This window comes from Vigna unguiculata, chromosome 9 (genome assembly GCF_037176805.1).
Source record: "Vigna unguiculata cultivar grain cowpea cultivar isolate G323 ecotype 2 chromosome 9, ASM3717680v1, whole genome shotgun sequence".
In the NCBI taxonomy this organism is placed as follows: domain Eukaryota; kingdom Viridiplantae; phylum Streptophyta; class Magnoliopsida; order Fabales; family Fabaceae; genus Vigna; species Vigna unguiculata.
Genome location: NC_140800.1, coordinates 30,233,244 through 30,362,862, shown reverse-complemented (window position 1 = coordinate 30,362,862; position 129,619 = coordinate 30,233,244). Strand labels below are relative to the sequence as shown.

Sequence of the window (129,619 nt, the reverse complement as noted above, 5' to 3'; positions counted from 1 at the left end):
GGGTAGACGATGGTTGTAAGATCCAGTTTCGTAAATGGAAGGGTATTTCATGAATGGAAATTATGCCTCCAAAAATGAGAACAAAACAGTGTCTGATGATGAGCGATGTTGGTTTCCCTTTTTTACCACGATGTGTCCAATATGTGAAAATTTGAAGTCATGAGTAGAAGTTGAAGTAGAAGTTGAGATAGGAAAAAAAACCGTTCCCTCCAATCTTGCAAACCGTTTTTATTTTGAATTTTGAATTTTGAATTTCTGAATTTTATTAATTAAAAAACGAAAAATATTTAATAATATTTTTTTATTTTAAAACACAAAAATATGATTTTACTGAACTCTTAAAAACATAAATCAAAGAAACTTTTATTACTTAATTTTTTTAATTCTTTTAAACAATTTATTTTTATCTTTTTTTATTTAACACTTATTTTTGAAGACAATTTATATTCACCTAGACGAAATTAGGTGTTGACAATCCCTAAACCCCATGAGAACCCAAACCCCTAACTAGGTCACGATTCATCCCAATTGCATATAAAACGTAAGTCCAAGTCCATAATCATATCCAATTCAAACATTAAATCATCCCACACACTGAACAGAAACAATATCATGGCTGCAATTGATCAAAACACCAATCAGACCATATAAAACTCAATTACAGATTCGTGTCACTTGACGGCAACACACAACTGCCAAACGATTCATAGAGAAACCCAGAAATTGGGTTCTAGAGCATGCGTTGCCTGACGGGTTACAAGTGACCGCCAGGCGATTTCAGGAAATTCTAGTAAACACGAATAGATTGCGCAAAATTGATAAAATCCAAGTACCATAGGCATACTTACATCACCGAATCATTTATCAAAAATAGAAACAAGAGATGCAGCTCCCCTAACCTAGAGTCTAGAGCTCCTATTTGATCACCAATGACTTGCCTTGGCTCTCTCCCATTTCAGCTCCTCTGCTTCACTCAATACTCACTGATTGTCTCTTAAATTTCACTCCTCACAATGTTCAACAAAAGTACCACATGCATATTTGCATCACTGGCTTGCCTTGGCTCTCCCAATTCAGCTCCTATTATACTCACCGATTGTCTCTGAAATTTCACTCCTCAAAATGTTCAACAAGGACAAACACCAAACCCTCTCTCCTTCTCTTAATTGGACACAAAGAATTTGAAGAATTTTGGAAAAAAGAAAACTTAGTTTGTGTCTACACAGGTTCGAACACACAACCAAGCAATTATAAAGTCAATGCACAATCATTCAACCAATTCATGTTTCATGATAATTCTTATAATTCTAGGATTATATTATCACTCATCATGATCTAGCACGTTATTATTAAAATAACAAACAACTAAATAACACACAAATGGCATACATAGGACTCGAACCCAAGTCTTCTCAATGGAACTAAGTACTTTCAACCACTTGAATTAGTACTTTTCCACATCATACCAATTAACATTTAATGACATAAAGGCTTCTACTACCCGTATTTATTAATTAATTATTTATTTAATTAATTAAATTTTGTGGGTCTTACATTCTTCCCACCTTATAAAATTTTCGTCTTCAAAAATTGGATGTAACCCGGAAATAGATGCGGATAGGACTGCCTCATGAGGTCTTCCATCTCCTAAGTCCTCTCCTGGGTTGTCTCGTCCTAGAGGACTTTCACAGTTTGGATCTCCTTCCCTCTAAGTGGCTTGACTTGAGAATCCAAGATTCTCACTGGTCCAACTCCCACTGTCAGCTCCTCACACACCTAGGCGTCGTCCTTCTCCAACACATGCGTAGGACTTGCAATGTACTTCCTTAACTGTGATACATGGAAAACATTATGCACGTTTGCCAAGTATGATGCTAAAGCGATGTCATAGGCTTTAAGACCTATCCTTCATGTGATCTGATATGGTCCGATGAATTTCTAAGTCTACTTCCTAAGTTTGATCACTCTTTATTGTTGGTAGTTAGAGAAATCCTGAGAATCACATGCTCTCCAACCTAAAACTCCCACGACCTTCTCCTCATACCTGCATACAACCTATGTCTGTTCTATGTCACTAACCTCTAGTCTTGGATGAAACTAACCTTCTTCATTGTTTGCTATTAACTCCTCAACCCATTAGCAACTAACTCCCCTTCTTAATACTCGCACAACAACGTTATGCCCATTTGACGATCTAACACCCCATACGTCGTCGTTCCGATCTTAGTCCATACTTCACTTAAAGGGTTTAACTCACCAACTTCTTCTTAAAGATCCCTCAAAACTTGCGATCTTGAGTTGTGGCCTAGTGATATTTGAAAACTGGTGTGAGTATGTGAGTTGTGGCTCATGTGGGTTGGCTCCACTTGATTAAGCAATCACGGATAGTAGCCAATGATGTTGCTAATCTTGTGTGGAGAATATAAATTGTGGTTCGCATTAGGAACTCCACCTGATGTTACGAATGATGGTTAGTAACAAGATAGTTCCGCATGTGTATCTACGAGTTGTGGCTTGTAAAGGTGGAACCACGAGTTGTGGCTTGTGGCAGCAAGAATTATCTTAAGGTCATCATTTGAGAATGTAGAATGTAAATGAACATGGTGGTGGCCATGTTTTCTAGAATCGAAGAATAGTGGTTCTCCGACAATCGGGTGTTCACATTATGACTGTTTATAAATTGTTTATTTTGTTAGCTCTCCCTATCTGCTTGTGTTTGGCTATGATCGTATAACTCGTTACACAAGAGCATATGATGTTTCAGGTAGAGCTAATGACGCTTAGTGTCGGAGAGGGGCAGCATGGGAAAATCTTTTTGGATTATATTTACTATTTTTGTAAACAGTATTTTAAACTCAATTTTTGGATATGTAAACATTGATTTTAACTTTGTTTTTAAATTCTATCCTTTTTTATAAAGTTTGAAATTTTCCCGTGCTTTGGGAGAAGACATACTAATTGATGAGTATTTATTATTATTGCTTTTATTTTATTTAAATTAGTAATATTAGGCCAGGATGTTACAATATCAGTGTTGATAATAGGTTCTAATTAGTGGTTGCACGTTACGACCTTGTGTATGTATCTTGTTTCATGAGTGTCACTTAGAAACTTGCACATGTCTCACAATGGCAACCCCATCATCACACTCACTAGGTAAATCCTCAAAGGGTGATTTTTTACTAACACCCTTTTACAAAAATTATCATTGGGTTTATTAAGAGGCATTATACAAAAAAGGCATATTAATACAAAAACCTCAATCTTATTATCGTGACAATTTATAGTACACCTCACTATAGGAATGAGACATAACATTTAATCATATCAATTGGTGTACTTCAGTCAATAGTAACTTTCATTATTACCATTGAACTCCAATCACTACAAGAAAACTAGTTATACCGATAGATTTTTGTTAACAGATTTATATATGTCGGTAATGATGAGATTTTTTGACGGATATATTTGTTGGTAATTACGGACGAACCTTTTATCTGTTAGTAAAATTTACATATAGACTAAGTATCGATGGATTTCCGCCCATCAAAAATCTGTTACAAATTTGCTATTAACTATAGATATTCGCAGTTACCGATGGAAAATAACTATCGGTAATACACGATTTTTTTATGGTTATTCCATTGGAACACCATTCATGTGGAGATGAGTGTCCATTATTGCAAGTAATTTATGAACTTTAGTCTCATTCCCTTCAACGACTCAAGTACTTGTTGACACATCATGATACGATCCTTACCAGAAAGATGACGATATTTTCTGACTTTGGAATCTTCTGTAAAGAAACAATTAAAATAATAATAAAGAACACGAAATAAAATATAGATGAAATGCACCACAATCTAGCAGATTGATAAGCAAAGAAAAATTCTCCACAAAGAGATCCGTCTTTGATAAGAACCCAAACAAAAAGGATAAACACCACAATCAAAGATAGATAACTCTAGACGCCATAATCCAATTCAAGATTAATAAGTCAAGATGCCACGATTGAGATTGATAAGTCTACGGAAGGTTCACCACAAAGACCATTGTCTTTAATAAGAACCAAATAATATTGATACCACAAAGATCCTAAATGTAAATATTTGGATTTCTCCACAAATTTGGACTACGTTATTGCATGGGCTAAATTGGAAAACTAGCGCAAAAATTAGTTGGTGATAATTTATCAGATATCTTTAAGTAATTAATTTATTTAATTATATAAAAAATTATTAATCAACTATATTTGTTAAATAGTTTTAAAAAATAGAAGCAAAGGTTGTACCCCTCAACCCCACAAAATTCAGCACTCGTTTTTCCTGCGAATCCTTACAGCCACAAAATAACTCTATGGTAGTACCCACCAACATCACCTTGAAACTACCACACTTTAAGCCCGTAAGAAAAGAAAAGGAAAAATTGCAGAAAGATATATGAAGGCACCACAAACGAAAGTACCTTTATATGCATATTATGGGTTTCTACCAAGAAATGAAAATTGTGATATTAAATAGTATAAAATGAAGAAAAGGAATTGTACCCCACAACATTCCAAACACTACAACCTGTCTAAACGAAGCCCAATACGTGACCCCACAAAACGTTGGGTAACACCATCTAACAAAGTTTCACATCAACTGGGAACCTAAGCCCCAAGCACATCTCACAGCAACAAGATTTATGGAAAAAGAGAATTTGGAAATCACAGAGCTACTCACACCTACTCCTCTTGCAATCTCTACTTTCCCTCAAAACCCTACTCACAACCCTCTATTCACACATCAAACACATACTCCAACCACTAAGCCACATTCTATCTCATGATATAATGCGCATTATAAATTTATAAACACATGAATTCCAGAGTAAATACAATAATAATAATTAAAATAAATAAAACCACAACTTAAATCACTCAATTAAATATTTCACGTGTCTTAAAATATTGGACCACATGACCATTACACCAACAAGAGTCCTCATTAAAACATAAGTCACTTTATAACTTCACCCGAATACTCCAAGTTTTTCCCAAGTCTTACAGTCAAATTTGATGACAACTTCCCTTTAGGAAGGGGAGTATGATAGAGGACTACTCATGAATATATACAATAAGAGCTTGAGGATATGACATAGGACTATCTCATGAATATATACAATTAAGTATGTAAATGATCCAACTTTTTCTCTGTGGGCTAGTTAGTGAGGCATTCAGATTGGTCGTTGCTGTCGCGAATGGTTCAGACGGTGGAGCCTGTGGTAGCTTGCGAACTGATGCGTCGTTCGCGTTCTCGATGTGGCTAGATTTGAAGCATCAACGACATTGATGCGGTGACAAAAGGTGGTCACATTGTTGGCTCAAGAGTTTACGAAGATTTGTATTTGTTGGTGGAGATGTTGCTAGTGATGCAAAGGGAGGTGTTGCACATGGTTGAGAGGCTAGGTTGAAGATGATGCGTGGCACTTTTTCATTAGACAAATTTGTGAGTGGTGGATAGGTACCACGTGGCAACAGTTGGTTGGTCAGTTTAGTAAGGAGAGGATGGTTCACACGTGACAGTTTGTTATTGATGCTGATTTTGAGAGTGATAGGAGGGGTGGAAATGGTAGATAAGGGGGTCATGAGTAGATTTTGTATTGACCTTTCTCATAAAGGGAGTGTATAAGTAAAAGCTAAAGGTGTATTCAACTCCTTGTATATTTCTTTTTAGAATTTATTAATTTTGACCTTATTTTGTATTTGGAATAATTTAATTTCACATCTTGAATGAATCAAAATTTAACTTTAATTGCGTCAACAAACATTAAAATATATAAAAATAATTTATGTAACTAAAAAACTCTGTTTATGATATTTTTATCTCACAAACTCGTTAAGCATACTTATAAAAAAATCCTAATTAGATTAATCTTTGAAGCACAAAAATTCAATTAATAATTTATAATTAAAGACTAAGTAAGGACATAAATATACACTCATCACGGAACAAACGTTAAACTCATTTTCTTAAAATTAGGTTTGTATGTTTAAGCGTGATGATAATGTTAAATAATGTTAGGATGTCATTATAATGTCTTATGTTAATGGTAAGAGTAATTTTTTTTAGAATTAAAAATTAAATTTATAATATTTTTTAAATGAATAAAATATACTTTGCAACCAGATATATCCTTATTTCAAAGTTATATTTTGAACATTAATTACTTCTGTTTATAAGTATATTCTTTTTAAAGGTTATATATTTGATATTCCTTTGAAGTAAAGATTGAAATCTTTTAGAAAATTGGTTTTAGTCGAAACTAAATATTTATTAAATTTTATAAGGTTTCAATAGTTCAAGAGGTTAAGGAAATTAAGGAACTTCCATAATAATTAGTTATTGAATGTTATAATACTTTGTTGTATCAATAGCCATAAACATTAGACAAATGAATTAAAGTTTGTGCATTCCAAAAGCATCCAAAACAAGAAAAAATATTGCAACTATCGTAAATAAGACAATTTAGTTGACTATTTCATTATTTTATTAATTCTCATTTCATCATTTTCTTCATGTTTGCCCCAACCTCTACTCTACTTCATTTTTGTAGTAGAACGGAAATAACAATCTTGTCAAATATTCATATGGTGAAAAATTAGATAACAACAGTGAGCACCGCAAATCGTGCAGTTAGAAGACATGACATCTGAATTTGGGCATGGTTGCATTCAAATCCTATAAAGGTAAAGGTGGCCACATAATCGAAAGAGAGCAAAGTTCGCTGTTCAAAGCGTAGAACCTTAGGTTGACAATCAGGGTGATAACAACTTAAGTTAGCACGTTTAGGATGCTATGCTCTTGAATGCACGTGTCGGTGTTGATACTAGTGCGGTACGATATATTTCATTCTTGACACTAACATTTTTTGTCTAAATTGATTAAATACCTAAAAACACATGTAAAAAAGATATAAAACCCAAATGTATTTGATCCGAAATAAAGATAACAGATGATGAAATTATTTATTTTTATAATTATAATTTTATTATTTTTTTCAAGTTGAAGTAACCGTTTATTAATTTTATCATTATCTTTTTTTTAATTTAATTATTTTTAATTTAATTTTTCTTAAATTAAAAAAACTGCTTATAATAAAATATAAAATATTATTTATAAAATAATAAAAATTATTTATAATAAAATTATAAAATATATTTATATTTTTTATAATCATAATTTATTATTTTTTATTATAATAAAAGTATTTAACTGTTTTCATTGGCATAGATAAAGATAAAGGAGTTAATTCAGTTTTGCTGTAATTTTTATGTGTTTCTTAAGCTTTATTTTTTTATAAAATTCAATTTAGGTATATTTAAAATATCAAACGAATATCTTAAAAGCACATTTATCTATGTCCTTTTACTGAATATGTGATTTATATATTTTTCCTTATAATATTATAATGTTTTCTTATATTTTATATAAGAGATAAAAAACTAATAAAAGTGACCAAACTATGTGAAAATAACTTGTGAAAACTAAGATGTATAATTTTTAAATATAAATATTAAAACCAAAGGTTAAAGAATAAAAGTTTAAGTCTATACACCACAAATTTTTTTTATCATAATCTGTAGGCATTCCTTTGTATTATTTTATTAAAAAATTATAAAATAAAAATAATATTTAAGATACTTCAGTCGATGCACAATATTTAAATCTAAAACATGTTTTGGACAGAATTTCTATAGATTAAACACTTAAATTTTATTTATAATTTAATATATCTATTTATCAAAATAATTAAATATGCATAAACCTTAGTATGTAAATATTCTCTTTCCGGTATATGTATCATCATCTATTGGATCAGGTACCCATAACTAGCATTATAAATTTTAAATATTATATACACATTTTATTATCAATTTATTAGTATAAAGGCTTAAATACCTTTTTGGTCCTCATTTTCTCATAGTATTTGTTGTGGATGGTCATCATTTTGACAGAATGTTTAAAATGGTCCTCATTTTTACAAAATATTTAAAATGGTCCTCATTTTCGCAATTCGTGTTTTATTTGGTCCTTTTCTGTAACGCCGTTTAAATCATTAACGGAGCATTGTACAGGTGGCACAGTTTGTATTAGGGTGTGTTACGTGTACTGTACATGTGTGGTAATTAGATATTTGGGGATAAATAAGTGAGTTAGGGTTTTGGTAAGGAATGTTTGGGCAGTTGGTGAGTTTTGGCAATCTTGTTCCTCCATTCCCAATTGGTGTTGTTGCAATCTTCTTCTTCCTGCAATCTCATTATATAGGTATGTTACGGTCCCAATCTTCGTGCACTGTTGGTGGTTCAACGAGAAATGGATTAACCTCGAGTTGTAGCTGCGGAGAGATGGCAGCTTTGAGGATGGCAAGAACTCCAAAGAATATTGGTAGAAAATTTTGGGTACAATCTGTTTTTATTTTTGTGTTAATAATAAATTGGTTTTAATTTTTTGTTTATTGATTTATAGAGTGGTGGTTCCAATAATGTGGGCTGCAACTTTTTCAAATGGTGGTGTTGATGAAAAGGATGTCATCATCATTACACAAATGAGGCAGATTAATGATTTGGATAAGTCATTGAAGGTTGCTGAGAAGAGGCTGCAATTAGTAATAGGGTTCACTTGTGTTGTTATTGTATTATTCGTACTGTTATTGTGTGTAATATTTTAAAGTCCAATCTATTTTGTACTATTGTTAAATGAAGAAATGAATTAGTTTGATTATGTTAATATTAGTCCCAACATGTTCAAAATGACATCTTAATCTGAGCATTGAAGTAAGTGATATTGTTATAAGCTTGGAAAAATTAAATTGATCTAAGTCTGGAAGAAGTTAAATTCATAACGTTAATTCATCCTCATCACAATACACTACATCAATGTTTGGCAAAAGTGAAATTGAACGAAGTTTAAGGAAAAGTCAAAATGCAGTACATCAATAATGAATTCTACATCAGAAATTCCAAAAAATAACTAAGACGTTTGTAGCTGCTATCATGGCCTCCTCCTAATCTGTAATTTCATCCTAAACTGCTAAGATGGTTCTTCTGGTGTGGGTAGTGGTGCTGCTTGACTCTCCACTTCATTCATTTGTGGTTGAGTTGTTTGAGTTTCAGCAGTTGGTGCATTCTTAGCAGTTTCACCAGTTGGTGCATTCTCAGCAGTTTAGGCATCTGGTGCAGTCTCAGTAGGTAATTTAGAAACCATGCAGAACATCATAACAATCGAAAGACAAATAAACCCCAAGATAGAATTACGAAAACCCTAACCCACGAGCAAACACAACCCAGAAAACCCTAAACCCACTTACCTCGTTGATGATGATTAATTGGAAAATTGAAATGAAAAACGCAACTGCAATCCAATGATGAAATGGCAAGTATTAGTTGTTTCCTATGCAAATCCGAGCTCAAGAAAGACGAAGATAAAGAAATTTTCCTAATTGCAAAATTTTCCCTAAATTAAAAAATTAACGTTAATTAGCCACCTGTACAGTACACGTAACACACCCCAATACAAACTGTGTCACATGTACAATGCTTCGTTAATGATTTAAACGGCGTTACAGACAATGACCAAATAAAACATGAATTGCGAATAGGGATGGCAACGGGGCGGGGCGGGGACGGGTTTCACTATCCCATACCCATCCCCGTAAAAAAAGTTCATCCCCATCCCCATCCCCAAACCCAACGGGTATCAAACTTTTATCCCATCCCCATCCCCACCGGGTAACGGGTATAATCTTGTACCCATACTCGTACCCGTTTTCTTACTACTTTAATATTAATTTTAATTAATTTTTATAAAATAATAAAAAATTATTGTAAAAGAAACATAATATTATCAAATATTCAATATTAGGAGTATGTTTATTTTTTCGATATCAAATACTTTGAAATAAATTATAATTGTTTACATTTTATATTAGAATACCAAATAAAATTTAATGAGAACCAAAACATTTATTAAATTTGCAAACATTAATGAAACCTAGTTGATAAATTTTAAAAATATTTTTAAAAAAATATAAAAGGAAAAAAATTCTTAAAAAAATATAAAAGGAAAAAATATTTAAATTAAAATATATTATAAATGTTTGTTTACTTCAGTTTTTTAAATTATAATGAATCTATTTTTTATACACTAATAAAAGTTATAATACATCACTTGATTAATATAACGCAAAGAACAAATAATAAATATAATAATAAAATTTTAACATAAACCTTGTATCTTTTAAAACACATGTGGATGGTGGTAAAAAAATATTCATGGCAATTACATTAAATTTTTATATTGTAGTAAATAAAAATTATTTATACAATTATAGTGAAAAAATTAAAGTATGATTGTAATGAGTTAGAAAATAAAAAATAATTAGATAAAATTTATCGAAATATTATTCTATATGATGAAAATAAACAAAAAATAAAAATATAAAAAAAATTAACAAATGTGTGTCTTATAAATAATTTGGAGACTATTGGAAGGAATCACACAAATGAAAACAAATATATAATTAAAGGTATGATAAGATGAAAAATATCTTAGAGATCTAAGAAAACTTTTCAAATATCAACATATATACTCAATGTTTGATAAAAAAAATGATGCAAAGAACAAATAATAAACATAATAAAATTTTATCATAGATCGGGTATCTTTTAAACTCCAATATATGTTGGATGGTGATAAAAAAATATTCATGACAATTACATTAAACTTTTGTATTGTAGTAAATAAAAATTATTTATACAATTATATTGAAAATATTAATGTATGATTGTACTGAGTTAGAAAATAAAAAATAATTAGATAAAATTTATCGAAATAGTATTCTATATGATAAAAATAAACAAAAATAAAAATATTAAAAAAATTAACAAATGTGTGTCTTATAAATAATTTGGAGATTATTGGAAGGAATTGCACAAAGAAAAACAAATGTATAATTAAGGGTATGATAAGACGAAAAACATCTTAGAGATCTAAGAAAACTTTTCAAATATCAACATATATACTCAATGGTTGAGAAATAACAAAAATTGTTTTAGCGAAATAAAAGAGTTCTTCAAATGAAACAAAAATTAATAATAATAAGTAAATAATTTTTTTTTTATATTACCTAGTAAATGAAATGTTTATGCTATTAAACACTTAAATTGAGAGTATTAAATATTCTCATATGAAAGGAAAATATACAATAAAAAAAATATTAAAAAATAATAGAAATATTCAAATGTTAGACATAATTTTTTTTTAATTGACATACATCATTTTAACATAATTACATAAAGGTTGTAATAAAATAAAAAATATATTGGAGATGCGAAATGAGTTTATGACAAACCAAATATTTAGAAGAAATAAAAAATAAAAATCATCCTCATTTAAATTATTAAAATATTTACAATTAATTAAGTGACCCTATATATATATATATATATATATATATATATATATATATATATATATATATATATATATGGTTACTTAATTAATTGTAAATATTTTAATAATTTAAATGAGGATGATGATATGGCGGGGACGGGTATTATGGCGGGGATATATTCATCCCCATCCCCATCCCCAAACCCAATTGAAAAGATCGGGGATTCCCCATACCCATACCTATACCCAGTCAATGCGGGGATTCCCCGTCAAAACGGGGACGGGTTCGGATAATACCCACGGAGACGGGTTTGTTTGCCATCTCTAATTGCGAAAATGATGACCATTTTAAACATTCGGTAAAAATGACGACCATTTTAAACATTTTGTCAAAATGAGGACCATCCGCAACAAACACTACGAAAATGAGGACCAAAAGTATTTAAGCCTAATATAAACTATTTTGTTAAGTATTTAATTTTTCAAATTTTATAACTATTTTTTTTAACTAACCATCTCTAATAATAAACTTATTTATGATAAAATTGTTAAGATATTTATTTTATAATTATTTTTTAATTCAATTAATTATTAATTATCTCTAAGAAAAATTTAATTTTAATAAAATTGTTAAAAATATTTATTTTATAATTATTTTTAATATATATGAATTTAATACTATTCTTTTGTTTTAATAATAATTAAAATAATAATTTTTTATTATTGTAAGATAAAGATATTTTCACTAGCATATATAAACCAATAAGTTTTTTTGACAAATTGACAAAGATAAAATATTTATTTATCCTATTGGTTAACTAGAAATGAAAGAATAGAAAAGGGAATATCTAGAATTGATTCGCAATATTTAGAAAGGAAAAGAATAGAAAAGGAAATATTTACAACTGATTTTTTATATTTCTTTTTGTTAAGAAAGAAGAATCACAAGAGAAGTTGTAAAATTCATGGATTTTATTATATTCAGTTTCTTTCTACTTTTTCTATGATTTTGGATAGAAGGTGCACACTAATTGTTGCTTAAGAGAAATAAATGTTAATCTAAAAAATTATATAATAATAATTTCATAAAAAATTTAAATTTTAAATTAACAACGAACGAAAGTTTTTAGTTGGGTTTTCCTATTTTTTTCTAATAGTTTCCAATATCTAAATAAGAAAATATTTCTACTCCATTTTTTATTTTTATTTTTATCCATTAAAAACACGTCATTTTGAAAATTTTCTTTTATTTCATGGTATACGTTGAAAATGATTATTTTTAAGGTAATGAGAAAATAAACAACTTTAATATTTTAATAAAATCAAATTTATTATATACATGAATGAGGAAACTGAATAATTATTTTAAGAAAGGGTGAAATACAGTAAAAAAAAATGGAAGGATGTATAAATTCATAATTCTTAGAAAATTTGTACAAATATAAGTAAATTTCTGTCTCATTATTTCTCATCTTTATTGTTTTAGTTTATTTTAATATATTTGATTTATAAAATAAATTTTTTTAACTATTTTTCTAGAAGTTTCATTTGTCCTAAATTATCAAATAATTATCAGTTACATTCTATTCCGATAAAAACATTTTCATCAAATAAGAAAATATTTCTTACTGTAACTTTTTCAAATAAAAATATTTCACTATTGTAATTGGTATAATTAATATTTTTTAAGGTATGCACCATTTTAATACGCACATAACATTACAAATATTTAGTTTTTGTTTTTTGCTATATTTTTAAGAGATAAAAGAAAGAAAAAAGAAGAAGAAAAAACAAAAAAAAAAAAAAAGTAAAAGGCAATTTTGTGAATGAAGACTACTTATACATAAAGACTTTGTTTGTGAGATCCACTTCATATCTTCTCTTTTCTTTCCCTTTTAGTCTCACCTTATCATTGCTGCCACACTCACAAAACAACACAATTTCACTTCACCTTCTCCATTCTGTTTTCTCTGCCATCTCTCTAAACCAGTGAATTGAAGCTACCATTCTAATTCACTCTCCAATTCTACAGCAGCAAACGAACCTGGACCCAAGCAGAAAACTTCTCCCATTATTGAATTCCCTCTCCATCCATGTAAGTTAACTCCAGTTTCCCTTTTTTCTTCAATTTCGAATCCGGGAATTCCATCTGTGCTAAGTCAATTTAGGATTTACATTCTCACCCTATGAACCTGTATTTCAGCTCCCTAAGTTGTGCGTTTGGAGGTGCTCACTGTTATAAAAAGGGGTCTTGCTTGTGAGTAAATTCTAGAGGTAAGGGAAGCTAATCGGAATTCTTCTTATTTAAACCGTGAATCGTGTTTGATTGAAGCTTTGTGTGCTGAATTGATGTTTGAAACGCATGTGTGGATGTTTGATTGTTGCTTGCCATGAATTCAATGCTCCTGCATGTGGGAACAGTGGAGTAACCTGGTATTTTCGCCTAGGCGGGTGGTTCTCGCCCAAGCGAAAACACCAAAAAACCCACCCTTGTTCCTGCACGAAGTTTCGCCTAGGCGAGCTGGAGTCGCTTAAGCGAGAGATACTCTTGTCTAAGCGAACCAGTTTAGCCTGAGCGAGAGTTCGCCCAGTTTTTAAGTTTTGCCATTGTTAGGGCCTCGCTCAGGCGAGACTGACTCGCTTAAGCGAGATGGCTTCTCGCCTGGGCTAGAATGTCTAGCTTAAGTGAGAGTCACTGCAGTGGGGCACCTCAGCTTCTGTTTTAAAGAGTAAAATGATATGTTCTAATGTGGTTTTGTCCAAATAAACTCTTATATGCTTGAAATGTCATTATTAATGTATTGTGTGATGAATTGGATGAATACGAGTTATAAAGAGTGGTGGCTGGAATAGAATTTCAAGGGAAATTCAGGTGAACTTGTTAGTGTGTGTAAGGACGTGTGGAATCCATATTGGTTGGTATCCTGAAACTCCAATAATCATTCACGCTCAGATAGAGCAAAATGGATTATGTCGTGAGGAGTAGCAGGAGGTCCTAGTCTTTAGACTTGATCAAGTCCTAGAAGCGAAGGGGACTTACCCTGGGAACGGTCAGGTGATAACTCCTTGTGTCCAGACTCTGCAGAGTCTGGGAACCGTTACAGGTACAAGCCACCAAGAGCTCCATTGTCGCTTACACAATCTGGATATCGAGTCTAGAAATTATACTATTGAACTATGTGTTATGAATGATGTTTATGTTGAATTGTATTATTTTCTCTTATTTCAGTTAGCTTACCCTTTTGTTTATGTTTGCTTGTCCTTATGTGTTCTCCTTTGCAATGATCACCCATGGTTGGTGTGAGTAGAGCCGAATTCAGATGATGATGCCCCCTTTTGAGCAGGAATTGATCCTTACTCAATGTTGTTATAGTTTTGGGCCAGATTTTGTGGAGTTTTAACTTGACGCGTAACTTAGGCATTCTTCTTCTATCTACCCTTGACTTCCATGGATTGTATGGCTATTTTTGGATGACTGTACCAACGGTATATACTTATGTGTATATGACTGTTATTTCTATTATCTACTATGCTTGATCATAATATAATATTTTTTATTTGATAGCGTAAAAAACTATTAAATGGGATGTTACATTATTTGATCAAGAAATGAAATTAAGAAAGTGGATATGAGTAACAAATGAAATAAATATAAAATTGTTCGGATTAAGAAAAAATATATAATTCGAACGGAGTTGAGAAAAAAGTTTATATATGATAAGATATATATAATAAATTAAAAAAATATATTTTAATTAATAAAATTAAATAATTATTATTTGAGAATAAATATAATATAAATATTTTATTATTATTATTATTAATATTATTATTAATTTTTATTAAAATATCAATTTATTTATATTATTATTAATTAACATAATAATAATATTATTATTATTATTTAACATATTAAATGCCCCCTTTTCTTCTTCTTCTTCCTCTACGTATTAAACAATCGTCATTTCCCTTCTCCAGCCAGCATCATGGTCCACCACAACCAGTACCAAGGACGACCACCAACAGATTGAGCTCCACTACTGACCAGTATCTGCCTTCATCGATGGACACAGAAGCACACACAAAATCTCTATTTTAAAGTCAAATGTTTTAGGGTCAAATATGTAATTGCATAATAAATGTATAATATTTCCCTTCTTCTCTCTCCATCGAACCGAAGATGTTTCGTACCCTCTTCCCGCAAATCTGTCTCACCGTATTACTCCAAATCTACTGAAACAAACGCGCGCGCCTTCAACTCGCTTTCCTCGTCTACAGAAAACACCTAGAAACAAACACAGCGTAAAAGGGTACGCTACCAAATTGCGATCCATTCATTGCTTCCATAAAAGGCTGCGTTGGAGCGAAGTCGTTCGTCGTCCTCGATCATGGATCTGAATTGTGAATTGTGAACTCCGAATCCCTGCTCTCCCGTGCTCCTTCATTCGCCCTATCAATTTGTCTCCACGGAGAGATTCAAGTCCTACACGCACACACAACACAAGATGGTGGTAGCTTCCTCCGCGCGTGATTATATCAACCGCATCTTGCAAGACATCTCCGGCATGAAGGTTCTAATCCTTGATTCACAAACGGTACGCTGCACCTTCCCTCAATGATCTTCCATAATGTTGGGAAATCCGATCAGAATATCATCCTGTTGATTTTCTTTTCCTTTTTTCTTTTTAAATAAAAAGCACTTGTGTTGCGCACAGTTGGCTCGATTTTTCGTCTTTGTTTCAATATTTTTTCAATTTTCGCTGAGTTTTAGACAATTAATTGCCACTCGTGATAATTCGAATTATTTGTTTATTGGATTGGGATCATTGTGCAGTGCCGGTGAGACTCCGCATTACATGTATGTTTGGTGTGTTTACATATATCTATGTATTATGTATGTATATATGTATTTTTCATCAAGGGAAATAAAATGACGAGGCTCCCTACCTTCAACAATTATAATGGATTGATTTATTTTATGATATAGTTCTCTACTAACATTAGGTTTTTAAATTATAGCGTTGATACAATTGTGTAAAGTCACTCTCTGAGTTTTTATGGCCTAGAAACTAAAGAATTATGATCTGGCTTATTCTACTTTGTTTTACTTTATCAAAATCATATGTCAACTTGCCAAACAGACTTGGTTAGTAGAATCTATTTTGCTTGTCCTTGTTAAGGAGGAAAATGGTGTTCTGAAGTCGAATCTACTTTTTTGGCAAATTGATGCAGATTGGTGTTGTGAGTGTTGTGTATTCACAGTCAGAGCTTCTCCAGAAAGAAGTGTTTTTGGTTGAATTGGTAGATTCTATTTCCAATTCGAGTGAATCGATGTTGCATCTCAAGGCCGTTTACTTCCTTCGACCTACATCAGAGAATATCCAGTTTTTACGCCGCCAGCTGGCTAGTCCTAGATTTGGAGAGTATCACCTATGTAGGTTCTTTAAATTTTATGCTTGAATGTTAGATAAGCTGTGGTGCAGTACATCCTTTAGAATTTAATTTTTAATTTTCCCTTGTTAATTAGTAATGCTTTCCCAGTTTTCTCCAACATATTGAAGGACACTCAGATTCACATTCTTGCTGATTCCGATGAACAGGAAGTTGTCCAGCAGGTTCAGGTAGCTGTTTATGCATGCACTGTACTGCAATTTTTATTTTTTTCCCCATTTGGACTTGAGACTTTACTATTTTTGATAGTTTCTGAACTTTGTTGGAAGTCCCACATCAACTAGAGATAAGACCAATTCACAATATATAAATGGGTGCAAACCTCACTTTACAAAGTGGTTTTATAAGGTTAAATTAAGCTTAAAGTCCACTTCTTAATATGATATCAGAGTCATAGAGCCTATCCTAATAAAATTTGTTGTTTGTTGAGTCTATTAGTTTACCCGCTATTGGGCCGCTATCAATCCTCCCATTAATATTTGGTTATATTAAGGTTGAGTTAAACTTAAAGTCCACTTCTTAAGAAACTCATTTAATTTTTTTGTGACATGCTTGTCTGAGAATACATTTTAAAATAGATATGAAAATTACACATCATTTGATTGTATCACAAAAGTATTACGAGTTTGCATGAAAAAAATCCTGGATGTATCAAGAAATGATATATGCCACTTTATTGCCCCTCCTATCCTATGATTGCATACTATTGCAGTCTTTATCTGAAAAATGGCTCCATATTTGTTGATTATGAAGCCTTCAACCCCTCCCCCCCTACCAACACTCTGTGTTGAAAACTTTAATTCTGATACAATTGTTGTCCTGCAGGAGTTCTATGCAGATTTTGTTGCAATTGATCCTTATCATTTCACTTTCCATGTGCCTTCACATTACATATATATGCTCCCAGCTGTGGTAGATCCTTCAACAGTGCAACGATTTTGTGACCGAGTTGTTGAAGGGCTTGCAGCTGTTTTTTTGGCACTAAAACGCAGACCAGTAATTAGGTATCAAAGGACATCTGACATTGCAAAAAGGATAGCACAGGAAGCAACTGTGAGTTCAAGTCCCCTTTTCTAACTCACTGCATTTTCTTTTATGTGAAATAATTATATTTGTATTTTAGAAATGCAGTTGTCAGTTTCTACAATGTATTCAAACTTTTATACCTTCATCATTCATATGATTCTGAATCAGCTCTTTTCTGAGTGTGTGTGTGTGTGTACTGCTGTGCACACAGTAATCTATATGTTATTTAGGCTGGCATTTTAGCTATGCATGTATCACAACATGCCATATTTATCATTATTGATTGTGCTGGCATATTAGTGAAAGCTAATTTACATTGTTGGGCTTGAACAGAAACTGATGTACCAAGAGGAAAGTGGTCTTTTTGACTTTAGGCGAATGGAAGTTTCTCCTCTCTTGTTAGTTATTGACAGGAGGGAGGATCCTGTAACCCCATTGCTAAATCAATGGACTTATCAGGTATCTGGGATATTAACAAAAGTCTAGTGCATATAATGTAATAAGTTGTTCATTCATATAAGAAATGCTCACTGTGGTGTTATACCGTACAGGCTATGGTTCATGAATTAATAGGAATCCAAGACAATAAAGTGGACTTAAAATCCATTGGTAAATTTCCAAATGATCAGGAGGTTAGATACATTTCTTACACATGGTGCTTGTGTTAAGTGTATTGCAGTACATAATTTGTGCCCATTGAAAAACAATTTTTTGCTATTTCTTGTTACAGGAGGTTGTGCTGTCATCGGAACAAGATCCCTTTTTCAAGGCTAACATGTATGAGAATTTTGGAGATATAGGTATGAATATCAAGCGAATGGTTGACGAATTTCAACAAGTGTCAAAAAGTAACCAGAACATCCAAACAATAGGTTTGTATTTTTTCATCCTCTCACATCAGAGTAAACTTTTCTTCAACAATTACACAGACAAAAACTTATGGTTTAATTACTCTTTTGGTTCCTGTTTTTGTCCAAAAATGTCAAGTTAGTCCTCCATTTTTTTTAATCTCGATTGTTAAAAATTGATGCAATTTGATCTTTTTTCTTACATTTCTTGAAGCATATCAATGATTTTTTATCAAAATTGATATTAGGATTATGTTAATTACTCCAACAAAGCAAACCATCCTTAGTAACAATTTAAATTTTGATGAAAAATCCTTGATCCATTTCTAGAAATTTAATGAAAAGGATCAAATTGCTTCAATTTTTCAAGAAGCGGAACCAAATTGTGTCTAAAGAACTGAAGGTCTAACTTGACATTTCTTGACGAACCCAGGGACCAAAAAAGTAATTAAACCAAAACTATTTATACTAGGTGGCATTGTATAAAATTCACCGATTTTATGATTTTACTCTTGACAGAGGACATGGCTAAATTTGTTGATAATTATCCTGAGTACAGAAAAATGCATGAAAATGTGACAAAACATGTTACTTTAGTAACCGAAATGAGCAAGATAGTTGATGAGCGAAAGCTTATGTCAGTTTCACAAACAGAACAGGAGTTGGCTTGCAATGGAGGACAAGGAGCTGCTTTTGAGGTATATATTATATAGTCTTAATTTATTGAAACATTCTCCTTTGATTTTGCTCAATTTTCATAAATTCTTGTAGGGCCATGGAGTAAAGCTTAAATTGATTTGTTAGTCCTTGGACTACTTTGAAATATTTAAATAGGTCCATACTACACTTTAAATTTGGGTCCTTGAACTTATAAATAGTTTTCTGTTGGGTCGTTGGGCTAGGTTCTCATAGAAACCAAATTGAAAAATAAGAACTGGAAGTATTATTTTTATGGAAGTAGTGACTGAATCAGAGGAATGATGAATGATCCTCTGTTACAAAACGTAAAGTATATGAGGATTGAAATTTTGACTATAAGTTTGATAGAGACTAGGGTATTATGGGGTGCCTAAGCCTCATATTGAGTAATATCATATACTCAGTTGAGTACATAAGTGGCTTGGTCTCTTTAACTGCTAGCATTTAAGGGAGGGTTTCTCAAGCACTTGGAAGCTTATCAATATGTATTAGCGCTGATTTTCAATATAAGTGGAGTGGGCCATAAAAGTTGACTGAAGTTTCACATAATGCAGTGCTTAAGTCCCAAATAAACTTTTATAGGATGCTAGGTGTACATTTATAAGTCACTTGATTCTCACCGCCTTTAATAGTTAGTATTTAAGGGAGGGTTCCCTTAATACTGAGGTCCTTATTAGAGCCAAACTCTTTCTCACAACACAAGTGTAAGAAATAAGAAAAGTGAGAACCTTTGTATTAGAGATATGATTTGATTATATTAAAGGTATAAGAGATATAATATTGATGGAGATCAGCTCATATCAATCAGAATCTGTTTGAGATCAGCACATATCAATCAGAATCATTCAATTCTTATTCGTACACCCCATGACAGGATTTAATGTAAATAAAATCAATTATTATTTTCTTATTTAGGTAGAGAATTTATAGGGAGAATTATTTACCTGATTTTTCAGGGATACATTGGTGTATAGATTGACTCCCTTGTATTCTATTTATACCCTTTTTTGTATTTTTCCCAAATCAGAAAATATATATGATATTTGCAGATTTGATAGGGAAAGATGTTTCTAGATACTTTCCATTATTAAGTATTGATTTTATTTATTATTATTATTGTAACTCTTTTTCATTATAAATAAAAATACTCATGTGCCAACACAAATAATTCATTGTATTCCTTCTCGGTTAATCTCTCTCCACTCATCAGTGCTTTAGAAAAATTAGTATTTGGTCTAGTGGACTGGGAGAATCCCGTCAAAAACAAGTTGAAGAAATGAAGAATCCTTCTGAAAGTTTTCTATGTACATTATAACTTGCTTTTCTTGTGCTCTGCACATGGGACTTGGTGCAGTATTTCTTTCGGCAGTTCTGAGAAATCAGAAAACTAATCTATGATAGTTTTTCATTTCAGTTCAAAGATTTGTTAGAACGTGCATGTTATCCCTCTTGTGATTAGTATAGCTTCTATCTTCATTAACTTCATATGATACCCTGAGAATTCAGAATCTACATATGTTTTCCCTCATAAGTTAAAAGTATCAACAATCAACAGTTAAGTATAAGATTAAACAAATCCTTGAAAAATATGTCTTTATTAGTTTGGTTTCATTTGCCCAAATAATTCATATGTCACAACAAACACGTATGGTTTATGAAACAATCTTGTTAGTTCAACCTCACGACCACCACATAAAATGTTTTCTTTTTCTATTTTTCCTTGCTACTTTTTGGATCTACAAATATTAATTGTCTATACATTAGTTTTTGTTTGTGGGGAATTTGAACCCATGACCTATCCTACCCTTCTTCCATTTACCACCAAGTCAACCTTGTATCCCTCTATTTTTAGTTGTTAATTGGCTATACATCTATTGATGAATGCTTTAAAACACCAGAGGTGATAAGTTATGTTTCTAATGTAATCTTTTGCAGGCAGTGACAAATCTACTAAACAATGAAAGTGTATCAGATCTGGACCGACTACGGTTAGTCATGTTGTATGCTTTACGATATGAGAAAGATAGCCCTGTTCAATTAATGCAGCTCTTCAACAAACTGGCTTCCAGATCTGCCAAGTACAAACCTGGGGTAAACTAATTTAAGCTGTTCCTTTTCTTAAATCCATTATTCTCGTGCAAGCATATCTGAATATCGTCCTTAAACCTTACAAGAACATGCACTTTTTAATCTTTGGATAATTGAATAGTGACGGTGAAACTTTTCTTCCTGTGCTATCTTTCCATGCCACTGTCTTTGGATTCTGAAAGTATAATTTGCATTCAAATGGACTGAAATTTAAATTTTGAACAGCATACAAATGGGTGCCACTGTTGTTTCTGATATAGTTACACAAGAAAGTTACTGATATTGATATCTTTATTATGGTGCAACAGCTTGTCCAGTTTCTTCTGAAGCAAGCGGGTGTTGACAAGAGAATGGGTGATCTTTTTGGAAATCGAGATCTAATGAATATTGCCCGTAACATGGCTCGAGGTTTGAAGGTAAGCATAGAAATATGATCATTGTATCATATCCTTAGTAGTCCAATCCATGTCTTCATGCTTAAAAAAACTTTCATTCTGAGCTTTTGAGCAGGGTGTTGAGAATGTTTACACCCAGCATCAGCCTCTTCTGTTTCAAATCATGGAAAGCATTGTCAAGGGGAGGTTGAGAGATGTGGACTACCCATTTGTTGGAAATCACTATCAACAGGGAAGGTTTGTTGCTATTAAATATAAGTTTCTCACTATATCTTATTTATGAATTTCTAGATGTAATTGTGTCTATCCAAAAGTGATGCTACTACATTGTTGCCTGATTTCTAAATAATGTGGTATTAATTGACACGACTCTACAAACTTCTCAGTTTTTAGTACTGACTATTTATCAAATTGATGTATTCAGTTACTCTTTTTACTTGTACCTCTCTCTATTATAAATAGATTACTCTATGTGTGGTTTATACATAAGGGAGATTAATCTCAATCCCTATTTTCTTTATTCTCAACAGTCTACAATTTAATGTGGCACCGCTTATGTGATAACTTATATTGGAAATCTATCATTTAACAGGGTGTCACAGGCCCCACTTTGGGGTTCGCTATATTGAGCTTTGAGAGCAAATTATTACTTGAGTATTTTTTGTAGTGAGTCCACACACTTGATGAGTACAAGATTCTGCAATTCTTTCAGCATTATACTCTAAGTGTATTTTATCCATTGTACAGATGCTATCTCCGAGGGAAGACAAATATTAATTCCCGTTCTTCCTATTCATAAGAAGTTTGAACTGACTTAATCTGCGTGGTTACCTTGCAAGACTTCTGTGATGTGGTAGTATTGACATCACATGATTTCATATCGGCAGCTTTGGTCTATGATCTATACTTTTAATAATACCCTCTCACAGACCTGTAACTTATGCATTCTGTTAAATGTGTTGTGTTCAACTAACAGGTGCCAGAGTAAACTATATTTTTGGAATTAATCTGATTAGTTATCTGATAATTCTATTGTAGTTCCATCAGAATTTTATGTGCTGCATTTTAAAAAAGATTATTTTGAAGTTCAGAAATTTTCAATTCAAAGTTCTGTTTAATGTTTGTTCCATATCCCGAGTCCCTCACGAATAATCTGGGAAAGGCTTTTTGATCAGTTCTATTAGACAGCAGGAAGCATTGAATACAATTAGACCTTTGTAAGTGTATTATAGGAAAAATGGTCAAAATAGGAATTAAACCTATTTTGTTAGGAATCCAAATATGAATTGGAAGTCTCACAAGTAAAAATAGAAAGTTGAGTGATATACAAGAAAAAAAAAAAGACCCACAGACATTGAGTCTTGTATGGAAAACTCAGACCTCCTGGTGGTGAATCTCCCTGGTCTATCCTACTAAAAGTTTGCTACCTCTAGTAGTTAGGATCAAGGGAAGTGTATTAAAATAAATGGGTGCAGAAAAGTATGTTCTGTGGTGGTAGAAACCTGTAGTAAAATCCAAGTATGAGTTGAAAGTCCCACATTGAGTAAAAATGAAAAAATTGAGTGTTATATAAGAAAACAAAAATGACCCACAAACATTGAGAGTTAAGGTTGTGTTGAAAATAGTGTCAAGTCTTTTATATAGGTAACTCATATCTCATTGGTGGTGAATCTGCCTAGTCTATCCTACTAAAACTTTCCCAAATATTTTATCTTTTGGCCTATTAGTTAGGATTTCTGATATGAGTTAGTTTCTGTTTTAGGAGTTACAGTGATTTTAGTTTTTAACAAAATTGGTACCCCAACTTTCTTTAAATAGGATCTCTGTTGTTGAAGAGGAGATATTTTCTTTTTGTTAGCCACAAACTGGACAGATTCCAGTGTGAAAGGAGGAATCTCTTGTGTACGTGATTTCTTTCAAAAACACAAAAAAAAAAAAAAATCAGGGATGAAAAGCCTTATCCATCTGTCATCTCAGAAATTCTAACAAGTAGACATAGAGTGCATTTGTAATATAAGTTTTTAATTTTAATTATTAGCCTTTATTATCATAGAATTAGTAAATAATCCAATTGTGTTATTGACGACTATATGAAACGCAGGCCACAGGATGTAATCATCTTCATTGTTGGTGGGACAACTTATGAGGAGTCTCGGTCTGTTGCTTTACAAAATGCCAACAATACCGGCATTCGGTTTATACTTGGTGGCTCTTCTGTTCTTAATTCTAAAAGGTATGATTTAGTCATAAAGATAGTTTGGATTTGATTAGTGGAGATGTTCACTTTTGATTGTGCTCTTAATTTAACATGACAGAATTGGTATTAGTTTTTTAATAACAGTTCCAATGTTATCTTCTTTAAGTAGTCGTCATAGTTTGGGCCAATAAGTCGATTGAAATATTGCATGAATTGAGTTATTGGCCTAGGTTTAAGTGATAAAGTTTATTGCGCTGGTCTTAAATTTGCCTTACAAATGTATGCTTTGTTGTTATATTTGATTATTCATTGGTTGGTTCAGGGTGCTTTAGTTAACTGCAAAAACATTCAACTTGCTCTAGACTATGTGAAATTCTAAATTTCTTAGCAACATAGATGTTTTTCTTTTTGAAATTACAGGTTTTTAAAGGACTTGGAAGAAGCTCAAAGGGTAGCTCGCTCTAGCACCACTGTTTGAACATCACAAAGAGGGTCTGAGCTATAAGGAAATTCTCCATGGAAAAAAACTCACAAGTTAGCCACCATGTTTGGAGTTGCAACCAAGACCAAAAACTCTATAAAAACATAGCAAACCCCCTATTTTATTATTAATTCCCTATCTTAGATTCTTGGACTTCTCTCTAGAATTTCTCTTGCACTTTCACTTGTAATATTTTTATACTAGAGAGACACAGGGAAAGGGCAGCAACTCCTAGTATCACTTGTTAAAATCAACATGAGTTGTTGAACTTCCTTGCATTAGGATTAGATGTAGCTAGCTCTCTGAATCCCAACACGTTTTCATATCATCGAGTTATTTGTTGTAAACTTTAAGTTCTGGATTATTACTATTTTACAACCAATATGTTGTAGTGACAAATCCAAATTGAGTATAGTTTTCAATAAAGATCGATCAAATCCAAGTCGATACGATATTTGGTACTACAATCGATCCGGTGCATTTGCTTGTGTGTTTACTCTAATCCAGAGGTTCATCAATTGTCACATTTTCATTCATTGAGAATCAATTTACGAGCTCAAGGTCAATTCAAGATTGATAGATTCTCTATTTGTTTTGTTCTTGAATTTGTGGTTCATCTATTTACATTTTCCCTTCTTGTTTATGCAATTTAATTTGTGCTCTTTAACTTTCAATTGGTTAATGTTCTTGCTATTTAATTTTCTTGCTCTTTAATGTTCTTGCACCTTAATTTTCTCTATACAATTTTCTTCTTTACATTTTTTTTTTCAGCAACTATATATTTTATTTTCCATGACTTTAAATTTTCTTGGAACGACATTTTATTTCACTATACATTAATTCTCTGATTTTAATTGTCCACTTGTGTTTACTCTTTTTCAAAACCTAAATCCCCAAATTAATTTTAAATGAAATAATACTAAGGATTGAATACAATTTTGTCCTCTGAGATCGACTTAAGTTGTGCTCTATATTGTAAAATTTAGAGAAATTTAGTTTTATTTAAAATTGCTTATGACAGTGGTTATCACCTATGATGTTGTCCTAAAGAGTCTTAAAAATTGAAAATTTGATTAATCCTTGAATCTTGAAGACTTTGTTTTGTCCTTGCTTAGTCTAGAAGTTTAGTGATTTAATGTGTGTCTCTTGCAGTTATTTAAGCTGTTAAAGAAGTGTTTAATAGGTTGTGCATATAGATATGTGATTAATATATCAAATTGACTGAATAACAACCAATCAACTGCTTTTATTTACTTAAGTGAAATCAATCAATTGACAGTTGCTTTTAATCGATTTAATATATTAGTTAGTATAGCCTACATGATCTCTCTTTGTCTTTGAGATGAGTGGCTTTTGAAAATTGAGAAAAACATTTTTGAAAAAGCTGTCACACACAATCTTGAAGAGAATCAGATGTGCTACAATAAAGTTACTGTGTGGTTTCTTATAGTTGGAAGAGTCTCCAATGTGATCTTGATGAAAGATCTTCATTTAGCTAGGGAGAGTTAAGCATTCAGGTGTTGTATTATCCTATATTTTATTGTGTAGTTTGTATTTGTATTGTGATTTCAGGTCTGCCAGAAGGTGTTCTTGTTATTTGGTAAGTTTCTTCTTGTGTGAGTCAAGAAGGTTGTATTCAGTTATATTTTCTTTTCAAGAAGTTGTTTGTAAGGATCTTGTAATTCTTTGATAGCATAAAGCCAAACTCAGCTTGTTTTGGCTAACTAGATGTAACTCCTTGTGAGTGAACCAATAAAAATAAACTTAAATCTTTGTTAGAAAATCTATTATAATCAAGTGATCAAATATTAATTTTGGTTAGTTGACATTATCTTGATTAATCTGTGACATAAAGTTACTAAAATCTAAAACATGGTTGATGTGTGAAAAATAAATGAAAACATTTTTAATTTGTTGATCAATTGTTTTAATCAATTAAATGAGTGATACTAGTCTAAGTTTCTTGGTCAATCAGAATCAACACAATAGTTTTTGAAAACTATTTTAATTGAACACTAGTTTTCACAAGCCAATTCAACACAACCCCCTATGGATAATTTTACTATTTATGGTTCTTCATTTTATGTTTAGGGAGTTATAGACAATATTGACAATAACGTGCTAAATTTTGAAAAAATGTCATTTTATAGTGACTAAAGGTATGGTCTTAAGACACCTATTTTTTAGAGAGGCATTAAGGTTGATAAAGTTAAACTTGATATGATTACTTCTCTTTCTTAACTCGTGCTTTTGCGGGAAGTGTATTCTTTTCTAGGTCATGCAGGATTTTATAAGAAATTTATATGAGATTTTAGTAAGATCGCCCTACCATTGTCCAACCTTCTTCAAAAAGATGTTTTCGTTTTAACATATCATGTAGAGAGGCATGTGAGGAGTTAAACAAGAGACTTACAATTCTCCTATCATGCAACCTTATTGCGAACTTCCTTTACATTTCATGCGTGTCTCTAACTATGCACTTAGTGTTGTTTTATTACAAAGAGTTCGTAAAATCCCTCATGTTATAGCTTATGCCTCTTGCACATATTACACAACCTAGGCTATTTATACCACCATTGAGAATGAGCTTTAGCTATTGTGTTTACAATAGATCAATTTCATTTTTATTTTTTTTGGCTCAACACTACTCTATTTTTACCATGAAACATTGAAATTTTTGTTGAAAAAGCCTAAAGTTAAACCCTGCTTGATCATAAGAATGCTTCTCCTTCAAGAGTTTGAGATGGTTACCAAAGATAGGAGTGGTGCAAAAATTCAGGTGATAAGTCATTTGAGCAGGATAAAGGGGACCATAGATCCATTTCCTATAAGAGATTATTTACCTAATGGTCATTTATTATTTTTGTACTTTTTACACTTTGCACCTTGGTTTACAAATATTGTTCATTATTTGTTGCATCTGTTGTAACTCCTCATTCATCTATGACTCATATGTACGAGTGATGCAACATGTTATGTTTGGGATTATCCACATCTATGGCGATTTTATAGTGATTGTATTCTTGGCAATGAGTTTTAGGCTATTCTTTATTTTTGCCATTCCACACATGTATGAGGTCACTTTGGTCCATAGAAGACAACAAAGAGAGTATTGGAGGGTGGATTCTATTAGCCGACCATTCTCAGAGATACGTATCATATAACCACCATTCTCAGAGCGTGAAGGACTATTACCGATAGACATGAGATGTCCCAAGAACACATTATTTTTTGTGAGATTTTTTATGTGTGGGGTGTTGTTATGTGTTGTTTATATAAGTGATCAGGAGAGTCATTCTTGCAACAGGACTATAAAATCTATGCTCCAAAAGTATTAGGTTACAACCCAAACTAATGGACAAGTTGATGTTCTTAATAAAGAAATTAGGATGATGTATCAAAAATTGGTTCACCCTAATAGGAAAGATTGGAGCAAGATATTAGATGACCGGTCTCACAAAATAGCTTACCAGACACCATTAAGCATGTCCCCATTTCTTGTAGTTTTTTGTAAAACATGCCACCTTTTATTGGAGTTTGGGTGTCATGCTTATTGGATAATGAAGAGTTGTAACTTGACACTTGATCAAACTAGTACAAAGAGGAGGCTTCAATTACATAAGCTTAATGAGATTTTCGTGATGAACTATGAGAACTCTAAGATCTATAAAGAAAAAAGTGAGAAAATTCCATGATAATAAGATCTTGAGGAAAGAGTTCCTTGTGAGTTAGAACATGTTATTTTTTAACTCTAAGTTAAAGCTGGTTGTTGGTAAGCTTTCTTTTAGATGGGATCAAACTTTTTTTATTAATGTTTTTTTTTTCATGGTGTAGTTGAGATAAAAGACGAGGATATTGGTAAATTTTTCAAGATTAATCACCACCTGTTGAAGTTGTTCTAGAGAGCATACTTATAGGTGAGGCCTAGGTGTTGATGCAAAGATCTTTGATGGAGGTCGACCAAGTTGATAATGGCTAACTTTTTTTTAGTTTTATTCTACCTTCTTTTATTTTTTATTTTATTTTTGTTTTTATTTGATTAGTGTTGTTTTGTTGGCTTAGTTTTCTCTTTGTAGTACATTCTCATATTGATGATAATGTTTTATTCAAGTGCAAGGGAGTGCATTGTTATTACCAATTAGGATTTTCATTGTTTTAGCATATTTTTCACTAGATTCCTATATTTTTAAAACTTTTGTAAGCAATCTTAGTTTCATCATTCTTAGAAGTTTCAAGCATGATAGATCTATTTCTTACATTTTAGCATATTAAGTTTTCCATGATAATTAGTTCGTGTATCATTTTTGGTAAAAATATACATTAGTAAGATTTGAGTATCTTTTTTTCTTATGTGATTCACTCATGTTTGTAAGTATTCTCGAACTTGACTTTATTCTTTTTTATACTACTTGTTCACATGCATATGGATATTATTTAGAGTTTCTTTAATTTTCAACTACATAATCAACTTGATCTACGTTACATTGATTCTAATTTACCTTCAAGCCTTATCTACTAACCCTTTTCTTAATGCTTTTGTCGTCCTTTATGGCCGAATTAGGTGGAGTCAATCCTGGTTGAATTCGATCGAATCGACCTTGATCGAAATTTTGGCAAAATATGACCTAGTTAACACTAAGATAAATTTGGCCGAGACGACTTTGTTTGAATTCGGCCAAATTTGGCCAAGTTGACCCCAACCAAAATTCAGAAAAATTTGGTTAAGTCAACATCGACAGAAATTTTGTCCAATGTGACCAAGTTGGCCTTGACAAAAAATTGACCGAATTCACCCTAGTCGAAATTTTCCAAAATTTAGCTAAGTCAACCTTAGTCGAAATTTGGCCAAATCGATCCCGATTGAAATTCAGCTAAATAGATCTAGACGAAATTCGACTAAGTCGACCTGTCTGAATTCCACCGAGTCGTCCCTAGGTAAAATTGGCCGAATGTGGCAAAGTTGGCATGACTAAAATTCAACCAAATTTGGCCAAATCGACCTTGGCCGAATTCGGCCATGTCCACCCTTACCTAAATTTGTCAAATTGAACTGAGTTTACGCCAGCCAAAATTTGGCCGAAGTCGATCTAGTTAGTTCCATCGAAATTTGACTGAATTTAAATATTTTAAGTTGACTATTATATTTTTTAAATTTAATTTCAAAATTGTATATATTAAAATAAATATTGTTAAAATGAAATTTTATCTAATAAGAAAAATTCAATTATTTTATCCAAACAAGAAACTCAAGTATAAGGTATTCCAGTTACTCTATCCAAAACAAGTAATTTAGAAATTGATGAGAATTCAATTGTAAGAATTTCAAATGCAATACATTTCAATTTCTTAGAATTATTAAAATACTTCATCTAAATACATTGAGCTTTTTTTTTCATTTGATGAATTGAGGTTTTGATGCATTGTGAGTTTATTGGAAGTAGATTAAAAAAGACAAAAGGCACAAGAAAATGAGAAAAATTGAAACGTATGTGGTTTGAGATGAAAAAACAATGAAAAATGGATGAAAGAAAAAAAAATGAATGTTGGATTTTAGCTTCATGATAGATAGCTTTCTACTTATTTTAACTCATTTCCCTTTGGTCCTCTTCCTTCTTTGGTTTATAGTTTTGTGCTCCTTCTTTTAGTCTCCTTTACCTCGACAACATTACAAGCTTATGAAAAGTCCTTTGAATCTTTAGTTGTATGTATTTCAAGTAGAGTAAAAAAAAGACTTGTAAAGCCTAGAGTAATGCTTACTTTTCATTTTGTGCCTTTGAGTGTAAACATTTTAAACACTTCATAGAAGAGTGGTACATGTTTGAAATAGAGATGTCAAAATGAGTTTCAACCCGTGAGCCAACCCGGCTCACCACGGGTTCGAGCCGGGTTGGGTTGAGAAAAATTCAACTTTTTCAAAAGTGGGTTGAACTCAACCCGGCTCACTTAACCCACGGGTTAAATGGGTTCGAGCCGGGTTGAAGGTGGGTTGGCCCACTTAACCCACCAACATTTTTTTACAATTTTTTTTATTTTTTTTTATTTTTTTAATAATTATTTACTAAATCCTATTATATTTGTTCACAATTTCATATTTTTAAATGCCAGAATGTTGCTTAATTATATTTGAATAGTTTGAATGTTTAATTAATTTGATTGTCAAGTTATATATATGTTGATACTTTAATCTTTAACTATAATCTTTATAGAAAATTACTCAAGTAACCGTCTTATAAACAATTTTTTCTAAATTAGCATGAAAAAAATGTATAGTTTTTTTATTTATATTTTGTTGAATAGCATGACAGAAAATTTGTAATATTAGCCATGCTATTTTAGACTAATGGATACTTTCTTGGAAATAATTCTTCATATATTGGTGGTGAACATGATCAAAACATTGGTTCTTGATTTTACTATGATTGTCATCTTATGGGTTACTTAAAAATTTATTTAAATATTTGAATACTAAAAAAAAAATTTTTTTAGGTGGGTTGGTGAACCAACCCACTTAACCCACCAACCCGTGGTGGGTTGAGCCGGGTTACAAAATTTCTGGCTCACCAGAAAGTGAGTCGGGTTGGGTTCAGTCATTTTCAACCCGGCTCGTGGTGAGCCAACCCGTGTGAGCCGGGTTGGCTCACTTTGACATGTCTAGTTTGAAATTCATGATTTAATTCAATTGTAATTCTTGTTTACATTTATATTTTGAAATAGAGTTTTTATTGTCTTGATTCTTTAATACTTTGGATATATGACTTATTTTTCCTTTTTCTCACCACATTCTCCTTTTAGGATCCATTTGAGAAATTTGATTTCTAGTTTTCATTTCTTATTTGAATTTTTAAGTGTTCATATTTCATTTTCTTAATCTTTTGCTTTTGTTTGGAAGGGAAAAAATTAAAGTGTAAGTAAATTTGATAAGACGTATTTTGTTACTGGCCATAATTTTTTTTTTTAGATATTATTTTTGGTTAATTTGAGTTATGTTGAATTCTTTACTGTTTTTTTTTTATTTTTTTGAAGGTGATACAGATTTATTAAAACTTCGTAAAAGAAACCATGCTGATTAGATTTTGTTTGTATTAACTTGAATTTTTATAGTTAGACTTATGAACTTAATTTGCGTCCACATTAAACTCATATTTGCTTTAGCTTTTAGAGCATTTAAATGGCCTAGTGTGCTTTAAACTAATACACAAGTAAATTATTTATATTAAGTTTTAGAATTTAAAAATAGTCTCTTCATCTTTTTTTTTCTCTGAATTTTGTTTTTGAGTTTTCGTCCTCTTCTTTTCTATTTTTTTTTTTTTGTTCATCATCCATAGATAATTAAATGTTGAGGATCAATTAACGAGTCAAATATCAAGCAAGTCGCACTAAGTTTGCACCAGTCACTTTTTTTATTGGAGTTTGTTCCGCTAGCTCTTCACTAATGTGAGTTTTGGTCTTTGTGAGTGTATACAAATATTTTATGACGAAGTCGGAGAATTCTTCCACTAACAAAGATGCAGAGCCAGATTTAGGAATTTGATAGACACAGTCCATAAAAAAAAATAGCCTTGAAATTCATCCTAGTGTGCCTCCGACTGTAACAAAGAGCTAAAGGGTTTGATTCAGTTCTTCTTATCCTTCTTGCCGCCGGCCAGAATGCGCTGGATCTGAAGCCCTCGACTGAAAGCTTGGTTAAACAGCAGCCTAGTTTGGAATTCTGAAACAAATGGGAACCATGCCAATATGGCCACCGGAGCAAAAATAAGCACTCCCATCAAGTATTCGTACCCTCTTGCTAAAGCTTTCACTGACCCCCACATTCCAATTCCCTTCACCAATGGTCTGCATGCTTGTGCTATCTGCACAATCAGAAACAACCCATTTTACACTCTTTTTTTTTTTACACTTTTTATACATCACTTGTAATATAATATTTAATATTTAAGACCTCTAAGCACGAACCTGAATAAGTGCCCATCCTGTTGGCAAAAAGGCTAGGAGGCTCGCAAATATGTCTCCAACTGTGAGGCTTAGCAGAGTAAACATTAAACTTAGAACAACAACGGCTCCCATGAACAGAAACAATTTGACAAGACGAAACATCAACTGGAAGTCTGCGCTGAACTGCTTTCTACCCATGGACACAATCTGCAGTTCAATTGTCACAAATTAAAAACATCATTTTAAAGTTCTTGCAGAAAGAACTTTTTTTATCACATTATACCAACCTTAAGGATAATCATGACAGCTACCATCACTATCCAGGACAAAGCATAAACCTGAAGAGAAAAATTAAGTCAGAAAACTTCTCTCTCTCTCTTTACATTATATATATATATAGTCATTTCTATTATTATTTTTATTCTATAGTCTTGGCAGAGGGGAGAGGAGATAGTGATCTGTAATGTCATCATGGTATTTAGAAGAGGGCTAAATTCTCCTATATTAAAGGGATTGTGATAAGAATCTGAGTATTATGATTAGTTTGAAGTTCTACATAGAATAGAACGTTAAGTGGTGTATTTAAGTACTGAATTCTCACTTTTAAAAGCTAGTTTTAGAGGTGACTACCAAATACTTGAATATTAGTCAATTTGTAGCTGAGACGTTGGTTCTCAAGGATATTCGCTAGCTTTTGGTAGTTGGTTACCCAATATTACTTTGTCTCATCCGAGTTAACAACACTTCACTCACCCTCAATTACCGGAGTTAGTAATATAGACATTGGTGCTAAATAAGTTAAACCCTGTTGTGCGGTTCCAGACATGAAAACATAAAATGAAATCAAATTAGCAAGCATAATTACCAAGATGCTCTTGTCCCCTCTGGCTACATTGAGATGATACACAATTCCATATTGATAGACAAAGAAACGCAGGTCAAGAATAATCTCACATATCCGCCCCAGACACCCAGTGTTCTGCAGATGTTCCTGTTCTTCATTCCACCATGATTCCCAACTCTTGTTTGAAGGAACACCAATACCACCTCGAATACTTATCCACTTCTGCCAATCATCCCAGTCCTCAACTATCTTCTGCCATTCAAACCCTGATGGATTGAAAAGGAAAGGTGAAAACAAGAATGAGCAGACCAAAAACCACATTGACCACGACAGAAGGCCATATGCTGTTGAATCTGGTGCGGCTGATCCATAAATCCAATAACATATGAGCAAAATTGCGAGCTCAATCCCTTTAACAAAGTGACTTCTAGAGTACATCCTGTAATTTTCAGCAAATTTCTCATGGCGAACAACAAAACCACGGCCAGTTGCTCTATACTTTGCCCCTCCATGCAGAAGAGTGCGCCCAAAATAGTGCAGCTTTGTCCCTAGGGAGAAAGTGAAGAAAACAGGTGCTAGCTGCAACTGCATTATTATGAGATCCCCTATAGCAGTTCTGAACCCTCTCTCTAGTCCAATTTCCATGAACATGGGCAAAGTCATTACGACTCCTATTTGAACAAGGGACTGGGAAGCTAATGCTGCCTTTAGCGGTTCATTTCCCTTTCTCTTAGCCAACTTTACTATTGCAGCCTCAAATCCACTCAAAGACAGGTATAGTTTACCATATAGGAATGCATAACATGTGAGGACCACAATCTACGAATAAAAAAAAGAAAGATTTACTGCCATATGCAGAATTGCAAATCAAGAAAAGGAAAAACAAAGACATTTAAATAGATATATAGCTAAGACAAATTAAATAGCTTCCCTTAAATATCGACTTGTCAGTTCTCACTGTAACAATACTCAGTCAGGTTTTCATGATTTAGTGTTCGTGTGATAAGAGATTAATTTCCACATACATTGATCATATTAGGATTGATTTGTTTTTAAATACACAGTTAGTGTTAGTTTAATTTTAATGTCAAAACCAAGTACTGTTTTTGTAATATCCTAAATGCATAAGCCATTACCATTGAACTTATATAAAATCCAATGGTTGTGAAATAGCATGATAGCATTCGGAAAAAGTCAAAACGATGTCCCAGTCTGTAGATATCTCTGCTTAGTGTCTGTTCTCCGTTACCACAAGCCACTTTTGCTTCAAAAAGTGAGATTTGATTGAGCCCAACATCTCTACCCTTTCCGCATTGGATGTATTCATGATGAGTGACATTTCCGCGTCTTAGTATGGAGTTGAATCCTGCATAGGCAAAAGCATATGATGCAGCGTACCAAAAAAGCACATGATACAATGTACCAAAAACAATATATGATGCCGAAAAGGAAATATCAAATGTCAGTACAAAGAAAGATGTTTCAAGAATGGTACCAGCAAAAATATCCTCGCTCAAATTGATGCCACATGAAGCCTTGCTAAATCCTCCTCGAGTTATGTGGAAAATTCTATCAAAAACATCTGGGTGACCGTAGTGGAATCGCACCCTAGAATTGAAGAAATCTAGTATAAGCCACAAAATTATCCTCCGTATTCATTCTAATAATTGTCTTGCAACAATAGCAGAAAAGATGCCAAAGTGAAATTTGAGAGTTCACTAATTATTGTCTCCGAAAATTGAAACGTGGGGCTATGACACTCAAACAAGAGAAAAATAGAGGGGAGAAGGAAGAAATAAGCAAAACTCGTAAAAGTATCATTTGAATAATACTTAACTAAGCAAACATTTATATTACATGTATTTCCCTTCAAAATAAAATCACTGTTTTTTCTTTTTTTTAGGTCAGCAGAAAATAAAATCACTGCTTTAACTAGGTGAGATAATGTATTAGCCAATTGTTCTGCGGGAGGTTACTGATTTATTCTAGAAGTTAAACAGGTACTTACTACTCAACGATGTCATTAAATCACTAGAGAGAAACTTACTTCAGTGGTCTTGCAAGAACTCTTTGACCAATTGTGACAAAGCTGGTTTCTTGATTTGACATAAACCAGGCCAAGGAAGAGACACTGTAGCAAGTGATAAAATTAAGCAATATGGTAACTTAACATGACAGAATGCTCACTGTATGTGAATAAAATTCTTCTGACCTGCCAGTAAAGATGTGTTCACGTACACCTAATATTGTAGGCCGCCGCACCCCATGATCTTCATTAAACTCTTCCAAAAGGTTGCGCATTTTTAAAGCTTCTTCCAAGTAATTATCCTAAGAAAATTGCACCGAATCAACAGGTCAAAGTTTACACGTTTTTCACTTACAAAATGTTTATAATTTTTACCTGGTTCATGTCAATAGTCTGAAGAGCTTCGCCTCTTGTAAAAATGATGGCATGATTTTGATTTTCAGGCTTCCCTTCCCCTATCTTTGCTGGACCCGGTAGTTTAATTCGAAATATTTCCTTCAGAAAAAATAATAAAACCATCATTTCTATGTTAATCACAAATTAATTAAATTACATCCTGAATCGTTATGCATTTACTTGGTCAAGATTGTCCACAGCTTTGATTAGTACAGAGTAATAAACTTTCTGAACTCTCCCTCCCTCTCGTTCTTCAACTTCATCAATGTAAGCCACACGAAGTGAGGGATTGCTACAAATGAAGAACCCGATATTATATTCTTAAATCAGGCGGACTTCAGAAGCCAAAGGCAAACATAAATTTCATTTGAACTAAGTTCAATTCATGAATTGGAGAACATACTTAACCATCAAATTCAAAATGTCTGTCGCACGGCGATCTCCACTACGCTTCTGATTCCCATAGTTCTGACAGGTAGCGACGTATGTAAATTTCATGTCTGCAACGGCCTCTAAACTGGCATATAAGGACCTATGGCTCCTTTTATCTTCCTTGGACGGGACAGTAACAGCTTTATAACCATCAAATATCTCTGCCCACAAGATAACATAAAACCTTAGAATCATCTATTCTTTGTAGATAACTACTTTTTTGTCTATCACCATGAAATAAACTTCATAAGTGATAGTTATGTTAAACCCTGCCCCTGGATTTGAAAAAATTATAGAACACAAGCTTGCCATTGCCACAGTAGCAAGCAAATAGACTAAGCTAAATAGCTTAGAATAGAAGAAAATCACATTTACCCTTTTCATTTGCCATATCAAGAAAAGCCTGAAGCTTAATAGCCCGCCGGTAGTACATCATTCCCCTAACTGCATTAATGAACACGTACAAGAGGGAAAATTTTAATCACCAAATCCTGTTTGTGGGGATGATGGAGAGGGTAGAAGTCACTGTCACCTGTCCTGCTAAGAGTTTGTCCTCGTAACGAGGCCCAGTGACGTAGCTGTAGTATGTGTTCATCTTTCTCCCATATCTCACTATCTTTCTTACAACCAAGACGTTCCATGAAGTTGTTCCACTCATCTGGTAAGATAACTACAATTTAGCCAGTCCTTTTGCTACTAGCAAATTACAGTCAAGATATATAGTGATAGTTGTTACACACCAGGGTAGATCTTTTGCAGGTAATATATGATTGACACGCCATCTTCATTTTCCACCTCAAGATCATTCTTTGAGTAGACAGTCTCTTCACTGTAGTATGGAGTTAAGACACTGCAAACAAAAAGCAAAATGTTATTTATAAGCTCAAAACAACTTCAGAACACATCCGATTCAACACCAATGCATCCCAAAATGCTTTACAAGTAAAATATACAATAAAGCATGAAAAGATAATTTGTGTAATAAGAATTACGAGATTAACCCTGATGATCACAAATTCTCTAAACACTGGAAGGATTTAAATATTCAATATGAAAGTTAGCAGAAAGGATGATCTTCCTGCAATTTATTATACATCACATGACATTTGCATACATCATAATGGCCACAAGTTCTGTACAAAAACAAAGCATCAGACCTTATTGGAAATGGATTCTATTTCAAGGGAACTAATGTCTAGATAGATGAATAGACCGATAGTGACTTATTATTTTCCTAGGGAGTTACATTTATTTTTTTATTGCTCTTAAATGCAACTCATTTTAAAATTATTAAAATACTCACGCTGCTGAGTGGTTCTGCACTCAAGCATTTCACCAAATCCAGTCTTCAACTAACCTGAAGGATAGCATTTTTCGAACTCGTGGAGCACGTGGCATATCCATGAACAATGAATTGGTAAAGAATGCAATCCTTCTGCGTGCTTCAAGGTTTGTTGGAACCTCAATGGCAGATTCCTTCACCGTCAAAAGTAAATAAAGACGTCTAATCTGAAAATCCAAAATTATTCGGAAGTCACAGAAGTATCTGAGAAGTTAATAATAACGGAAACTGTAAACGATAATAGTAATATAATAATGATAATAATAATACATTATTACCTGTTCGTCCCATTGTGCTGTAACTACAGGAGGGAATAATACAGCTGGTTTTGAATCTGTACCAGCAAAAAGTTGCCTTCCAGTATCCTTACTACTATGGTAAAGTTCTGCTAATTCACTGATGAACAACACAATATGAAAAACACACATTATTGTTATTAATGGACGAAACATGCGAATTATTATATTCCAAATTCAGTGCAGTCAAGTTAACCAACCTGTTCTCATTTACCACCATATCACGTGTAAAAACTTCTAACATATCTTGCAATAAGACCACCACTGCACCTTGCTTGGATTCATCTGCATCTTTCTGTAATCAGAAAACGATAAGTAAGCATACAAGCAAGATAGTTATAAGAAACCCTTTAAGACAACAAAGGTTTTGTATGATTAGTTTTCTTTATACAACTCACCAAGATTTCCACAAGCTCCACAAACTTCTTACAAAGGGAAGGCAGAAACCCCATTCGGAAATTTGTCAGAAGTGTATTCTTAAAGATGCTGTTTTCAACTTCCTTAATGATGACAGAGATTGTCCTGTTCCATCACAAAGAATTAAGCGTATTGATAATGACATACATTTTAATGGACTGAACCATATGTTCCTTAATTTATCTCGAATCAATTACCCAGACAGACAGTTAAAATACAAATAGATAAATAAATGAAAAGTATATGCACGTCAAACAAGACTAATTGCTTTCGTGAATTAGAAACAGTAAGAGCCAAATTTATAGTCTTCATGCAAAAAAACTTGGAAAAAGAAAGCTGGATAGAATGCTACACAAAAAAAAAAAATGGTCGGATCATTTATAATCTTAAATTGATAATGCTTCTTGTATGAACTGTAAACGAAAATGGACAAACATCTATAGGGACAGATACTAAAAGCTACCTCGTTTCAGCTTCTCCTACAATCAAAGCATGCAGGATGTTTTTAAATGATTCATAGCATTCAATTACAGCACACTTCATATATTCATCTGCACATATGCGTTTCCAAAGATCGGAGTCCTTTCCTCGAAATTGAGCTGCCATGTCCAGTGCTATAGGAATCTGCAAATGTAGACAGTGAGCCAATTAAATTAACTGGTAACTAACACAAGCATATTAAAACTTGAATTACACAGACCTTGCTTGCAAGCAGAAAAGGTGGCCACTGAATTGTTTTCAAGCTTGGATCTGATGAGTATGGAACCATCAAAAGATCCATCTCCCTGGAGTGATACAATCATAGTTTAGTCCTTAGTAGGTGATGAGTCACAAATCAAAATAAGTAGAAAGAATAGAAGATAGGATTCAGGACAAATAAAGGTAATTAAAGAGTTTTGTTCCATGGCCTTTCCTATCACTTATGATATCTTCCTCACGGAAACTACAGATAACTTCATTCCATAACTGAGCAAATTTAGCTGCTTCACTCGTTCTGCTTGCAGAAATCTATACAAACACGGAAACATAAATGGAGATAAATAGTTATATTTAGTTTACTGTAGTTAGCAGAAAAGTAAAAATGTGATAGAAACCTCGTCAAATCGCTTCGATAAAGAAAATTTCTTCTTCTGCTTCTTGTCAGTAGGAACCAAGTATGCGTTGAATGCACCAGGTAATGACTGGAACCGCGATCTCAGCATGGTCAGAGTGCGTATCTGTGTAAGCAAATTGATAACAGCATTAACTGGTCGGTAAAACATTGTAATTTGAAGTATTATATGTATTTTATTCCGTGACTTTTCCATTGTCAAGTTCTTCCGGAAAATGAAAAGGGAGTTCAAGTGTATTTACTCTCTGGAAACTTCAAGATTTCATAAAGTTTTTTTTTATGCATACATGTTTTCAAAAGTAAAGAAAGTCAATAAAATAGCTAATTGGCAACTTCTCCACGGATATATAAATATGAAATATTGACAGTAACCTCTCCTAGACGATCGAAGGCTCCAATAACACCACCGCAAATAGTTGAAAAGATGGAATACCAAATTTGAGTGTCCATGAAATAAACCTGCATTTAAAATGTAACCTGAGATGTTTACACTGAAAAATTTATCCCGAACAAACGAAAAATGGATATACGTGAGTATAACCACGAAATATAGCATACGCACCATAAGTACAGGGGCCCATAGTGCAATAACTGCACCATAGTTATTTTGAGCTGCGTAGACCAGAAATACTAGATCAATAAAATTAACAGGAAGTTGCTATGGACTCATAAGAAATGTGAAGAAAACTACCTTCAGGGAAGAATTCATGCCAAGCATAATCAACATGCCGAATACTCATTATGTCCTTAGTTGGCTGAACCAGAGGTTTGATCTGAAGAAAGAACAGTTATAAAGAGGCTCAACAAATTCACAAGACATAAATAAAAAAATAACAACTACAACCGTTGTAATAATTACCTCTACAAAAAAGCTGAATGAAAATTTAGCAGCCAAAAGAATCACCCAAAAAATAGTGTATCTGAAATTTTAAAAGAAATAGATGATGAAACAATTTCGAACAAATTACAGGAGCACAAACCTTAAGTAACTTGGATAACATAGTATTCTTCAAAACTCACTTTAGAAGAGCAAATTGACTCTCATGCATTCCTCTTCCCACATATATTCTTGGCTGCATGATGATTATCAATTTAAGTTAGAAATTTAGTCAATGATTCAAAAAAATTGCTTCCAACTGATTTCTATAATAAGGTGGGTATATGCATTAATTTCAACATTGAAACAATAAAGTACATTGAAACAATTAAGTGCATTGAAACAAGTATTACACCACTAGAATAATTTCAATTTATAATGAAGAGAATTAGTTAAATCCGAAGTGAATATCAAATCCGAAGACAAAAGTACCTGTGACCACCATAAGAGAAATCTAACTATGTGCCAGTCTGAGTTTTCAATCCAACGCCTAAGCATTGGGAAAAGAAAGAGAACAGCTGCTAGTAAATTTGGAAGCAGATAAACTGCAACTGCAAACATATAAAATGGTGGAATCCCCTTTATACTATCAAGAAAGGAAAGCATATCCTTCATAAAGTTAGGGGCATCCTCGAAGGAATGCACATAGAAGAGTGGAAGAGCAATAACCCAAAAAAGGCTAACAACGACTTTGAGACAACTTCGTAGGACATCAGTGAATCTCCAACGATGATAGCCTGGAAAGTTCAAAGCCAGGTCCAAGATACCTAAATCAAAATAAAAATGAACAAATGCGATGTCACTTCTTCAACTACTAGCTTAAACAAAAACCAGCAAAAAAAAAAAAAAACTACTGAAACTAGTGGTTCTGGTTAATGTATCATACTTTGAAGCAAGCGCAGAATGGCTGCTGTGATGAATATGCTAGAGAGCTTATATAAGACCTCTTTCTGAAAGATATCCAACAATGAAATCCCTTCCCAGGCAATAATGAACATCATCTGTAATAAGAATGTTATGATATTTTCAGACCAACAATCAAGGACATGATGACATAATCCCTTCTTCTGTTCAAAACAAATACCTGCAAAACTAGCAGATAGAAGGTCCAAAGACGATCAAAGCTTCGGAAGATGTTCCAGAATGATCGGGTCTCAACAAAATTTGTTTTGCCAGTTCTTCCAGATGTTTTTTGAACACCCTTTCTTCCCTGATATAAAATTCATTTAAGTATTAGACTAAATAAATATCTTGCATTCAGGCAAGTGACTCCTAAGAGAATGAATACCTGTGTCATATTAAATGTTGATCTAAAAAATTCACCATCATCACGCATTGGCCATCCCAGAGAAAAGCAATCTGGTGACCTGAAACGAAATGCAGCCCAAGTTAAAACAACAAAGGCAATAACTGAAAGATGAAAGATGCGAAAGGAAGTCAGTTTCAATATTAAATAAAATCCAAAAGGCAAACGAACCAGAAATATTCATTTAGATCATCATAGTTGCACCAGGCTGAGTGAGGAGCTGCTCCATGTTTGCTCTTCTTGGCTTCCTGTATTGATTAGCATGATAGTAACTTATCACCGAGAAGAAAAAGTACCTCAAATAAGTTGACGATCCAATATCAGAAAAACCATACCTTTTCTATTACTCGGTATATAGGAGTTATAACCTTGCGCAAGAATGCCTCATCACCACCACCATAGGAAGGTTTGATGTTTTCACCAGTAACAATGCTTACATTTCCAGCCAATAAACCATGAAGTTCATACGCCATCTAAAGTTATAGTTGACTATTATTAGTACGTGCAGAAAAATAACTAACAAATAAAATAAAAACGTTACAGTTCACAGCAAACACATTCTGGCAAAAGATATTGTAACACTTGAAAAATATGTACCCACATTATGAAATATGTAGCAAAGACACTCTGGCATGAAGCGAACATTGGATGCTTCACCCCATATGAGAAGATACAAGCCCATATAAAGTAACTTTCTTTGTTGTATCTCTTGACGACCTTGAGGGTATCTGCATGAAAGAATACCATAGCCACTTTAGCATTAATATTTTCAGTCCTATCATATTAAGAATATGATAGGAAAAGGTAGGAAATTGTTTGGTAAAGGAGAAATTGTTATATCTTACCGTAAGCTATGTCTTCGTCCCAAAAATTTGCACCACATTCTGTAATTCTTAAACAGTTTATTCATCACTGCATCAATGGCGCGATCATCAAGCTGCAGTTGTTTAAGAAAATAAAAAAATACAGTGAAATTTAGCTAAGGCTCAAGAGCAAAGCTGGCTACCCTATAACTAAATGAAATTTTGATAGGAGTTCTCTTTATTTCTGGTTTATCTCTATTAAACCTATAAATGATTGGCTAAGTACAAGAAGATGCAATATATAGTTACATACCTTGCTAAGGGGATCAGGTTTGGGGTTTAGCCTTATGTGAGCATTAGCAAGAAGTAGAATTAAATGCTCTCTCTGGTTCCTGACATTGTCCCTCTGAACCAAAATAAACCAAAAAGATTAACAAATTCGGGGCTATAAAAAAGAAGAATCAAGTCATAACATACCTGGAACCCAAACATTGCTCTAAGCCAATCAAGCAGATCCAAATCACCATTTATCTGCCTTTGTTGCTCAAATGAAGTTGGCCAATTCAGGCCATGAGTATTCCAGAATGCCGAAACAGCTGCCTTAATCTAAAACGCATAAAGATAACCACAGAATTCAGTAAAGCTAAACATAATACAAACTCTAAACATCATCGCGGCAGAAGGGATACCTCTTCAAGCTGCATGATAGGCTGAGAAGCCCCTGCTGAGTCCAACGGAAGAATGTTGAAAGGTGCATATATCTCCGTCTTTTCCTGGACATCTCTAGCAGCAGCAATGATCTGAATGCATAAAAATTACTCCTGTCATTTACACCCTTCCAATAAAACTTATACGGCAAGCTACTTCTGTCACAAGATGAAAATGAAAATATACTATGCATTAATCAAGACAGACCTCAGGAGCTACTTCTTCGACCTTCTCGGTCTTGTTAACTGCACAAAGAACTTCAAAAAGCACCCCAGCGGTCTGGTAAGCTTTCCCGAGCTGTGCTCTAATGATGAAAATAAAAAACGGAGAGATACAGAGGAATGTTAAGTATGGAGGCGATGTCCTTATCTTAACGAGACATAAAGCTTAAAGAGCGTGTAGTATACCTGTCTGCTCGTTCTCCTTGGTCAAGAGCTCTGACATAATGCTCATAGTATTGCTGATAATAAGCCTGGATTTCCCTTGCATCTGTCTTCTTAACTCGAAGGGCAAGACTGTGTGCATTGTCCTAGAGTCAAGAAATCATGTGAGAGAAGCTCGAGTAGAAAATAATAATAATAATAATAATAATAATATTATTATTATTATTAGTTATGCGGTGCTTAGTTCACCTCCAGAGTTTCATATTTCTTTTTCTACTTCTTATTTATCTATACTTCTAATTTAATTTTAAAACATATTTATTTATTTATCATATAAAAGAATAATGATAATGATAAATAATAATGACTTTGATTTTATCCCAACTCATTTAAAAGTATGAAAAATAGTCACAAACTTCCACGTTAAATGAGAAACTAACTAAGAATAAGAATAAGAATAATAATAATAATAATAATAATAATAATAATAATAATAATAATAATAATAATAATAATAATAATAATAATAATAATAATAATAATAATAATAATAATAATAATAATAACAGATTTATGTTAAAAAGAAATAAGTAATAATTATTTATACACATGAATATATTCTTGTTTTAGTAACTGCAATAATGTGGACATCACTAAAATACAAGAATTAAACTTTGAAATAAGCAATTAAGAGAGACAAGTCAATTTTGGTAGCATGACATGCATGTATATTTGACATCAATTTTTTTTAGCTATTACTATTAATTTTAATCTAAGTATACTAGTAATATAAAAATTTACTGTAACAGGTTAAGTATGAGATAAACCAATTATATTTCATAATAAATACTTTAAAAATAATACTTAAATTGATTTTATAAGTTGACAGTTTAAATAACCTAGAACATCTACAATACATACATATGGTTACTCAAGTAAACTACTTATCTTAATTTTGTAAGTCTTACAATCACAGATATAGATGTAAGCATTCTATTAGAATTACTTCAATACGCAGGGCTTTAAATTAAGTGTATAACCTAATTTAGTATATCTTATAACTCAAGATTAATACTTAAAATATTAATTTTTCTCGCTCAAAGTATGTTATTATATATAAGCCATTTTTTTAGACAAATAATTATATCTATATAAGTAATTTCACAATATTTTTCTGACAATAAAAGTTGTTAAACAATAACTTTATTCTAACAAACTATATATGATTTGTAAAAGTAAAACTATTGTTTCTATAACTCTTTGGTTTGTTATAAGTTAATCTCTTAAATTGTGTGAGATAAGTGAAAAATATATATTTGGGATATCAATGATTTTTAAGATAGAAAAATAAGAACAATAATGAAATATGTTTATTTATAATTTAATTAAATTAGAGTATACATAAGTTAGTTTATAAAAGTTTTCTTGTTTACTTTTTTAAACTTTCATTCTTTAATTTGCATAAAATAATTTTAGTTTATAGAAAATTTATTTGTTTTCTTTTTCCTTCTAAAATTTTGTATGGAGATTTTTTTCTAAACAAATGCTTTGCTGAAAAACCTAAATAAGCGTTGGGATTTAGTTTGGTATATATATATATATATATATATATATATATATATATATATATATAGAGAGAGAGAGAGAGAGAGAGAGAGGTTGATAGATATTCAAGCGTGTTATATTTTATTGTAATACGATGAGAAATTCAGAATAATAAAGAAAGACTTTAATAAGTTTATTACAGATAAAGTACTTATTATGATAAATTTATTATTTGTAATAATTTATACTGTAATGGAGGCATGCGCTTTAAAATATAAGTTGTGGAAAATCCTTAGGATATAATTTCTTATTTTTTTTTAAGTATTACTATTATTGCTTCAGAAAAAAGTCATACTGTTTCTTCAATATTCTGTTTTAAAAATGACGCCATATATTTTCTGACATGATAGTTGGAGACATGCGAGGGAAAAGAGTTAGTTACGTACCCTTTCCAATCGCTGCAACAGCAGCGTCTTAAACTGCCTCACACCACGTCCGCTGGAGCTCTGATCCAACCGGTGCGCCTTCTCGAAAGCATAGAACCGACCTTACAACAAACAACAAACAACAAACCAATTTCAGCGATTCAGACAACTTTCTATAAGATTTCACTACAACAAATTTGCTACTAAATAAAACAATACACATTAGATGTAATAAATTATGAAGGAGATAAAAAAATTATCGATGTATGAATTGCTGCGCAAGTCTTTCAGGCAAAACCGTGTCAAATACTGCTGAACATTGACGACAACATACATAGATAAGCAACCCTAGGGCGTTCGCTTTCGATCTCATTGGCGACTCGGAGAATCGGAGAAATGGAAGCGAGAGCAGACGGAACAACCTCATTGTCGAAAACCTCTGTGGAGAACGTCGTGGCGCCACTCCTTGACGGGCGCCGCGTCAGCGTGTACGGTGCCCCATCCAGACCGGGCATCGTTGTCCACCACCGCGACGCTCCCTACTTTACTTAGCTCTTTCTCCTCTGCTACAATATCACGTGAACAAAATTAACCGATTCATCATAAAAAAATAAAATAAAATAAAACGTATAAAATGAGAAGAAATTGAAGTGCAGTGGTGACGAAAACCTGGTAAGAGAGGAGAAAGGAGGTTTCCGATGAAGCTGAAGCGGGATGGTGGTGATATAGGAAAAGGAGAAAGGAAAAAGAGAGAGAGGAAGAAGGAGATGACACGTGGCAGAGGGAGAAAGGGAAATGATTGGAAGAACAAGTTTTACGGAAGCAACACAAAATGAATATGAGAGAGGAGGAAATTTATATAGGAAGATATTTTTGAATTAAGAAAGTCCCCTTTCTCTCTTCTCTTTTATACAACCTAGGGTACACTGGAATCCTGCTATCAAGCGAATAATGTCATTACACTAACAAATATCACAGCTTGATGTGATGCGTTTCTATTAAGGAGAAGTAAAATTTTTAGAAAGATGAATGATACACAGCAAAGCGAGAAACGTAACTACCAAACATTTGAAACTACCTTCACTACTATTGGAATGGCGGTTATCATGCCCTACTGCAACTTTTTCACTCCATAAACCACTGTATCCAGTTCATGCAATTTACTTAAATTATCAATTACTATTACCAAATCTTAATACATACATAATATTAAATATACTTTCCTTATTTTTTTTTTAAGAGACTTACCTTGTGAGGACCTAGAAAATAGTAGTTTAGAATGAGTAAGTGTTTAAAATAATGGAACTTGATTATTTTATTATTAAAAATCTTAAATATAAATAGAAATCTAATAAACGAGTTTCATTAGTTATAAACATTTTATCTCTCTAAAAACTGTTTCTAAAATCCTCTCTGCCTTCTCTCTAAATTTCTGACTCCTGTAATCATCTGTTCAACGATCAGAGACCGCTAGGGGAATCCCTACGACACGCTCTACGTTTCTGTCCGATCAATTTCTCAAACATAGGAGAATTGGGGACTCTGTCGGGTTGTGAGGTGTATTTGGACTCTCTGTGAACTATCTGTATAGTATCTCAGGTAAGGGAAGCTAATATTTATCATGTCTCACAAATCTATTAGAAATGTTATTACATAATTATTCTATAATTGACTGATGTGTTGATATGTGGGCTGGGTTGTGATGTTTGAAAATGATAAATACTTAGGTTTTATCTGATGTTTGAGAATAACTGTATGCTATAGGTGCAATTGGATGCAATTTGTGTGATTATGTTGATAGAATTAATGTGTGATACTCAAATGGTCTCTGTAGAGGTTTTGGGGTTGTATGGATTGGTTGAATAGGTATAATTTTGCTTAAATCAACTTCTGTAGAATTGTGTAGATTTGCTTACTCGCTGGGCAAGCATCCTCGCTGGGCCAATAAGTTGATCTGCATAATTATGCAGAACACTGATCTACAGAATTATGCAGATTCGCAGACTCGCTGGGCGAATTTTCAAGTTAGGAAATTCCAGTCCTGGACCAGTGGTTGGGCGAGTGCTACTAGCTGGGCGAGCATAGGCCAGTGGCTGGGCGAGTGCTACTAGTTGGGCGAATTTCCAGGGGGAAATTCCATACCTGTACCAGTGGCTGGGCTAGTGCTACTAGCTAGGCGAGCATCAGCCAGTGGCTGGGCGAGTGATACTAGCTGGGCGGGTAAGTACGAAATTGAAATTTGCATTCTTGAGTGATTTGAATGATATTTTTGTAGTTATGGAAGCTTTTTAATTATTATGAATGATGAGTATATGATATGAGATTGTCTATATGATACTGAGTTGAGATTGGTTGATGCTAACCTAAGGAGGATTAGCAATGATTGTGGTAGTGTATGCATTGAGGTAGGGATTGTCTTGGCAGTTATCCTGACGCTCTAATAACCATTCAAATTCTCAAGTAGAGAGGAATGGGGTATGTGGTGAGAGGAGCAGGAGGTCCTAGCCTAGGGGTTTTTCCTTGACCATAGGTGTTAACGGACTAACCTTGTATGTGGTAGAGTTTTACTCTGTATCTGTCACTCTACAGAGCATGAGATGCCACTACAAGTGCACAACTGCCTGGATCCAACTTCAATGCAAGAATCCGGATTAAGTGGGTCTTAGATTATTAATTTGTGTGAAACTAATTGATTATTTGTGCTTTTTGTATGTTATTAACTATAAAATTGATTTAAGTTCTCTTTTTAAATCATTAGCTTACCCTTCTTTTGTCTCTTTTCTTTTTGGTGTCTATTATTTCTTGCCATGATCACCTGATTGGTGTGAGCAGTTGAAGAGCTTGCAGCTAGCCCCGTGCAGGGAAGAGGAAGAAATGTTGCACAATAGAGTTCTATGGAAATTCTAGTGTTTTTAGTTTAGACTTGTGTTTTCTCTTTTGAAAACTCTAGTGCAAGTTGTGTATATAAATTGTATAGCAGTTTATCTAGTTTTGTGGGATGACTGTAACATACTGTTTATATTTTGGGTTTTATGCTTTGAACTATCAGATATGCAATGTTTTGTTTGATGGTTTAGACTGTTAAATGGGATGTTACATTTTTGGTATCAGAGCTGTAATTCCTTTAGGATCTGTAGGTTGGGTATGCTTAGCTTCCTCTAGGTGTTGTTTTTTTTTAGATATAGTAGTGTTTGCAGGTTAAGCTGATGGTTGTTCTTTATGTAAACAGAAAAGTTATGGGAAATAGGCCACCTCCAGCCCCACCAACTTCGGATTTGCCCGATCTTGTGCGGGCAATAGAAGCTATGGCAGCAGCTATGCAACAACAACATGCCTCAATGGTGGAGCAACACAATCTGTCCTTGCAGCAAATGGAAACTGCTCGGGTAGCCGTAGAGGCAACTCAGCAAAGACATCTTGATGCTCTCTCCCAGCTTGAAGCAAACAGAACGTCAGCTGGCCCTACACAATTCCCACCTCCTTAGATCAGAGAATGGAGTTTGGAGGATTTTCTGCAACACCATCCCACCAAGTTTAATGGAAAAGTCAGTCCTGACGAAGCTGATCAATGGATGAAGGATATGGAAAGGGTGTTTGAGGCTAAGAGATGCCCTGCAGAAAACAGGTTGGCTTATACTGTTTATATGCTCACCGGTGAAGCCGAGCATTGGTGGGCGAGTATGAAGATGATGTTGGAAGAGAAAAGAGAGGAAGTGTCTTGGGATGTGTTCAAAAAGTGTTTCCTGACAGAATATTTCCCAGATAGTATCCGGTATGCTAAGGAAGTTGAATTTCTCCAATTGGTACAGGGAAACATGTCCGTGGCAGAATATACAAAAAAATTTAAACATCTGAGACGTTTCCATACCATAGCTGTTGACGAAGAATGGAGATGCCAGAAGTTTGAAAATGGCCTTAGAGGTGACATTAAGTTAATGGTGGTACCCCTATCTATTAAGGATTTTCCTACCTTAGTAGAGAAAGAGAGAGTTATGGAGAAGCTCAAAGCAGAAGTAGAAGTCCAACAAAGACTACAACCACATAGAGTAGGAGGACCATCTGGGTTCAGAGTTAGACTTGAAGAAAGGAGAAAACCTTACTCTAGACCTCAACCTTAGGGGTTTAGAGGGGGTTCCTCTCAGCAACAGTTTCAACAAGGTCGAGTGCAGTGTTTTGCATGTGGAGGACCTCATTTAAAGAGTAACTGTCCAAGGCTGGGAAAAGGTGGAAAATGCCATTCATGTGGAGTAAAGGGGCACTTTGCCAGAGATTGCCCTTCCACTAGAAGGGTAGTGAGTCAATCCCAACAGCCCGCACAATAGAGGAATAGAGGTGACAGACCCCAAGCTGTAGGGAGGGTTTATGCAATGTCTGGAACAGAAGCATCTGCTTCAGGTAATCTTATTATCGGTAGTTGTTTGATAGCTAGTAAAAGCTTGAGTGTTCTATTTGACTCGGGAGCAACACATTCTTTTGTGTCTGAGGGTTGTGTTAAAGAGTTATGTCTACCTGTGAAAGAGTTACAGTATGATCTTATAGTGTCAACTCCAGCTTCAGGTTTAGTAAAGACGTCAATGTTGTGCGCCAGATGCCCAGTGAATGTAGATGGGCGTCAGTTCAGAGTCAATCTCATTTGTTTGCCGCTACAGAGTTTGGATGTGATCTTAGGGATGGATTGGTTGGCTGCCAATCACATTCTTATTGATTGTAGTAAGAAAAAGCTATTGTTTCCTAACTCTGAAGAGTCAGAGTTGTTATCTTCTCAGCAGGTGTTAAAGGAAATTAGAGAGGGTTCTCGATGCTTTGTTATCTTGACTCATGTAAATGTTGAGAAAGATGATAAAAGCATTGACATCTCTGTGGTGAGAGAGTTTGAGGACGTATTTCCTGATGAAGTGCCAGGACTACCTCCTCAAAGGGAAGTGGAGTTCTCGATTGATCTAGTGCCTGGAGCAGGACCAGTATCAATAGCTCCATACAGAATGGCTCCAGCCGAGTTGGTAGAGTTGAAGAAACAAATAGAGGAATTATTAGAAAAGCAATTTATCCGACCTAGTGTGTCGCCTTGGGGAGCACCGGTGTTGCTTGTAAAGAAGAAGGACGGAAGCTCCAGATTATGTGTAGACTACAGACAACTAAACAAGTTGACAATCAAGAATAAATACCCTCTGCCCAGGATTGATGACCTTATGGATCAATTGAACGGAGCTGTGGTGTTTTCAAAAATTGATTTGCGGTCAAGATATCATCAGATTCTGGTCAAGGCTGAGGATGTACAGAAGACAGCCTTTAGGTCTAGATATGGACATTATGAGTACGTAGTTTGGTGTGACTAATGCTCCTGCCTTATTCATGGACTATATGAACAGAATTTTCAGACCTTTTCTCGATAAGTTTGTCGTTGTTTTTATAGACGACATCCTTATCTACTCCAAAACTCATGAAGATCATGTTCAACACTTAAGAAAAGTACTTGGGATTTTGAGGGAGGAAAAGTTGTATGCTAAACTATCAAAGTGTGAGTTTTGGATGTGAGAGGTTTAGTTTTTGGGCCATGTGATATCTTCTCTAGGAATATCAGTGGATCCAGCTAAAGTGGATGCCGTGCTATAGTGGGAACGACCAAAGTCGGTAACAGAAATTAGAAGTTTTGTGGGATTAGCTGGTTACTATCGAAGATTCATTGAGGGATTTTCTAAAATAGTAGCACCTCTAACACACCTTACTCGCAAGGATCAGCCTTTTGCTTGGACAGATAAATGTGAGGAGAGTTTTCAAGAACTTAAGAAAAGGTTGACCAAGGCCCTAGTGCTTGTAATCCCTGACACAAGTAAATCCTTTGAGGTTTATTGTGACACATCCTATCAAGGGTTAGGTAGTGTGTTGATGCAAGAAAAGAAAGTGGTGGCTTATGCTTCAAGACAACTCAAGGTGCACGAGAAGAATTACCCTACTCGTGATTTGGAGTTAGCAGCGGTAGTTTTTGCCTTGAAGATTTGGAGACACTACCTTTATGGGGCACAGTTTCAGGTATTCAATGATCATAAAAGTTTAAAATATTTGTTCGATCAGAAAGAGTTAAATATGAGGCAAAGGAGGTGGATGGAATTTCTGAAGGACTATGATTTTGAGTTACTATATCATCCAGGTAAAGCCAACGTTGTGGCATACGCTCTTAGTAGGAAGACAGCGCATATATCTCACATGATGATAAAAGAGCTTGAATTAGTGGAAGAATTCAGAGACTTAAAACTACAAACAGAGTTTGAGATTGATTTCATTAGATGTAGTAGCCTAACTATATCTAGTGATTTCTTGAGTCTGATCAAAGTTAAACAAGCCAATGATGTGAGTTTGCAAAAGACAATGAGTTTGTTGGGTACAAAGCAGGCTAAGGACTTTCAGAGGGGCTCTGATGGAATTTTACGCTTCAAAGGCAGAGTGTGTATACCTGATGATGTTAAGTTAAAGAAGATGGTCTTAGAGGAAGGGCATAAGAGTCGTTTTAGCATGCATCCAGGCATGACTAAAATGTATCAAGATCTCAAGGAATCTTTTTGGTGGTCTGGTATGAAGAGGGACGTGGCACAATTTGTTGCATCTTGTTTGACTTGTCAGAAGGCAAAAGTAGAACATCAGCGGCCTGGTGGATTATTACAGCAGCTGGAGATACCTGTTTGGAAATGGGATAGCATCTCAATGGATTTTGTTACTCATTTACCAAGAACAATGAGAGGTCATGATGCTATTTGGGTGATAGTCGACCGTTTAACTAAAAGTGCTCATTTTCTGGCAATTAAATTGAGAATGTCTATGGCCAATTTGGTACAGCTGTATCTAAAAGAAATTGTTAGGTTACATGGTGTGCCTTCAAGTATTGTGTCAGATAGAGATCCTCGATTTACTTCTAGATTTTGGCAATCGTTGCAAGGAGCTATGGCTAGTAGCTTGAGGATGAGTTCTGCTTATCATCCTCAAATAGACGGACAAACGGAGAGGACAATTCAGTCTCTAGAAGATTTGTTGAGAACTTGTGTGTTAGATCACCTAGGTGGATGGGATGAAGTGTTACCTTTGGTTGAATTCACCTACAACAACAGTTATCAAGCCAGTATCAGAATGGCACCGTATGAAGCTTTATATGGTAGACGATGCAGAACTCCTCTATGTTGGTATCAAGATGGAGAGGCAATTTTGGTGGGACCTGAGTTACTACAGCAGACCACAGAAAAAGTAAAATTAATTCAAGAAAGGATGAAGACTTCACAAAGTAGGCAGAAGTCTTATGCCGACCAAAGGAGGAGACCGTTAGAGTTTTCAACAGGGGATCATGTTTTCCTGAAGGTGACCCCAATCACTGGAGTGGGGAGAGCGATTCGTTCAAGGAAACTCTCTCCTAAGTATATTGGTCCTTATCAGATTCTAAATCGAGTGGGGCCAGTAGCTTATGAGATTGCAATGCCCCCTCAGTTGGCTAATTTACATCCGGTATTCCATGTATCTCAATTGAGGAAGTATGTACCTGATGGTTCACATGTTCTAGAGGTGGATGATGTACAAGTTAAAGAAGACCTTTCAGTGGAAGTGCAACCAATTGGCTTAGATGGCCGTCAGACGAAACATCACAGAGGAAAGACCATCAGCTTAGTCAAGGTTGTCTGGGATAGTAGGACAGGTGATTCCACTTGGGAGTTGGAGGAGGATATGATGAAGTCATATCCTTATCTATTTCCTAGTAAGTCTAATTTTCGAGGTCGAAAATTTTGTTGTTGGGGAGAATGTGAGGACCTAGAAAATAATAGTTTAGAATGAGTAAGTGTTTAAAATAATGGAACTCGATTATTTTATTATTAAAAATCTTAAATATAAATAGAAATCTAATAAACGAGTTTCATTAGTTATAAACACTTTATCTCTCTAAGAACTGTTTCTAAAATCCTCTCTGCCTTCTCTCTAAGTTTCTGACTCCTGTAATCATCTGTTCAACGATCAGAGAGCACTAGGGGGATCCATGTGACACGCTCTACGTTTTTGTCCGATCAATTTCTCAAACAGAGGAGAATTGGGGACTCTGTCGGGTTGTGAGGTGTATTTTGACTCTTTGTGAACTATCTGTATAGTATCTTAGGTAAGGGAAGCTAATATTTATCATGTCTCACAAATCTATTAGAAATGTTATTACATGATTATTCTATAATTGACTGATGTGTTTGATATGTGGGCTGGGTTGTGATGTTTGAAAATGATAAATACTTAGGTTTTATCTGATGTTTGAGAATAACTGTATGCTATAGGCGCAATTGGATGCAATTTGTGTGATTATGTTGATAGAATTAATGTGTGATACTCAAATGGTCTCTGTAGAGGTTTTGGGGTTGTATGGATTGGTTGAATAGGTATAATTTTGCTTAAATCAACTTCTGTAGAATTGTGTAGATTTGCTTACTCGCTGGGCAAGCATCCTCGCTGGGCCAATAAGTTGATCTGCATAATTATGCAGAACACTGATCTGCATAATTATGCAGATTTGCAGACTCGCTGGGCGAGTAATACTCGCTGGGCGAATTTTCAAGTTAGGAAATTCCAGTCCTGGACCAGTGGCTGGGCGAGTGCTACTAGCTGGGCAAGCATAGGCCAGTGGCTAGGCGAGTGGTACTAGCTGGGCGAATTTCCAGGGGGAAATTCCATACCTGTAGTGCTACTAGCTGGGCGAGCATCAGCTAGTGGCTGGGCGAGTGATACTAGCTGGGCGAGTAAGTACGAAATTGAAACTTGCATTCTTGAGTGATTTGAATGATATTTTTGTAGTTATGGAAGCTTTTTAATTATTATGAATGATGAGTATATGATATGAGATTGTCTATATGATACTGAGTTGAGATTGGTTGATGCTAACCTAAGGAGGATTAGCAATGATTGTGGTAGTGTATGCATTGAGGTAGGGATTGTCTTGGCAGATATCCTGACGCTCTAATAACCATTCAAATTCTCAAGTAGAGAGGAATGGGGTATGTGGTGAGAGGAGCAGGAGGTCCTAGCCTAGGGGTTTTTCCTTGACCATAGGTGTTAACGGACTAACCTTGTATGTGGTAGAGTTTTACTCTGTATCTGTCGCTCTGCAGAGCATGAGATGCCACTACAAGTGCACAACTGCCTGGATCCAACTTCAATGCAAGAATCCGGATTAAGTGGGTCTTAGATTATTAATTTGTGTGAAACTAATTGATTATTTGTGCTTTTTGTATGTTATTAACCATAAAATTGATTTAAGTTCTCTTTTTAAATCATTAGCTTACCCTTCTTTTGTCTCTTTTCTTTTTTGTGTCTATTATTTCTTGCCATGATCACCTGATTGGTGTGAGCAGTTGAAGAGCTTGCAGCTAGCCCCGTGCAGGGAAGAGGAAGAAATGTTGCACAGTAGAGTTCTATGGAAATTCTAGTGTTTTTAGTTTAGACTTGTGTTTTCTCTTTTGAAAACTCTAGTGCAAGTTGTGTGTATAAATTGTATAGCAGTTTATCTAGTTTTGTGGGATGACTGTAACATACTGTTTATATTTTGGGTTCTATACTTTGAACTATCAGATATGCAATGTTTTGTTTGATGGTTTAGACTGTTAAATGGGATGTTACATACCTCACCATCTAGCATAATTATCATTATTATTAACTTATCAAAAGTTTTCCTAAAAAGTCAACAGCTTAGACAAATAATATATGTTCAATAAATAAAATTAACAATGGAGTGAGGATGTTGGATTTAATTTGTAACTACAATAATCTCATAAATCACGTTAATAAATAATTGTTTCTATTTTATTTCCTATCATTATTTTGTTATATATGTTATTCCAATTATAATTCCTTATTAAGGAGAGTTTGACTACACACTTTCGTTTATGCTATTTTATCATTTTCTCAGTAATAGTTGTTGAGTTCCTTGACTTAAATCTTAGCTTTTAAAACAAAGTCACAACAATCTAGAACAAAGAAGTTACTAAAATCATTATATGAATAAACTAAAAATTAAAAAAAAAAAGCTAAACTAACCATGATTATGGAAAATGTGAGATTTGAAACACAAGTCCCTTATACAACGCACGCTACTAGAAAACAAGTTAGTCTCCTTTGAGACTATTAACGAGTGCACCGAATTTTAATAAGTAGACAATATTAAGTATTTGACTTTTTTCAAGAGACTTGCTTCATCATCTTGTAGACTTCATCTTTATCATTAGATCATGGAAGGTAACTTTTGAATTTGATAATTGAAATGATGAACTTAAAAAAAAAAAAAGTATGTATGTAATAAATAGAATTATCAATAAAGTATGGTATGTTTGAGTTTAGTTTGTAACTACAACAAACTCATAGTAAATCACGTTTTGTAAATAACATTTTTTTTTTCTTTATTGATCAACTATAATTCCTTGCTAAAGAGGTCTTGAGATTTTTATATAAATCATAATTCCTTTTATACTGTAAGCAAAGTTATAACAAATATACGGTGATAAAAAAATTATTAATTTTATCCCTAGAAATTAAACCCTTTTAAAAGTTTACTTAATTGAAATTCAAAATCATTTTTTATTTTTATTTTTAGTCCAAGATGAATCATACCTCTCAAAATTAGGAATGACAATAGAGCAGAGTGAAGAACAGTTTTATTATCTCATACGTATCTTCGAAGTTAAAATTCATTTCATCCCATCTTCATATCCAACAAGTATAAGATTTTTGTTTCATCCTCATCCTCTATCGAATAATGGGTATATTTTACCCGTGTTCATACTCGTTTTCTTAATATTTTAATATCAATTAATTATTTTTTTATGAAAAGATAAAACTCATAGCAAAGAAAATATATTATTATTAAATATTCCATATTAAAAGGATGTATTCTCATTTTTTTCGGTGCAAAGTATTTTAAAAAAATTATAATTGTATAAATTTTAAATTAAAATACCAAATAACAATTAGATAAAAATGAAAGAATTATACAAAATATTTCACCAATTAAACATAAATAAAATTTTATGACAACCAAATCTATTAATTTTGCAAACATTAATGAAATAAAGTTCACAAAGTTAAAAAATAATTTTTAAAAAAAATAAATAGAAAACAAATATTCAAATTCAAAAATATTCCAAACATTTCTTTACTTCCTTTCTTTAAATTATAATGACATGTTTTTTTTTACACAGATAAAGATTAAATTGAACAAAATCGTACAAAGAAAAAATTATTAAACTAATAATAATAATAATAATAATAATTTAGACATAAATCTTTTACCCTTTGAAATTTAATCTATGTTGATGGCGTAAACAAGATTTATGACATTAAATTCTTATATTATATTATAGTAAATCAAATGTCTATACACAGTCGTAGTGGTAAAATAACACTTATGAGAATGAATTAGAAAGTAAAAATAATTATATAAAAAATCATAAATAAAAATATTTTATGTGATAAAAATAAACAACAAATAAAAGTATTTAAAATAAGTACAAATAATCAAATGTGTGTCCTAGAAACAATTTGATACATCATTGAATAAAAAAAAGTTTGACAATGGTGGATACTTCACGTTTGCAAGTGCAGAATGGTTTGCCTTCTCAATGTAAGAATGTTCTCCTTCACCAAAGCACTAAAACATGTCAAAATCATTAAAAAACGAAACAGAAACAAAAAAAGGAAATCGCATTCGTAATATACAATGTTACCTTGATTATTGAGTGGCATATAGAAGTGGTGTGAAGGCTTCACGTTCAACAGAGGAGTAGCGCAGAGGCTTCAAAGTCGCCATTCGAGTTTCCAAGAAGAAGAACGAGTGGAGAGCCATGAATGGAAGAACAAAAAATGAAAAAGGGAGAGGAATGAGAAGATGGTGTTCACGTTCTTGAGGAAAAGAAGGAAAATAGAGGAGAAGAACGGAAGTTATGGAGATGGAGAAGAACAAACAGAAAAAGACGAACCGAAGAACAACGTACATAAATGAGGCTTTTGCAAAACTACATAATGAACTTCGTCGGGGAGGGTCTCGCGAGAATAAATCCTAAAGAGAGTTTTATGCCTCGACTATCAGAATAATTGAAGCATATAGGCTATAAAAAGAACCAAAGCCTATAGTTTTGCAGAAAATTTCAAAAATGCCTCCTCAACCCACGAACAAGAAGATGCCTTGCCTAGGCCACCAATGTCACGGTATGGTCACGATGGGTTGTGACGTGTCACGAGAGCCTCACAATAGGGTCAGGGCAGGTTCACCAAAGGCTGCATTTTCTCTAAATCATGTTTGCTATGATGCGTTTTTGGACGAAAGTAACTTCGGAAGGAAGAGAAATATGAAATATAATTGAGGTTTCATCAAGTAACTTACCGACAAATCTATCTATAAATTAGTTAACAATTCAACATATAGTCTTACTGACGGAAATATCCATTGATACATTATATCAAGGAAATTCGTCGGTAAGTTTGTCCGTAACTCGGTCAACAATTCAACATATGACCCTACTAGCATAAATATTCGTCGATACATTATATCAAGGATATCTTTCAATAATTTCGTTGAAAAAATTTTATTAACTACAAATTTAGATTTGTTGGTAAAGTGTCGTCGATAATACATGTTATTTTTGTGGAGTATATATATATATATATATATATATATATATATATATATATATATATATATATATATATATATATATATATATATATATAATATCAATTGACCATTCCATGTCCTACTTGTCCCCACAAATTAAAGCCTTCACTACAAAAAATAGTGTAAATTCTGGCGGTTATTTTCGTAAAATGTGATAGTTTTAACCACCATAATTTACATTTGTGGCAGTTTCAAAAATCGTTGCAATTTGTGTCGTCACAAAGTATAATGTGGCGGTTTCAAGCGAACAGCCGAAACAACCGCCATTTTTTACATTGTAAAAAGCGACGGTTTTCTAGTGTAAATTACGGAAGTTAAAACCACCGTAATTTTTTAAATGGAAACTAAAGATATCAAAAATAGTGACACTTAAAAAACGTCACAACTCACATTATATTATGATATTTATAACTGTCACTATTATCAAATGTCATGATTTAAATATTTTATTGTTTATTATTATCCAAGTATATTTATAATTTCATAATTTAATACATTTTTTTACTAATAAAAAGTTAAAATACATAAAAAGAACAATACAATTCTACAATTGAAGTTTTTACCCTAATTCTAAAATGTTTGCTTGAACCTTTTTTTATGTATTTTAACTTTTTATTAGTAAAAAAATGTATTAAATTATGAAATTATAATTATACGTGGATAATAATAAATAATAAAATATTTAAATCATGACATTTGATAATTGCGACAATTATAAATATCATAATATAATGTGAGTTGTGGTGTTTTTTAAGTGTCACTATTTTTGATATATTTGGTTTCTATTTAAAACATTACAACTGTTTTAACTGTCGTAATTTACACTAGGAAACCGTCACTTTTTACAACGTAAAAAATGGTAGTTGTTGTGGCGGTTCGCTTGAAACCGCCACATTATACTTTGTAGCGACACAAATTGCAGCGATTTTTGAAACCATCGCGGATGTAAATTGTGGCTGTTAAAACTGCCACATTTTACGAAAATAATCGCCAGAATTTACACTGTTTTTTGTAGTCTTTAATTTGTAGAATTGTATGATGAACTTGTAATGTTATCTTAATTTTGTTTATACTTGAACATGTTGCTTATGTAATTTTGTTATCTTTAATGAAAGATAATGTTTGTTAATTCTTTTTGTAATGTTATTGTTTTTTTTTTATGTATTTTAAATTTTTATTAGTAAAAAAATGTATTAAATTATGAAATTATAAATATATGTGGATAATAATAAATAATAAAATATTTAAATCATGACATTCGATAATAGCGACAGTTATAAATATCATAATATAATGTGAGTTGTGGCGTTTTTTAAGTGTCACTATTTTTGATATATTTAGTTTCTATTTAAAAAATTACGACAGTTTTAACTACCGTAACATACACTAGGAAACCGTCGCTTTTTACAATGTAAAAAATGGTGGTTGCTGCGGCAGTTTGCTTAAGATTATACTTTGTGGCGACACGAATTATAGCAGTTTTGAAACCGCCGCAGACATAAATTGTGGCGGTTAAAACTCCCACATTTTACGAAAATAACCGCCAGAATTTACACTATTTTTTGTAGTGTTTCTTCTTCACATTGACCTCATATCACATTAGAACTTCGACCTGTGAGTATAATCAAAACGAACCTATCACCCTTCAAAATTGCAGTGGATGGAAAAATAGTAGAATAATAAGGATATTTCATCTTAATGTAGTTTGAAATTTCAAGATACTTGTATCTTTTAGAAAAACTTCAAACTGATGTATAAACTTAACCCCTTTTGCCAAAGGATTATGTGTTTAAAAAGCACTATATCTATTTTACTTCCTTAGTGCTTACTTCTGATGACCAAGTATCTACTTCACATAAATGTTACCATTGTCATTTTTGAATTGACACCCTTGTTAATTCGCGATCTATGTAAAATTATGATCAGATATTGAATACTTACCTTAATGTTTCTTAATTGATTCTTTTCTAGGATGCCTCACATTCACACTAATGTTGTTTGACCAAATGATATGCAATTACCTTAATTGTAGCTTGATCAAATGATACATTATCGTCTTAACTTGACCAGATGATACTTGATCATCTTTTTCTTTACTTAATGATACTTGATCTTATTTTCTTGATCGGATTATACTCATTCATCTTTTTTTGATAAGATGATACTTAATCATCTTTTTCTTGATCAGATGATACTTGATCATCTTTTTCTAGATTGGATGATACTTGAGCATTTTTTTATTGACCTGATGATACTTTATCATCATTTTCTTGATCAGATGATACTTAATCATCTTTTTCTTTATCGAATGATATTTGTAACGTCTCTATAATTCACAATTGCCAATTCCTCTATTCAAGGCCTATGATTTACCAAGTGTTCTATCATTGCATAATAACTCAATCAAGCTTATGAAAATGACCACCAATCCAGTATCTTAAAATCAGACAACCTACTTCTACTGCACTACAATGGTACCAAAACTTTTCACTCAAATACCTTCCAATTAATATGTACTAGTTCACAAAATTCCCCACACTAAGGCGCTCAAATTTTCAGACCTCTCCTATTCACTTACACTACATCTTTCTCTCCTTGTCTCCAACACCTTAAACCACCAAGACAGTCTTTATATTATGTACAACCTCAATTTTCCTCATTATTAGCACACCATCTGATTCCATTCATTGGCTTTGTCACAATTAACTCTCGTGTCTTTTTTTTATTCCAATACTACAAGTATAATTCCATTCCAATTCAACTCTTAAAAAAAACTCATTCCCAGTCACCCTATTAAATTCCAAGAACAACGCTTATTCACTACTACCGCTTGGCGAACAATAAGATGCCGCCAGGCGACACATTAGTACCCGGGAAAAACCCAGGTTTTCTGCCCTTGAGAACACCACGAAAACAGGATCAATCACCGTGCGTCGCCTGGCGGGTCCCCTTCGTCGCCAGACGATTCATAACAGAACCCATAAAACTAGGTCGAAAGGATGTGTTGCTTGGCGGCACATTCATCACCGCTAGGCAGTTTCTCGGTAGAAACCCAAAAACCTTCGAGAAACAACGTAAAAAAGATGAGGATTCATGCAATTGGGTCACGGGATTCACACAACATTACGCAAATTAATAAACAAGTAAGAGCAGTTCCCAATATAGTCCGTACACTCTATGCATATGCTTCAGATGGTTGTTCTGATCACCTCCTTTCACATGCACTCAAAGTAGCAGTTTACACACTCCTACCACCCTTTCTATCATAATTACTAGAGTAATAATCTCCATTTACTCTCCAAAACGAAAAATTAATTAAAGGAAACTTTTTTGGCAAAAAAGAAAGCTTAATTCATTCTTAGCAAGGTTTGAACACACAACCACTCAATTACAAAGTCAATGCACAACCAATTCATATTTCATGATAATTCTTACACCTTTAGGAATTTAATATCACGCACCAAGATAAAAATATATTACTTAAACAACAAATAATTAACACACAATTTGGCATACATAAGATTCGAACCCAAGTCCTCTTAACATAACCAAGTGCTCTTAACCATTTAACCTACTACTTTTTCACATCATAAACACTAATAATTAATGCCATAAAGAATTTCATTACCCGCATTTATTAAATAATTATTTAATTAATTATTTAAATTCCTTCGGTCTTACAATATTTATCTTCTTTTTTCTTGATCAAATGATGGAGCTGCAATAATTGTCTCTTCTCTCAATGTGGTTAACTCTAGGGATGGCAAAGCAGGCTAGCTCGGCCCATTTTGGCCCACCTGCATTTTGGCCCGCAAAGTGCCGGCTGGGTTGGCTCGCACCGCAGTTTAATATCGGGTTCATTTTCCTGGCCCGCCCCGTGGGCTTGCGAGCTGACCCGCATTTGCGATGAGTGAAATTTTTTTTTTGTGTTAAGCAAAATAATTTTTTTTTTCATAATAATTGATATTCATTTTCTATCGAAATAATTCCAATTAATTTACCTAATCAAAGATAAGAAAAATAACAACAAATATTAAAGCTAAAGTACAATAGCAACATGTCACCTTACAAGACATGTACCTAAAAGTGCATAAAAAGATATTCCATATTCAAGAACTAAAATCATTATCTTATATACAATGATTATGCATAAACATAATAATAATAATAAAAAAAAAATAAATAAAAGAAACTAAAAGAAAAAACATGATGAATGATGTGAGAACTAAAAAAATAAGCACATATAATTTTGTAAATGGGCCATTGCGGGCTAGCAGGTTCAACATCCCAACCTGCCCCACATTTTTGTGCGGGCCAACGGGCCAGCTCGCTTGACCCACCCCAAATTGTCATCCCTAGTTTACTCATACCTCTTTGTGTTCACGGACCCTATGCGGTGTGAGAGACAATCTGATGATAAATATGTTGGATTGGATCTTCACGAAAAATATCTTTAAGGTTTATGAATAAAATGTGTGGCCTCCAAATTATATAATAAACACATGCAGAACATTCATAAAAAAATGAAATTGCATGCACGTCCAGAGTAGTTAATCCGAAATGTAATCCTGAATCCCGTAATTAGAGATGACAAATAAACCCGGCCTTATGGGTATTGCCCGAACCCGTCCCCATTTTGACGGGGAATCCCCACATTGACTGGGCATGGTATAGGTATGGGGAATCCCCAACTTTTTCAATTGGGTATGAGGATGTACATATCCCCGCCATAATACTCGTCCCCATTTAAATTATTAAAATATTCACAATTAATTAAGTAACCATATATATATACACACACACACACACACACATATATATATATATATATATATATATATATATATATATATATATATATATATACTTAATATTTTTTATTTCTTCTAATTATTTGGTTTGTCATGAAACTCATTCGCATCTCTATTATATTTTTCATCATATCATAACCTTTATGTAATTATGTTAAAAAGTTGTTTGTCAATTAAAAATTTTTTGTCGCACATTTGAATATTTCTATTATTTTTTAATATTTTTATTTATTGTATATTTTCCTTTCACATGAGAATGTTTAAAACTCTCAATTTAAGTATTTAATAGCACAAATCTTTCATTTACTAGATAATATAAAAAATTACTTATTATTATTAGTTTTTGTTTCGTTTGAAGAACTCTTTTGTTTCGATAAAATAATTTTTTTTATTTCTCAACCATTGAGTGTATATGTGATATTTGAAAAGTTTTTTTAGATCTCTAAGGCGTTTTTCATCTTATCATACCCTTAATTATATATTTGTTTTCCTTTGTACTATTTCTTTCAATAGTCTCTCAAATTGTTTATAAACATTTGTTAATTTTTTTAATATTTTTATTTGTTGTTTATTTTCATTGTGTAGAATACTATTTCAATATATTTTATCTAATTTTTTTTTTATTTTCTAACTCATTATCAATCATACTATATTTTTTCACTATAATTGTATAAATAACTTTTATTTACTACAATAAATTTTTAAAATATATTTTAATTTGAATATTTGTTTTCCTTTTATATTTTAAAAAAATAAATTTTATCAACTAGGTTTCATTAATGTTTGCAAATTTAAAAAATATTTTGGTTTTCATTAAATTTTATTTTGTATTATAATATAAAATGTAAACAATTATAATTTATTTTTAACTTTTATTATGATTATTATTTGTTTTTGGTATCATTTTGATCAAATGATGTATTATAACTTTTATTAGTGTATAAAAAAAGATTCATTAGAATTTAAAAAATTGAAGTAAACAAACATTTAAAATATATTTTAATTTGAATATTTTTTTCCTTTCATATTTAAAAAAAATATATTTTTAAATTTATCAGCTATGTTTCATTAATATTTGCAAATTTAATAAATGTTCTGGTTCTTATAAAATTTTATTTGGTATTATAATCTAAAATGTAAACAATTATAATTTATTTTAAAGTAATTGATATTGAAGAAACAACCATCCTTCTAATATTAAATATTTGATAATATTATGTTTCCTTTAGCATAATTTTTTTTATTTTATAAAAATTAATTAAAATTAATATTGAAGTAGTAAGAAAACGGGTATAGGTATGAGTATGAGATTATACCGGTTACCTAGTGAGAATGTGGATGAGACAAAAATTTGATACCTGTTAGGTTTAGGTATGAGGATAGGATGAATTTTTTCTACGAAATGAGTATGTGATAGCAAAATCTATCCTCGTGCCGTCCCGTTGTCATCTCTACTATGGATTGTCCGATTCGAAAATTATATATAATTTCTAGATGGTATCCCAAAATGAATAATCTAAAAATCACACCTGAATTCCGGATTGGACAATCCAAAATACACTCTTAGATGAAGTACATTCCAAATTGACTGATCTAGAAGTCAAATCGGATTGATAATCCGACATACATTCTTGGATTCGAGAATACATTCATAATTCAAATGTGATTTTCGAATTGACCAATTCGAAATACTAAAAAAAACTCAACCAACTTGGTCCAATACTATTCTTCTTTTCACATCACACATAACCCTAGCTTATGTAATTTGTAGTTCGAAAAGCACTTTATTCAGTTGTAATTTATTTCATGGAATAAGAAGTTGTGTTCCAGTATTATGCAGGGATTGTTGTTGCTGCTGCTTGGAGAAAGAAGCTATAGCCAAAATCAATAGGGTGCAGGGCTTGCGGGAACGCGGCTTCTTGAAGGAAGGAAGAAGCCAAATGGTGCATGTGAACGTGAAGGGTGCAAACACGGAGGCTCGTGAAGGTGCAAGGAGTTGCAGGTATAGTGAATAGTGAATGAGGTGCAGGGGAAACTGCAAAATGGGTTTTTTATTACTTTTAACTTAAGGGTAAAATGGAAATTTTAAGATTTAGTGGGTACAGTAAGAAAAAAAGAACGGTGCAGGAAGAACCGGTCTCCAATTCGTTTTAATAGTTGGGCTTCTTTGCAACTTTGCCACCATGGTATTTAGGGCGCTTCTCCCTGCACCTCCAACACTTCTTCAGTACTCCCAAAAGTTACAATAATGCCCTTCATTAAAATACAGCTGAGAGTGGGTAAGGACGCAGTAAATTTCATTTATTGCGTCACCAACTTCTGCACCCCCAAATACTATTTCTTGTCCGTTTGTCTCTCTTTCACTCTGCCTTCATATAAAATTTCTCTCATTCTCGTTTCGTGTGGTCCCTTTAATTCTGGTTTCATTCTCCTCAGCTTTCAATTTTGTGTGCTTCATTCTTTCATTGTCCGGTGGTAGTGGTCCTCTTGGAGGTTTGTATCACTTTCATTCAATTTCTTTTAAGTTTATTCTCTCAGTGTCTCAGTATCTCACAGTGTCTCAGTGTCTCAGTGTCTGTTGAAGGTTGTTGAAGGTTATCTTGTTTGAAGAAAGGTGTTATCGTGAGTAACGTCCATCCTGCCCAAGTGTGCTACTTCCGTTCTGTCCAGGTTAGAGCCTTAATATGAGCTGAAGTTTTTTTTTTCTGTGTATGATGGGAAACGGAATTCGTATTCTGTTTGATAACATATGAAACAGCTTTCACACTCCGTTTCAAAGAACAAGACGTAATTTTTTATGGAACGGAATACGAAATCTGTTTTACACATTTAGGAAACGGATTACATAAACCATTTAGGAAAAACTTAAAACATAAACACGAAACAGAATACGAATTCCGTTTCACAAAATTGTGAAACGGATTCTGTAATCCGTTTCATAAAAAAAATTGCAAATTTTTTTCTGAAACGGATTACAGAATCCGTTTCACAATTTTGTGAAACGGAATTCGTATTCCGTTTCGTACAAAATTTTAATTTTTCCAAAACGGGTTACGTAATCCGTTTCCTGGAAGTCTGAAACGGAATTTGCAATCCGATTCCATGTGTTTTTTTCTCAAACGGGTTTTGGGATCTGTTTGTGCTTTCCCTAAACGTTTTTTCATGTATTTGTGGTTGGTTTGTGGTTGGTGAGAACGAGAATGTAAGAAAATTAATTCTAACCAAAGCCTCAAGAATCTAGGTTTTTAACATGGCAATGGATGGCTGGTGTTTCCTAAGTTCCACCAACTTTGCCCTCATTCATAACAAAATTACACCCCCACGTCCAGCAATAATAATTTATCACAAAGGCAATTGAGGATGATACTACCAAAACTACAGGGCTTCTTATCAATACAGTAAACAACAAAGTGACCCTTCCACTCTGATGATGCTGCATTTTCATGAGTCTTCGGCCACAGAAGTCTTCTTCTTTGGTAATTCGTGACCTCTTTCTGCCACTTCGAAGCCATTTGGATGATATTTTTTGAACTAACCATTCTTGCAATTTAGCTTCTACAATATATAAGATACGAGAATCTAAGCTCACATATTTAGGAAACGGATTACATAAACCGTTTAGGAAAAACTTAAAATTTTGTACGAAAAGGAATACGAATTCCGTTTCACAAAATTGTGAAACGAATTCTGTAATCCGTTTCATAAAAAAATTGCAAATTTTTTCCTAAAACGGATTACAGAATCCGTTTCACGATTTTGTGAAACGGAATTCGTATTCCGTTTCGCACAAAATTTTAATTTTTTCCGAAACGGGTTACGTAATTCGTTTCCTGGAAGTGTGAAACGGAATTTGCAATCCGATTCCATGTGTTTTTTTTGCAAACGGGTTTTGGGATCCGTTTGTGCTTTCCCTAAACGTTTTTTTCATCTATTTGTGGTTGGTGAGAACGAGAATGTAAGAAAATAAAGTCGAACCAAAGCCTCAAGAATGTAGGCTTTTTACATAATGCGTTTCATGAAGATGTGAAACTAAATTTGTAATCCGTTTCACCAAGTTCCATGTGCTTCTCTAATGAGTGAATGTATACTGTGTGATTGGTGAATTTTTTAACGTGAATCATGCAATATGTTTTCAATATCACCATGCAATGAGTTTTGAATATGACATGCAATGAGTTTTCAATTTTTGATACGTGTTGCATTATTTTTTTAACATTCTTATGTATTATGTGGTTACTTGGTTTGTTGACGTATTAAAATATTTTATTTTTATTATAGTTCATTATGGAAGATCATCAATTTAGTTATTTGAGTTTCTTGGATTCTCAAGCGGATTCTCAGCTAAATTGTAGTCTCATGTCGGACTTTTCTGATTTTGTTCATGATATCTGCGAACAAGATTATACATCTCATTTTACAACGGATGATATTTTCCCAACACGTGAAGATTTGATTAAGTGGGTTAGAGGGGTTGCTTATAATCTTGGATTTGTTGTCATTATTCTAAGATCAGATAAATATAATGGACAACCAGGAAGAAAGACCCATGTATTATTAGGTTGTGAAAGAGGTGGAAAATATAGAAAATACAAGTGTGATGTAGAACCGTGTTTATCTGGGACAAGAAAATGTGATTGTCCCTTTAGATTGAGAGGGAGACCCATCTCTCAAGGGGAGGGATGGGTGTTGAACGTAAAATGTGGTTACCATAATCACGATGTCTCATCTACTCTAGTTGGTCACCCCTATGCGGGTAGGTTGAAGTCTATTGAACAGTCGTTGCTTGTTGATATGACTAAAAGTCAAGTCAAACCTGCAAATATACTTCTCACCCTGAAAGAAAAAGATGAGTGTAATGTTACAACCCTGAAGCAAGTGTATAATGCAAGATATAGGTACAAACGTTCGATAAGAGGTTCAAGAACTGAGTTACAACAGTTAATGTTGATGTTGGAACGTGATCACTACATTCATTTTAGTAGATGTCTTGATGAATCTGATGTGGTTAGCGATTTGTTCTGGACCCATCCTGATGCTGTGAAGTTGTTAAATTCATTCAATATTGTGTTCTTAATGGATAGTACCTATAAAACCAACAAATATTGGTTGCCATTACTTGAGATTGTTGGTGTGACCTCAACAGGATTAACTTTCTCAGCCATTTTTGTATTTTTATCTAGTGAAAAGCAAAATAATTTCATTTGGGCTCTTGAAAGGCTCAGAGGTCTGTTTATGACGTGCGAGGGTGGTCCACAAGTCATTGTAACTGATAGGGATCTTGCTCTAATGAATGTTGTTGGCATTGTGTTCCCTGAGTGTTATCATCTTCTATGTCGTTTCCACATTCAAAAAAATGTGCAGGCAAAGTGCAAAATGTTAGTAAATTCTGTTGACGCATGGGATGTTGTACTTCAAGCCTGGGAGAATGTCATGGACTGCGAAGATGAATTAAAGTTTAAGGAGTGTGTTCATCGTCTTGAGCTTGTTTGTCAGCCGTGGCCTGTATTCTTTGAATATGTTAACGACTCGTGGATCATTCCTTACAAGAAATTCTTTGTGAAGACATGGACGAACAAAGTTATGCATTTGGGGAATACAACATCAAACAGGTATATTTGCATTTTGCTATTAATTAAATTTATTTATTAATAGTTTATATGATTTCCTTGTATAAATTGTACTAGGGTTGAGTCTGCTCACTGGAGTCTGAAGAAAGTTCTTGGCAGTAGTATGGGAGACCTTTATTCGTGTTGGGATGGCATTCACAACGTCATTATCTTGCAACATAATGAAATTAAAGCGTCTTTTGAAAGAAGTATAAATCTGATCAGTGACTCTTACAAGGCATTGAGTTATAGAAGATTAGTGGGAAATATTTCTAGATGTGCCTTAGAACTCCTTGCTCCAGAGTTGGAAAGAGTAAAGAAGATTGGATTCGATAGTAGTCGTTGTGGCTGCATTCTCAGACAAACTTATGGTCTACCATGTGCGTGTGAATTAGCACGATATGATCCTGGGATTATTCCTCTCCAAGAAATTCATGTCATGTGGACTAGGTTGAGCTTCTCCAATGTCTCATCTTCACAGTCTGAAAGGCAATTATCTATTCAGAGGGAGATTGATCTACTGCTTAATCTTTTCAAAGAAGTTGATATTGGAGGAAAAGTGACCATAAAACATAAATTACTTGACATAGTTAGCCCTTCCATGACATCGATGTTACCACCACCGAGTAAAGTTAAGACGAAAGGTGCAGCTAAGAGTCAGATCAAAGAAGTCAACCAAACGTGATCCCTCCTATTTTGAGCATGTGGACACCTTCATTGAGTCCTCAAGACAAGACACATGTGTTGCAAAAACAGAAAACAAGCTGAAGAGCAAACGTGTAATTGAAGAGAAAGTAATACCCATGCTAGAACAGTTCAATCCTGTTTTTCATCCTTATATACTCGATGTTGTCGATGTTGTGGCGGACGGTCATTGTGGATATAGATGCATTGCTGCATTGTTGGGTATGGGTGAGGAGTCGTGGCCTCTAATCAGACATGATCTATACAAAGAACTTAGTCAATGGCGAGATGAATATGCAACGTTAGTTGGAGGCTATGATCGTCTGGAAGAACTGAGAAAGTCTTTGCTAGTTCAATCACCATCAGGGGTATAACTTCTATACACCAGTGTTGAAATTTATGTATTACAAGTTTTTTATGATTTTGTTTTATTATAATCTAATTAATTATATACAGCCTAATCGAGACAAGTGGATGACTATACCAGACATGGGGTATGCGATTGCTAATCGGTATAATGTAATCCTCGTGTGCTTGTCATCAGTTCAGAATTTGACTATATTCCCACTTCGTACATCCCCACCTATTTCGCAAAGTCAACATCGACTAATTTGTATCGGACATGTTTACAATTCTCATTTTGTGCAGGTATATATGTTTATATATATATATATATATATATATATATATATATATATATATATATATATATATATATATATATATATATATATTATTTTTATAAAGAACTTTATTTCTCTATTGACTAATTGCGTATTTACAAGTTCGTCTACAAGAAGGCTGTCCATTACCGACAGTGGATATCATATCATCTAGCAATTGTTACCCAAAGGCAAAAGGGTGGGCATCATTTTATAGAAATAGGATGCAAGCATTCCTAGATTTACACATAGTGGATCGTAGTTATGTAGATCTCATGGAAGACTGATATTTGTTGATTGTATTTAAGTATTTCACTGTTGTAGTTTGTAATTATTTTACCAATATATAAAATTCTAACTCCTTTGGCCAAGGGACGGATATATTTTGGCCTCATTGCTAACATTAAATAACTTAATATAAAATACCATATATAGATGAAATATCTTAATATAAAATACCATATATAGATGAAATATCTTAATATAAAATCCAATAGAAATGTCAATTCTAACATCAAATACAAATAAATCGACTATCCAGACGTAGATGATCGTCGACCTCGAACTCTACGTCCTCCTCTAGTCTCTTCCTCTTCAACGCCATCTTGAGCCATCTGCAATAACTCATGAGTGCGATCCCAGGCAACTGTGCCCTCAGTAACGTCTCTATAGTCTATCATCCGCTGAAGACCACCTACAATGCGTTTCACGAGACCCTGTGATAATAACAAGTTAATGTCAAATATTAAAAGTTACTAATAATATGAACAACTAAATGTGTAACATACCAATAAACCACTGGAAGATGATGACGGTGACGTCCTCTGAACTGTTATGTCATCTGGCAAATTCCGACGAAGTCGGGGCACAAGCACAAGACTAGGTCGGTCGGCCTCAACTCCACGTAAAATGTATGGATGGGAGACTCTCCTAAACCACTGCAAATATCCATCTGAACATGAAAAAGGAGCTGGTGCTTGGACCACTTGATGTACAACAAACTGCTCGTGCTTTTTCCACCGATCATCAATAGCCTCAAAGTCCATCATGGGAACCGAACTAGGCGGTCGTGGAATAGGCTGGATGAAGCCAAATTGTCGCAACACACACTCCGGCAAATGACGTTGTACGACGGTCCCAACCCTCAGGAAGCCAGAAAACATGCCATGTGTTACCAGTTGTCGAGCAGCTCTGTGTGCTACATATGGGTTCCAAATCATCCCATCATATGTCAAGCCATCCAACTGGACTCTAACATCAGCTATAGCGGAAATGGCGCGTCCAGTGACATAACGTAGAGCACGGGGTTCGGTCTCCACATATGTATCCCGTACTTGCTTCCTTCCCAATGTAGGGAAGTGCTCGTATATCCAAGCCTGTATCAAATAATATTTCATTCAACCATTGTCATATAAAACTAAAAACAAGTCAAATAAAGAATAAAATGTTATATAAATGGGTACCTGCAAAAGAGGTAGATATCCAGCTAATTGCTTTGTATTTGCAAAGCTGGCATCTCCTAGCTGCTCATATAAGTGGACAAGAGCAGCAACTCCCCAACCATATGTACGACATGTGGAGAGATCTCTAAATAGCTCGAGATAATGTGTACGAACATAGGTGGCGCTTTTGTTAGCAAATATCGTGCACCCTACAAGGTGCAAAAGATATGCACGTGCAGCAAACTCCCATAGCTCGTTTTCACAACAGTTGTGATACAACTCTCTCAACCAGCTCAGTCGGACCTATGCACCCCGACTTTGATTCAGCTCCACACATGCCATGGCCCAGTCAACACCAAGAAGTGTCGTCAAAATCTGAACAGAATCTTCATATTCAAGATTTTCAGTGCAGCAAAAGTTTCCACTGATGGAAAGATGGAGAAGTGACTATACGTCATCCAAAGTGATGGTCATCTCCCCAATGGGTAGATGAAAAGTATTAGTCTCGGGATGCCATCTCTCCACGAAACCCAATACTAACCCAAGATCGATATATTCATATAAAATGTCGCACAAAGGCGATAATCCAGAAGCTAACACAAAAGGTGCAACAGCAGGGTGAGGACGTCCTAATTTCTTCACTTTTTTAATATGGGAGATCACTTTCACAGCTCGATCCTAATAGAAGAAACAAACAAGAATAAAAATACTTAACAACAACAAAATTAAACCTATATAAAAACTTCTTACTGACCTGACCATCCCATATCATGCGTGCAACATGATCCTGGTACTGCGTCAATAAAGATGTATCATACGGACCACCAGGAAATCCTCCACCATCGTTATCAATGACCTGCTCGTCCTCCCGAGGAACGTCAGGAACCTCATTCTCAACAATGTCATCCTCAACAACATTAGCCTCATGCTGACCCCTTCTACGAGCTGAGGTTGTCGGTCTCTCGGGTGCATCATTTGAACCATGCCTAGATAAATTCCCTCGTGTCCTAACCATATCTGTAATTCAAAGTTTGAAACATTAGAATCCAATATAAATTTCCTGAAAAGAAAAACTAAATTAAATAAACAACATGACACGAATTTTGAATTCTGATAACAAATGCATTTTCTGTCGTAATAATAGCAAAGGTAACAACTTCTCAATTTAAATTTTTACTACTTCAACGTGATGAAGACAATTTTCTCTACTGCTTCTAGACTTCTGCACATGGAAGAAATCTTTGGGTCCAGGTTTTTAAAAATATCAAATGTGTCCAGTATTCTTTTTTTTTCCCATTTCACACACACGCTGCTCCAACACTCACTCCTTCATTACATTCAACAACGTCAATTACGTAAACGGATTGCACACTCTGAAAAACCAAGAAAACCACCAAAACGGATTCCATTTCACCTTCCTCCGACACGGATTACACAATTCGTCTTTAAAAATAAAAAAAAATGAAACGGAATGTGTGTTCTGTCTCCCAAATCTCTCTTTGCTCTTTCTGCTCTCAAAATCTCAGTTACATTACCCACCCCTTTATGCCTCCCCTCCACCCACACTTATCACAGGCGCCTCCCTATTGTCATCCATTGTGAACCACTTTATTGGCCCCTCTCTCTCTCATTGCACCCCACTCTTCTCTCCACCTCTCCAACCAGTTTAAGCAAATAGAGATTGTGATTCTATTAAAACATGCTATATGAAGCTAAAACGGTTTCACACTCCAAAAACGAAAAAAACACCAAAACACACCAAAACGGCTTCCACAATCTGTTTCTAAGCAAATAAAAAAAATTGAAACGGAATGTGCATTCCGTTTCATCTATGTACGAAACGGATTTCACAAACCGTTTCAGAAAAAAAAAACCCTAAACGGAATGTGTATTCCGTTTCATCTATGTACGAAACGGATTTCACAAACCGTTTCATAAAAAAAAAAACCTAAACGGCTTTCACTAACCGTTTCAGAAAAATAAATAAAATACCCTAAACGGAATGTGTATTCCGTGTCATCTACAAACGTTGTTCCCTTTCACGCATGTTACAAACGCTCATGGATCAGTGAAATATGGCTAAAATCAATTCAAATATACACACTTAACTGCGCAAATGGAAGATGGGGTGGAAGATGGGGTTGCACGAAAACAGATAAGGAGCCTGCGTGCGCTGCTGGGGAGAAGAACAGTGTGCACCGGAGAAGAAGACTGTATGGAGGCTCTGGGAGAACAGCGGGAGAAGAATGATGAGGAGTGTGTGGAGGTGCGAAGGCTGTGTGGGAAGAAGAGGACAACAATGGGATAAAAGACAAATTAGGTCAAAGATTCTTGGAGGTGCAGGTTGCAGCAGGGAATCTGCTTTATTGGGGTGCGTTTGGGGGTGCAGTGCGTTTGGGGGTGTAGTGTGTGGTTTCGGGGGTGAAGAGATACGCGGTGAAAGAGATAGTTACCGCTTTTTTAACCATGGGCAAACATGGAAATAATTTAGGTTTTGGGGGTACAGGAGAGATCATTGGAGGTCCAGGGAGAAGGCCCCTGATATTTAAGAAGAAAAATTTTAAAACTAAAGAAAGTAAAGTTTTGATCCATAATTAAAAAAATATTAACATAAACGTTAAAAGTACAAGGAATTAAGTGGGAGGTGAATGAGTTGGTGTAAAGTGTAAATTTAGTGAAAGGAATACTAAAAGGGTAGAATGGGCAGAGAAATAGCATTGTGGTCCTCAATAATGTAATGGGTCCATAGTAAGGGAGAGTTGTGAATGCGCTTTACTTGCAGACACCACCATCGGAAGTCTTTTCAATTTCAATCATTCTTCCTTTTGTTCTTGGGAAAGAGAATCGAACGTGCGAAATATGATACACGCTATGGGATTTCTCCAAAAGTACCACAATGCAGAATGTTGAACTTCTGCGTACAAACTATTTTCAATTACAAAACTCATTCCTTTGACATCTACCTTGGACTCTAGCGTATATTCATTCAAAAACAGAAACAGATAAATTCCACATCATTACTCATATAACAACATTTCGTTTTCAAAGACCAAAGTTTCTCAAACAAAATTGATATAAAAAGATCGCAAGTATTAATAACTCACTCCACTTAATTCTCTAACTCATTTTTACTATTAGGACTTTTACGAGTTCGACACCATTTTAATCTTTATACTTTGTTCTTCGTCTTTCATTAATATAACTCCACAAATTTATATTTATATATACCAAAATCCAATGTCAATCATTTCTAGTTGTCACGATAAGGTGATATATACCAACCTATGACGACCACACCTCACATTTTGGCAAAAATGCAAAAGAGGCAACTCATTGCAACCCTCATCTCTACACAAAAGAAAGCAAAAGGCAAAGATAAAGAATGAAAGGTTAATTTCAGGGATTATCTTTTGCATTGTTGTTAAACTATTTGAAGAAAAATAAAATAAAGAAAGAGTATGAATGATGCATGTATTTTTTTTTTTTTTAACATAAAGTAGTATTTATTCTAGAATATAATATTCCATGACTTAAAGACAAAAGTGATTTGGAAACACATGCAATCATGGATGCCCATGCTCATTAAGCTCCTTCTGAATAATATATATGTTCATTATTTGTTATGGGTATATTAGAGTAGTTAAAAAAGAGTTGGTGGAATGAACATAATTTTAGATACAAAAATGGTTCACCCACACCATTTACAAAAATCCATATGTTATATGAGTGCCATGTAGAACAGATATTGGATATTGGTCAGAATGGGTATTATGATGAAGTAAATTGAAATGAGTTGCATGCATGAAATTTCTGCGATGAAACGTTTTGCTTTAGTGTGTTGTCCTTGTCTTGATGTATTCATATTATTAATCTTCCACACACGTTAAAGTAAGGAAACGATGGGTTGAAAAGAAGAAAAATAAACTTTTGAAGAAAATGTATGAAGTTCTAGAAACTAAAAGAGATGGCTGCAAGTAGTCATCATCAGAACAAAATTCCTGACACAGTCCAACGTCAAAAAAAATAAAAATCTGAGACTTTATTCCATAGGTAGTCTTAATAAGTTGACTTCATAACTCTGCAAATAATAAGAATGTGATGGAGTATATAATTAGTTAATTAATTAATTATTAATTATTAATGACAAATTGTAGACTAAGTCATAAATATTTATTTATTTATTACATTGTAACTGAGGTACTAAATTATGCATTCAAATATGTCACCATTTTAAATGCTATATCTAAGTATTAAATTCTTTAAAAAGGATGAAAAATAGTTATTTTAAAAATAAACTATAACCATTTTTTTTTAAATAATAAAAGAGATTGCAAGTTTCATTGTACATTCCATAGATCGGTCGGCAAATAAATTTTAACTTTTTCCAACCAAATTACGTCATATTTCATATTCATTGGACCCAAAAAAGGAATTTTAATGTCACGCTTATTCAACTCGCGTTGGACTCACGCTACGACTTGCTTATTCATTGTAACGAAGCTGTATACTTTTATAGGCGAAGTGATACTTTAACAAAGTTTTTTCTAACAAACTTTTGACAAATTATCATTTTAAGTAAAAAATTATTATTTTATTATTTTATTTTGGTTAAAAAGTAAAATGAAAATCTATTTTAATTCTATTTATAGTAACTTTGTCAATTTTGTAAAAAAATTTCTTGTCAAAACATAATTTTCCTTTTTATAGATCGTGTAGACGTAGGTTAAAAGTTAGTTAAAAAAATCATTAAAATATTATTATTTATTTTTACATGGATAATAATATTTTGATTTATTTCTTTTAATTTAAATTTTATCTATCATTCTATCATCCTTAGATTATCATATCACATTATTAAAAAAATCAAAGAACAATAATATTATGACTCCTATTTTTTTTTACTCTCATCTTTTATTTCCTGACGTGGACTAATATAGGTAATTGATTAATGTACCACTAATTTTTCTTTGAAAGAATCAATGACCCACACTAAGTCACGTTAGAGAGGAAAATATAAGAGTCTAAAATGAAAATCAAAGTATAATTTTCCAAGATCAAAATAGATAATTGAAGGATAATTGGAGAGATGAGTTAAAAGTGGGTTAAAAAAAGTATATTAAAATATCATTATCCTTTCAACATATGTAAGTAACTACTGTCGTATCTATCATAAATTAAATTAAATTGTAGTATATAAGTAAATAAAAATTTTAATTTATTACAAAATGAAATGATACCTTAAGAAGTTTGTGGATTCTAATAGATCTTTCATTTGACTAATTTTTTTTTCATTTCATATAATATTTGTGATTTGGAAGATATTTTTGTGAGTGAGAATAATTTTGGTTCAACATTTTTTATAAAAATATGTTATCAATATAATTACTCAACAAATGGAATATGACATGATTATTGTGATGGTAATCTAACATGAAAATGCATTTATACACATTATATTTGTGCACATCATCACCTTCATTATTTTCCTCTCTCTTTCACATCATATTCACTTTGTCTCTAAATATTTTAATGATTGAAGACATACATAACCACCTCACATTCCTAACCTCCAACAAATGAAGTCTATTATTCTTTATGTATAAGTGGTTGGGAGTGACTTGGATTAAGACCATATCAAAATAATTCTATGATAAATCACTAATTTTTTGTAAATAAAGTTTTTAAGAGGCTACGAGGTATAAATATGTTGATAATTATGGTTATGTTATGATATACATTACTCAATGCAATGAATGTGGAGATTAGAGGACATTAAATATCCAAATTTTTATGTACTTGATTAATTAAAACAGTTGGGAGTAGTTGATTATAAAGGGCAAAACTAATTATTGTATTCCAATGCACATATTTATAATTCAATGTTGAAGCTTAAAATGATCCAACAACAGTACTAAGTTGTTTTAATAGTTAAAGAGCCGTGCAAAATTTGATGAAATGATTTTAAATTTAGAACATTTTCTGTCATTGTTTATTGCCTGAAATGCATTAAAGTTAACGAGGATGATTTTTTAGGTATTAAAACTAAATCTCTTTTTTCGAACTTTATATAACGCAATTAGGTAGTTAATTAAGAGTGGTTAATTAAAGAGAACGAGTTTCTGAGACGTTGAATATCTTGGTTTTCGAGGTCCAAGAAAATACGTCTATGGAAATAGTTTTCTCTGTAAAAGAAAAAATCTCATTGCTGTAAAAGTTTCCGTATCACCAAGGTAAAATGGTGTTCGGTAAATCATAATTTAAAATACAGATAAAATTGGTTGATAAAAAAATGTTCATAAAGTTATTTTTATCTATATAAATTAAGGAAGCTATTTTAATAGTTTTAAAATTATTTTAATAAACTGTTTATGTTGGTATTCTGATTTCAAAATATTGTTCAATTTGAAAAGTTTGGAGTTTTTATTGCGGTTTTGTTTTAAAAATGTTTGAAAGATTTAGAAAAAGATAAGGTATTTTATTATCTTGTTCCATAAAATAAGAAAACTTTGAATTATTGTTCTAATGTTAGATTATTGATTTAACACTACACTTAATTATTATTGTTTTAAAAGTTAAATATGTTTTTGGTCCCTTAACATTTAGGAAAAATTGGATTTAGTCCCTCTTCGAAATCTTGGTCTAATTTAGTCCTTCAATTTTAGAAATGTTTGGATTTAGTCCTTTTAATAAATTTTTTTAAAGTTTATTTAACGTTTTAAACGCATTTCATATGAGCATTTGAGTTATTTTCCGCGCTTGACACATTTCTGCTTCAATATTAGCTAAGAAACTGTCTTGAAATACGTTTGAAACGTCAAATAAACTTAACAAAATTTTGTTAAAAGAACTAAATCCAAACATTTGTAAAGTTGAGGACTAAATTGGATCAAGGTTCTCGAGAGGGACTAATTCCAATTTTCAGTAGAAGTTAAAGGACAAAAACATATTTAACCCTTGTTTTAATTATTAATTACTTTTTTACTTTTAATGAAATATTTATTTTTATTGAGAAATGATAGCTATCTAAATTCTAAAGAAAATTTTAAAAAAAATAAGTAAAATTTAATTTATATAATTTTCACATATTTTTTTAATTCAATAATTATTTATACCTTTTTTTTTTATGATCTTATGTTTTTTAGTCATATTATCCGCTAAATTTACCAAATATTTTTATATATAACTTTGTTTAACTTAGAACTGACCTTTTAACAACGTTTCAGCCAAATTTAACTAAAACTGCGGTACAGAAAAGTTTCATAAACAAAAGAATTGAATGTCTTAGGGATGACAACGGGGTGGGGCGGGGCGGGGATGGGTTTCGTTATCCCATACTCATTCCCGTAGAAAAAATTCATCCTCATCCCAATACCCAAATTCAACGGGTATCAAACTTTTGTCTCATCCTCATCCCCACTGGGTAACGGGTATAATCTCGTACCCGTACCCATCCCCATTTTCTTATACTTTAATATTAATTTTAATTAATTTTTATAAAACAATACAAAATTACGTAAAGGAAACATAATAGTATCAAATATTCAATATTAAAAGAATGATTGTTTCTTCGATATCAAATACTTTAAAATAAATTATAATTGTTTACATTTTATATTAGAATGCCAAATAAAATTTTATGAGAACTAAAACATTTATTAAATTTGCAAATGAAACCTAGTTGATAAAATTTAAAAATATTTTTAAAAAAATATAAAAGGAAAACAAATATTCAAATTAAAATATATTTTAAATGTTTGTTTACTTCAATTTTTTAAATTCTAATAAATCTCTTTCTTATACATTAATAAAAGTTATAATACATCACTTGATCAAAATAACACAAATAACAAATAATAAACATAATAATAAAATTTTAACATAGATATTGTATCTTTTGAACTCCAATATATGTTGGATGGTGATACAAAAATTTTCATGGCAATTGCATTAAATTTTTATTGTAGTAAATAAAAGTTATTTATATAATTATAGTGAAAAAATTAAAGTATGATTTATAATGAGTTAGAAAATAAAAAATAATTAGATAAAATATATCGAAATAATATTCTACATGATGAAAATAAACAACAAATAAAAATATAAAAAAAACATTAGAAAATGTGTGTCTTAAAAAAAATTTGAGAGATTATTGAAAGAAATCGCACAAAGAAAAACAAATGTCTAATTAAGGATATGATAAGATGAAAAATATCGTATAAATCTAAGAAAATTTTTCAAATATTAACATATATACTCAATGGTTGAGAGCGAAAACAAAAAAATTTATTTAAATGAAACAAAAATGAATAATAATAAGTAAATAATATTTTTTTATATTATAAGTAAATGAAAGGTTTATGCTATTAAACAATTAAATTGAGAGTATTAAACATTCTCATGTTAAAGGAAAACATATAATAAATAAAAATATTAAAAAATAATAGAAATATTCAAATGTGAGACATACAATTTTTTTAGTTGACATATATCATTTTAACATAATTACATAAATGTTATAATAAGATGAAAAATATATTGGAGATGCGAATGCATTTCATAATAAACCAAATAATTAGAAGAAATAAAAATAGAAAGTATATATATATATATATATATGGTTACTTAATTAATTAATATTTTAATAATTTAAATAGGGAGAGAAATGTGGCGGGGACGGGTATTATGACAGGGATATATACATCCTCATACCCAATTGAAAAAGTCGGAGATTCTCCGTACTCACAATTTTTCAGTTGCTATATTCTTTTTTTATTAAATCTTTTTTCTTTTGACTAATTCTTTAGATATACATATACCCACTCAATGTGGGGATTCTCCGTAAAAAAGGAGACAGATTCGGACAATATTCACGGAACAAATTTATTTGTCATCTCTAATTACAAAAGAAACTCAAAGTTCTTCAAGAACGGGATCTCTAATAAAATTTACAAAATCAGTGTTTTCATTACATATTAAATGCTTTGAAATTTGCTCTTTATAATTTAGTTTCTTACATAAAATCTTAGAAGTATATACCAATGAAAAATAAAAGTAAACAAATGATTTTTAAATATAACTGCAAATTAAAAGATATTTTAAAAAGTTAAAACTGAAACAAAAAAAAAGGTCAAGTAGAGTGTATATTCCAATCTTATATTGATTTTGTAAGATTTAATTACACATAAATCTACTTAACAATAACACATAATTATATTTAAATTAAATAAAAATATACAATTTATAAATTTGGATGTAAAACTGTTAGGAAATATGCACTACCCATAAATTTTACTATATCTTTCAAATGTTAAATAGTGCTATCATTATCAGAAACGAGAGTGACTGGTTATCTTTTTTTTTTGAGATGTGATCCGAATCATTACTATTTGCATCTTTCTTATTCACTAATTTTATTTATAATTTATTTAAATATTTATTTTTTTAATTTTTTATGCAATCTTTGAAACAGAAAAATATTTCTTTGTTCATTATTCTTGATAAGATTCACAAACAGTAATATAATAATAATAACATATGAACTGAGATAAGAAATTAACTTCATTTCTAACATTTTTAAATAATAAATTTATAGGTTATCTTCTTTACATATTAAATATATGTTCTATGTGTATGTATGTTAATTTTTTTATAATAATGAAAATAAAAAAATTATTATTCGTTATTATTATATTATAACTAAAAATTTAAATATAAATATTTTTATAATATTATTGAGTAATTTTTATTTATTTTGTAAATAAATTTTTAATTAAAAATAGTCAAATTTAAAGAAATAATCAAATGAAAAAATCTTAAATTTAAACGATCATTTAAAAAATAATATCAATGAAATAAATATTTTAATTAAAAAAGGGATTAAAGGATAAAATTAAAATATAAATATGTATATAAAAAGAAAAGTCTCTTTATATATAGATAATCGTCAAATTAAAATAACTTTTCGTAATTTTATTGTATATAGCATTTTTTATTTTGTAATAAAAAGATTAAATTTAAAAAATATTCAAATAAAAAACGGTTAATTTAAAAAAATGACCACTTAAAAATTAAAATTAATAAAATAATTATTTTAAGTAACAAAAATACTAAGATAAAATTAAAAAATAAATGTAGCCACGAGAAATCCCTATAAATATAAATTAATTTATTAAATAAAAAGTTTTCATATGTAAATAAAGTTATTATTAATATAGAAGGTAGACTCAAATTTAATTTTTTAACTCTTATCAAGTAAAAAACTTGATATATGTAAATAAAGTTATTGAAAGTAAGGTAGAGATAAACATTGTAATTAAGTTTTGATTGTATCCAAATAAGGACAAAGTTTGAGACATAACACATTGACAGAAATAAATATCTGAAAACAAAAATTTAACAGAAAACGAAGCAAGTGTCCCAATTCTAGGAATTGGGTCCATCCTCTGATGCCAAGGTTGCATAGATTGTGGTGTGGTACATAGGTCAAGAGCAGTCAACTGAACGTGTTAAATGAGAAGGTTCACTTAATCTAGACACCTTTTTCTATTCTTTTATCACTTAAATCCCAAATTAAGATAAATATAAACAATAATAATATTTTGATATACTTTTTTACTTATTTATAATTTATTATTTTAATCGTTCTTTAATTATTTATTTTGACATTTTAATAATGTAACGTGATAATTTAAAAATGATTAAAGTGATAAATTACAAATAAATTAAAATATTATTATCTAATTAGAAAGTAGGAGAAAAATAAAAAATGGTCCAAACATTGAGCCGTTTAAGAGTTAGGAGTAAAGTAAAAGAATGATTGTGATATGAGGTTTGATATATGTGAAGAATAGTGCATATTGGAAAATGAGAAGCACAGAATGAGATAAAAGGGTTTGAATTTGAAAGCAGATAAAAGGAATAATGAATGTGGGCAGATACATTTAAACACATGGTGAGAAAAGGGAGGAGTTTCTGCAACAGGATGCCATCATTAGCAGCCAAGGCAAAAAGAGGCAGCACACAATAATTACTCACGGTCACGCACAAAGCCATTCACTTTCATCGATTAGGGTCCCACCCTTTTGCCCTAATCCTATGATTTCGGGAATTCGGATTTTCTCATTGCTTCACTTGCTAAGAGAGAAAGAAATTGGTACTATATCAAACTATCGTGGCTTCAAGGGAATAAAAAAGTGTAGGAATTAGGGATGTTAACGGGTGTGGGTACGGTAAAGGTAATAGCTCTCCCGTAATCTATTCGTTGAATAAATATTTGTCCTGTATCCGTACTCATATCTATCGGGTATCAGTTATACGGATATCCGTCTATTTTTTTAAATTTGCGGTTATCCACAAGTATCCACGGGTATTTAGAAAATTATTTAAAAAATAAATATTTAATTATAAATTCAAATAAAATAAAATAAAATACATCGCTGTCATAAATTTTAAATAAAGTTCAAACAAGCTAAAGTCCTAAAGTCCAAATAATTATAAAAATAAATATAAAATGACGTTCAACACAATGAAAATTCTTTATTTAGTGTTTTGATCAAGAAGTCCATTTTCTCCGATTGATTCTTAAAAAATAATCAAATAATAAACCTCAATTGTCACGTGCCAAGTATTCTTATTTTAATTCCATCATTTGACAACAAGCATACCATAAACGTCACTATCTATATAGGGTTTGATTTATATGCCCAATTTTAAAGAAGGGAAAGAGAAGAATGTCAAAGGGTGTACTTGGAAGAAGACAACATACCAATACTTGAAGTTGGAAGAATGAAGACAGAAGACAAGACAAGATGTGCAACTTAGAAAAAATTAGGTCAGAATATTTTTTACTAATATATATAAGGTATTTTTGTGAATTAAAGTTTAGCGGGTATGGGTATCCACGAGTACGGATACTATGATACCCGTACCCGCTCTGTTAACATGCGGGTATCAAAAATACCTGTATCCGCGGGTAACGGGTATCCATTTTTAATATATGTTTCCTATCCATTGCGGGTTTTATCTGCGGATACCCGCGGGTATGGCTATTTTTGACATCCCTAGTAGGAATACATAATTTTTTTTAAATTTTTTATCAATATTTTATTTGCTTTAAATATCGAACAAAACTCTGGTCGATAACTTTTTTAAGTTATTAATTGACTTTTATTTTGAAAGATCGATAAAATGATTATTTTTTTAAAATAATGTTTTGGTCTATTTTGTTTAAATTGATCCATCTTTTTTGACGCGTTCAATTTGGTCATTATTTTGCTAAATTATGTTCAATTTCATCATTTTCATTAACAACATTTAAATTGATAACGACAGAGTGTACAAGTTGACACAATTTACATTACGTGGATCGTTTTAATTATGATTGTTTGTATTTTGTTCAAATAAGTCCATATTTTAGCTAAATTTGTTCAACTAAGTCTCACCTTCCACTTCATTATCCTCAACCTCCACTTCATCACGACCTTCACCATCCACTCCTTCGTCACCCTCACTTTCTATTTCATGACCCTTCATCACTACCACCACCATCTTTAGTGTCGTCACCGTCACCACCACCGCATTAATTAAGACCACTGTCACCACCAAATTGAATCCATAAATACCACCACAACCACCTTGCAACCACCCACACTATCACATTTACCACCATCACACTAAAACCCCTACCATTGTGAGTGTCGTTGTTGGTGGGTTTAATAATGGTGGTGAATGTGATTTTAGTGTGATGGTGGGGATGATAGTGGTGGTGGTGTTATGGTTGCAAGGTGGTTGCGGATGTTGTTTTAATGTGTTGATTGTGGTTGTGGGTTTAGTTAAGTGGTGGCGGTGATTTTAGTGTGGTCATGGTGGTAGTGGTCAAGAGTCATGAAATGGAGGGTAAGTGTTAGCACTCCATTTTGCAATATTAAGTTTTGGACCCCTTACTCTAATTTTTTTCCTTTTTGCAGGTTAGTCCCTGGTGCTCAACCAAAGCTTTGACTAGCCTTGCTTTCATTAAAACTCACTGTTTCATTAAAAGAGAGGCAAATCATTGGTGATCTTGATCTGAAACAGGGAGGAGCCACAAGACCAGTTCATCACGAACCTGTTGAACCTGGTGCGAGAAAGAATGATCTCTGGTGCACGAGGCAAGATTCGAGAATTTTATGTGCATGAAACAAATATGGTGCTGCAATCTGAGGCGTGAGTCTGTTGATCCAAGGGAGAGCAAAGTTGATTCGCGATGAATGGAGGCGATTGAAGGCTGATGCGTGATCAGATCAAAGTGTGGCATGATGGACGAATGAAGAGGTTTTCAATGTCGTAAAGGGTTAGGTTTTCATATTTTATGATTCTTGATTTCTCTTTTTTGGGGGTTTAAAAGGGCAAGAATTAGGTTTTGTGGGAGAGCCCGAGCTGTGCGCGAGAGATAAATTCTGAGAGGCTAGGGTTTGGTTCTCTTGTTCTTCATGAGTGATGTTCTTGTTGGTGTGATAGAGAATAGGGCATTGTAAAGGGGTTTCTCCATCTCTAATGAGCACAAAGTAGCCTTTAGAGATTGGGTTTTCTCCCTAGCGTGCGGGTAACTCTACTTGGCCTTTCACGAGCACAAAGTGGTAGGGAAGTGTGCCAAGTGAGCCTCCTTCACCAATAGATTTTAGAACTCTTCTTATCTCGTGTAACACTGTTGAGTTTGCAATCAAAAACACTGATTTTCTGCTCCATTCCAATTTCCAGTTTTCAATTCTCTGATTGTTTAAGATTCACTTGTAATTTTATGTTTTCTGCCTTTAAATTCTGCATTGCTTTTGAATTCCTTTATTGCTTTCCAGTTTTAAGTTCAATTTGTGATGTTGTGATGGTGTTTAATCTTGGTTCATATTTTGCACACAATCTTGGTTCCTTCTAGGAATCCATATGACCCCAAAGTGTGCATAACTTCCCAAGATGTCTTCTCGAGTGTAAGAGGGCCATAGTTTGAGCACTAAATCAATTTTCAACTTCTATGTTTGCAACATTTTAAATTTCCTCTATTGCTTTGAGTTATCATTCTAGTGTGTTTAAGATTTTGCACCAATTTTACTTTTCCTAACTTTTAGTTTTTTGTTGTAATTTAGGGATTAATTCATGAATTCCAATAATGGTTTTCTCCTAGGCTTTTAGTTTTTAGTAGCTTTAATCATTTCAGTTTCTCTGCATTCTGGAGCATATCAAGTCTGTTTGGCATTTGGTAGGTTGCATTGTTACATTTCATCTGATTTAATTAGGGTTTGGAGACTCTGCTGTTGTCATGTTTTGTTTGAGGGTTGCCTTATAGTGTCATGCATTCTATCGTTCATGGTTCCTATTGCATCCTGCATAGAGATGTCAAAGTGAGCTCAAACCCGTGAGCCAACCCGGCTCACCACAGGTTCGAGCCAGGCCGAGTTGCAAAAACAAGATTTTTTGTGGTTATGGGTCAAAACGGGTTGAGCTCACTTAACCCACAAGCTATGCGGGTTTGGGCTAGGTTTGAGTGAGATAACTCACCAACCCACTTAACTTAATAAAATTAATTATTTTAATATTAAATTTCACAAAACTACAATCCATAAATTGGAATAGAAAATCCCTCACCACTACAATCCTCTTCTTCGAGTTACACTTCCACAATGGGATGAATAAAAAATCACTAAGTTCCTTTCCCTATGATTCACGGTCATGGTGGTGCCTCCATTTGGTGGTGGTCGTCTGGTTTGAGGTGTGGTGGTCGTTCGTCGTGTGTCTAAGGCGTGGTGGTCGTTTGTCATCTGCGGCAAAACGGTGGTCGACGTTGTTGCCCATTTGGTGGTCTGCGGCTTAGGTGTTGACGGTCATTTGGTCTGTGGCGATGCTATTAGACTTGACATTGGTGACCATTTGTTAGTGTTGTGCGTTGGTCTGCGACGACAAGGTGCTTTTTTGGTGTTTTCCTCCTATACAATCATCCCCTGCTTGCTGCAATTGTTGTCTACTGCAAATAGGTTAGTTGTTCACTCATCTAATCTTTTTAGTTAGATTTGTTCATGTGTTTGATGGCTATTTTTAGTAAGTTGTTCACACTATTTTTTTCATAAATTAATGTGCAGCATGGAATCTGAAACTATTAATCGAAGTGTGAATGTGAATGTTAATGTTGATGATAATATACATAATCAAAATGATAATGAGCCACAAGAACCACCCTCTGTAAACAATGAAGATAGTGAAGTTCAAAAAGAAACTAAGAAAGCTAAGACAACTACCTCTGAAGTTTGGAAATATTTTTCTAAAGTTGGAGTAAAAGATGGTAAAGAGAAGGCCAAATGTAATGCATGTGGACAAGAATATGTAATTGGTGGTACTAAAATAGGCACTTCAACATTGTTGCGTCATTTAAAAAAATGCAATGTTAACCCAAAATGTAAAGATGTAGGGGGGACGATAATTGATAATATGGGAAAGTTAAGGAGTAGGGAACTTGATCACAAGCATGTTAGAGATTATGACAATGGCTATTGTCAAACATGGTTTACCATTTAAGTTTGTTGAATACAAATGGATAAGAGAATTGCTTTCATATTTGAATCCTGATGTAAAGCATGTGAGTAGGAATACAACTGTTTTTGATTTGTGGAAATTTCATGTTGAAATGAAGGAGAAATTAAAACATGAAATGCATCATTGTCATAACTGAATTTGTTTGACATCAAATTATTGGAATGCTTGTACTCAAGAGGGATATATTTGTTTAACAACCCATTTTGTTGATAACAATTAGAAATTGAATAGTAAGATTCTTGCTTTTCGTAAAATGGAACCTCCACACACGGGTCATGATCTAGCAAATAAAGTGTTTGAATGTTTGACTAATTGGGGTACTAGATGGAATTTGACTTTTATGATGCTTGAAAGTGGTCTTAAGTATCGTCACGCTTTTTCAAGTTTCACTTTACGTGATAAAAATTTTAAACATTGCCAACAACTAAAGAGTGGAAAAGAGTTGAGAGGATGTGTGAATTTTTAAGGCCATTTTATATCATAACCAATTTGATTTTAGGCACATCTTATCCAACCTCTAATGAATATTTTATGAAAGTTTAGAAAATTGAGTGGTTGTTAAGGGATACTCCTAAAAGCTATAACCCCTTAATGAAAGACATGACAAAAAGGATGATGGATAAATTTGACAAGTATTGGGGTGAATATAGTACCATTCTTTCAATTCCTATGATTCTTGACCCACGAATGAAACTTGAAGCACTCCAGTTCTATTACTCCAAGCTTGATTTTTCTACTTGTGATGAAAAGCTTATTCATATAACAGGAAAAATGTACAAACTTTTTGAAGAATACGTGAGTGTGAAGTCAATTTCATCTAATGCATCAAGTTCTTAATTCACTTGTTCAACAGAAGAACATTTGAACATGGAAGAAGACAAAGAGATTGATCCATATAATGTAAGGTAGTCATCATTATGTCTTTGTTATTTATTATTATGTAATCTTTATTAACCAATTTTTATCTTTGAATTATATTTTTATAGGAATATATCAATTACGTAAGCCAAAATGTGAATGTAACTAGCAAGTCTGAGTTGGATCTGTATCTAACTGAAACACCACTTGAGCCAAAGTATTTTCCAAAGTTAGATGTTTTGATCTATTGGAAGGATCGTCAAGAACATTATCCAAATCTATGTAGACTAGTATGCGAGGTGTTAAGTATTCCAATAACAATTGTTGCCAGTGAGTTTGCATTTAGCATTGGTGGTCACGTGCTTAATAAGTATCGATCTAATCTTCTTCCTGACAATGTTCAAGCACTGATTTTAACTCAAAATTGGTTACATGGTTTTGAAAATATTTCTGATGTATTTTTTCACTCTTTTCTTTACATCATACCTCTAATTCTAAATTATATTATTTCCTTATAATTTCTTCTTGATTTTGAAGATGAAGATAATGAAGATGATCAAAAGGAAAAGGAAATTGTTCTAGACTTTTCAATCCATGACTCCAATGCACCTCATGTGTAGTATTCTAGGTAAGGAAACAAAAACTTGTAGTCTTATGCATACTGTCTCTATCTCTGGTATTATGTATTTTATACTGTTTTTCAAAATTCAATATGCATGTGAGTTGTTGGTGTGTTAGATTACTAAGTTGGAAAATAGTAATGCATATAGAGGTCCCTTCTTCAAACTCAAGAAAAATGTGAGTTGTTGGTGTGTTGGAATTTGTTTCATGTAACATGTATCCACTGTACCCACCACAACTTTTGGTTTTGCATTTAAAACTTGATGATGACATGGAATGAAAGTATAAATAAAAAGCAAGTGAATGTGGGCCATTGGTTTCTTTAATAAGCAAAATAATGTGGGCATCGCTTCACGTGCAGAACTTGGCAAAACTATATAACTCATGAATATGGACATTAAAACAGAACCACATAATGTGAGAAAATCTGTTAGGTGTGAAAATTTGGAGTAACACTGGTTTCCTTATGATGTTGCTGAAATTACGCATAGATGATTTTGGTGTATCATGTTAGGGAAATATTGTTCTTGTTTTATCATGCTTTTTGCAGTCATTTAGCAGCTGACAAATTTTGAATTTAATGCTTTGCCTTTTATAAACCATTAAGCAATGTAAGGGAAGGTTTTGTTTTTTGCAGTTCGTGTAGGACACCATCTATTTTGAGAACTACACATGTTAGAAGAGTGGCAAAGGGAGATAAAGCAATTGGAAGATGACAAGATTGAAACAATCGTGTTATGAACCAAATTTTCTGAATTAACATGATAAAGATGTGTACTATTTTCATTTATGTTTTGTTGAATACCATGATATAAATTTCCTAGTATGAGCCTTGTTAGTGAGCATGATGGAGACACATTGGTACTTGATTTTATTGTAATTATGATCTCACACATTACTTAAAAAATTATTTAAATATTTAAGTATTTAAAAATTAAAAAATAAATAAAATTTTAATTTTTTATGTGGGTTGGTGAGCCAACCCACTTAACCTACCAACTCGGGGTGGGTTGAGTTGGGTTGTAAAAAATCTAGCTCACCTTAAAGTGAGCCGGGTTAGGCTCACTCGTTTTCTGACTCCCGTGGTGAGCCAACCCGTGTGAGTCGGGTTGGCTCACTTTGACATGTCTAATCCTGCATTTGCATTGCATATGAAATAAGTCTGCTTTTATTTTGTTGCTATGAATTGAATCTAGAAATTCGGCCATGCTTACTAAGTTACATTTAAGTTCTACCTCATATTTGCATTTAAAGCATTCCATGCACCATGTTGTCATGTTTCAGTAGTTGATAGAGGTTCTAGTTTTGGGGGTTTTGCTTTCTACTGCAAGATTTGTAGAAATTGTCTGGGTATGGCAAGTGTTGGCCCTCTGTTATCTTGTGGATTTCTTTGCTACCATATTTACTCAAGCAAACTGCACCCTGCATGAACTCATTGTTGCATGCACTATGTTGTCATCTCATTCACGTATGTTCTGCTGTTAAATCTGCTGCCAAATGGTGTTCATTTCATCTTCCACTTGCATTGTACATATTGCTTCATTTCTAGTTGCATTCTAGACTCTTTGAATTTGCATTCTGCAGGCCCATGCATGGAACATTGCTATTATGAGTAATTTCTTTTGCTGCCAATTGTTCTGTTCAGGCATTCATCTTATTCCAAAAAATCTATTCTAGTTTTAGTAAATTAGTTTCATTAATGCACATCATACCATAAGTTAGTTTTCATCATGCATTAATTTAGTTTTAATTGAATAAAATATGCACAATTTTCTTTTCTCAGTTTCTTTGTTTAATTTTATTTTTCCCTATTTGTTTAGTCTTATTTTCTTTTAAGCAAGATTTAATTATGCAAGCTATACTTAATACGCACTATTTTTTTAGATTTGATCTCGAGTCAATTTTTCTATACTTCATTAGGGGGCATTATTTGGATTTTGTTTAACTCTCAAAAACGACCTATGAAAAAGTGAGTTAATAGTAAAGGTGATGAAAAAGTTCATGGTGAGGATTATGATGATTATATAGAAGGAAGTATGGTTTCTTCAATTTTTATTTCAGAATAAAAAATATTTTGAAACTGGATAAGTTCAAATAAAAGAAAGATTCTCGATATTCTTATCTTATTTGATTATCTTTTTTTACTTTTATTCATATATCTTTATTTTCATTTTTATCGTATTATGTATAAAATGCAATAAAATTGAAAATTATAATGAAAAAAAAACAAAAATAACTTATTTCTTTTAAGGTTAAATTACTTTTTTGGTCCCTCTATTTTTCAAGTAATATCAGTTTGGTTCTCAAATTTTTCGTTGTCTCAATTTGGTCCTCATTTTCTTAAAATGATTCAATTTAGTCCTTACCGTTAGTTTGACCAGACAATGTTAAAGTCAACACCACGTGTCAATTTCTGATTTTTTGAATTTTTTGAATTTTTTATACGTGTCATTTCACAATTGTGCCACGTGTCAAAATGACTCAATTTGGTCCCTATATTTGTTTTTAGTTTCAATTTAGTCCCAATTATTGTAAATTAACGTCTTATGGTGATATTCTTACTAAAATTAATGTTTTTATTAAATATTTCTATAAATATTTTAAATTAACTTTAAATTCTATACAAAACATTAGACTTTGATTTTGTTTTGAACTTGAAATTTAATTCCTAAACTTATGTGTGACAAGTTATTTGATTTTTAATCTTCAATAAGTTTGTATAATATGATACACTTGATGCCTTTATATATGATGACAAAATTGTTAATTTTTGAAATTAAGTTTGGGGTTTAACTTTGTTTAATAATAAAACTAAAAAAAAAATTGTTTAAAAATATTTCTACAAATATTTAATAAAAATGTCAATTTTATTAAGAATATCATCATAAGTTGTATACAAAAATTAAATTGAATGTCAATTTAAGGAGGGACAATATTGCTTCATTTTTACAAAATTGGGACTAAATTGAACTAAAAACAAATATAGGGACTAAATTGAGTCATTTTGACACGTGGCACAATTCTGAAGTGACAGTGCAAAAAATTAAAAAAATTTTAAAAATTAAAAATTAAAAAAATCAGAATTGACACGTGGCGTTACTTTAACACCATCTGATCAAAATTAACGGCAATGACCAAATTAAATCATTTTTAAGAAAATGAGGACCAAATTGAGACAACAAAAAATTTGAGTACCAAACTAATATTACTTGACAAATAAAAAGACCAAAAGAGTAATTTAATTTTTTCTTAAAGAACAAATTAGGGACTTATTTGAATAAAACACAAATAATCATAATTAAACACAATCCACGTAATGTGAACAATGTTATCCTATACAATCAACAAAAAGGACAAAATTGAACATAATTTAACAAAATAAAAACCATATTGAATGAAAAAAAAGAAGAAAAAGAAGAGGTATTAAACTAAACAAACTAGAAAAAAAAAATTAAACCTTTTGTTTTATCTTGAAGTTGTGTAAGATTTTGACAAAACTTTATCTAAATATTTTTTATATTAATTCAATGTAATTATTTATACTAGAAACACATGTGCATAGCGCATGAGTATATACAATTTTTTCTTATTTTAAAAATAAATATAAATATTTTTTTAAATTTTATTATAAATATTTACTTATTTTGTAGATAATTTCTTGTTAAAAAAACCTTTTTTTGGTCTAAAAATAATTAATTGAAAAGAAGAATTAAAAAATGAAACAGTTAAATCATCTAACGCTATTTAAAAGGTAAAAATGATAAAATAATTATTTTAATTTAAGAAAACGGTTATTTATTAAAAAATAAAATTGAGAATATATATATATATATATATATATATATATATATATATATATATATATATATATTCGCTTATGGCAAAACCACTAGTTTTTAGGAAATTTAAGGTGCAAGCTACCTTTATAATCATTATTACTCAATAATCGTATCTATAACTAATCCAACATTAACTAAATGAAACAAGAGCGTTTTGGGTTATACGTAATTAAATATTTCTTAATCAATTGACATGAGTATAGAAGATAAGACTGAAGTTATGCGTACATAGTGCAGTTCAATACAAAGTGTACATTGTACATGTAATTAGTGTGATTAAATAAGTATTAAGATGTGTACCGAACATTAAATTTGTTTAAAATAATGATAACTACATATGACTTTATTTTATTATATAGCGATTAGTGCAAGTAGAGAGAAGAAGACATTATAATAATTTATAGACTTAGGCAGCATCCACCTCCACCTCAGGGCGGCACGGTATGAGAAAAAATGGTGGATACTGACAGCGCGGAAACTGAGAGAAATTTTAATGTAGTTCCCTGACAACAATATATAGTTTATTAATAATAGTAAAAATAGTAATAAATAGAAAAAACGTAGTGGCAAAATGAAGATCACGAGTAACGTTGTTGTCATAAAAAAAAACTGAAAAGTGTGTGGTGGCTCGTGACATGATAAGGAGCTTGGGAGATAAAAAAATAAATGAGTTTTTGAATTGAAATTGTTTTTCGTAGATTATAAAGAGTGGAAAAAAAATGTTGTAATTTGTGTGAGAGATATTTATGGAAGAGAGAAAAAAGAGGAAGTGGTGGGAGTGGGCATTTATGTGGAGCGACGGGTATGTTGTTTATGTGTAACATTGAATCTGTCCATACACGTAGTAAGAACGCAAACATTATCGCCAACCCCACAACACAACACAACTCTAGGTTAAATCACAAAAATGAAATTGGGAGATTTTAATTTGATTTGCGTCGTCGTTTTGTTTATTATTTTGGGTAAGTAAATGGTTGTGGGTGGCGGCCAGTTGGAGCGTGTGAAACTGTAAAGTAAAGCGCAAAAACGAGTGCACAGTGGCCAATGCGGATTCTATTATATTTGTTTTTTTTTTTTTTTTTGATTATGGAAGTAGCGGGAAATTAACCGTGGGAGAGTTACGGTTAGAGTTAGAAGGGTGTTGTTGAAAACGCACGTAAGACGTTAGAGAGAGTGACACGTAGGAGGAGACAGAGAGAAGAGAGTTATAGATTGGGAGTGTGGGCCCCATCTCAAAGCCTTTCTCTTTCTAAGAAATTGCCACGTCACTTATCCAACCACCGTCTGCCGTCCCCTCCAACCCCAACCTTAGCTGTTCTTCACTCTCTCTCTCTCTCTCTTTTCTTTTCTTTTTCTTTTTTACTTTCTCCCCTTTCGTCGTATCTTCCTCTTTCAATTGAACAAAACCTAACCACTCTCAACCCCTCTTTCTCTCTCTTTCTCTTCTTCTTCTTCTTCTTCTCCTTCTGATTCTTCTCTAATTCAACCTCTCTTCCTTCCCTCGTCGCCAATTGTGCTTAGTATAATTTAGAACATGCCCACTTGGTGGGGTAAAAAGTCCAGCAAGAGCAAGGATCAAGAGGACCACCACCCGCATGGCGGCGGCGGCGGCGGTACCAGCGTTCTTCACTTCAACTTCATCAAGCCCAAGACCAGGCCCAACAAGAGCTTCGACGAAGCTCTCCACGTCCGGAATTCCCCACGCGCCACCCGCGATTTAGCTCCCTCCGCCGCCGACTCCGACGAGAAGCGGGGGCTCCCCTTGCCTCGCCCCTCCGTCTCCTCCACGCAAAGCTTCAGAACCGACCAGGGCCTCGTCTTCGGATCTGCCTCCGTTTCAGGCTCTAGCGTCAGCTCCACTGGCTCCTACGAGGATCAACCCACATATCACTCTCAGATTGCTGCTGCTAGGTTTGTTGTTAATTGTTATGCTCCTTGATTAACATGAGATTCAATTCAATTCCGTTGGATTGGATTGAATTGGATTCCTTTCATTTACCCTATTATTTATTTATTTATTTTAATTTAGGTCCTCTGGTTATTAGCTTAATCATTGATGCGATAAAGTGACTTTTACTCCGGTGGCTGAGGCTCTGTGACGTCTCCTCTTCTCTCTTTCTATTGGAACATCATTGCATACTTTTCTTGATTTGTGGGATTCCTTTTTAGTTTTGTTCAGACTTGCAATCCCAATTCGAAACTGGCTCTTGCTACTTCCTCCCTAACTTTTAAAACACGATTTTGCACTTTTTTCGTACACTTCTGTTCCTTTTCTCCTTTGTTTTTCTTTCCTCAACTTTTCTTTGCTTTTACTTTCAGAGTTCTCGTTCTCACTACGCTCATACTTAGTACAATTTATAATCGGCGCTTTGAGGAGTCTTCTTTAGTGTAATTGTGATTTGGAATTATCCGTTCTTCGAATTGCGTTTCCAAACTCCGAAATTGCAGCTCTAGACTCTGGGTATGGATTTTGTTCGGGGAAAAGGAAGATCTACATCTTGATGAGAAATTTTGTTAAGACTAGTTCATATCCTTTTTATCTGTACGAGGTTAACCACCCGCCATCCACCCCCACTCTCCCGAATATCTATCTACTTCAGACATCTAATTCATCCCAATTTATTTAGGTGAAACTCAAGCAAAATATTTTTACCTTACATCTTTTTTTTTTTTCTATAATTAGTTAGTTTGTAATTATAAAATATGGGGGGCCGTAGTTATATAATCTACACTCAATTTAGCATGGCTAGTGTTAAGGTAAAGGAACACTGAAAACATGGACTGTTAAGTTTGTTTCTCCCATCTGCTGCAGAACTAACCGATGCTGTTTCTTTATGCTAGAGGGCAAGGAGAAGTAAAGTTCCATGTGAGGTCTAAAAGCCCAGGTCCGGGGTCAAGAGGGCCCACCAGCCCAACATCACCTCTTCATCCGAAGTTGCCTATTTTGAGCCTTGACTCTCCTACAGGCAGGCAAGAAGATGGAAGGGGTGAATGCCATCCATTGCCTCTTCCACCGGGCTCTCCTACCAGCCCTTCTTCTTCTCTTTCCAGCGCTAGAGCAAATGGAGTGGCAGAACACACTACCGGTAACCTTTCAAAGTGGAAGAAGGGAAAGCTTCTAGGACGGGGAACATTTGGGCATGTTTACCTGGGATTCAATAGGTATTTTTGGTTTGTTTTTTCTTTTACAGTGAAGGAAATTGACTTTCGATTCTCCTTTTTTGTTAGGCTGCAACAACTTTATAACATAATGTATAGTTTTCACTCCTTGAATTAAAGGCAGAAGTTGTGGCTTTTGCTATCGGTGGTTGTAATGTATATTAGCAAATCTTTAGGCTACGAAGGAAATATTCCAGTGTCTGTTTTTGTCGGCATATAAAATCACAAGCTTTGAATTTAAACTATGTTCGTAGAATTATATCACCAGTCTTCTTTCGGAATGTGCACTGTGTCCAAATGTCCATGTTATGGAGAAGCTACTGAATCTATATATGCTTCCTATGTTTGTTCTACGTCTCTGAAAAGCTTGTGTTGCAACTTTGCCAGTAATAGTGGACAACTGTGTGCAATAAAGGAAGTCAGGGTTGTCTGTGATGACCAAACATCAAAAGAGTGCCTCAAACAGCTTAATCAGGTAATTTTATTATTTTTTAAGATTTATGCATGATGCCTTAAACATTCTATACTGTTGTATTGGATTGTTTTAATATGTCTAATCTTCATTTTATTGCAGGAGATCAATTTGCTCAGTCAGCTTTCACATTCAAACATTGTTCAATACTATGGGAGTGATTTGGTATGGGGCTAAAAAGTTCTTAGTTTTGAATCTTGTAATTATAGCTGTCTGCTCATAGAAAAAGAAGAAAAAAAATTAATTATTGAGAACCACTCATCATAAATATATATGTGCGGATGTGCCATGTTTGCAGGGAGAAGAGACACTCTCAGTTTATTTGGAATATGTCTCTGGTGGTTCTATTCACAAATTACTTCAGGAATATGGGGCCTTCAAAGAGCCTGTTATTCAAAATTATACCAGGCAAATTGTCTCTGGTCTTTGCTATCTTCATGGGAGAAATACAGTGCATAGGTAATTTAGTTAATGGTTACTCAAAGATCTATATTTATAATATGAAATGCATTCATCTTTACTCTTTCTTAAAGTATTGGGTTTTTTTGTTTGTTTTTTTTTTGACGCAGGGATATCAAGGGGGCTAACATACTAGTTGATCCTAATGGTGAAATCAAGCTGGCAGACTTTGGAATGGCTAAACATGTAAGTTTTTTAAATGTATTCTTTAAGAATCAATTTCTTTTGGCTGCTCATTTAAAAAGTTATCACTTCTTGCAAAATAAATTGGCCAGTACACATGTAAAATCATGGGGAGTACTTAAAAAGTTTTTCTTTTGCCCCAGCTTCAAACTTGCTGTTCTATTCATATCTGACTGGGTAGTGGTAGAGACATTCAACTTTACCCTCTTGATTACGTATGATTTCTCAGTAAAATCGCAAGATAGAAGAATGAGAGCTAGAGTACATCTGGCTCTTCTTTTAAAATTCAAGGGACCATTTGGTGGGTAGGATGTTGCAGGATAAGATATTATCAAACATGTGATCTGTTATTTGTTGCACCAACAATATATGATAATGTTATTTTATCACTTATCCTATCTTGCCAGTAGTATAGCGTATTTCTTATCTTAAGAAAGAAGGCGAGGTAGGTTTGATAGGATAGGATAAACTCTCCCCCTCTCTTTTCCTCTCCCCCCCCTTCTCTCTATCTATTGATATAATATTAACATAAATTTAAATTATAATGATAATTGCAGTATTAAAATTAACATCTTATTAAATTTTCTCAAAGAAAATATTTGAATCATAATATTAATTTTTACAAAATTTGTATGATTTTATTAATATTAGTTTATATCATAATATATATAATAATTGTTTTACTTACCATATTATCTTATATGTATTCAGATTTATAATTATTGTGACACAAATTTAAATTTTTTTATTTAATTAGGCTACTAAAATTAAATAACGATAATTTAAATATTTTTAAGATATTAGTTATAATTTTAAAATCTTATATAATCTTTTATAATGTAAAAGTAGTTATATAAATGAAAACTAATTTTGTATAATTTAGTTATTTTTTTATAATTTCCATTAGTTGTAAAAAATATAAACTAAAAGTCATTTTTTAGAAAATTATGTGTAATTTTAATTAAAAATTGTCATTTAAACATCCTTTATATTATATCCTATCCTTATTTAGTTTGTTCTCTTGTATTCACTAAACACTAAATATGATTATATCTTATCTTTTTTATTTTATCATGTCCTTATCATGTCATGTCCTATTTTCTTATTCTATCACATCATGTCCACCGAATGGGTCCCATATGACAAACTTATATGATAGGGACCCTTATGAAATGGAAGAGTTGGAGGAAAAATAGTAGGGGGAGCTGAGTTTCTAAATGTATAGTTTTATGATGTAGATCATCTCTAAATTATGATTGTTCTGAAACAGATAAATTCTTCTTCCTCCATGCTTTCTTTCAAAGGGAGTCCATACTGGATGGCACCTGAGGTAAACTATTTTTCCCTTTTCACAATTTTCATTTTGAACTGGCGTCACCTTTTCACTTTCACTGTATGTTGTAATGTATACTGATGTCTGCTTTCTTAGGTTGTAATGAATACAAATGGCTATAGCCTTCCTGTTGATATATGGAGCTTGGGATGCACAATTCTTGAAATGGCAACATCAAAGCCTCCCTGGAATCAATATGAAGGGGTGCGATTTTCAATATCTACAACTAGCATTTATTTGCATGTTTGATATCAGCCTATTTAAAGAATATGAATGGCAAACATTGTTTTTTAATGCTTGTATTCATCAGGTAGCTGCAATATTTAAAATCGGTAACAGTAGAGATATGCCTGAAATTCCTGATCATCTCTCAAGCGATGCAAAGAATTTCATTCAGCTATGCTTACAAAGAGATCCATCAGCCCGCCCCACAGCCCATCAGTTACTAGAGCATCCCTTCATTCTAGATCAACCAGCAACAAAAGCTACAAATGTCAGAATAACTAGGGATGCTTTCCCCTACATGTTTGATGGAAGTCGGACACCGCCGGTATAGTCCTTAATGCTTTTTTATTTTCTTTCTGAAGTTATGTTGCTTTGGCGTCTTACATGTTAATTCCATTCTCATGTTTAACATATATGTGATTTCATCATTTGTGGTTATCCTTATACTGGATAAGATGCGAATGCGATGATTGGATTTCATCATATCATGTCAGGAATTTATCTCAATGGTTTGCTTAGTTTTTCTTATGCTGTACGTATTATGTAGCTCAATCCTATATGCCAACTATTATCATGTTTAAAATAATATATTGTAAATCAGGAAGGAATTATATGTTAAACAGATATAATGTTGCAATCAGGAAAGGAAGAAAAAAAGCAGATGATTGTCTGTCATGTGTGTTTTGGTGGTTATGTAGGCTTCTAGCTTTTAGTATGGAATTTGATCGTCTTGTTTTACTCAAGACTGTTGTTGGATTGCATACTCATATATTGGTGAAGTTTATGTCCCAAATGCAAGAGAACTTGAAATTGGAGAACAGATTAACAGGGTGATCATGGCATAGTTAGGGCTGACAACTGATACTAGAATATCGCTTTCCTTTTTTTGGATAAAAGTGGATTGCATAATTACTTAGAGTACATAATGCTGCAAGAGAATCCTAAAGTACTGCAAAACTTGGATAGAAAGCATTAGTTCATTTGAAGTCATGGTTCTAATGCACATACTCCATAAACCTAATTTTGTCGTTTTGAAGTTGCAAAATATCTGAAAATCAATTTCTATGGCAAGCATTGAGATGGAGCTAACTGTCTCTTTGTTTGGATCGCGTTGCAGCCAGTTTTAGATCATTCCAATAGAACAAGTATAAATTCATTGGATGGAGATTATGCAACAAAGCCAGTTCCTGTTACTTCACGTGCAGTAAGGAGCCCAAGGTTAAACATCTGACCTATCAAGTCCTGGTGATGAATCTCTGTATATGCTGAATAATTTTTGTGCTATTTAGACTGACTCGCTGTTTTAACTTCCTTCTTCAGAGATAACACAAGGGTGATCACATCTTTACCAGTATCGCCCTGCTCAAGTCCATTGAGACAGTATGGGCCAGCCCACAAGAGCTGTTTTCTTTCTCCTCCTCATCCAACTTACACTTTGATGGGGCAAAATACCCTCCCGTCATATCCAGTGAGATCAAATGCAACATTTACTCTTGATCCTTTTCATGAAAAATCTTTTTACAAAGCCCACACACCAGGTGGATCCCCTAGAAGATTCATTTGAGTTGCCGATTGTAAATACCTCTAAAGTCTTTTGGTTTCCCCGGCATTCCTTGTGGTCTGTGGTTGAACTTCAATCATCTGCACTATTAGAGTACAAACTCTATGTAAAGGATTCTGGTCAATTCTTTATACATGAGAACGAGACCACGTACGGTAAAAGTGAGGTGTACGACCTCTTGATGCAGCCATTGGACTGGGGACACCGTGCTGCTTGTAACAATTTATTGATTACTGTAAAGGCAAGTGTTTACTGTTTGTAGTAACGTTTATGTTGTATATTGTTAGTTCATGGCAGGAGAAAAAAGAGGGTAATTTTTCATACATACTCTTTCACTTTTTTAAAATTATGTATTTTACCTGAGGATGATATGTGTAGTGGGGAACTTCGTTCCAAACCGTAAACCATGCCAGAATGATGGGCTAGAAAGTTGAAAGAGCCAACGAGTCCTGAATGTCCGAAATATTAATTGGAAGCAATTTTATTATTACGAATTATACTAGATTATTTCTTTGATTTATATTCAAATTACTACTACCACATCATGAAGTTGGTATTGAAGCAATGTAAAATGGTCTTCGAAGCTCATTTTAAAACTTAGATATTCTCATGAGCAATTTTTTTATTATTGTATGACAAGAATAGTTGTGTCTAAATAATGTTTATAAAAAGAAGAGGTGGAATAACGTTACTTTTTATCTTTTTTTTTTTCGAAAACATGGAATGATTTGATTGAATAACCAATTTAGCTATCAGATTTTCCAAAACTGAATGATGAAAATAGAGAGCATTTTGTTTTTCTGAAAAATCTAATGGTTAAAATTAGTTTATAAATAAAATTATTATATTTTAAGCAAATGAATGTTTAAGTTGAAAGTATCTGTAATGTTGTTTCTTATTCGCCTCGTTCAACAACTTATTTATTGTAATTTTTGTTTAAGTGATGAGTGTTTTGAATGGACAAGATTAAAAAAATGACATTATTTAGATAGAAGAAAAGAGAATAAAAAATAGAAGGAAATAATTGAAAAGCTTAGAAATTTGATTTAATGCAACTTTTTCTTTATCTAGTCCATTTTTCTCCAAACTCCATTCTTTTCACCACCGTGTTCTACAAAAATTGTCACCTCCTTAAGTAATGTTTCTTTTCAGAGTCAACTTTTGCATCAAATATGATTTATTTTTTCTTTTCGTTGTTTCCACCACTTCATTCGCAATAAGTACCACATTCAACACATTTCTTCCTCCTAAAACAACGGAAATCGCTTCCTCCACTCCCACCATTTTTAACTGCATCATGTCGCACCGCTGCTGCAGAAGAAGAGACGGCCAACGTTGCGCCAAAAGAAGAAGAGAAAAAATATAGAAAAAAAAAAAAACTTGTTTCGGAAAGATTTTCTCAATATGTATTTCATGTGTTTCAGGAAAACTCTTTTCAAACATATTTTATGTGTGGATATTCCGGAAAACTCATTTCAAAAGGCATTTTGTGAGTGAGTTGTGGGAAGTTTTTTCAAAAATCTTATTTCGGAAAATTTATTCCAGAATACATTTCATATGTTTTAAAAATTGTTACAAAATATTTGTTTTCAAAATTTTGTTAAATTCCAAAAAGTTTCTTCCGGAAAACTTTCTTTCTCCACAAGGTAAAATGAATATTTTGAACGTTTTTGGGAGTGTGCGAAGAAATTATGGGAATGCAGGAAGTAAAAGCCTTAAACAAGTTTAATGTAATTATCAATAACTTTATGTAGCATCCTTTTAGCCTTTTAACTGATAATTTAGCCAGAATGTTGTATATAATGAGTGAAGTTGGTATGTATTCTCCCAATGTTCTTCGATGTCAAAGTTATAAAGGACGAATTTTCTTCCTGTAACATTTTTTTTTTTTAATATTTATGGAGTTCTTATACCATTATTAGAACATCCACTTTTATTAATTCCCAAAAGGATTCAATAAAATGGTTATAACCAACTAGGCTAGGACTCCAAAATTCTCGTATCACACCGGTTTGATTTAAACCTCTCAAAATTTATAAAAGGTTGATAAATGATTATAAAAATCTTCATTGTCTATCTTGCAAACTGATCAGAAGTTATTAAAGATAATAAAACAAGTTTCAATTCTAGTCCTTTAGTAGGTCTGACAATGCTAGGGAAGTAACCAAGTCTTTGCTACTATGAATAATCTTCATCAGCCTTCTTTTTTCATTTCTCCCATGAATCTTGTTTGCCATTGGTGCTGATTGAGTGTGCAAATCAAAGTCTGAAATGGATGTATCCTCCTCTTGTTTTATTTCCTGATTTTACTATTGTTCCTTCTCACAGTCCTTTCTAGGGTCAAATAGCAAGGTTTGGTTATGTTTTCTTCTTGAACAACCTTAAAAGCAATTTAGCATAACAAAGTATACACAAAGTAGATAATATAACTAAATCTATTAGTGTTATATTGTTAGGTCTATAAGGAGGGGTATCACCGGAGAGAACAAACACCAATGAGACCTGAGTCTAACCACATAAGGTATTGATATCACTCTCAATCCAAAACCTTAAAGCAATAGGTTTATGGGCCTTTATTCTTATATAGTGTTCTACTTTCTCATTTCTAGCCAATGTGGGACTTAGACTCACACTTGGATTCCTAACAATCTCTCCCTCAAGGGTGAGTCCCTTCAACCACATTGGTACACTCCCCCTCTAGCGGAAGCATTCCCAACCACGAGTGCTCCTTTTTTTGTCCTTTTTTGTACCACCGTTCTTCTTAACGGGACACACTTACCTAGAACCCTTGTCAGGAAGACTTTCAATACTAGGACCATACTGCACTCGTCTGAGCCGATTTTAACCATCAACTCTGATACCACTTGTTAGGTTTATAGAGGGAGTTTTACTGGGGAGATACAACACCAATGAGACCTGAGCCCAACCACATAAGAAATTGACACCACTCTCAATCCAAAACCTTAAGGCAATGGGTTTGTGGGTCTTTATTCTTATATAATGCTCTACTTTCTCATTTCTAAGCAATGTGGTTGAAGGGACTTACCCTTGAGGGGGAGATTGTTAGGAATCCAAGTGTGAGTCTAAGTCCCACATTGACTAGAAATGAGAAAGTAGAGCACTATATAAGAATAAAGACCCATAAACCCATTGTCTTAAGGTTTTGGGTTGAGAGTGGTGTCAATACCTTATGTGGTTAGGCTTAGGTCTCATTGGTGTTTGTTCTTCTTTTCTCTTCTATCACGTGAGATACATATGCCAAGAATCCTTTTAGCAGCTCCCAAGTCTTTCATGGCAAAAGACTCGCCAAGTGTCTTCTTTAACTTGTCAATTATGGAAATATCTTTCCCAACAATAAGCATGTCATCAACATATAATAACAGGATAATAAAGTGATCACTAGAAAAACTTTTAACAAAGACACAATGATCAGAAGTAGTCTTCTTGTAACCTTGCTCACACACAAAAGACTCAAGCTTCTTATACCACTGCCTTGGAGCCTGCTTCAAACCATAGAGACTCTTCCTTAGCCTACACACATAATCTTTCTTTCCTTCAACAAGAAAATCATTAGGTTGCTTCATGTATATCTCTTCCTCCAAATTACCATGAAGGAAAGTTTTCTTCACATCCATCTGTTCAACCTTCAAATCAAGAGTAGCAGCTAAACTTAGCACGGTTCTGATGGATGACATTTTCACCACAGGTGAGAAAATCTCATTGAAATCAACATCCTTTTTCTGTCTGAAACCTTTCACCATTAATCTGGCCTTGTACCTTGGAAGTGTAGAGTTTGAATCTTGTTTCACCCTGAAAATCCACCTAGTTTCCAATGCCCTTAGGCAATTTCACTAAGTCGTAAATGTGATTATCATGCAATTATTCAACAATATAATTTGATTATCTTAGCCAAATCCCCAACAACGACTAATTCAAATAAGTTTTAGCAAGTGTACTGGGTGTGTTTGTAGTATCAATCAAGTGTCTATCTATAGGGATTTATTAAGATATTCCAATATTCAAATCTGAGTTAGATTCGATAGAACAATGTTTGTTGTAATTTTAATAATTATCAAAAACATAACTAATTGAGTTTTTGAGGAATACAATAGTAAAAATGTGTTGAGGATAAATTTCATTTCACATTCGCCTGCTTCAATGCTATTGATCTTTATTTATTTAATATGCAGGTCATACAAATATACTGAGATTTCTCTAAGGTGATTCTAGATCCATTCCTAACATTTGGAGCCTAAGGACTTCAAATTAAAGTGATTCCTCAATTTCTGATTGAATGAATCCTTGCCTTAAGTGCAAGATTCTATATCCAGTTAGAGCCTTAGATCTGTTCATAGCATCTAAAAGCAAAAGGTGATTCGACTAGACCACAATTAAAGATTAGTTTTCCAACTCAATCTAAATCAGTGAGATAAGATGAGTGATCAATTCATCCAATCAATAAAGCATAAACCAAATCACAAACATTTGAATGAAATCGTATATGATTATTAAAGATGTAGCAATACAGAGAGTGGGGATCAATTACATCCAACCTCAACACAGGAGAGTTCAACTCCTCGTAATGATGGAAAATATTAGAAGCATTTGGAGTTGTTGTGTAAGACCGGTGAAATTTAATTAATTAATTAAATAATTAAATAATTAATTAATAAATGCGGTTAGTGGGAGACTTTATGGCATTTAATTCTGACATGTATGATGTGGAAAAGTATTAGCTTAAGTGGTTGAGAGTATATGGTATTGTGACAAGACTTAGGTTCGAGTCCTATGTATGCTATTTAATTTATAATTATTTTTAATAATTATGCTTGATCATGTTGAGTGGTAATATAATTATAGAACGGTAAGAATTGTCACGAAACATGAATTGGTTGAATGGTGGCTCATTGAATTGAATGTTGGAATGGTTATGGGTTTGAACCTTGATGGAACCAAATTAAACTTTCTTTTTGCCAAAATTTCCTTTGGCATGAAGGTGAAAGGGCAAGGAAGCCCTAGTAGCCAAAAGGGCTGGCAAACCATCATAAAAGGGTCATTGAATGACAATTAAACCCAATGTAATGATAATTTTCGTTTTGGGTCATTAAACCACCATTAAGGCTTGGTAATTAACCAATTAAGGGCATTGTGAGAGGGGAGAAAGGGTTCCTGAAGCTACCAAAACGTGAGTGTTGTAGAGAGGGTGTTTGAGTGCATGCAAGGAGAGAAAAGTGAAAGTGAGAAGGTGTCTTGAAGGAGGAATCAAGATCTAAGGCCTATTAGGATCAAGGACTCAAAACTTTGCACACTTTTGGAGCAAGGAATCCAGGTTAGGGGAACTGATTAATGTCGTTTTAATTGGTTAATAATTAAATGTATGTTGTATCATATGCTATTGCATGATCAATGTTTATTTTTGTTGAATTTCGCGTTTCTGGGAATTTTTCCAAAAACCGCCTGACGGGTGATGAATTGCTGTTAGGCAACACATGCAATTTTGCCTGTTTTGTTGGGTTCCTGATAGGATTCGCCTGACGGTGAGTTAGTGCCGCCAGGCGACGCAAGCCACGCCACCATATTTTCTAGGTTGATCATGAACTGCCTGGCGGTGAAGAACACCCACTAGGCGACGCTTTTTGTTATGGTTCGATTTTCAGGTTCTGCATGTTCTGGGTTGCTTTGGTTCGGTGTAAAAGGCATTTTAACAACATTTGGACCAAAAGGAATGGATTAACTGTGAAAATCCATGGTAGTGCGAGGGAATCAAATGAGATTGGCTATGAATGAATGTTAGGGTGGAGGAATTGGGTGTTTCAGAAATTGTATAACAAATTGCATAATAAACTACAAAATTATTGGATGAATTGTGATCCTAAACCTTTGAGTGGTGAGTATTGAGTCGAAATTGAAGGAAATCAGGATGGTTGGGCTGGTTGAGGTTCGCAGGCACAAGGGAAGGGCTGCTGGATTCCTGGAACTGCAGGAACCGCCTGGCGGTACCCAATTGGCCACCAGGCGCCATACCAGAGATGTGTGTGGTGTTCTGTTCACGAAAAACGTTGTTTTCCATACTTTTCGCACTACAGGAACCGCCGAGCGCTAGTTTTGTACCGCTATACACAACCTTCCTGATTTCTAGGCACTAGGCGCCACCATTTTTTTGGTTTGCGCAGTTTTCATAAAACTGCATTTTCCGGTTCGTTAACCGTCCGATTTAGGTGAAATTTTGACAGATGTTCCATAACATGTAGTTCTTCACTTTTAACGGTGGAAATTGGATTTGAGTGTTATTAGATAGAGATATACGTTACTCAATATTGCTGATTTTGGAGTCTTTGAAATACATTAATAAGCTCTTGATAATTTCAAGTAACTTCTAATGAAGCATGATTTGGTTATGTGGTAAGTCTCTATCAATTTGAATGTCCCTTTGGGTTAGTCACATGTGGAGAATTGGTTATTGGTGAATGCATGAATGTCAATATTAATTTGCATTGGTGCATAGGATCATGTGTTTACATTGTTAGAGTGCTGCTGCTTATAATTGTTTGAGCATGCGTTATTCATAAGTTAAAATTGAATGCTAGCATGAATTTAAAGGGGGAATATATATATATATATATATATATATATATATATATATATATATATATATATATATATATATATATATGAAATGTGAATAATTTTTTTTTACTTGTTCTGGGTGCTGAAAAACCAGTACTGCATAAGTACTGGTGTAGCGCCTGGCGGTGGTGTTTGACCGTTAGACGATGGCTACAAAACCTGTAGAAAAGTGAAGCGTGTTGCACCTGGCGATAGAGGTTGTCCCGCCAGGCGATACTTGTGGAAATAGTAGCATCAAAGGCACTTGGGGCCTGGCGGCACATGTCCCCCGACAGGTGGTCTGGAAGCCTTTTGCACTTGGCGACTCCTGTGGAGTGGCAGGCGATTTTTGATGAAGCAGACATTGTGTTTTGCCTGCTTTGGATGTGCGTGGTCTATGAGGCTTTGGGCGATATCTCAAGGGTCAGATGCTTGAGTATTCCTGGAGTTGTGGCTCAAGATGGAGGGTAACACAAGCATTCTCTGAGTTGTGGCTCGGAATAGCGAGTGTTCCCGCATGCATTCTACAAGTGGTGGCTTGTAGGTTGGTGTCAACACCCAATTTTGTTCGGGTAAAAAATAATAATAAGTTTTTTACTTTGATAATAATTAAGAGGAGGGAAAAATAGAAAAAATGAGCATTTATTTGAGTGTAGATATATTCCTACTTTTACTTTTGTCTCATATAAACTTTAATGTAATTTAATTTTGTTTTATTTTATTTGATCTTGTTTATTTTATTTATTTATTTATTATTATTTTTCTTTTAATTTTGATTTTGATTTTGATTTAATTTTAATCTTATTTTGTTTATTTTTATGTCGTTCTATCCTTCGTTTTTTTTTAAATAATAATAATAATAATAATGATGATGATAATAAATAAATGAAAACAAATGAAGATTGAAGTCAACTGCTGCATGTCCCTTCTCTTCCTCTCTCATGCAAGGATATTTGGTCAGCCTTCATACTTTGCCTCTTTTACGGGTTTTGACACAAAAAAGGAATTACTGTGAAGCCTGCGTCACCGCTGTCTTGGCACGGCAGACACGCGATCTTAGCATGGCAGTCATAGTATGTTAATAGGGTGGCTGAAAGGTAATCTGCTCAGGTTTTTGACTAATGGAAAAGAATTCAAACAGAGGAGACGTGAACAAAAAGGCAACAAAGAGGGAAGAGAGCAGGAGAGATCGGTGGGGGCACAAAGAGGAGATCTCTCGGGCTAGAGAAGGGAGAGGAGAGAGTGAAGGAGAGCCCGCAAAGCACCTGCACAAGTCAAAGCTAAAGGAAGCCCTGAGAGGTAAGCTTCAACACATAAATACTTGAGTGAGCATGATGAAACGGTGTTGTATTTTGCCTCCTATGCTTATGCTTGAATAACATGTCGGGATTGTGTGTGAGATTTGCTGCATCATTTATTTGGAACCTGATTCATATATGTCGAATGCATGTTGTTGTTGGAATGCTAGGAAACATAGTATGCATTAATAATAGTTTCCCCTATCATATCACCTACCATAACACGACCAGTAGTGCTTTACCTTCTAACCCACCACACTCACTTCCCAACCGAACCCCACAGGCACAACTTCCCTCTATTCATCCAACTTACACAAAATAACAGAAAATAAAGAACCACCGCACCATTCATCACCACATAGCCAACCATAACCAAATACCAAGCTCCTCAACCCATCATCCAACCTTAAATTCATCCTCCCCTGCAACCAATAAAACATGCAACCAATAAAACAAAAAAGAAGATCCATTCACGTTTTCATCATATGTGAGACCCCAATTCCTTCGCATTTCATCCACTCATAACCACCACAACCATTTTCTTTTTTGTCCTCATTTCCAGCTTGTTCATGAATACCTCCATTCTCCATCCCCTGTTAACCTTTCACCATACTCACTCCCACCAACACGCAATCTGCACACAAAAATAAGCCAGAATCCATCTCGACCTTCATCTTCATTCACAGATACAAGACCAATATTTTCTTCTTCATTCTTCCATCACCTTCAACCTGCAATCAGAAAAATCAGTCACACTTCCCTACCACTCTTCATTTTCTGTTAAATATCGAACGACACCAAACTCTCACATTTTTCCTGATCACATACATCCAATCAGAAGCAGAAAACCAAGAGAAGAGGTGGTGACGAGCCACAGAGTGTGGTCGCGTGAACGGAGGAGTGATGGTCGCGTGGTGACGAGCCGCGGAGTCCTCGCGCACCAGCGGTGTCGACGATTCCCTCGACGGTGACGGCAGGACCGACGACGACCTTGAGGCGGTCTTGGTCGTGGTGGCCAGAGAGTTGGTTCCCAAGGCAGTTACGGATCCAGTCGTGGTGGCTGGCGTGGTGGTGGCGAACCGCAAAGGCAATGGTGCCTTTCTCTCTCACGGAAGAAGAGAATCAAGGATTGGAGATGGGTGGACGACCAGCGGTAGCTGGAATCGCTAACGGTAGTCTCTAGCGGGCAGGGTCACGCAGCCGCGAAAGGGATTGGTGCTGTCATGTGGTCACACGAAAGGGATTGATGGCGTCTCTCGCCGGTCGTCAGACGAGCGGTGGTGGCACCTGCTGCTGGAACTCCATGGAAACCGATCGCATGAGATGATCGAGGAGGAGGCTGCTATAGCTTCGTTTTAGAGAGTCTGCGTTAAAGATGAAGAAGAAACCCTCGTGGTTTCTATTTTGCAGAATAATTCTCTTCATCTTTGTGCACCCCTTTTTAATCTTGCACCCCTATGTTTTATTTTACTTGGTTGTCTCCATTTCGCTTGTGCACCCCTTGCATGTTATTTCCACTCCCCTTGCTTTGTTATTTTTGTTTTGGGCTCTATTGCTTGCAAAAACCACTGTTCTTCACTGGATACTTCGTGCACCACCATGTTTATTGACCTCACTCCCTATGCGTTTTTATTGTCACTTTTGGGCTTGTTTTATATTCTACTTGTTGCACTCCCATTTTTATTGTACACACCTGATTTACTTCATGCACCTCAATATTACTCATGCACCCTTTTATTTTTGTTTCTCACTTTTATCTCTTTATTAATTCCACCTTTTCTATTTTATTTTATTTTTTTTCTTTTTTCTTTAAAAAGAATAAAATATTTGGAAATTATAAAAATACAAAAAAGGTTCTCTTTTTCTTTATTGTGTCTGTCTGGTCGCTCGCACCGTGTGACACTTATTTTTTAAAAATACCAAAAATATTTTCTTTTCTTTTCGTGTCTGTCCGGCTGTTTGCGTCATGTGACATCATTTTTCAAATAATCTCAAAAACACCATAAATGCAAAAACTTCAAAAATACAAAATATCAACATTTTCAAACAAATGAGTTTCTTAAGAACTACGTGATCCTTGATTCTCCACTGTGAGATACGTAGGAGCAAGACCAGTCCTTGTCAGGTTCACCTCCAAAAAAATCAAATAATTTTCTTAATTGTTTTTTCAAATATCTTTTAAAGAACTACGTAACCCTGATTTCTCATTTTGAATGAGAATACGTAGGACCAAGGTCAATCCTTGTCGGGCCTAAAAAATTTAAAAAATACATTTTGTTTCTTTTAGCATTTTTGTCTTATTATTTTTGGGGAAAATTAATATTCTGAAAACCACATCAACTTTGCCTTTTTAATTAAAGGTACCGTCCTTGGGCGGGCGTTGTAGGGTGCTAACACCTTCTCTGCGCGTAACCGACTCCCGGATCCAAAATCTAAATCTGGTTTTTCGCAGACTTGTCTTATTTTTATGGTTTTGCATAGTTTTCCAAAATAACTATGGTGGCGACTCCAAATCTCTTTTTAAACCCATTTTCTTCGTTTTCTTTTTAGGTTAGTCGTCCCGTCGCGATTCCGGTTGCGATAGTTGGACAGTAACGATAGCTTGAGATTATCAACCAAAGACGTAGAACATGGATTACATGGTGGTGGCCATGTGATATGAGATCAAAGGATGAGGATTCTTGGATTGTGTGTGTTTTGTTATATAAATTGATGCATATGTTTTATCTTGTTAGCTCACCCTATCTACTTGTGTTTGGCGATGATCGTGTACGCGGTACACGGGAGCAGTCGATGTTGCAAGTGGATCTGGTGAGGCATAGAGTCGGAGCGGGGCTAGTTGGGAGAGGACTTTCTCAGAGTTTTATATTTTGAGTTTTTAAAGAATTTGTAATATTTCATATTACTACCCGTAGACATTATAATTGAGTTTTAAATTTTATGGATTTAAGTTAACTTCGGATGTAATAAAAGTTTTATATTTTCCATGTTTTGGAAAATGGAGCTTATTAAATGAGCACTTAATATTATTATCTTATTTTATTAAGTAAATTCATAATATCCGGATGAGATGTTACATGTTGCGCCTCCCCTATGTCTCTAGACAAGATATTCCAATTTACTACAAAGAGAATGCCTAAAGAAGCTATGAAAGTGATATCTAAAACAAAGATGATGCTCTGTTTTTATAGAGTTCCAGGTCAGCGCTCAACTTTATCCAGTTGATGCTCAACAACAAAGGTTTCCTCTCAAGATGGGTTTTCTTTCTGACTTAACGTTCTAGTGGCCAATACTTGAAGGTACCACCCTTGGAGGGTTTCTTTGATGGCTTAACTCCATAATCTGGTATTCTAGGTCTCTTTATGTTGAGGGTTTTCTTGTGTGGCTCAACACCAAAGCGTCATTGCCCCACTACAAGGTCAAAGCTTGAATTCTTTCTTTGTTGCCAGAGTGCTCAGTGCCAATTTCTATGGCTCAACTACACCATAATTAGTTTCTCCAAAATCCATTGAAATACATCAAATATCATTAATTTCATAATTATCTTTAGTAAACATTCGCTTAAGTCCTCATTTTGATCTTGGGAGTTCGATGCGGATTTTATTGGAATGCGGGTTTATGAAGTTTTATGAGTCATATTACGATATGGAATATTAGGGATCATTTAATTACAATATTAAATATTATGAGTTTCAGAAATTTGTAGAGATTGTGAAAATATGAGATATGAGATGTAAGAGATCTGTTACCAGAGGAACTTGCTATTTTATTTTATTCATATGAGTGAGTTGAGAGATTCTCCTTATTTACCATCAAATTAATTAAATCAAGCTAAAAGTGTGTTCTTCACCCTTAATTGCATCCTACATAATGGTCAATCGGTAACCACATGTGAACGAATTGAAAATAGTTGTCAAATAACTACGTGATTTTTTTCTGAAAATAAAGTCACAAAATTATTTATCCGAGAATTTTTCTTTTCTAAATGCGAATTTAGACGGGATACAGACTTAAATAAGTGCGGACTTAAACGAATGTTTACTGTACTTCACTATACCTCATTTTGTAATATTAAGCTAAAAGGGTTGAATCAATGGATAAAATGAACAATTCATGCATTATAAGTGTTAAAATCACGTGGAATTTTAATTAGTATAGACACTTATAACTCTACTATCAATTCTTTCAAACCTAAGAATATAACAACATGGACATTTGATTTTAGAGCTACTGACGACATTTCTTATTCTCTTAATAATTTCTTTTCGTACAAGAAAATTAGTCATTTAAATGTTAATCTTCTTGATAGAACTAAAGTTACTGTCACTCGTATGGAACTAGTTAAATTAAATAAAAGTTTACTATTTAAAGATGTGTTGTCCATTCCTTTTCTCATATAATTTAATATCTATTTTCAAATTAGTTTCTTCTTTTCTTTGAATATTGAAATTTTCTTCAACCTAGTTTTTGTGTGATTCAGAATCAAAAACTCAAAGAGAAGATTGGTATATAGTTGATAGTATTTATGACCTTTATGTGTTTAATATTCCAAATAATTATATTTATTCTATTGCTATCATTCAAAATTGTAATACTATAAACAATAACCTTTGGCATGATAGATTATGACACTTATGTGATGAATTAGCTATATTTAAACAAAAATATCTTTACATTCATAATGCTAAATCTAATTATTGTAATGTTTTTCATCTTGCAGAACAGAGAAAATCACCCTATCTTTATAGTATTTCTCATGCTAGTAAACCCTTTAATTTTGTACAAATTGACATTTGAGAACCTTGCTTTGTTTCTTCTTTGCATGGTCATAAGTATTTTCTTACCATTGCTGATGATTATTCACATTCCACATGGTTATATCTTATGCATAACATGTATAACAATGAATATGAGTTTAACATGAATAGTCATTTTGAATATAAGGGAATTATACATAAAAAATTTAGTTGTGTATAAACTACTAAGAAAAATGGAATTGTAAAAAGATAATATCAACATCTCTCTAATGTTACTTGAGCTTTAGTAATATATCTACACAATTTTGGTGTTATGTAGGGAGCAAGTGTATCCTCGAATTTGGACACCCATTGTTGGTATTGATTTTGGTAGGGAGTTTGTCTTTGTGAGTGTAATGTCCTAACCGGAAATTACTTATTTAAATTAAGAAAACAAAATAATATACGTAAAACCTCATTTATTAATAACTTCTTTTCCCAAAACGTGGGAAAAGTTAAAAGAAAAACCAAAATCAACGCGCCAATAATAATTAAAATTCATGGCGTTCAATAATTACAAATATAATCCAGTTCTCCAAAACCATTACAAAATAGTTCATAAATAAAGCTGGTAAAAGCCCCATGACTGTTCCCCACTCCGTCTCTACGCATCCTCACGCTCACATGCATCAACCTCTGCTCCCATGTAACAAGTTACATGATCATCGCCAATCACACACAAATAGGGTGAGCTCATTTAAATAAATCAAACAAATATAACAGTAAATACAACATCTCAAGATTATAACCCGGGTTAGTATTTTCTCTATTTTCTTCGTTCCTCAATTTTTCACCTTTAATTTAGACGTCTATCATTTCTATGCCCTTTGAGTGAGATCAACGATCGATCTTTGCTGCACGAGTGTCTACTTGCCCCTCCGACTATAGGCCACCACTTGATAGTTCACACGTGGGAATAACTTTGCCACAACATCTCACTGCGACACCAAGTGGAGCTCCCCAAAACGAACATAAGTTCGTAGTTGTTCCCAGACTACCAAAACTCTATCAGATGCACTGAAGAGGACAATCATCTGAAACCTCGCCGTACGAGCCACAACTTGTATACTCCACTAGACTTCCTAAACCACCAGGCTACAACCTAGAGTGACCACGTGTTACCCCAATACAAGATACACTCGTAAATGAGCCCCCAGCCAAAGCATCATATAAAAAACATCACCCAAAGATGTATAGAAATCATCATCGCGCACCAATTCTATACCAAAACCGTTTGGCGCGCCTTTCGCGTCGCTAGGCAAAACATGGTTCCAGGCCGCCTAGCGGGCATCTCACACCGCCAAGCGCCAAGCACCAATAGAATCCTCTCTGTTTCGTCACCGCTTGGCGAACTCCACCCTACCGCCAGGCGCCTCGCGTTGACAGTGGCTACTGCCACTGTTTTGAGACCCTATCGCCTGGCAACTCGTTCCACGCCACGAGGCGTTGTAACATCCCGTTAGGATATTACTAATTTGTAATAAAATAGAGAAATGTATAATAATGTCGCATTTAACAATATCTCATTTCCCAAAACGCGGGAAATTTAAAACTTTATTAAAACTATGAAAAGTCCAATATTCCATAATTTATAAACGCAAAATATAATAAATATCCACAGTGTTTACAAATGATTATTCAAAACACAAATTATCAAAAACTCCCAATCTAGCCCATGCTCCGAGCCTAAGCCTCACCAGCTCCACCTGTAATATCATCTGCTCACGTGTACCACGTACACGATCATCGCCAAATACAAGCAGATAGGGTGAGCTAAAAAGATAACACATAAACATATATCAATAATATATATATATATATATATATATATATATATATATATATATATATATATATAATAAAATTCATCAAAAGAAAAATCTCTTCTTTTATCCCGCATGGCCACAACCATGTATGATATCATTTAACCACAAAGCAACCTCCTCCTTCTCTTCCACATGGCCACAACCATGTAATATCAATGCACAACAAGGAAACTCGTTCCATTCCTTCCACATGGATACAACCATGCCCGTAATGTTCTACATCTTCTAGTGAGTATCTCAAGGCGCCTTACTGTCACACCTATCGGCCCCAACTGATAGAGCACGTGCAGGAACTATGCTACGGATCACACACCGTAACGCCAGGTGGAGTTACCAAATACGAACATAGTCCGTAACGTCCCAGGACTACCAAACTCGTCAGCTAAATACTGAGGAGGGCAATCCATCTGGACCCATCCGTACTGGCCACAACTAGCACACTCGCACCGGCAACACTCGTCAACCCGAGCCACAACTCAAGAGTTCCTCATGTTCATCTGCTATCCCAAGCCACAACTCAAGAGAAGTCATTCCGGGTCACAACCCATAGAATGCCACGTGCTTATCCCCTATCTTGAGCCACAACTCAAGGATATGTTCTGAGCCACAACCTAAGGAACACCAGCAAGCCCATCATTGAGATATCTTAGAAGCATTGTAGACAACACATCTCGTGTTCAACATCACTAATATGATACTACACTATCAAATTTCCTTGAAGTATATCCTTGCACTTCTCTTTGCTTAGGCTAAAAGCCTTAGTCCCACATCCCAGTCCATTTCGCTTAAGCTAGACTCACGAGCCTGAGCGAGTCTTAGTACAGCAGCAGCCCCATGATGTCTCGCCTAAGCGAGCTCCTTCTTGCTTGGGCGAGATCATCCTTCGCTCACAACTAAGACACCTCGCCTAGGCGTCGAACCCCAAACGGACCACATCAGTTTCTTGAACTCTCGCTTAGGTGAGAGGCTTTTGCCTGAGCGAGACGCACTTTCGCCCAAAATAGTAAATCCCGCCTACGCGAGATGTGCAACCAAATCACTCAAAACACACACGGGTTCTCACTTAGGCGAGACACACTCGCCTAAGCGAGATGGCCTATCGCCCAAGACCAAATCACCCCGCCTGAGCGAGATGCTCGAGCAGAACCTGAAATTGTGTCTTTGCAACTCTCGCCTAGGCGAGTCTGGCTCGCTTGAGCGAGAATTGCAGACTTTTGCACTGTTTTACGCACGCAACAGCAGCAATTGCACCCAAACACACTCCAATTCGTACCAATTCATTTAGACAATATTGTACCGACATTAAAAGCATGATTTAGACACAATATAGACCCCAAAACCCCAAATTTACATAGTAGTAGAATACTTAGCACAGAAACCATTCATGTTCATGCAATTAAGTAATTCACTCTCAACCCACTATTTTTCCTTGAATTGGTGTACCTCACCACACTCTCTGAAAATAGCCTCTCAAAACCCCCACAACTAATTTTTAAGCAAAAAGAGTTAAATCTGGCTCACCAAGGTTTGAACCCATGACCATACCAATGCCAAGTCAAAGCTAAACCATCAATCCAATTCATGTTTCTTGACCATTCACATAATTCTATAATCATGTTATCACCCAACATGACCATGTATAATATTAAAATTAATAATAAATCAAACAACACATAATTTGCATACATAGGACTTGAACCCAAGTCCTCTCATACAATTAAAGTATTCTCAACCACTTGAGCTGGTACTTTTCCATGTCATATCAATCAATATTTAATGCCATCAAGGCTCCCACTACTCGCATCTATTAATTAATTATTTATTTAATTAATTAATTTTCACATGTCTTACATTCCCCCCACCTTGAAAAGTTTTTGTCCTCGAAAATAGGACTTACCAGGAAACAGGTGAGGATAAGACTTCCTCATGAGATCCTCCATCTCCCAAGTCATCTCCTGGGTTGCCTCGTCCCAGAGAACCTTCACAGTCCAGATCTCCTTCCCTCTGAGTTGCTTGACTTGGGAATCTAGGATTCTCACCAGTCTGACTCTTATAGTCAAGTCCTCCCGCACCTGGACATCATCTTGTTCCAGCACATGAGTAGGGTCTGCCACGTACTTCCTCAACTGTGATACATGGAAGACGTTATGCAGATTTGCCAAGTGAGGTGGCAAGGCAATCTCGTACGCTGCTGGTCCAATCCTCCTCGTAATCTGGTATGGCCCGATGAATCTAGGAGTCAGCTTCCTCGACTTGAGAGCTCTCCAATACCTGTTGTCGGGGTAACCCTGAGGAATACATGATCACCCGCCTCGAACTTAAGTGGCCTCCTCCTCTTATTTGCATAAGACTTTTGTCGACTCTGAGTCGCACACATATGGTCTTGTATCATCTTCACTTTCTCAGTGGTTTGCTGCAAGAATTCTGGCCCAAGCACCACTGACTCCCCATCCTGCTGCCAACACAACGGAGTCCTGCATCTCCTACCATACAATGCCTCACATGGTGCCATCCCGATGCTGGAATGATATCTATTATTGTACGTGAACTCCACCAAAGACAACATGTCACTCCACGTACCCAGGTGATCTAACACACAAGTCCTCAACAAATCTTCCAATGACTGTATGATTCTCTCAGACTGCCCATCCATCTGAGGGTGATAAGTTGAGCTCATTCTCAACTGTGTGCCCAAGGCGTCCTGCAGTGACTGCCAGAATCTCAATGTGAACCTCGGGTCTTTGTCTAACACAATACTCGTAGGCACCCCATGTAGTCTGACCACTTCTCAGACATATAGATCTGCCAATTTGTCCATAGACATCTTCTAATTAATCGGGAGGAAGTGCACACACTTCGTCAGTCTGTCTACAATAACCTAGATCGAGTCATGTCCTCTCACATACCGTGGCAAATGCGTGACAAAATCCATGGAAATGCTGTCCCATTTCCACTGAGGAATGTCGAGAGGCTCCAACGTGCCACCCGACCTCTGATGCTCAATCTTCGCCTTCTGGCATACCAAACAGGAAGCGACATAATCAGCCACATCTATCTTCATACCCGTCCACTAGAAGGTCGCTTTCAAGTCCTTATACATCTTAGTCATACCTGGATGTATGCTAAGACGACTCTTATGCCCTTCATCCAAGAGCATCTTCCTCAAAACCCGACTACTGGGTACACACACCCTCTCTCTGAACCGCAGGATGCCGTCTTTACCCTTTTAAAAATCCTTTCTCTTCTCGGTGCCCAATTCACTGATTACCTACTGCAACTCCTGATCTTTACCCTCTTCCACCCGCACCTCATCTAAGAACTCATTAGTGATACGTAGCATGTTGCACCGTATATGATCAATGCCTGTATGTAAACCCAAGTTCATGTCCCGCAACTTTTCTATCAACTCCAACTCCTTAATCATCATGGTTGATACATGAACTCTCTTCCTGCTCAAGGCGTCTGCTACGACATTAGCTTTACCAGGATGGTATAACAGCTCGAAGTCATAATCTTTCAAGTATTCCATCCAGCGCCTCTGCCTCATATTCAGCTCTTTTTGATTAAACAAATACTTCAAACTTTTGTGATCGCTGAATACCTGAAATGTAGCTCTATACAAATAATGCCTCCAAGTCTTGAGGGCAAAAACCACTACAGCTAACTCCAAGTCGTGAGTCGGATAATTTTTCTCATGCACCTTCAACTGTCTCGATGCATATGCTACAAGTCGTTTATATTGGATCAGCACACAACCCAACCCCTGATATGAGGCATCACAGTAAACCTCAAACATCTTAGTCGTGTCAAGGATCGCCAATACTAGTGCGGTAGTCAACCTCTTTTTCATATCCTCAAAGCAGGCCTCACACTCCTCTGTCTTAGAGAAAGGCTGATCCTTTTTGGTGAGCTGTGTTAGTGGACTCACCATCTTGGAGAAACCCTCCACAAATCTTTTGTAATAACCTGGCAGACCTAGAAAACTTCGTACCTCTGTAACTGTTTGTGGCCTCTCCCACTTCACCATTGTCTCGATCTTAACCAGGTTTACTGCTATCCCTTCGGCTGATATCACATGCCCCAAGAATTGCACCTCATCCAGCCAAAACTCACATTTCGATAACTTCCCATAAAGCTGATGCTCTCTGAGAATTCTCAGCACCACTCTCAGATGCTCTGCATGTTCATCCTGACTCTCAGAATATATCAGGATGTAAACTCATGCCACTACCACTTGGTCAATATTACACATGCACTTTAATAACAAACCACAACCACAAAGACCATGTCTAGATGAAATTTCCCCATCAATAAAATATCATACAAAAATCCTTCTCACTCTTACCAAATTAGCATACCTTCTGATTTCAACTTATCACATGCAACCAAATGTTCAAAGTTAGCAACTAACCTATATCCCACATCACAACTTTCACTTATTTTAATCTCCCCTCGTCTCTTTTATGTCATATTCTTCTTACCTACTTAATTTTTAATCATATACGTAATAATTCGCTAATTGAATGCCCAATGACACGAGACCCATACAAAACCAACAAAACAGGCTATACTAATATGCCGCCTGGCGGCAGTTCATGCGCCGCCAGGCGGTGCATGCATATCTGGGTTCTGCCCAAATTTTTCTTGGAGTGAAACGCACCCAAACATCCCAATTACAGTACCTACCTTCATACTGACATGATTCTATATGCACGCATCATACAGAGTTCATACACCATTCATATTAACATCAATTCTATAAAATTAGCGCACCAATCATCGATATAGTTCATGATTATTTATCACCAATCTCAGCATAAACCCTAACCCTCAATTCCATTCGCGAGTTCATGCAATTTCCGTCAAGTTAGTAACTACAAGTCATAATTCATCATCCATTCATAAGAGTACAAAACGAATCCAATACATATCCATCACACCAGTGATAAACCAACCAAATAAAGGAAACTGGGCAGCGCAATATACATCGCCTAACAGGTCGCCCCCAGCTGCCAAGCGGTTCATAAAGAAACTCAGAAAATTGGGTTCAAATACGTGTGTCGCCTGGTGGGTCACTCATGGCCGCCAGGCGGTTTCTGGAATTTTCCAGAAACTCGAATGAAACTCGAAAACACACAAGGATACAGTCTCAATTTAGTAAGTACAACACGAAAACATACAAAGCTTAAACATCAATTAGGAACTCCCCTGACCTGGATTTCCTTGTCAAATTTGAGAATCCTACAATTTCAAATCCTTAGCAATGATTTTCTCCTTGACTTCTTCCAATCTCCTTTCCAGCTTGATACTAATCTCTCCCCACTCTCTATTTTCAGTGCTATAGGTATGCTTGTGCAAAAAGGTTGCTCTACATCTCTAATTTCTCTATTATTTCCATTCCAAAACCTTACTTTTAATGACCATTAAGAGAAAAACGAGAATTACATTAATCTTGTGATTAATGGTTAATCAATGGTCATTCGAGATGGTTTTCTACTCCTTCCAGCTACCTTCTTAGACGGCTAGGGTTTCTCTGCCCTTCCCCATTCATGCCAAAAATTGAATTTAGCAAAAAGAAGTCATTTTGCTTAAGCCAAGGTTCAAACCCATAACCTTCCAATGTCAAATTAAGTGCACCACCAATTTAACCAATGCATGTTTCTTGATAATTTCTATAAATTTAAAGTTTTATACCTCCTTCTCACGCTCCCCTATATATAATACCCTTAAATAACACATAATTGGCATACATAGGACTTAAACCCAAGTCCTCTCACACAATCAAGTACTATTAACCATTTGAGCTAGTACTTTTCCACATCATGATCGTTAGCATTTAATGCCATAAAGGTTTCCCCTACCCGCATTTATTTAAATTCTTATTTGTTTAATTATTTGAAATTAGTGGGTCTTACAGTGAGGGGCTAGCATACTGATTTGAATTATTCCTCCTATTGAAGTTGTTTGAATAATTTTATAGCCACCTAAATTTTTTCATGTAATTGGCTTCTTTAGCTTAAGTTGGTTTTGTAACAATGCAGTGGCCATTAGGATGATCTCCAACACAAAAATCACATTTCAACACTTGCTAAGATGAATTTTGTGCAAAGGTTCCTAACTACATTTTGACCATTTACTTTTCTAGCTCCTATATCTACCGTGATATAATTTTGTTCAATGCCAAGATAGCATTTTAAGTATCCAACTCAAAAACTCCTTTCTTGACAAGTTGACTCCAGTCATGATGGAATTGATGATCACTACCGGCTAGTGCCTCAAGATCATCTTTGGTTATCATTGATCCACCAGCTGAAGCATCTAATAATATCCTTGTTTAAGGTTTCAGTCCATTATAGAACATGTTTAATTGGGTTAGTTCTTCAAAACCATGATTTGGGCATTTTCTTAGTAATGCATTGAATCTTTCTTGAGCTTCACAAAGATGTTCATCTACACCTTGTAAGAATGCGACAATTGTATATTTGACACTAATGTACTTAGACGAGGGGAAAATCTTGTCAAAAACTTCCTTTCAACGTCCTCTCTCCTAGTTAAACTTTGATTTGGTTGTGTGATAAGTGTTTAGAATGCGTAAAGTTTTCATATAAATATGACACGTATCATGCTTTAATTGATCATATTTTATAAGTAAACAACCTATTTTAGCTTATAATTACAGAATGAGGTGCTAAAAAGAAGAAAAATAAGAAATTGATGAATTTTTTTATGATTTTGCAGCAATTTGTCAAAGAATTAAAAATGATGCAGCTGAGCCCCAAATTCACGATTGAGCTCTAGTAAGGCGGTCTAGGAAGAATCTAGAATATGCCTTTTGGAGCTGAGCCACAACAAAATGGTGCCCAACACTTGAGGTGGTGCATGGCCGAGCCTTAAGAAAATGTGCTCAACACTTAAGGCGGTGCATGATTGAGCCACGAAAGAATAGGCTCAACATTTAAGGCGGTGCATGGCTGAACCATAAAAAAATTTTCTCAAGCACTTAAGGCGGCATGTGGCTGAGCGCCAAAAGTTGGGCTGAGCACCGCCCAAAAATTCCTTTAAATAAAGAGCTTGGGTCTTCATTTCAAGCATTAAGTGGAGGCTCCACAATGTAGTAGTAGGGCAGAATAGGGCCTGTGAGGCACGAGGGAGGTGCTCTTAGTGTAGATCTTATGTGTAGATGTTGTTGGAATTGCATTGTAATATCTATAGGTAGCTGAACTCCCTCGCGTCCAAGTTGAATGTAATCAATTCTGATTTTATTCACTTCTACTTCTTAGGTGTTTATCTTTGCTTTCATTCAATTGTTTGTGGTTTGATTTATGCTTAATGATGACTTGATCACTCATCTAGTTAACTAATTTGGATTTTGAGTTGAGAAACCGATCTCAAACTGTGGTCCAATCAAATCATCATACATGCATGGTAGTTAGAATCGTTAGAATTGTATGATTCATATCGCGATACGGTTCAAATTTCTGGTCCCACGAAACATATCAGTAGATGAATCATTTTCTCACTTGAATCGTGACATGAATCGGCTGAATTGTGTCAGAATCATATGATTCTCAATTCAGTTTCGTTTCACCCGATTCTGCCCACGCTTACACTTCCCCAAAATATTCCCCAAAATACACATCTCACAAAGCGACACACTACCTACATGCTACTCACACCGGATAGGATACGCTTCACGCAGCATACAATACGCATCGAAAATGAAAAACTCAACAAACTAAAGAGTCACATTGGATGGATATTTGGTTATAAATTAAGAAGGGAAAGAAATATGAGATGCATAAGAAGGTGGAGAAGAAGCATAAAGTGGAAGAGAAAAGAAGAAGCATAGAAAACCTGACTATTGGTGAAGAACCATTTTTGTGAAGAAGAAAGCATCGTGAAAGCATCTGGAACATATTTGCTGAAGTGTTTTCTGCTCAAATGTTTTCTGCCCGCCTATAAAATGACTTTTTGATATATTGCTTTTTGATGAAGTTTCTAGATTTTTAATTTTAATAATATTTAATTTACTGTAAAAGTAAATGTACATCACATCAACCTTTTATTTCACTTTTTTCTGAAATCTTCATACGTGATCTTTTTTTTACCTTTTTATTTTTTGTTTAAATTCCATCTTAGAGCAAAAAGCTCAAAAGATATTCACGTGATCTTTCTTTATGCTTTTTTATTCAAAATAAAATATACATTTCTTTTTCAAATAAAATAAAGTTTCATAGTTTATCAAAACATAATTAATCTTTATGATCTGCAACATGAAATAAAACTTTATACTTTTGACTTCAAAATTATATTTTGATAGTTCTTTTTATATACTTTTTATTCTGAATGTTAATTTATATTTTTTTAAGAAGAAATATTAGTTTGAATTTATTCTTATTTGTAGAATTAAAAAGAGTATGACTCAAACAAAGAGAAAGAAAGAAATAGATATTACATGGAGTCATTGTGAGAGTGTTCCTCCTCATAGACTTTTAGTGAAGTGCAAATATTGTTCACATACTTGTTGGGGTGGTGTTGTAAGAATGAAACATCATCTTGCTGGAACAAAGGAGAATGTCATTGCTTGTACATCTGTTCCTGATGATGTTAGAGAAATGTTTTTGAAGTTGTTAGAAGATAAAGAAAAAATAAAAGAAGCAAATTGGGTAGACTGTTTTGAAGAAACAAATATTCAATGTAGTAAGAAGGGGAAACAAGGAGTTACAAAACAGAAAACCATAAATGAAATGTTTAAAGATAGAAAGTTGGTGATTCAAGATATTTGCAACTGCATATATGGGAATGCTTTGCCATTTAATTTGGTAAGAAGCTCCTTATTTACCCAAATGTTGAAATCTGTTGGGGAATATGGAAAGGGTTTAAAGCCTCCAACTTATCATGAAGTTAGAGTATCTTATATGAAAAAAGCGGTTGACAATATTCAAGCTAGTTTGGAGAAATATAAGGTTGAATGGGAAAAATGGGGATGTACTTTGATGTGTGATGGTTGGACATATGGAAAACGGAGGTCTCTTACAAACTTTAGTTAATAGTCCAAGTGGAACAATGTTCTTAAAATCTATTGATACCAGTAATGTGATCAAGGATGTTAAACAAATGTTTGAATTGTTAGATTCTGTTATTGAAGAAATTGGGGAGGATAATGTCGTGCAAGTTGTGACAGATGGTGCTTCTAATTTTGTGGTAGCAGGAAAAATGTTAGAAGAGAAGAGAACTAAATTATTTTGGTCTCCTTGTGCAGCTCATTGCCTTGACTTAATTCTTGAAGACATCGGTGAACTTCCAGTATTTTACAATACGATTGCAAACGCCAAAAAAGTCACAACTTTCATTTATAGACACACATGGGTCTTAAATTTATATAGAAAATATTCTAAAGGAAAAGAATTAGCTCGACTAGCAATCACAAGATTTGTAACTACTTTTCTAACCCTTCAGTGTATAGCACAACAGAAAAATGCTCTTCGAGGTATGTTTGTTTCAGAAGAATGGACAACTAGTAAACATGCTAGTAAGACTAAAGATAAACAAGTAGTGAGCATTGTTTTATCTGATGATAGATTTTGGAAATCTATCCAATATTGCCTGAAGTGTGTCACTCCACTTATGAAAATACTAAGACTTGTGCATGGAGAGTCAAAACTTGCAATGCCATATATTTATGAAGCTATGGATAGAGCTAAAGAGCAAATAGCTGCAAATTTCAAGAATGAAGAATCTCGTTATAAAAAGGTGTGGAAATTAATTGATACTCGTTGGAATTTGCAGTTAAATAAACCTCTTCATGCTCCTGCTTACTACCTTAATCCTAAGTAAGTAACTAATAACATTATACTTTCTTAGATTACAATTTCATAATGGTAGATTTTAATACCTATTTTTTATTTTTATATTAGATTTCATTATGATAAAATCTTCAATCCGGATGAAGAGGATTCATATGGTTTGTATGAGACCAAAGAAAAAATTTTCCATGATAGAAGGATTAGATTTCAACTTGATCAACAACTTGATAAATTCAAGAAAGCCCAAGGATTATTTGGAAGAAGCATGGCAATTGACACTAGGGATAAGAAGCAACCTGGTATAAATTTTAATTTTTTTCAAGATTTTATTAAAAGCATAATTTCACAATTATAAATGTTAGTTTTTTATTTGACATTGCAGCTCTTTGGTGGGAAAGTTATGGTGTTGAAGGTAAAAAGTTGCAAAATCTAGCAATGAGAATTTTAAGTCTCATTTGTAGTGCTACTGGTTGTGAAAGAAACTAGAGCATATTTGATAAAGTCCATACCTAAAGAAGAAACCGCTTGGAACAACAAATATTAAATGCTCTATTCTTTGTTAAATATAATCTTCAACTTGAAATGAGACAAAAGGTTAGAGAAGAGAAAGGAGATACTGAATTACTGAAAAAGATGATGAGTGGATTACTGAAAAAGAGGATCTTTGTCTACCAAACGATGTTTCATGGATGGATATACATGAATCTTTTACTCTTAAAGAGGGAGCTCCAAGCAAGAAAAGGAAGAGGGGTCCAAGAAACTTAAACATAAAGGGAAAATCTACTACACCAACAAATGATGATGGAATTGAAGGGATGGTTGAAGAAGTTGAGGAAGAGGATGAAGAAGATAAAGATAAGTTGCCACAAAATGTTATATTAAATGAAGAACATGATCTAAGTGACATTGATCTTGGAGATGATGAATGAAAGAATAAAATTAAGATGTAACATTTAAATTGGAGATATTGACTTAATTATAATATATGATATTTTTAATGTTTTTTATTTATCATGTATCTTACGATTCATAATAAGATTCGATTCACGATTAAAAAAAATTCACAAAATGATTCACGATACGAATCTCGATTCGATAACCATGCATACATGTACTGGATGCTTCATGGCATACCAGCGTGTATGTTGGAGAAGAGAGTCCTGCACATTAAAGCAATGACTCATTTTGTCAGTAGTTGAGAGATCGCACTAGGGTTTGGAGTCCTTAGGTTCTAGTGTATCAGAGATGATCCTAGATCTACATAGAAAGAGTACTCCCAGGACATTGAATGATTTGCAAAGCAAGTAAACAAGATGGTGGTGGTGTAGTAGAAGAAATGAGATGAAATCAATTCATAGCCCTTATTCCACTCAATCTATCTAATAACTACTATTTTTATTTACTTGCACTCTCTATCAACCAAAAACCCAAAAATCAAACTACCAATATACTTGCTAAATCCTTATGGATTCGACATTTGTTGATACTACTACGTACCAGTACACTTGCTGGGAAATGATTGTTGAAAAATAGTCATTAGTGTGGCTGCAACATGTCTTAGCTCTCCCTATTAGTGAAAATGGGAAGAGTCTAAGATTTCCTCGTTGTCATCAGCTACTCCCATGATGCCAATAAGTTCATAGAAAGAGGTTAAGTGGTTATACAAATCTTCATTGTCTAAACCAGAAAACTAGTTTGTTGTGATCAATGACAGCAAGCTTGATTTCATTTCAATTGATTTGGTTGGTTTGACTATGCTGCAAAAGTGTCTTGGTCCAAGATTTTGAGTATAGTCTCCCAACCTTCTTCATGGTACAACTTCCTTTGCCATGGTTTGTTGTGAAGTTGAATCTGAAGTGGAAATTTCTCCTTGTTGTCTCACTTATTTATACTATTTCCTCTGCCTTTTGGACTTGTTATTCCTTCTTGCAGTTTTCTCAATCTCAAGGTCAAACAACAAATATCCAACCTGATTCCTTCTTTGCGTACTAAAAAACTCCAAGAACAAGTGAAAGCAACATAATAATTGCTAAACTAAAATGAACTTTACAAATATAAACAATTTTACAACAAATAAAAAACAATCACAAATTTTTGAAAGAAATTTATAATCAAATCCCCAACATCGGCATAAAAAACTTGATGTCGTCCTAGTTCGAGATCAATTACACCAACAAGCTGGTTTGATTGTAGTACCAAGTGTTGTATCTATTGGGATTTGATCAACTTCTTATCAAAAAATCGTGATGTATTTATGGTTTGTGAAAGATAGATGTTTGGTTTTTTAGAATGATAGTGATCCAAAACGGAAAATAAAGATAAAAATGTGACACATATAAATGAGGTGTGTGATAAACTTGTGTGTGATAAACCTCTAGTCACGTAAAAGTTTAGTCAAACTTGATTTCCTCACTAACTAATATAGTATAGTGATCAACCAAGCATCAATCCTAGGATAGACAAGGGATTTTGAATGATTATTGATGTGTTTTTGTGGAAATCTAATAAAATATACTAAAAACAAATGCTAAAACAAACTAAAAATGGTATGGATGTGTATGTATGCAAAGTTTTTTATGAAATGCATAAGCAAAATAAAATGCACCTACGATGTTTGATGAAATTCCTAAGTTATCAATGCTTGAGAATCACTCGAATTGATGAAATTACAAACAACCTAATCAATATATGATTCTTACTGCATGAATAGAATGAATGCAATGATTAGGATTGGAATGAGATGATAAAATGCAGAAAATGTAAATATGAATGCATATATGTGAATATGCTCATGAAATAGATACAGGAGAAGTGCATAATTTAGAAAAGAATGAATGAAATAATGGTTTTATGATGCGAAATGCTTAGAAATGGTCTTAACAGAACACAACAACTGGAATCACGCACAATGGTTGAGTAAAATGCAAAATCCTAAATCATGAACCCTTATTTAACTGAAATAATGAACGGACATGTAAACATGAAATTAGATGCAATGAATCATGAATGGGACGTGGAAATGGTTTGAATACATCACACATAACATTACAAAGGAATTACAAACAAGAAACAAGCATACAAAACACTAAAATGCATAATTCAAAATCGAAATTGAATGACACGGTGCACGTAACTCTATAGAATTGAATTTCATGTTTCAAGTTGAATTGTTGTGTTCGATTTATCTTAATCAAAAGACATTTTATATCTAACTTGAATAACTACGCGTCCTCTGAAATTTTGACATGTTTCTAGATCAAATTTAGTGTTTTAGAAGATCAATACCACTCAACCAATTGAACTTAATTTGTAACATCCCGACCGGATATTACTACTTTTAATAAAAAAATAAAAAAAAGAATAAATAATTTCATTTAATAATATCTCATTTTCCAAAACGCAGGAAATTTAAACTTTATTAACTTTTAAGGATAAAAGCAAAATCCATAGTTAATAAAACTGAACAACAAAATAAAACTTCTCATAAGAGTTTACAAAATAGTCCAACTCAAAAGAATACAAAAATATATAAAACTCCCAAGCTTTTCCCACGCTTCGTGACTAAGCCTCACCAGCACCACCTGTATCAACATCATCTGCTCACGTGTACCGCGTACACGATCATCGCCACACACAAGCAGATAGGGTGAGCTTAACAGTTAAAGCATATAAAAATTGTATACACATATACAACATATCAATATAAACAACACAATCATTCCAGAGGGCTTCCATTCTTTTAATTCTTAACACTTGACCACAACCAGGTTATTCCTGTTCTACATTTTCTAGTGATCACTTCAGGATGACTTGCTGCCAAACCTATCGGCCACAACCGATAGAGCACATGCGGGAAACCATGCTACGAATCATACACTGTAACGCCAGGTGGAGTTCCCAAATACGAACATGGTTCGTAACGTCCCAAGACTACCAAACTCGTCAACTCATCATTGAGGAGGGCAATCCATCTGGACCCATTCGTACTGGCCACAACCAGCACACTCACACCGGCAACACTCGCCAACCCAAGCTCAACTCAAGGGTTCCTCGTGTTCATCCGCCATCTCGAGCTCAACTCGAGGGATGCCATTCCGACCTCAACTCGAGGAATGTTACGTGCTTAACCCCTATCCCGAGCTCAACTCAAGGGATACGTTTCGAGCTCAACTTAAGGAACCCAGCAATTTCACCTTTGACGCATCACCAAAAGCCTTGTAGATCACGCCTGCAGAATCCAACAACTAGGACTTACAACAACCAAATCGCCTAGCGGGGGACATGTACCGCTAGACGCTACCAGCTTCCAGACCGCTTGGCAGAGGACACGTATCGCCAGGCGCCAAGCGCCTCAAAAATCTCGAATCCTGCAAATACCGCCTGGCGGTTATACCTCTACCGCCAGGCGCAAGCGTTCCAAAGCCCACTGGCGCAACAACCATCGCCTGGCGGAATCACCTCCGTCGCCAGGCGCCACATAAATCATACCCCACTATTTTTCTCCGCTATCGCCTGGCAGATGCTGCTATACCACTAGGCGCGACACCAGTAGCCTGTCATAGTGCGAAGATTCAATCCTTGTGATCCGCTGATTGCCCAAACTTAAGCCTATGATCTACATCATTTTCACCCCAACATAATTGGTTTACCTATATTACAATTCACACTAAAATAGGATTTTGTCCAACACCACTAGATCATTTACAGGCTAGGTTTCCCTCTCTATTTTGGTTTAACGATTTGATTTCCTCACTCATAGGTTCACAACCTCACATCTCTTGTCTCACAAAGTTTATTTCCAAGTCTTAACACTTTTATATCAAGAGTTGCATTGGATTACATGATTTCAAACCAAACCTTTCTACCAAGTCCAATGTACATAGTCTATAGTTATAATCCTTGCACACTCCAAATTCTAACTTCCGCAAGACTCTAATTTATTCCATTCTCAAGTTATATAGTTATGCTCATTATCAAGATTATCATCAAACTAACACTTTCGACTCTCAAATATCATGAGTCCGCACTTTTCCAAGAACCAATTTTCCAGCAACTCTCGCAAAGCCTACAATTCTAGTTTTTCCGAGATGGCGCCTGGTGGCAAGACTTGTGCCACCAGGAGGTGCATACGGTTCTGGGCAAATTCCCAGAACTCCCGCACCTGCACTACTATTTTCTTCCAATACCTTCCCAATGCAGATTGATCACACTCTTCCAATTGTTTAGCAATCCCAAACAAAATGATTAGTCCATTTCCACAATAGAATTACTCGATTAGTTTTCCACTATTTGATTACAAGACCCGCGATTCTCACATCATTAAACCCTACCCCTCTTTTCACTGTTCAGTCAATTTTAATCGTCGTTTATGCTGGAATTCAAGAATTAAATTCTCACATCATCTCTTAACCACTAACCCTTGATTTTCCCCTGATCCAAATCATCCCAGACTGCACAAAATCATAAAATCGAGCCAAACAGACTCGCGTCGCCTGGCGGAAATTCATCACCGCCAGGCAGTTCATCAGAAAAACCCAGAATAGTTACATGCTTGCGTCGCCTGGCGGTACGGGGCTTCACGGCCAGGCGCTGCCTCCAGGACACAAAAAACACGTAACTGGGTATGAACGGCCTTGCGGCTATGTATAGCCTGTCAGGCGGTTTGTGGAAAATTTCCA

At 33.9% G+C, this 129,619-nt stretch overlaps 7 protein-coding genes, 2 long non-coding RNA genes, 1 other non-coding gene and 3 pseudogenes across 15 annotated transcripts; 8 read left to right on the top strand and 5 right to left on the bottom strand.

Moving 5' to 3' along the window:
- Nucleotides 1-13,320: 13,320 nt before the first annotated feature.
- LOC114164668 (uncharacterized) lies at nucleotides 13,321-14,999 on the top strand. Its single transcript, XR_003599580.2, has 3 exons — nucleotides 13,321-13,530; nucleotides 13,639-13,709; nucleotides 14,744-14,999. It is a non-coding gene; the product is annotated as an uncharacterized LOC114164668 (long non-coding RNA).
- Nucleotides 15,000-15,389: 390 nt separating this feature from the next.
- Nucleotides 15,390-25,087, top strand: VPS45 (vacuolar protein sorting 45). Of its 5 annotated transcripts, XR_014984584.1 has the most exons (14): nucleotides 15,390-16,030; nucleotides 16,668-16,869; nucleotides 16,977-17,056; nucleotides 17,712-17,939; nucleotides 18,246-18,371; nucleotides 18,464-18,544; nucleotides 18,643-18,784; nucleotides 19,280-19,458; nucleotides 21,395-21,550; nucleotides 21,856-21,963; nucleotides 22,055-22,179; nucleotides 22,535-22,608; nucleotides 22,690-24,175; nucleotides 24,560-25,087. XR_014984584.1 is itself a non-coding variant. In XM_085666504.1 (13 exons), the coding sequence occupies exons 1-13, from the start codon at nucleotides 15,941-15,943 to the stop codon at nucleotides 24,615-24,617; spliced, it is 1,707 nt and encodes a 568-aa protein (XP_085522630.1). In that variant the 5' UTR covers nucleotides 15,393-15,940; the 3' UTR covers nucleotides 24,618-25,087. The 5 variants fall into 5 exon arrangements, 2 of the variants coding, with proteins under 2 accessions (XP_085522630.1, XP_027902211.2); XR_014984583.1 differs by having other exon boundaries at nucleotides 22,535-24,175; XR_014984585.1 differs by having other exon boundaries at nucleotides 15,392-16,030; nucleotides 22,058-22,179; nucleotides 22,535-24,175.
- Nucleotides 25,088-31,982: 6,895 nt separating this feature from the next.
- On the bottom strand, nucleotides 31,983-46,255 carry LOC114162730 (callose synthase 5-like). 2 transcript variants are annotated; one of them, XM_085666461.1, is made up of 42 exons: nucleotides 46,133-46,255; nucleotides 45,798-46,026; nucleotides 45,485-45,585; nucleotides 43,518-43,639; nucleotides 43,318-43,414; nucleotides 43,092-43,202; nucleotides 42,880-43,008; nucleotides 42,716-42,808; nucleotides 42,445-42,536; nucleotides 42,201-42,327; nucleotides 41,935-42,072; nucleotides 41,771-41,847; nucleotides 41,582-41,660; nucleotides 41,378-41,503; nucleotides 41,180-41,294; nucleotides 40,726-41,060; nucleotides 40,437-40,489; nucleotides 40,276-40,336; nucleotides 40,108-40,189; nucleotides 39,979-40,028; nucleotides 39,789-39,875; nucleotides 39,400-39,522; nucleotides 39,221-39,313; nucleotides 39,006-39,092; nucleotides 38,769-38,929; nucleotides 38,287-38,410; nucleotides 38,089-38,183; nucleotides 37,871-37,988; nucleotides 37,608-37,759; nucleotides 36,991-37,100; nucleotides 36,783-36,908; nucleotides 36,626-36,694; nucleotides 36,222-36,411; nucleotides 35,999-36,110; nucleotides 35,798-35,917; nucleotides 35,609-35,724; nucleotides 35,444-35,527; nucleotides 34,533-35,004; nucleotides 33,418-34,215; nucleotides 32,840-32,890; nucleotides 32,574-32,759; nucleotides 31,983-32,470 (listed from the first exon to the last, which is right to left on the bottom strand). In XM_085666461.1, the coding sequence occupies exons 2-42, from the start codon at nucleotides 45,976-45,978 to the stop codon at nucleotides 32,234-32,236; spliced, it is 5,880 nt and encodes a 1,959-aa protein (XP_085522587.1). In that variant the 5' UTR covers nucleotides 45,979-46,026; nucleotides 46,133-46,255; the 3' UTR covers nucleotides 31,983-32,233. The 2 variants fall into 2 exon arrangements, with proteins under 2 accessions (XP_085522587.1, XP_085522588.1); XM_085666462.1 differs by lacking the exons at nucleotides 41,582-41,660; nucleotides 41,771-41,847; nucleotides 41,935-42,072; ... (8 more) ...; nucleotides 45,798-46,026; nucleotides 46,133-46,255 and having other exon boundaries at nucleotides 34,533-34,762; nucleotides 34,892-35,004; nucleotides 41,378-41,521.
- On the bottom strand, nucleotides 36,619-36,697 carry LOC114164926 (small nucleolar RNA J33). Its single transcript, XR_003599661.1, has one exon. It is a non-coding gene; the product is annotated as a small nucleolar RNA J33 (small nucleolar RNA).
- Nucleotides 46,256-48,669: 2,414 nt separating the features above from the next.
- On the top strand, nucleotides 48,670-49,785 carry LOC146883882 (uncharacterized; annotated as a pseudogene).
- A 2,691-nt stretch (nucleotides 49,786-52,476) lies between these two features.
- On the top strand, nucleotides 52,477-53,275 carry LOC146883881 (uncharacterized). The gene has a single exon (XM_085666762.1). The coding sequence runs from the start codon at nucleotides 52,583-52,585 to the stop codon at nucleotides 53,273-53,275; it is 693 nt and encodes a 230-aa protein (XP_085522888.1). The 5' UTR covers nucleotides 52,477-52,582.
- Nucleotides 53,276-64,890: 11,615 nt separating this feature from the next.
- Nucleotides 64,891-70,189, top strand: LOC146883880 (protein FAR1-RELATED SEQUENCE 3-like). The gene is made up of 5 exons (XM_085666761.1): nucleotides 64,891-64,952; nucleotides 67,597-68,580; nucleotides 69,248-69,608; nucleotides 69,697-69,883; nucleotides 70,020-70,189. The coding sequence occupies exons 1-5, from the start codon at nucleotides 64,891-64,893 to the stop codon at nucleotides 70,187-70,189; spliced, it is 1,764 nt and encodes a 587-aa protein (XP_085522887.1).
- An 884-nt stretch (nucleotides 70,190-71,073) lies between these two features.
- On the bottom strand, nucleotides 71,074-83,890 carry LOC146883879 (uncharacterized). The gene is made up of 7 exons (XM_085666760.1): nucleotides 83,785-83,890; nucleotides 72,099-72,361; nucleotides 71,886-72,022; nucleotides 71,656-71,768; nucleotides 71,366-71,553; nucleotides 71,159-71,278; nucleotides 71,074-71,100 (listed from the first exon to the last, which is right to left on the bottom strand). Exons 1-7 carry the CDS (start codon nucleotides 83,888-83,890, stop codon nucleotides 71,074-71,076), a joined length of 954 nt encoding a protein of 317 aa, XP_085522886.1.
- A 3,678-nt stretch (nucleotides 83,891-87,568) lies between these two features.
- On the top strand, nucleotides 87,569-88,377 carry LOC146883878 (zinc finger BED domain-containing protein DAYSLEEPER-like; annotated as a pseudogene).
- Nucleotides 88,378-93,598: 5,221 nt separating this feature from the next.
- On the top strand, nucleotides 93,599-100,111 carry LOC114162599 (mitogen-activated protein kinase kinase kinase 3-like). The gene is made up of 11 exons (XM_028046538.2): nucleotides 93,599-94,128; nucleotides 95,059-95,379; nucleotides 95,764-95,851; nucleotides 95,951-96,013; nucleotides 96,147-96,307; nucleotides 96,418-96,493; nucleotides 97,761-97,820; nucleotides 97,920-98,027; nucleotides 98,134-98,373; nucleotides 99,166-99,266; nucleotides 99,369-100,111. The coding sequence occupies exons 1-11, from the start codon at nucleotides 93,752-93,754 to the stop codon at nucleotides 99,610-99,612; spliced, it is 1,839 nt and encodes a 612-aa protein (XP_027902339.2). The 5' UTR covers nucleotides 93,599-93,751; the 3' UTR covers nucleotides 99,613-100,111.
- A 7,517-nt stretch (nucleotides 100,112-107,628) lies between these two features.
- LOC146883877 (uncharacterized) lies at nucleotides 107,629-108,460 on the bottom strand. The gene is made up of 2 exons (XR_014984537.1): nucleotides 108,323-108,460; nucleotides 107,629-108,244 (listed from the first exon to the last, which is right to left on the bottom strand). It is a non-coding gene; the product is annotated as an uncharacterized LOC146883877 (long non-coding RNA).
- A 7,522-nt stretch (nucleotides 108,461-115,982) lies between these two features.
- On the bottom strand, nucleotides 115,983-116,647 carry LOC114170207 (uncharacterized). The gene is made up of 2 exons (XM_085666758.1): nucleotides 116,511-116,647; nucleotides 115,983-116,406 (listed from the first exon to the last, which is right to left on the bottom strand). The coding sequence occupies exons 1-2, from the start codon at nucleotides 116,645-116,647 to the stop codon at nucleotides 115,983-115,985; spliced, it is 561 nt and encodes a 186-aa protein (XP_085522884.1).
- A 5,905-nt stretch (nucleotides 116,648-122,552) lies between these two features.
- Nucleotides 122,553-124,870, top strand: LOC114165511 (uncharacterized; annotated as a pseudogene).
- The last annotated feature ends 4,749 nt before the right edge of the window (nucleotides 124,871-129,619 follow it).

What these genes read in the sequence shown, in the direction of transcription:
- LOC114162730 (XM_085666461.1), bottom strand. Translation starts at nt 45,978, where the DNA reads ATGCCCGGTCTGGATGGGGCACCGTACACGCTGACGCGGCGCCCGTCA. An exon ending in CTATCATGCAGCTTGAAGAG is followed by an intron (nt 43,009 to 43,091) that starts GTATCCCTTCTG and finishes TATGCGTTTTAG; the next exon opens with ATTAAGGCAGCTGTTTCGGC. An exon ending in GGACGAAGACATAGCTTACG is followed by an intron (nt 42,328 to 42,444) that starts GTAAGATATAAC and finishes TCTTTCATGCAG; the next exon opens with ATACCCTCAAGGTCGTCAAG.
- LOC146883881 (XM_085666762.1), top strand. Translation starts at nt 52,583, where the DNA reads ATGGCACCGTATGAAGCTTTATATGGTAGACGATGCAGAACTCCTCTA.
- VPS45 (XM_085666504.1), top strand. Translation starts at nt 15,941, where the DNA reads ATGGTGGTAGCTTCCTCCGCGCGTGATTATATCAACCGCATCTTGCAA. An exon ending in TAATCCTTGATTCACAAACG is followed by an intron (nt 16,031 to 16,667) that starts GTACGCTGCACC and finishes AAATTGATGCAG; the next exon opens with ATTGGTGTTGTGAGTGTTGT. An exon ending in CCAGAACATCCAAACAATAG is followed by an intron (nt 18,785 to 19,279) that starts GTTTGTATTTTT and finishes TACTCTTGACAG; the next exon opens with AGGACATGGCTAAATTTGTT.
- LOC114170207 (XM_085666758.1), bottom strand. Translation starts at nt 116,647, where the DNA reads ATGGCACCATGTGAGGCATTGTATGGTAGGAGATGCAGGACTCCGTTG. An exon ending in AAGATGATACAAGACCATAT is followed by an intron (nt 116,407 to 116,510) that starts GTGTGCGACTCA and finishes CCCCGACAACAG; the next exon opens with GTATTGGAGAGCTCTCAAGT.
- LOC114162599 (XM_028046538.2), top strand. Translation starts at nt 93,752, where the DNA reads ATGCCCACTTGGTGGGGTAAAAAGTCCAGCAAGAGCAAGGATCAAGAG. An exon ending in CCTGGAATCAATATGAAGGG is followed by an intron (nt 98,028 to 98,133) that starts GTGCGATTTTCA and finishes TGTATTCATCAG; the next exon opens with GTAGCTGCAATATTTAAAAT. An exon ending in ATGGAAGTCGGACACCGCCG is followed by an intron (nt 98,374 to 99,165) that starts GTATAGTCCTTA and finishes ATCGCGTTGCAG; the next exon opens with CCAGTTTTAGATCATTCCAA.
- LOC146883880 (XM_085666761.1), top strand. Translation starts at nt 64,891, where the DNA reads ATGGTGCATGTGAACGTGAAGGGTGCAAACACGGAGGCTCGTGAAGGT. An exon ending in GAAGGTGCAAGGAGTTGCAG is followed by an intron (nt 64,953 to 67,596) that starts GTATAGTGAATA and finishes TTGTCCCTTTAG; the next exon opens with ATTGAGAGGGAGACCCATCT. An exon ending in TGTTTACAATTCTCATTTTG is followed by an intron (nt 69,884 to 70,019) that starts TGCAGGTATATA and finishes TAATTGCGTATT; the next exon opens with TACAAGTTCGTCTACAAGAA.
- LOC146883879 (XM_085666760.1), bottom strand. Translation starts at nt 83,890, where the DNA reads ATGGTGGTGGTAGTGATGAAGGGTCATGAAATAGAAAGTGAGGGTGAC. An exon ending in GCATGATATGGGATGGTCAG is followed by an intron (nt 72,023 to 72,098) that starts GTCAGTAAGAAG and finishes TTCTTCTATTAG; the next exon opens with GATCGAGCTGTGAAAGTGAT. An exon ending in TATGAATATATCGATCTTGG is followed by an intron (nt 71,769 to 71,885) that starts GTTAGTATTGGG and finishes TCTTTCCATCAG; the next exon opens with TGGAAACTTTTGCTGCACTG.